At 50.9% G+C, this 124,863-nt stretch overlaps 1 protein-coding gene across 1 annotated transcript; it reads right to left on the bottom strand.

Moving 5' to 3' along the window:
• Window positions 1–3,274: 3,274 nt before the first annotated feature.
• ITGB5 (integrin subunit beta 5) lies at window positions 3,275–104,616 on the bottom strand. The gene is made up of 14 exons (XM_081085408.1): window positions 104,544–104,616; window positions 93,175–93,379; window positions 81,312–81,561; window positions 73,199–73,367; window positions 54,591–54,752; window positions 53,072–53,167; window positions 51,285–51,374; window positions 43,084–43,218; window positions 34,895–35,324; window positions 15,197–15,419; window positions 10,021–10,124; window positions 6,130–6,249; window positions 4,722–4,888; window positions 3,275–4,040 (listed from the first exon to the last, which is right to left on the bottom strand). The coding sequence occupies exons 2-14, from the start codon at window positions 93,209–93,211 to the stop codon at window positions 3,945–3,947; spliced, it is 2,079 nt and encodes a 692-aa protein (XP_080941534.1). The 5' UTR covers window positions 93,212–93,379; window positions 104,544–104,616; the 3' UTR covers window positions 3,275–3,944.
• Window positions 104,617–124,863: the final 20,247 nt, after the last annotated feature.

Below are 124,863 nucleotides of genomic sequence, written 5' to 3'. Positions count from 1 at the left end.
GGAGAAGGGACATGGCCAAATCCCCTAAGGAAAGAAATAAAGAAATCACATACAATACTGGGTCAGAATCAGGTCTCTGAACAGCTTGTCCCAAGAACTTCCAGCAGGGGGCAGCAGGGCACTGTATCACCAGCCATCCCGTGTCACAGTTGAAATAGCCCTAATGTCCACATCAGGTGGAAGCCCCAGCAAATCATCCTTTGCTGCCAGCTCTCAAGAATGTTGCGGCCAAAACAAAGTGACACTTCGAACAAGTTCATGACTTGTCTACAGGAAACAAGTCATTAAATGGAAGAGAAACCTAACGTTGCTTCTCAAATCCAGGTGTGTGTGTGTGTGTGTGTGTGTGTGTGTGTGTGTTTTGTTTAGAAAGTCTCGAAGCCACCATTTACCTATCCTATCTAATAAAAGAGAAACATGGTAATTAGCGTACGACCGCTACCCTTCCCATTGGCTAATCAGAGTGATATGCAAATTAGCTGCCAGCCAAGATGGCGGCCGGCAGTCAAGCAGCTGGAAGCAAACATGAGGCTTGCTTGCTTCAGTGACGAAGGACTCCAACGTTCCTCATCTGCCGCTGCCTGCCTCTGAGCTGCAACTCTAAGCAACTATGTTACAAATATAGAAGCTAAACAAAACCCCAGAAACCTGCTTTAGTCCGTCCGGCTTCAGCCAGCAGGATTGCAACATTGTTTCAAATACAGAAGGTAAACAAAGGCCAGAAACCTGCTTTCAGCAGCGGAGGCCTAAGAGCTGGAGCCTCAGAGCTAAAGCTGGCCCAGAATAAAAAAAGAAAAAAAGGAGCGGTTGGGAGCTTCAGTTACCCGCCAGCCTGAAAACAGTCCTCAGCCCCTCACCCAGACTGGCCAGGCACCCTAGTGGGGACCCCCACCCTGAAGGGTGTGTGACCAGCTGCAAACAGCCATCATCCCCTCATCCAGGCTGGCCAGGCACCCCAGTGGGGACCTCCACCCTGATCCAGGACACCCTTCAGGGCAAACCAGCCGGCCCCCACACATGCACTAGGACTCTATCCTATATAGTAAAAGGGTAATATGCCTCCCAGCACCGGGATCAGCGTGACAGGGGGCAGCGCCCAAACCCCCTGATCGTCCTGCAGCTCTGTGTGTGACAGGGAGCGGGGCCACAACCTCCCTATCCGCCCTGCTCTGTTCGTGACAGGGGAAGTCACCCCAACCCCCGGATCAGCCCTGCTCTGTGCCTGATAGGGGGGAGCTCCCCAACCCCCTGATTGCCCTGCGGCTCTGTGTGTGACAGGCTGCAGTGCCCCAACCCCCTGATCAGCCCTGCTCTGTGTGTGACAGGGTGCGGCACCCCAACCCTCCCCCCGCCCCATGGGCCCTGCTCTGTGTGTGACGGGATAGAGCCATAATCTCCCCATCAGCCCTGCCCTGAGTGTGACAGGGTGCGGCGCCCCAATCCCCTGATCCGCCGTGCTCTGTGTGTGACAGGGTGCGGCGACCCAACCCCCTGATCCACCCTGCTCTGTGAGTGACAGGGCGGAGCTCCCCAACCCCCTGATTGGCCCTGCTCTGTGCGTGACAGGGGGGAGCTCCCCAACCCCCTGATGGGCCCTGCTCTGTGCGTGACATGGGGGAGCTCCCCAACCCCCTGATCAACCCTGCTCTGTGCATGACAGGGGGTGGCGCTGCAACCTCCCCATCGGCCCTGCCTTGAGTGTGACAGGGGGCGGTGCCCCAACCCCCCAATCAGCCCTACCCTGAGTGTGACTGAGGGTGGCATCGCAACCTCCCGATCCGCCCTGCTCTGTGCATGACAGGGGCGGCGCCCCAACTCCCCAATCGGCCCTGCTCTGAGCCCGACCAGGGGCTGCACCTAGGGATTGGGCCTGCCCTCTGCCACCCGGGAGCAGGCCTAAGCCAGCAGGTCATTATCTCCCGAGGGGTCCCAGACTGCGAGAAGGCACAGGCCGGGCTGAGGGACCCTCCCTCCCCCCTGAGTGCACAAATTTTTGTGCACCGGGCCTCTAGTCCTATATAATAAAAGGCTAATATTCAAATCGACCTAATGGCAGAATGACTGGTCGCTATGACACACACTGACCACCAGGGGGCAGACGCTCAACGCAGGAGGAGCCCCTGGTGGTCAGTGCACTTCTGCAGGGGGAGTGCAGCTCAGCCAGAAGCCCTGAGCCAGGCTCACAGCTGGCGAGCACAGCGGCGGTGGTGGTATCTTCTCCTGCCTCCGCGGCAGTTGGACATCCCCCAAGGGCTCCTGGACTGCGAGAGGGCGCAAGCCGGGCTGAGGGACACCCACCCTCCCCCCCAGAGTGCACGGATTTCGTGCACTGGGTTGCTAATTTTATATTTACATACATTAGGCTTTATTTCAAAAAGGATTTGAGGCAGCTTCACCAAGTCACGGGGTCTCCCAATGGCACAGGACAAAGGATGCAGAGTCTGTGCACATCTGCCCGGATAACAGGCCCTGTTTACTGACAAGCCTTGTCTTCCTGTTTGCCAAAATAAGGCGGAATCTGGTCCCAGGCTGAAAACAGATGAATTTCTTGGAATGAAAGCCCAATAACCTTGAAGTAATGCCAAAAGCAAAAAATGATTAGTGAGAGAGATTTTTACAAGAGAGAGCAGGTAGTGGGGCGGCACTCTGGTGGAGACGTGGCTCTTTAGTACCAGTCTGCCATGCGTCAGCCTCCAGACACCTGGACAGGCTACTGCCCCTCTCCGCCCATCAGTTTCCTCTTCTACAAGTAGGGGATTGGATCAAACAACTTGTGGGGCTCCCTCCGTCTCAGATATGGGGACCTAAGGGGACTTCAGGGCCCCGAGGAAGGAAACAAAGCTGAAATGGGCCTTGTGCTTTGGGCCTGGTCGGGACGTAGGAGTTTGGTGGGGAAGGCACCGACATAATGTTCTGGAGAACGAGTGTAAGAAGAGATTTTTGTCTGGAAACCACATCCTGACCCCTTCTCCAATCTATTTCTGGCCTCAGTATCTGGAAACCAGGGAGGGAAGTCAGAGGGGAGGGTTTTCACGTTTTCTAGCCTACACTCTTAATTTTTAAGCAAAATCCGGGAGGGTCACAGAGCACCTGCTCAGCCCTCCTGGGGCACCCTGGTGGCACCCGAGCCCCCACCGTGGCTGCTGTGTTTGAAGAGGCCAGTCTGGAGCGCTGGGCTGGCCTGTGAGGCCCTGGAGGGACGTGTGTGGCCATCTCAGTCCCCACTGCGGCGCCATTCAAGGCCACTTCAGAAAGGGACACGCACACATGTCGTAGAGAGCAGCAGGCAAACACAAAACATGTTGGTTTTAATCTTTACTTTCAATCCCAAGCAATCTCTTTCCTTTTCGTTACAAAAGTACTAAACAAACACGGACAGAAGAGGGGAGCTGACATTTGCAAACGCTGTGCCTTCAGCAGGCGTCTCCATAATTCCATCACCAACACCCATGTGCACAGACATCAGGCAGACAATTCTCAGGAATCACCACTACACCATAAATGCACGACCTTTTTATTTCATATAAAAATGATCAACACGCAAAAAGCCAGACCATCCGTCGATGTGATGCACTCCGACACTCCCAGGAGCCTTCTGCTCCGACCAGACTGGAGCCCGGCCCTCCTGGGAGGGAGGGGCAGCCTAGCACCTCGGCAGCCCATCGACAGGACAAGCGGGATGTGGCGGGGAAGGCCAAGGGCGCCAAGCTCCCCCGCTCCTTCCCAGGCACGGAGGGTGGCGCCTGGCATGGCTCTGGCCCAGCAGCCTGTGGCACGGCGGGCTGGGCGCCTGCCTGCGCCGGCAACGGGCTCCTCTCCCAGGCTCACCGCTCAGTCTCTGCTTGTCTATCGTGGGAGCCGTGATCGAGTCCAGCAGCTGCCCAAAGCATGTCAGCCTCTGACTTCACCGGACGCCCCTCCAGCCCTCGAAGGAGAAGGAGCCGTCAGTCCACGGCGCCGTTGTAGGATCTGTTGAATTTGTTGAAGGTGAAATCCACGGCATGTGTGGAGATGGGCTTTCTGTACAGAGGGTTTGAAGCCTGCGGAACACGGAAGGCGGGAGGACACGTGTTAGTCCAAGGAGGACACGCATCTGTGGCTGCCACCGCACTAGTCGATGCGTTGCCATCCACTCCATCCACACTCGGGGCTGGAGGCCCTTCCCTGGCCGGTCACCCAGGAGGGCAGCAGGCAGAGCACACAGGCGGAGAGTCTGGTGCGCAGGGACCAGCTGCCTCTGACTCGCCTGCCCCGGGCACGTCCCTCCCGTCTGAGCTCTCAGTTTCCACCTCTGCAGAGAGGGCTGGGAGCTGGTCTCTGAAGTTCCTTCCACTTGAACAGAAACTAACGGGGGTTCAGGGGAGGAACTCCCTTACTCCGCTCGGTCCTTCGGGAGCGTGCAGTTTGCTTGTGGAGACAAGGCTTATGCAGATGGATCCTGAAACACAGACCTGGGTCTGTCGTCTCCCAAGGACCCTCCAGACTCTTTCTGGGGAGGCCCTGAGAGCACCTCTGCCCCCCGAGTCTCCCCACTGGGTGCGGGGCCCTCTGTGCTCGTGGGCCATGGACGTCTCTCCGTCCAGAGGTGGGCGCAGGCCTTTCAGGTTCTGTTCTTTGTTTTGAATGCCCAAGATGTGAGTGGGCCTTTACCACTTGCTTGAACTCAACCAGACCTCTAAACTTGGCATTTTTTTCCTACTTCCCACTTCCCAACGGCTTACCATTTCATAGCGGGCCCTGGATCGCTCGCTCTGGAACTTTGCAAACTCTCTGCGGTCGTGGATGGTGACAAGCAGCTTCCAGATGCCCAGGAGCACGAACCCAATCAGGAGGATACTGCCGACCACGATCAGGAGGATGGTGGTGACGTTGGGGGCCGTTCCACACTCTGGGTGGGACCAGGAGGTCCGGTGAGCACAGGCACCACCATGGCGCGCCCCTCCTGCCCCGGCCTCAGGGGATCTGAGTGAAAGGTACCTGTCTCTCCCTCACCCCTCCCTCCTCCTCTTAAGAGCCTCGCACTGCCCTGGCAGACGTGGGTGGGCAGGGAGGTTTCTCCCATGCACATTCGGTGAAAGAGGGGCCACACAGCAAGTCTAGGCGAGAACCCTGGGGGCTGCTCCACTTCCTCCCACGTGCCCTGTACACAGCTGCCTCCCCCAGATCGCAGCACCCCGCTCCAGCCTGGCCCAGGCCCCGTGCAGGACGCTGGGCCCCACCTCCGCTTCCTGCAAATGGTTTCAGGGGCAGCCTGGGCAGGCAGGAGGTTTTGTGAGCCACTTCCACGAGGGCTGGGCTGGGCCGGGGCCAGCCAACATTTGTAAGCCCTTAGTGTGGTGCCCTCTGGAGCAGATGTGCTTATTTTCAAAGAACCGCAAAGACGGCGCTTGGAAGCAGCCTCGTTCTCACAGGCACGCATCTGGGCTGCCACCACACTAGCCGGGAAGGCGCACCATGCGGTGGGGCCCAGTTTGGACAAACAGTTTGCGATGCTGTGAATTAAAGAGAGCACATCTTTTCCTGCTCCCTCCACGCCCCCAGAGAAGAACAAAAGGGGTCACACTAGGAGCCCTAATTGCTCCAAGGCAAGAGGCCATGGCCCCCTGGCACCAGGCACTCTGTTTGGATTGAAGCTGAGCCTCCTCAGTGGCCCTGAGGCCCAGCAGCCCACAGGAATGTTTAACCCAGCCTCCCTCTGCCCTCGGACTCCGCGCTGGGCAGTGTGGCAGCCCGGCCAGGGCTGAGCCTACCCAGATGCTCCCGGCACAGCGCCGGCCTGCTCAGCCCTCATCGTCCAGAGAGACCTGCGAGCTCCCTGCAGAGCCCAGGAGCCCCCACCACAGACGCTCAGCCCTGCAGGTTAAGTGTGTTCCGGGCTTACTCTCCCCTCTGAGACGGGACACCCCCCCTACCCTCCAACGCCCATGCCTTCCAAGCTATGCCCCAGCAATGGGTCCCAGATATGCAACCATCTTCCTTCTAAACTCTAAGAGGCAAGCAGGTGTGGCCTCGGAGTCCGATCTTTACAACGATTGTCGGCCTCCTCTCTCTCGAGGTTGGAAAGGGCGGTGAGGAGTGACGGGCGGCATGCCCAGAGCAGGGGTGGTGTCCGGCCCAGCCCTCACCCACCTGGCTCCCTGAGGACCGTCAGGTTGGACTTCCCGCTGGGCAGCTCTGCGTAGGTGAACAGCATGACACAGTCCTTGGCAGTTTTGTAGAAGCAAAGCACGGCTTCCTGGTCATCTTTCCCTGGAAAAAAACCCAGAACCACTGACCACCGACCGACCGGCGAGGAACCTACCACCTCGCAGGAGACGGAGGTTGGGGAGGGGGGTGGAGGGGTGGGGAGGGGGGTAGGGGGGCGCAGACAGGCTTAAAGGGAGGCTGGGCCTTTAAAAGCGAACTCAGCCGATCCCCAAGCCGTCAGCGTTCCCCAACTTCCTAGAGGGACGAGGGCTGCACAAACTACACTGACCGACTCAGCGTGTGCCCATCCCACGCCAGCAGACGCCATTGAACCCCATTCGTGATGAGGATCGACGATTGCAATTATCCCCCACAAATGAGCAATTCCCAGTAAGTGTGGGTCATACGCATGTGTTAAAGCCCATTAAAAAACAAAAACACGAAGAAAAACGAGCTCAGGTTTCTCCCATGAAGAATGCAGGCCCAGGCGCTGAGTTTCGTTTGCTTTGGGGACATGAATGCCCTCAGACGCAAGGGACCCACCCCTGTGGAAAACAAGAGGATCTTCAACCTCCGAAGGGTTTGCTGGGGTGAAGGGCAGTGGGAGGGGGCATGGATGCTGGGGCGGGAATGGCCTGAGGAATTGGCTGTGGACGTTAAAGGGACAGAGAAAAAGAGCCCGCTGGTGCCCTGGAGGCTGGAGTGAGAGTTCACTGCGGTCCACAGGCTGAACGCTGGCTCGAGGCCAAGCCTCAGGAGCTCTCTCTTGGGATGTCAAGCCCGAAAGACCACAAGGTGATAAGGACGTCGGCAGAAAGGCTGGTACCCACAGTGCTGCCTGCACCCCAAGCAGAGCCCGGACGCTGACTGGCCTCCCTCCTCTGTGGTAACAAGCCCCTTCCTCAAGCTGCCTCAGTCCTCCCTGTGCCCGCGGTCTCCCAAGGTTAAGGGTCACAGTCCCCATCAGGCATGACCTGCATCCCTGGGCTTTCTCGGAAGGGAAGGGAAGGCGTGAGGCTGTGCCTTGGAGGGAAAGGGACAGTGGTGAGTGTGAGTTAGTGGGCGGTGAGTGCCAGGAAGGGGTGGTCGGCCAGATTGACGGTGCAAGCTCCTGTTACGTGAAATGCTCTTCGGCTCTGGCCTTTGTAACCCTGCTGAACAAAGGACTGGAACAGATACAGTAGTGTGGTTTTCAGACACGGAGGCCTGGACCTATCCCCTCCGCCCCCAGTCATTGCCTGGTCTGCGTGAGTGTGGGTGTGTGTATATGGAAAAAGCCAGGGTAACGAGTAGGTTCAAACAGAAACTTGCTCTGTGAAGCGACTGCTGCATCTCCCAGGGCAGACCAGGAGGCAGCTGTGGAGGGTCGGCGCACTGCACCACGGGAACCCGTTCGTGGCCAGCGGTGGGCACCGTCTCGTCTTTTCTAACTGCGTGCATCTAGTTAGGGGGCAACTGCCCCAGATCTGCAGGCAGAACCTGCTGTTCGGCCTTAAGTTTCAAGACAGAAATAGGGGCAGGAAAATGGGCATGGAAGATGGGACTCTAAGCTCCCACTGCCCCGGGTGTAGCACAAGCCCTGGCATACAGTCGGTGCTCAGTGAATGCTGGCTGCATACATGACTCAACATACTCAGGAGCCATGATCTGGCCAGAGGCGTCAGTCAGGGTGAGAGAGGCAGGAGCAGGAAGTCCACAAAGAAGGCCAGGCAGGGCCAGGCCGACAGGTAGCTGGGCTGGGAGTCTGCAGCAGCTGAGGTCACATAGAGGTCAAGGCTGCCGGCCAGGGGGCCTCAGATGCAGGGTCCCTTCCGAGGTGCACAGCCTTTCCCCACCTTTTAACCATTTTTAAAGTGTACAGCTCAGTCGTTTTGTAATGTTCACAACGTGTGTGACCTGCCCACTATCTACTTTCAGGACGTTTCTGTCACTCTGGAGAGAAAGCCCATACTGTGGACAGTCAGGCCCAATCCCTGTCCTCCCCAGTCCCTGGCAGCTACTAGCCTACTCCCGGTCGCTCTGCTTTTGTCCATTTGGGGCCTGTCATATAACTGGAATCCTATAACCTCCGTCCTCTGCTGCCTGGCTTTGCATAATATGTTCCAGGTTCACCCATGCTGCAGCACGTACTGACACTTCATTCCTTGTCATGGAGGAATAATATTCATTATATGAAGGCACCACATTTTACTTCCCATTCCTCAGTTCATGTGCCTTTGGGTTGTTTCCAGTTTTGACTACCATGGGCAATGCTGCTGTGAACACTCAGGCACAAGATTTTGTGTTAACTTCTGTTTTCAATTCTCTTGTGTACACGCCTGGAAGCAGAATTGATAGATCGTACGGTGACTCTGTTTAATTTGGGGGGAAACTGCTAAATTGTTTCCAAAGTGGCTGCAGCGTTTGTATTCCCGCCAGCAGTGCAGTAGGGTTCCAACACAGGGTCACCGTGACTGGGTGTAGTAAACAGAATGTTCCGGAACAGTTCCAAACACAGTTCCATGCGTACAGGGCTGACATGTGCTTTGCATCTCTTACCCTCAGAACTCCTCAGCCTGGCCGAAACCGGTGTGGCTCAGTGGATAGAGCGTCGGCCTGCGGACTGAAAGGTCCCAGGTTCGATTCCGGTCAAGGGCATGTACCTGGGTTGCGGGCATATCCCCAGTGGGAGGTGTGCAGGAGGCAGCTGATCGATGTTTCTCTCTCATCGATGTTTCTAATTCTCTATCTCTCTCCCTTCCTCTCTGTAAAATATCAATAAAATATATTTTAAAAAAAAAATTAAGAAAAAAAAAAAAAAGAACTCCTCAGCCTGGACGGCGATGGCTGTACTAGAAGAGATATGGGTGCAGCCCAAAGAGGGTAAGAGGCAAACACCTGTGTCCCTCTGTCTGAGCCTCCCGTGGGCTCCCAGTCAGCAATGGACTCGCAGCCGTTCGTCCGGAGGTAAAGGCAGAGGGATGGAGGGAAGGTGTCCAACTGGAGTGGCTAGAGGGAGAAGAGCCTTAAAACGTGAGCTGCCGGGCAAGGCAACAGGACACGGAATGGGCAAGAGGCGCAGAGACGGCAGAAGAGCCAGGGCATCTCTCAATCCTGGGTTCAGTCGGACCGATGAGAGCTCTGCCCTCGCTGCCTGCAGCATCTGAGAGCTGCGCTGGGCAGAGGCCAACGGGGCAGAGACTGTTCCCCAAGAGCGGATCCCGTTTCCTGGGCACACAGCTGACTCCATTTCCCAGCCGCCCTTGCAGGTAAAGGGGGATGGACGTTATGTGCACCCCTTCCAGGCCCAGCCCGTATGCACCTCCCACGTGACCCTTCACTCTGCCTTTCCCCCTTGGCCAGCTACAGGGAGAGGCGTCTGAGGACCACGAGGAGGGAGGAACCTGGGCACGGAGAGGGCCTGCATTCCTGAATGACCACAGGGAAGGCTTGTCAACAGGAGCACCTCCTCCGGCCTTTCAGCGAGTGATAAACTGACTTGGGTTTTGCTAAGTTGTCGAGGTTCGAGGTTTGTTTGTTACAGCAGCTACCATTACTTATTCCGGTGCACGACCTTCTCAGGAGGCCTGGGGGGAGGCTGGGTCCCAGTGATGGGACAGACTTATGAACAGGGAGGTCTTCTACTCTAGAGAGTCTGGAACCTAGACCCCAGCTCGGGCTCCCCACGTCCTCCTGGGGAGCAGCCGTCATGCCAAGGACACGGAGGCCATCCTTCCTAACTCAGGGCTGAAACCACCCTCCTCCCTGGCAAGCAGCCGTGAAGATCATCCCACAGGGGAGAAGGTCTCTGTGCGTCTGTAAGACCCAAGAGGGGGCAGCTGCCCATCCACTCACCGATGGCGTCCACCCGTGTGATCACCTCATCCTTGCACAGGTTTTGGCAGGTCTGGTTGTCAGCTGGGCTCCCTGAGTGAAGCAACAAGCACTCGACACAATCTCTTTGGAAAAGAGGCAATACACATGGGTGTTAGATGCTGGGTAGTGGCTCCACACAGGTAATGAGCTCCCAACAAAGCCAGCCCAGCCCTCCTGCGCCCGAAGGCCCGAATTCCTGCCTGTCTTCCGGTGTTTGGCTTCAGGGGATGTTCTGCTCTGCCTGTGTGTGTGTGTGTGTGTGTGTGTGTGTGTGTGTGTGTGATGCTGGGACAGGGAAGCCCCAGGGTCCTTGGAGGAACCAATCAGAGTGCAGAGCCCCGTCTGGACATGTCCAGCTGTAGGCTGGAGGCCTTTCAGATTCTGATAAACACCTGACTGAGGAGTCTGCTCCAGCAAGAAGTCCTGGCCGAGTAGCTCAGTTGGTTAGAGCCTGGTCCTGATAGGCCACAGCTGTGGGTTCGATCCCCAGTCAGGGCACATAACAAGGAGCAACGAATGAATGCATGCATAAGGAGAACAACAAATTGAGGTCTTTCTCTCTCAAATCAATAAAAACATTTTTTTTTTTTTAGTTTCCAATGATAAAAACCTGTGACCCCAGCCTTGAGGAGGGGTCCTCACACACCCTGGCCAGTGCTTGATGGCTCCACGTTGCCCAACTCCCAGGATGCCCCCCATCCCCTGGTCACCGCCTGGGGCAGGGCTCTCAACCCTCCTGCACATTAGACTCCCCAGGGGGGCTCTGAAGACAAGCAGCCCTGCCTGGGTGACCCGCCCCCCCCATGGAGTCACATCCCTGGGGCAGAGCCCCGGCCTCTGGGATTCCGATGAACAGTGAGGGCTAGAACCACTGTCCTGGAAACCCTCAGGCCCTCGCCCTTCCCTCCCAACGGAGCTCGCCTGGCAGGCTCCCTATGGCCCTGCTGTCCACGCACCTGTTAGCTCAGCTACACTCAACTCTGATAGAGGCCACGGGGGGCAGCCCCCCAGGGAACCCACATTTCAACAGGGCCTTCTGGAGAAAATGGGTGAGAGGCCCCTCTCCTCCCACTGCAGGCCGACAGTTTAAATCAGGTATTGTGTGAAATGCTTAATTAAAATGGTCAATTAATAACTCATATTTATATTTTCCATAGTCAAAACCCAACTCCAGAAATTCCCCTTCCACCTTCAGTTCCATGGGGTGCCGGGGTCCAACCCCAGCGGGTCCAGGGGTCCCCAAAGGTGTAGACGGAGTCAGCGAAGAAGGAAGGACATGGAGACAGTGTTCAGTTGATCAGCAGCCTAGCCAGGATCTCCAGCCAAGTTCTGGTCTGGATCTCCAGAGAGGTTCTGCTTAGGATCTCCAGCCAGGTTCTGGGTCCATGTTCTCTTGCTAGGTTCTCCAGGTTCTCCAGCCAGGTTCTGTAGCCATGTTCCCTCGCTAGGTTCTCCAGCCAGGTTCTGTCACCAGGTTCTAGTCAGGTTCTCTTGCCAATTTCTGTAGTCAGGTTCAGTCCAGGATCTTTTGCCATGTTCTCTCGCTAGGTTCTGTCTCTAGGTTCTGAGGCCAGTTTCTGTCCAGGATCTTTTGCCATGTTCTCTCCAGTGAAGTTCTTCTGTCTCTAGAGAACGTTCTGTGTAGGTTCTGTGCCTAGGTTCTGTCTCTGTCCTGTCTCCTAAGTTCTGTGTTCTAAGTTCTGTGTCTTGCTGTCTTGTTACAACTGTATTTATACCAGTTGATTCAATCCTATCAATCTCTATTACAAAGGTTAGGGCGTTTCTTATCTCCATTCCAGGGAGTAAAGATTATGTAGCTTAAGCATGATTGTTCGTAGTTAAAGTGATTAATTACCCGCCTGGCACTTGTTAAGAGGTTTTATTCCCTCCCTAACTTCAGGGGAAAATCCCTACCTGGGGAAACAACCTTTCTCAGAGACCTTGGTTAAAACACATAGTGCCAAGAAGGTGAGCAAACATATTAAGAACGGTATGCCATATATGCCAGGTCCCTTGAAACAGCAAGGATGGACCGGCTCCCGGCAATGGGGGAGAACAGGACTGAGGACGCCAGGCCGGGGAGCCAGGGTCTGACTCAGGGCCTGGGAATGGGGCGCACACACGGGACAGGACGGTGAGATCTCCACCCCCGGGAGGAGTGGGCTGAGCAAAACAACCAGCCGACTGAGCTTTCAGGGGCTCCGTGAAGCCAGGAGGCGAGACCCCCAAACAGGGGCTCCCTCAGGAAACGAGGCAGGACTGGAGGGCTTCGCCCGGCACCAGCGTGCAGGGTGGCTTCACAGAGCCGCAGCCACACTGGGCGCTGCCCGCTTCCCCCCAGGCTGCGGGGACCCGAGGGCTGTGCATCTGGAAAGTCTCCAGCAAATCACGGAGGATGTACAACCACCGGGCATCGCCCTTATCATCGTCCGCCTTTGAATTCCTCGAGATTAAGAGGCCAGTGACTGCATTTCCAGGGCAGACGCTGGGGATGGGGACACAGACCTGGAAGGGAGCTCAAGAGCTTTCCACCCCCACCCCCACCTAGTTTAGAGATGAGGCTGTGAGGCCAGAGAGAAGCCAGGGCATCTGGGACCAGACAACCCTCCTCAAGTCCCGACTCCACTTTCTGCTCATTAAGGAGGCAAGCGAGTGGATCATGAAGAGAAAGTGGGTAAGATTCTCTCACGAGGGTTCTCACAGCTCAAGAGTTCAACTATCCCAGATTGGGCATAACCTCTCCCCCTCTCCCCCAGTCTCCCTCTCCCCGCCCATTCTCCCTCCGGCCTGGGCTGACTTCATGGAAACATTCAGGAGTTGCAAACAGGCTGGTGACATTCCCATTTCCCCCGAGGCCAGCGCTCCAGAGCCAGGCATGGGAGACTGGCCGCTGTCCAGAAAGGCGCGGCTCCCCGCTCTGCTCATTGGTGCTGACCCAGCTCCCCGCCCCCACTCCAGCCTCGGGGCTAGCACCAGGAAAAGAAGGGAGCTGCTTCCAGCCTGGGCTCGGCCTGGGCTGGGCCTCACTGCCCCTTCACCGCATCCCCTGCGGTCACTAAGCCGCAGGGCAGCTTCCGGGACACATACCCTCATTCTCCACGCAGACATGTCAGTCTAACTTACGCGGCTCCTGTACTGGGTTGACACTGGGGTGTATGGTAGTCACATATCAAAGAAACTGGTCTGTTAAACAAACACGTTGCTGAGGGAGACTTTGCCCAGCATCTGTTCATGGAGATCGGCCAAGGCTGAGTGTGAACTCACCCAAGGTGAAGGGTGTGTGCTTAGTTCTAGAGAGTGGAGGTCAGCTGCTCTGAAACCCCGGGGGTGGGGCGGGGGGGAAGGGCATCGGCATTCATGCGATGCTCTCAGCAGAGTAGCAAGTAGAAAAGCAAGCTGACATAATCCCTATCAAGGGGACTTTTCTTTTTTCTTCTTTTTAAGTTGCAACTATGCCATGAAAGAGAGAGAAGGCCCATGGGACCCAGAGACGAGTCAGAAGGCTCCCTTACGGCATCTCTTTGCTCTCCTCGTGCCTTCGGTATTGCGTAACGGGTAATCAATGATCAAGTGTGTGTCTCCTAGGACATGAGTGCTTCGAACATTTAGAGCGAGGGTTGTTTCCCCTTGGGATTCTGTAGCTGACCCAAGCCGATCGCACAGCGCCTTCTGCTCCCGAGGAAGGGAAGAAGTGGGCTTGGTCTACTTGTATTGATTCCACGTGCATATCAGAGATGCTATTTTAGCTCATGTTGTCCTAGCGTGGCCCCGCCCCCCATGTGCCCCAAGGATTGGGGACATACACTCAAAGGGTTTTCTGCTGGTGGGGTTGGCGGGGCACCTCCCTCCAACACAAAATGTGCATCATGGTTGCGAGTCCACGCCCCGGTGGCCATTGCTTTTCGGGCTTCAGATCCAGGACCCTGCCCTCAGCCGGGGGGGGGGGGGGTCCCCCTTGAATTTCTATAGTTTTTCCACTCTTAGCAGGTCTAATGTGGGCCTGTTTCCTCCTCCCTTCCTCTCCCCACCAGTTACACAGAAATAAAAGCTGGCCCTGTCGATCTTGTCTGTCGCTCCGCAGCCAGCTCCCAATGACCCACGCCTGGACTGTTGGTGGCAAGTGTCCAACCAGGGTCCTGCCACCAGAACGTGGCTGCGTGCGGACTGCCAGCAGTCAGGGCCGGCTCGGGGAGCGCGAACTCATTTCATTATCAGCCTGAGCCAGACGTTTGGGGGGGAAATCTGCCAAAAGAAAATTGCACACGTGCCTTCCCCAGAAATGCCGTCTGTGTTATTATTTGTTTCGGACTCTCTGTGCCTCGGCTCCGCACTCTGCTGGCCCCTTAGCACGGCGGTGACACAGCTCTTTCTCCAGTGAAATGCAAGAGGAGCCGCCACTCCTGCTTTCCTGGCGGCGGAGCTCCTTGGTTGCTGAGCGCCCTCTCACTGGCAGTGTGCAGGGCAGAGCGCGGGCGGGCAGCCCGGGAATGTGACCCGCGGCCCCGTCGGGAAGGCCCGGTGACCGGGCCGCACAATCTGCGCATTCATCAGTCGCACGGAGCCAGCGTGCGTTATCTGCACACACGGAGCAGCAGATGCAGCCGCCACGGCAGTCCGTGTTGGCGTGCCTGATCGAGGCCGGCGCCCTCCTACCCCCTTTGCCTCCGATTGTGTTTGTTTCCAGCAGCATCTCCCACGCTGTGCCCTGTGAAACACTGCTGGGGGAGGTTAAACTGGGGGAGGGAGTCACATGCATTTCAAGGCAGGATGCGCACGGGAACCCCTTCTGGGGTGCTCAGAGCACACTAAGGGCCCTGAGATGTTATTCTGGCATCAACACCAGTTTAACTGCACTTAACACAGGAAACTTGTCATTTCTAAATGTGTTTAGCCAATAGAATAGCAGTCTTGGTTTTTTCCGGTTTTGTTATTTTCTTACAAAATCCCCACGGAACCAGAATCTCCAAGATGCTATTTTAGCTCATGTTAGTAAGAGTTTCGCTCCCCAGCAAGGCTGGGAGGGCGGAGCTGGGGCCGGGTTGGGGGGAAGGGGGGGAGGTGAGCGGCTGGCCTCCCGAGGGCTGACTGGCTAGGACACAGGCCTGGTCTGGGGGCGTGCGGGGGGGAGGAAGTGGGGCTGTAGAGGGGCTATTACCTCTTGGTGCTGCAAGCATCTGGGCAGGTCGGGCACTTCTCACATGTCTCCCCAAAGGCCCCGGGCTCTGTGCACTGGCACTGCCCACAGACGCAGTGCCCGCGGTCGCTGCAGATCTGGCCCTTCTGGCCCCGGCACGTGCTGATGTCTGTGGAGCAGTTACAGTTGTCCCCGATGTAACCCGCGTGGCACTTGCATTCTCCGCAGTGACATTCGCCGTGTCCTAAAGGGCACACAGAGCACATCGGCACCTGCCCGCACCAACCACCCAGTGCCACACGAGCCAAGCAGGCTCTGGGGGTCCAACAGAACGTGACCCTGTGCCCTCCGAGTCTGTCTGGGTGGGCAGGGCGGCTGTGTGGTGGCTGGGGCTGGTGTGCTCCAAGTTGGTCCAGAACTTGGCCATGTCATGCCATTGGACAGGACCCAGAGAGCTTCCGGCCTCAGCTGTTGTGTGACTCGGTCCCCAAATATGCCCACATCCCAAGAACAGGACCTCATATACAGAGACCGCAGAGCAACCGAGTGATGGATTTGGAGATGGGGGTTCTCCTGGGGTACCAGTGGGCCCTAAGTGCCACCACGAGGGTCCATGTCAGGGGAAGGCTAAGGAGGATGAGCCAACAGAAGCTGGACGTGTGCTGGAGCCTGTAAAGGAGGAGGAGGAGGCAGTGGCCTAGGAATGCAAGGAACGCAGTGCAGGAGGATGGAAAGGGCGGGAAAACAGCGGCTCCCGAGACCCTCCTCCAGAGCCTCTGGGGGGAGTGCTGACACCCTGACTGCAGCGCAGTGACAATGACTGCGGACTCTGCCCTCCAGAACCGAGAGGATACATTTGTGTTGTTCTAAGTCACTAAATGTGTGGGGATTTGCTACCGCTCAGTAGGAATCTAACACAGTTGCCATCCCCGGTCTGGGCGAGACGCTGAGTTCTTGCTCTGGCTGTGCACATGCAGCCCAGAGCGGGCGACTGAGGGGCAGTCCGAGGGCAGCGGTGGCTGACACCGAACAGTGCTCACTACACACGCATCGGGCTTCACACCATAAACTCCACTGAATCTTACACCCCCTTCCCCACGGGTGAGGGATCGCCACACTCCTCACTTCCCAAGTGATGAAACCGAGACACGGAAAGATAGAGCGGCTCGGTGCAGGTCACACAGCTGGCGGCCCGCAAGCCAGGACGCCAACCAGGGAGTCTGGCCCCAGGCCCAAGGTCTGACTCCAGGACCTACTGCCTCTCAGGAGAAAGGAGACTGAGCATGCCCGAACCAGGATGAGAGCCAGCGGAGGGCGCCCTGCTCCCCTCTGCAGGAGGGACCCTTCCCGAGCCTGCAGGTGGGGGGCCGGGCATCCCTCAGGTTCTGCGCGTGGCACGGGCAGGGAAATGCCCAGCTCAAAGGATCGAATGTGTTAGTGTGTGTGCACCCGGCACGTGTGTGAGGGTAAGCATGTACACTAGGCATGTGTGTGAGTGTATGCATGACAGAGTAAGTGTGTGCACCGGGCATGTGATGAGTGTGTGCACCAGGCATGTATAAGCAGGGGGTGTGCACACGTGATGGGCAGTGAAAAGCATGGAGAGTGCCACCTGCCAGCAGCCCGAAGACTGACAGTGAGTGGATTCTCAGTTCTCTACACCAGCAGACGCCGAAAGCAGCGCTACAGATGGGACCTGTATTTTAAAACTCTTCCTAACACTATTGTTGCAGCATATATACTTCCTGATGCCATTCTGCTAAGGCAGCATTATAGGACGAAGAGTGTATTTGCTGAGCACTCCCTTACACACGGGCAGGAGACTGGAGAGGCGGGATGGGCGTCAGATGGGGGTGGGGGGCCTGCATTTCCCTCCCACACCCAAGTCAGTCTCACAGCACCTTCTGTGAGACCACCAGGGAGCGCGACCCACAATCCAGGTCAGGACCGCACCTCAGGGAGGCTCTGCACCGCCACCTCATTCCTGCCCCTGCCTCTCTGTCAGCTCTGCAGTGCCAGGCGCTGCAGGTGGTGGGAGGCCATCTGGAGCAGCCAGGCCTCCAACCCTCCCAGGCCAACAGCCTCTCCGCTTGCTCAGCCGGGGCTCGGAGCCACAGAGAGACGGTGTGGGGCCAGAGCACCCTCCCACCTCACGGCAATGCTGAGGCACAGGGCAGCCTCCCACAGGGGTGGGGAAGCCAGGCAGGGCCGGGGGAGGCTGTGCAGTGCAGGTTAACTGCCGAGAAGCCGGTGTGCGGCGGGTGCTGGTGTGCGGTGTGTGCAGGGTGAGCCACAGGCGAGAGCAGCACCCTGCGGGGGCTGTGGGGGAGGGGAGAGTGGGTGCACAGCTCATCCTGGGCGGGGACTGCGGTCCTCCTCTCCGCCAGTCTATGAACAGCACCGGCATAAGCCACGGCCCGGGGACACCACTCCCCACAGGAAGTCTTTCCAAATGAAACAGCTCCAAGCTGCAATCGCAAAATTCCCTCACTCTGGCCTCAGGGGCCACACTGGTCAAGAGCCTGTTTTAAATCAACATGGCTCACTGTCGGGGGTCATCCGCCTCCCCCCAACATTCTATTATGAAAATTTCCAAACCAGCAGCCAAGTGAAAATACTGGACAGTGAGCATCCAGCTACTCACCGCCCACACTCCACCGTCAGTGTTACCTGCTCCTGTAGCCACCTCTGTCGAGCCCTCGATCCATCAGCCATCAGCACATATTTTAGAAAATGCATTTCAAAGTGAGCTACGGGTGCCAGTGCACGCCAGGGGTGGGTCTGTAATATAGCTCGGGCACCCTCCAATGCCCGGTGCATCACACCATCCCACAGAGCAAAAGCGCACAGAGTGAAAGGCAGATGGGTGCAGAACCTACGAGCAGCCAAGACGGCCCAGGCCGGAGGGACGGCTCTGCTTGAGGCGGTGCGTGCTGTTTTTCTTCCCGCTCGAACGGTTCTGGCGGCCATTTAAAATTACCCAGCCATGACCTGACACAGTATTCCGAAGTGTGGGAGATTTGGGGAGGAAGTAGTACATTATCTATGGGAGAGTGGGTTTTGGTTGTAGCATGTGTGTGCTGATGGGAGCAGCTGCTCCCCATGGGGACTGGACCTCCAGCTGAAAATGGTGGCAATCCAGGCAGAGGTGCCCACTGCTCTGTACTGCCCACCAGACGGCTGAGCGGCAGGTAAACCCAGCTGCTTTGGGTACAGCAGTGCCATGCAGGCCGAGAGCCCCCAAACCCAGTCCACAGCCAGGGCAGGTGAGCGTGCCCCAGCAGTCGGGAGTAATTTTCCATTACGGGTTGAAGTAGAGTCGGGAGTCATGGGCGGGACAGAGTGGGAGCTGACGATGCGCGGAGTGGCCGGGGAGAGGGACAGGACAGGACTCACCACAGAGACGTGAGCTCTTCCTGGGAGCCCCCACGACACCTGAGCACAGCGCAGACGCGGTAAGAAAGAACCATGCGCAGAGAACCTGGAGAGTGGACAGAGCACGCGGCCACAGCCCACGCCAGTGGGGTGCGCAAGCAAGTGGGAGTCACTGAGGGACATCAGAAAGTCCTCAGCCACGTGGCCTTGGGATTCCAATATTTGCCGTTTCCAAAGCAAAGTCCCGGCAAGCCAAAACTAGGAAAGAAACCCCGGTGCCACGCTTGGTGAGATGGCTGAAGCCACCTGAATGCTGGCCCTCAGTGACGCCCTGGATAGCTCGGGTTCAGCGTGTCAGGCAGTTCACTGCCTTTCAAAGATGCCACCGTGTCCTCCTTCACGCCTACGGCAGGCAGTCCTGTCGCATTAAGGGGTGCTTTTCCAGGGAGCCTGGGCTGGGCCTCAGAATCCCCCTCCACATTGTACTCCAAGCAGGTTCTACCAACTCCTGGGAAAAACACACAAGAGGCAAACCCTGGCCATCTTGGCTTAAAGCTCGAGAGTCTCCTTTAGAAAGCATGACCCATAGAGGGTGTCAAAAACTAGGCAGGTCTGGTCACCTTTTATCCTAATGCAAACGTCTCAGGTCGTGCAGCTGGGCCTCACCCGGCCTTTCCCTCAACCGGCATGCGCAGAGATTTCCCACATCTTCTGGTGAGCCCTTGGCCTCTCCTAACACCGTAGGAACACATGGCATTAAAATGACGAGGGTCATTTGGCCCTGTCCCAGAGACTAATTCCCTGTCAATCACGGAATGGGGGATGGGGCACGTGATCACAGAGGGCCTAACAACACACAGAGGGCCTAAGCACTGACTGTACATCAAAACAAAGCTCATTGAGGATGCTGCCCCACGCCGTGGCAGAGTGAGTTGAATGTAACGGCGCCTTTTCAATACTGGGCGGACACAAACATATTTTCATTGCACAGAGATAGGGATATTGAGAGGCACGTGAAAGTACTTAGTGAGCTGTGAATTGCTCCATGTGCAAGTTATTATTAGTACTACCTTTGTTAGGATGATTGATAGCTAAATGGACAGGAAGTTGTAAATGTGTCTGTTTATGCAGAATTTCAGCGCCACAGAATTCAACAGCTTTCCTTCAGCACAACAGTGCTTGTGTGGGCTGGAGGCCAGGACGCAGCCCCTTGCCTTCTTCCATAAAATAGAAAGGCAGCTACTCAGAGGAAGAGGTACTCTTGATGTAGGCTGGGAAGGAGCTGCTGGCAGGAAGGAGCGGGCCCAGTGCCTGGAAGCCAAAGGGGACCTGAGAGGACGCCGGCCGAGCACCAGGCTCTGTAGAGGTCAGGGAGGGCAAGTCCTGCGGCAGCTGCTGGCCTCGTCCTCACTGGGGATGTGAGGGCGGAATTCAGCGGGTGCAGGGGTGAGGAGGAGACAGCAGGCAACTCCACAGTAACCTGGTTGTGCAGGGGAAGGAAGTGAGGAGGAGGACGGAGGGCAGGGGACACTGAAGATGGGCTATATCTGAGCATACTCCTGATTAAAGAAAAAGATTCAGAAGAGAGACGGTTTGGGGGGGAAATGAGAAAATCAAGTGGCAAACTCCAGAGATCACGGCAAAGAGATGCAGTAGGAGAAAGGGGGGCTGAGCGGAGGGGGGAGGCTGTGGCAGAGGGAGATGCTCCAGTCCTCAGTGCCAGCAGTAGGGTTCAAGGTCATGGCGATCGGCTGCATGAAGGCCACGGGGCTGGGCTGGAAGCAAGTTCAAGCCTGTCCCCCACCATTCGCAACGCACACTGGGCAAGTCGCTAAGCCTGAGTGATGATGTTTCCTCATCTGTCAGTGAGGACGGTGCCTTCCTCGCGGGAATGTTGTTAGAAGTATGGGCACTATTGCAAGTGAAGGCCCTCACCCAGGATCTGGCACATGAGGGCGCCCAGGAAGTGGTAGCTGGAACTTCGGGACTGCCACTGGGGCTGAGCAATCCAGGGGCTGGGAGACCAAGGTGGTGGGCAGCTCGCCACGGGGAAATGCAGTGGACAGTGGGACCTGGGGGAGAGGGGCGAGTGTGAGGTGGAATGTACGGGTCAGGGATGGGGAAAGGTGGAGGACCATGTAGTGGGGGTGCACAACCTCAAAGGAGGGGGCGCCTTCGAGGGGGTGAAGCAAAGATCTGAAGAGAACATCGAGAAACAAAGCAGGGGTGGCAGGGAGGAGGCCAGTTCCCCCAAACCACCCCCCAGCAATGCTCCTGGGGACCATCAGTTCCAGGAAAAAGAGGGGGTGGGGCTCCTGCAGAGGCTGGGAATGAAGGGGAGCCTGTCATGTGAAGGGTGGTGAAGAACAAGGCCGGGATTCAAGGACACACTTAGAACATGGGGCAGGAGGCGTAGCGGTTAACGCAGGACTTCTGGGAGCAGAGTGCCTGGGCTGGCCGGCTGGATCTGCTGTTGACCAGCAGGGGAGAATGCTCAACTCCTGGATCTTGGTTTTTTCATTTTAAAATGGGACGAATAAAATGCCCCCCTGGTAGGGATGTTGTGTGAGTGAAGCCACTCAATCTGTATAGAGTACTTGGTGTTGGCATATAGTAAGTGCTCAATAAATGCTAGTGCTCACCATCATCACCACCATCATCACCATCACTATCATCATCATCATCACCATCATCATCATCATCATCGTTGTTATAATGGGAGCGAGGGGAGGGAGGCTTGGAGAGGATCTTGGAGGACTGGAGGGGAAGCGCTTTCTGGGAGCTGGGATCAAAGCCTTTCGGGATCAAAGCTCTCATAGGTTCCCTACTCCACACCCAGCCCGAGGGAGGGGAGAACACCTGGGGCCCCAGAGCCTGGGGGGAGGCTGACACAGCAGGGTGCCCCAGGCCCTGCTTGGGGAGCTCCAGGAGGTGTGCCAGAGGATGGGGAGGGGAGAGGGGGATGCACAGTGCAGTCAGTGAGGGAGGGACGAACCTCCCCTCAGCAGGAAGGGGCAGCTAGATGCCCGAGGCAGGGCTGTGTGACCCTGAGGTCCATCTCTCTCTCCATAGCTGGTCCAAAAATAGTTCCCATGCAGCTCTGGAATGCACTGTGTCTCCCGCAGGGGCAGCTTCCGTCCTGTCCCCTCCCCTCCCTCCAGGGGCTGGCAGGGTGGGGAGGTGGGGAGGTGGGGAGGGGGAGGACTAGCAGTTCCTGAGGAGGAAGGAAGGAGTTCCCTTTCTCCTTTCTCATGTTCCTGCCCCCCTCCCCCTCCCCCTCCTCTCCCCTCCCCCTCCCCCTCCCCCTCCCCCTCTGACACGGGGCATGCAACCACTTCCTCTCCTTCCTTGCTTCCTCTCAGTTTCTGCCTCCCTCACGTACCCCGCTCTCCTCACAGCCCCGGGGTTGGGGCGGGGGTTGTGGGCGCTCCCTCTGCTTCCCTCGCAGCCCTCCATGGGCCCAGTCCTCCCCCCCCCCCCCAGTCCCGAGCCAGCCCTGCAAACAGGAAGCCGTGAGAGAAAGGAAAAGAAGGGGTGTGTCTGGAAAGCCTTGGCTCCTTTGGGATATTCCCCTGTCACCGGAGTCAGACCTGTCTGCGCTCTGCACACTCCGGGTGAGGCCTGGGCCCAGCTCCCGGGCAGCCAGCTCGCTGACAACCTCCCCAACAGCCCAGAGCTGCACGTGCTTCCAGTCGAGGGGTCTGCGGGACCCAGGGGCCCAGAGAATCTCCGGAGCCAGGGCAGCTGGGAGCGGCCCCCACGGCCGGGCCCTCTCCAGCATCGGAGGGTGTCTGGGCCCCCTCTCTGAGCCTGTGGACACGCTGCTGAGAGCAGAGCGGCCTCACGGTCACTGACATCCTGGCGCCCACACAGGTCTCCATGGAGAACCAAAGCCAGACGCGGGCTGACCTCCCTGTGGCCAAACACACCCACAGGCTTGCAAAGGGTAGGGCCTCTCCAGGGCCTCTCTGACCTACCCGACCGACTGACCGGGCCTTCAGCGGAAGGGGAACTCCCTCCTAGGAAGCGCTCTTCCCGGTTCTCACTGACAACAGGCCCGTGGTGCATAACAGGCGCGTCCCTGTCCCTGCTTGGCCAGGCCCGGTCACCAAGTCTGGTCCCTGGGCATGTGCCCTCCCCCTGCTTTATCTTTCCCTTCCAGGCACTGGCTCTGGTCCCAGAGAGTGGAAAACGGGGCTTCCTGAGATGAACAGGACATGTCCCCAGGCCCCTCATTCGGGATCTTAGTGTGGCTCCCGGAACCTCAGCAGAAACGAAATAAACCTCCAGGGGCCAGAGAGAAGTCGCTCTTGACAAGTGGTGTCCTCACCACAGGGCTACCTTGGCCTGTGAACACCGCGGGGGCTGGCCAAGGACCAGTTACCAGAGAAACTGCCAACCAGGGCCACCTCCTCCCACCGGGCAGCACCGCGCCCCTCAGCTACACACCCGCCCTGAACTCACTGCAGAAAGTCTCCTGTCAGCTCAGTCCTGTCCTCATCCCTCCGCCTGACACTCCTTGGAGCTGCTCAGCTGGGGACGTCCTTTCTGGAATGGGTGCCACTGCGCTACCTCAGCTACCTCCCGGCTGCTCTGGGCGGTAGGCCAGTTTCCTCCCCAATAAAGGAGGGATAGTGCCTTGTCTATTTTACAGGACTGGGGACATCCTCCGTCAATGTGCCTCAGAGAAATGTGAGGTTTAAGCACTTTACCTGAATTATCTCATTAGTCCTCCCAATAACTCTATGGGGTGGTATAATTATTACCCTAATTTTCCCAGTTATGAAAAACGAGGCACAGAGAGGCCAGGTAATTTATCCAAAGTCACAGAGCAGGTAGGAATTGGGGCTGGGATTTGAACCACAGTTGTATGTGGTCCTGGAGCCCATATTTCTAACCACTGTACATACTGTCTCCCCAGTATAATCCAGTCATGATTAAGTGATAAAAATTAAAACAACTAACAGGATAAATGTTCAAGGTGACCCGGGGTGTGGTATAGTTGAAAATGTACAACAGACCCATCCACAAGGCTGGCTTTTTATCACTCATCAGTAAATCACTCCTGGCCATTTTCTTACCTGTAGTCCCATTTGTTTATTTATTTCTTTTGTTTCCCTTGCTGGAGGAGACATATCAGAAAAAATATTGCTACAAGAAATGTCTGAGATTTTACTGCCGATGTTTTTTTTCTCTAGGATTTCTTTGGTTTCAAGTCTTATATTTTGAGTCTTTAATTCACTTTGAGTTTATTTTTGTGTGTGGTGTAAGAAGGTGGTCCAGGTGAAGGGATTAAGCAAAAGAAACCATCTCCCCCTTCCCCCCAAAAAGCCCTCACAGAGGCACAGAGAGGCCAAGTAATTTATCCAAAGTCACAGAGCAGGTAGGAATAAGGGCTGGGATTTCTATTTCAGACAACAGTGTGGTGATTACCAGAGAGAAAGGGGTGGAGGTGGGGGGAGGTAGGAGAGGGTAAAGGGGGGATAAATGGTGATGGAAGAGACATGACTTTGGTTGATGAACACACAATACAATATACAGATGATGTATTATAGAACTGTACACTTGCAGCCGACAGAATTTTATTAACTAATGACACCCCAATAAATTCAATGACAATTTTTAAAGAAGATTGAAGAGACCTGAACATGTTCCATAGCTGATCAGAAGACTTCGTTAAAAGGGAGAGTGTTTATTTGTTTACTCATTTGCTTCACCTCATTAGCCTACACCAGTGATGGTGAACCTTTTGAGCTCGGCGTGTCAGCATTTTGAAAAACCCTAACTTAACTCTGGTGCTGTGTCACATATAGAAATTTTGTGATATTTGCAACCATAGTAAAACAAAGACTTATATTTTTGATATTTATTTTATATATTTAAATGCCATTTAACAAAGAAAAATCAACCAAAAAAATGAGTTCGCCATGTCACCTCTGACACGCATGTCACAGGTTCGCCATCACTGGTCTACACCATACAAAGTAGATGGTGTTTCATTTTTGTTTGTCCCATGACTAGCATGGCGTCAGGCACACAGAATCTGGTTGCTGGTCGCTGGAAGCTATGAACATCATGACAAACCTGATGTATTGGGGCTCAGACATCAAATGCAGGAAATCAGAAAAGGCACAGAAGTATTAATGATGCTTATGAGTTCAAGTGTGACACTTGAGATACTTCAAATTCTTAAGCCATGTCCAAGAAACCCAGAGACTTCAGGTACCAGGAGGAAAAGAGGATCAAGGCTTCTCTTTCCTCTAGGGCAGTGGTTCTCAACCTTCCTAATGCCACGACCTTTTAACACAGTTCCTCATGTTGTGGTGACCCCCAACCATAAAATTATTTTCGTTGCTACTTCATCACTGTAATTTTGCTACTGTTATGAATCATAATGTAAATATCTGATATGCAGGATGTATTTAGGCGACCCCTGTGAAAGGGTCGTTCGACCCCCAAAGGGGTCGTGACCCACAGGTTGAGAACCGCTGCTTTAGGGGGATGTGGTCACAGTCAGAGTCTTTGCTCCCACTACAGTTCTTGCATATTGTTCAGATATCACAGGGATCGGGGTGAAAGACTTCAGAGATACGAGCAATGATGCGTCCTTAGTCTCAGGGCCTTGGCTTAGTGTCAACGAACCAGCCCTGACACGGTCAACTAACAGTGCTTCGCAACAGGCAATTCCCTGACAAGCCCCTCAGCCTTTGCCTTCACCTGCTGGGCCCCATGTATCTGTGCAGCCGAATAGGACCCCTGCTAAACAAATAAGGCTTTAAGCCAAGCTTCCCCAAACCTCAACATTACTTTCTGAGATGACGGCACTGGCTAGAAAGTGGACTCCACTGTCCAAGGCACGAGTCCAAAGGTTAGCTTTGCCCTTCTGGTCTTACACCTGATTTCTCAATGCGCCTGCTGGCTTCCAAGTCCCTCTGATTACCACCACAGTTCACACGGGAGCAGCAAGGGAAGGGCTTGGTCTCTAGCCCAACTCTACAGATCACAGGGAGATTAAGGTAATGAAGGGAAGATGGAAAAATCCCATGTTCTGTAATGACCTCACCTTTCTGGGTTCAAAGAAGTCTGTAAACAACTGAGTGGGACGAACCATCGTCCTCAGAGGACCCTGAGAATGCTGAGTCAGAAAGGGAAACGGAAGGCCTGCGGCCAAAAGAAACAGAGCTACTGCAGACTGACACTGGGTTTGGCTAAGCCTGCCCCATCTGCCCGGCAGGCACCCCTGGGGAAATGCCAATCACACCTGAGGAGTCATGAATGCATGCGAGGGTTTCTATTTTCAACCTGGAACACCATCACACTGTTGTGGTTGGTGAGCAGTTGCCATATTCCACCCTCAGCTGGCCGCTGCTCAGAGCCTGGTGCAGGATCTCCAGGATGGGGCTGGTTTGGAATGTCACATGAGTGGGCCATGCTGACGCCTGGCTGAGGAGTCCGGCCAAGCCATGAGATGGCAGGAAGCAGCCGTCCAGAAGACAGCCCCCAGGTCCCAGCCCTCAGCCCCCAAGGGTTAAGGGAGGTGGGCTTTTATTGGCTTTGGGCCAACCTCACTGAGGAGTGCTGCCAACCTGCCAATCCCCTCAGCCACCACCTCCCACGTGGTCAGGCCAGTAACAGCCACATCCATCTCCTGGAAGAGTAAGGACAACTCAATGAGGTCATCCTGTCGAGAGTGTTTTATAAATTATAACAGGCCAACGAAGGTTCATTTAAGGAAAGTGGGGTCAGCATAATCAATAACAAAGCCAGGCACCCGCTGAACACTCAGAGCAACACTCGGTACCTTTCATTAAATTAATAATCATAGGTCGGGGACCTATGGCCCATGGTCCGTGTGTGTCCTTCAGCCTGGCCCACTGTGTCTGCTACATTCTTATGTAACCCAGAGACACCCACTTAGGAAAACAGAGACTAAATGGTCCCTAAAATGTTGACCAAAATAAGGCGCATTTATTGGATAAGACTTGGAAAATGTGGGCTAAATGCTTGGCTGCTGGCAGGGACGGCTGAACTTGTAATCCTGATATTTGGGAAGGGTCTCAGCTAATCAAAATAAGTAAAATCAGGTGGAAGTTAGGTCATTATTACTTGCAAGGCTCTCCTTGTCTGAATCAATAATCAAGAATCACAAGGAGCTTTAGTCTAGATTCTGGGCCTTAGCTTCTCCAGATGTGAAGAGTCAAAGCAGGTACTGCACAGGTGACCTACTGGGTGTGATTAGTGGTGTTAAAAAAGGCATGAGATGCACATCAGCCCACTATTAGTGCTGCTCATGATGAATGCGAAGTACTATGAAATTAGCCTCAGTTTGTTTCCCAGGAAAGAAAAGGGGTATTAAAACAGAGTCTCCTTGTATTATTACATTCGCCTATTGCTGAAGAGCAACACAGTGATGTCAAATAGCATAGGAAGTACATTGTTTAGCTTGGGGACAGTGGAGTCATTTGATCAAGACTTTTGGGGGTAGTGGTTGTGGGCTGGGGTGATAGGAGGCCCCCTCCTGTGGGTCAAAGGGCAACAGGTAGGACTCAGAAAGGTGCCCTGGAGAGAAGAATCAAAACTCCCAGCAGGCCAGACTAGCTCAGAGCAACTTCCAGACACCCAGGAGCAGCTGGATCTGGGTGGAGTTCTTAGGTCAGAGTTCTGAGAGTCACAGACACTAACCCCGCAGGAAAACAGGGCTCCAGCCAATCCCGCCCCACCCGGCAGAGGCACTGAGCAGCAGGGGCCTGCAATCAATGATGTCACCGTTTCCAAAATCAAGACCAAATTCAAAGTGGCGGCTCAACACCCAAGAAATGGAACCAAAAGTACTTGAGAAACAACTCTTTCAGTCACAGAGGTCTCCCATGTTTTCAATTTAACTAAAAATGAAAATTTTTCTAACATGTTCTTCTATAATATCAAAAAGCTACCCCTGGCCTGGTTTTCTCAGTGGTTAGAGCATCAGCCCACAGACCAAAGGGTTGCAAGTTCGATTCCTGGTCAAGGGCACGCACCTCAGTTGCAGGTTCCCCAGCCCCAGTAGGGGGTGGGAGGCAACCAATCAACGTGTCTCTCTCACGTGGATGTTTCTCTCTCTCCCCTCCTTCCTCCCTTCCATTTTCTCTAGAAATCAAGGGGGGGGGGGGGAATATCTTCCAGTGAGGATTAATTAAAAAAAAAAGAAAGAAAAAGAAGCTTATACCACCCAAATCTATACATGACATTCACATGTGTTCCTAGGATTTTCCTGTGCTTTTGGAATTTCATTATTTCCTTCACAAGCTAAACTTCATGACCTTGAGGACCAGGCCTGAAGTTCAAAGGCATGCAGAGTCCTCCTGCACCCATACTTCCTTTTCCAAGTAGAGAGAGAAGGGCAGTGAGGTGAGATCCCATGCTTAGATTACTCCATTTTCACAATCACTGGCGACTTGTTGCATAAGATGTTCCTAAAAACAAGATCTGAGCAGTGAGCAAGAGCAGTGAAGAAAACTCCATCCCCAGAGCTACGTTCGGAGCACGGAGCAGGGCAGGTTCTCAAAGCGGCTTCCCAACACTTCCTGTCTCATATAAATCTGGATGGTGAGGGGAGGAGCGGGAAATTCCAGGGGCCACAAAAAATGAGAGATTAATTCAAGACCACAAGCAGCTCCAACTCTGCACCCACGGTACCCAGTACCGCTTGGCCTATGAGGGTTGCTCACTGAGCTCTCGTGGACTGAGAAGAAAGCAGCAACCTACCGGAAACCGAGTGACCCTCAGTGCGAGATCATTGTTTCCATGTCTGTGGCCTCACTGTCTAAGATCAGATACTTATTAAACTCGGGTTTTTCCGAAGAGCTTTCTCCAACAACAAGCTGTGGCAGCTAGCTGACTCCAGATCTAAGCAGCCCAGCTCGCCTGGTTTACGTGACTGGTCTGAAAGATGCATTGTGTCCTTATGTGACGGGGGCCTACATTTCGGGTCCTTTTTGACTTTCAATTGAACCTGAGCAATGTCTGGATACAGATGTTAGAGAATTAGAGAATTCCTGACCATGGGACACCCACTGAGAACTTCCAAAACCAACATGTTTTGATGCCATGAATCTCTCTGATGCTCACCTGTGTGTAAGAAAATGTTCTTCCGGGAAGGGAGTGGGCAGGTAATAGCCTTTACGCGATACCCCTGGGGAAGAGGCAGTGTGCCGGAGGTTTCACAGTAGGGCCCTATTTGATGCTCACGACGACCCTCTGGGGCACCTGTCAGAGAGGGTCCACGGAGAGTCTAAGGTCACAGGCAGAAGGGCACTGCCAGGCTTCAAGCCCAGATGTGAACATGGCCTGGTCCTCAACCACTCTGTTAAATGCTCTTTGGTGGCAATATTTTGAATGGGTATATTATTCCTCATAATCATAGTCACTGACGAATTCTGTCACACGTTCTGCTCTCAGAGCCACCGTATCTTCAGTCCTCCAAAATGAATGTGAGCCCCGCGGCCTCTGCTGAGATGTAACATTTACACCCCACCAGGCGAGGACACCTGCTGCGTAGCATGAGGCAGGGGGTCCCGCGGGGGTGAGGCCGACGGAGTCCTAACGAAGCATGCCCGACTCGGGGATCAGGTTCAAGACGCAGATCTGAACTTTATTGTTTAAGTACAGGGACATATATAACATTCCAGACCAATCAGAAGTTTACAACATCCTTAGGGCAACCAATGGTAGGAAAGTTAGGGTACTATGTAGGGGCTCTAGGGGGCTTACTCAGGCGGGCGCTGCCTGAGATTGCATCCGCCACTGCACTGAGATAAATCTCCTGAACTCTTCCCACAGTAGCACATGCCTCTGAGGGAGAGGGGCACTTTATCTAGAAAAAAAAACACATATCCTTTGCATCCTCATATATACAAATAGCAGCTGGTAACCATGAACACACTGAGCAAAGATGAGTATTTGTGGGAAGAACTTTCTAGGCCTCCCACCTGGGGCACACAGTGGGAGCCATCCCACCAAGAAGCCCCTTTCCTGGGAAATAAAATATGTCCAATCTTGGTTCATTCAAAAGGTACTTGGGGCCCTAACCGGTTTGGCTCCGTGGATAGAGCGTCGGCCTGTGGACTGAAAGGTCCCAGGTTTGATTCCGGTCAAGGGCATGTACCTTGGTTGCAGGCACATCTCCAGTGGGGAGTGTGCAGGAGGCAGCTGGCTGATGTTTCTCTCTCATTGATGTTTCTAAATCTCTATCCCTCTCCCTTCCTCTTTGTAAAAAATCAATAAAATATATTAATAATTAAAAAAAAAAAGGTACTTGGGGAGTCCTCTGCCAGGGAGCCACACCGGAGACGGTCCTGTGACAAGTCATTTACAAAACATGCACTTTGCCATGGAGTGACAGAGGTGGAATCTGTGCCCATAGCCTCGGCAATGGCCACTGGGCTGCGAAAATTGCCTTTCTGAAGAAAACAGTACAAATATGGTGAGAAGTTCTTTTATAAACATATCTGGATAACTGTGGCCACAGAAAGTGTTTCTTTCATTGGCAAGAAGCAGGAAGTCCAGAACCAGGCCACGCTGCCAGAGGCTCTTTTAGCTGGGGAGGGTTCGCAGAGCCTGTGAGCCTTCGGGAAACCGTCGCCCTGGCCGGAGCTCATGCTCAGGCGCCGGCTCTGCCGCTAGCACTGACAGCACTGGTGTCGCTGTGTAGTTCTCCTTTTCTTTAATGTTTGGGAGAGAACTGCAGATGCCTCCTGACCTGTCACACATGAAAGGATATTGCCTATATAACATATCTCTATGCTGGATAAACTGCCCAAATAGCCTGTTAGATGCAGTAAAATATATGAGAATTTACTTAGATTACTTTGGGGACCTCACAGTCACATGACCAAAAGGGTGCTGTTATGAATCCTATATCCGAATTGTTTTAAATTCTCTCAATATGTGAACCCCGAGAAGCAGGCTATACCCCAGTGTGGTCATTTTAAGTACAGAGGCTCAAACAGTTCACCATAAAGGAGTAACTCGAATCCCAGGAAATGCGCCGTTTGGGTGCAGAAACCAGCAAAGAGCAACAAAGTGTGAGCAATAATATTTTACTGCAATAAAAACAGCTTCCCATATTCTACTAGCAACACTTTACGAGGCTCAAGAGGACAGAAGCCCTCCCGATGGCCCCCGGAGCTCGCTCTGCACACACAGGTTCGTCTGTGGGCAGAACCCTTCCCTTCTCCGAGTTCTGCTGCCTCCAGAAACCACAGGGAGACACACCAGCCCTGACTGCCCACGCGTTCCCGGGACAGTGTGTCACAGAGAAACAGCATGGCTGTCCAATTGCTTCCAGACCTTAGTTTGATCTGCCTCACCGCTAACTTACATGGCGTGTAACCTCCTACAAACCTGTAACTGCTTGCATTTCCCCCTCGGTCCTGGCTCTGGGTGGGGGAGCTGGGGGGACGGACTCTAAGCCTCTCATAGACGGAAAGACCAGAGAGAAGTGGAAGGAGCTGTCCCAGCAGTTCTGGCCCTGGCTCTACCTCCATCTCCATCTGAAGACAAACCACAACCACAGTCCCCTTGCCGGACGGGCTGCAGGGCCCAGGGCTGAGGAAGACTGAGAGAACGCTGATGTCAGCTGCCCGGGAGTCTCTGAGTCAGCATCTTCAAGACCAGAGTGGTTATTGGGAAACAGGCTTTCCCACAAAAACACCACATGGAGCAGCAGCTCAAAACCAACACGCACAACCCCAGAGTGGGGCTCCAAGCCCTTGGCCACGGATGCAAAGGAACCGAGAAATGGAGACCTTCCCACACCCACTCACAGCCACCTTCTGTTGAGTTTGAGAGACAACGAAGGAACGGAGAGCTGGAAGCTGCATGGATGCTCAAGGAGCCGCTGCCTGGGTGTGTTATGAAGTCCCTCCCGGAGCTGGCTCCTTCCAAGTCCTTCCTCAATAATCAAAACAACAGTGACCTCATTCCAGAAACTCTTTCCCCAGGAGGACTTGGAAAGCTTTACGTTTCAAGCCGTTGTTGCTTTAAAGTGAAGGGTTTGGAAAGGAGGCTCACCGGGGATGCGACGGAAAGCGTCAAAATGGCCTGGTCGACGATGGAGTAAAATAACTGAACTTCAGTGCTTCTTAGGATATAATAGTATGGGGGAGGGGGCGAGGGAGCAAGACACGAAACTGTATATGGCCACAGACGCACACAAACTTCGAAAAAAGTTTAGAAGGAAAAATACTAAGTCTTAAAGCACGAGTGATGGAATTACGGATATCTTTCTTTCTCTTCTTCAGAACATTCCAGACCCCAGCAGGACCCTCCACCTAGATAGTCATGCTCTTGACTGCGCACACATGCGCACCCGTGAGGGTGAGACATTCCTTATCTGGCTCACCAGGTGGCCCAATCAGTCCCGTCACCAAGGAGACAGACGGCACAGAACTTCCTGGTATTTTTCAGTTTTCTTTAAGAATATGCATGGCGCTCCCAGTGTGGGGGAAAAGACACCACATGTCAGCAATCCCGGGAACTAGTGACTTGAAGCATCGTGCATGTGGGACCCTCAAAGGCTTCCCGAACCTTCGTGTCTCCACCGCAGGACTGCACGGAGGGAGGGGAGCAGGGAGAGCACCGGGCTTGAAGGGCAAGACCAACTCGGAACTGTGCGTTCTGGTGGGGGAGCAAGAGCTGCACTTCCACTCAGCTATAGGCAAGACAACTCCCGTTTCCAGAGTAACAAGTTCTCACTACTGAGGCCACGCACACCTCATCCAGCACCCGCCCTTCACCTCCAGGCTCGGGGCGCACTCCCAGCACCGGGCCCATCGCAGAACCCTCACACCTGAGACGGAGAGGAGGCCTCTCTGCGCCTGGGCCGTTTCCTGCCAAGCCCAGGCCAGGCCCTGTGTCTATGCCTTCTTCAATTCTCAAAACAATGCAGAAACGAGGGGTGCTGGCCACGTTAGAGACCGCAGAGCTGAGCCCAGGACAACCCGCGCAGCAGGCGGGTGAGCTGTGGGGACGGAGCGTGCCTGTCGCTGACTTGGAAGCCCTGGCTGCCCGGCAGCCTCTGGATGAGGACCTATCAGAGGATGATGATTTCTGGCTCCTGAGGGGAAAGGAGTGACAGTTCGGTGAAAATATTTGCTAAAATGTTTAAAAACAAAACAAACACTGCTGAAAGCCAACTGCAGACACTGCCAGGCTCCCTGGAGCTTTTACGGTAGCTGCTCAGGGACTGGAACTCTATCCCACCGCTGGGACTCCAGCCCTGCTGGGACTCTTAGGCAAGCCAGAGATTTACAGGGGGACGCGTGGGGGGGGGGGGGTTGAGGGGGTAGTGAGGGGGGAAGCCGCCCCTCCCCCCCACAGCAGCAGCTGTGGCTCCCAGCGCTGTGTGGCACTGACTCTCAAGGGGGTCAGCGAGCCCTCCTTTTGTGCCAGGCAATGAGCTAGGTGCTTCCTCTACATTCTCCTGTTGCTCAGAACAGCTCTGTGCCCACGTGACCCAGCAGCATGTGGTGTTCTTGGAATCAGAGCCAGATCTGCCTGATCCTAAGCATGTTTTCTGCTAACCCTGCCGGATCCAGCCAGCTAATCCAATCCATCATCCCTGGACAGGGAAGAGTGGGCCCTGTTGCATGTTCAGCACATCAAATCCTATCACCTCTGTGGCATTCCGGTGTCCTGCACTTTCTGGAGCAACTCCAACTTTTGAACACGTTGGTCCCACGGGACCCAGGGGTGCACTCATGCGTGTCTCACGGTGTGGTCAGCCCTGGGAGGTCCCACATGCTGACCCGCAACTGTGCAGCCCTCAGCACTTGCTTCTTCCACTCACAGGGACAGCTCATTTACATGTTGTGATCGGCTTCACATATCTGTGCTTTATCTTCCCTGCTGCCCTCTAAGTTCCTCCCAAAGAAATGCTTCCCAACCGGAAGGCCATTCTCAAGGAAGGAATCCTGGAAACAATACAATCCACACGGAATCCACACCAGGACCCACAGCAGAAGACACTACAGTCTCACCTACAACTGTTCTGCTGCCTCCATTTGCAGTGGCCTCGTGCAGGATGCAATGGCCCTTCGGAGACATGTTCTTACGCTATCTCATTGGCATACAACTCCCAGAATGGGAGCTGCCCAACTGTAATCTCACTGGAATCCATGTAAAGTCCTAGGCCCAGATTTAAAAACCCAAGTGCTCAAACATGACACAATGAAAACCTGGCTGGGTTGTACTTCAAAAAAAGTGTAAAAGCTTCAAATGTTGGTAGTAAAGTTAAAAACAAGCTCAACAGTATAATGTGACTGGTGAACAGGAAAGTGAAGGTATCGCTAGGATGTGCGGATGGAAGTGGCCTGGGCAGACCACAGGAAGCAAACGTCCTGTTGAGCCCTGGGCTGAGCCCCTTACGCAGAAGGACAAATACCGCGCTCGCGTCTGGAGAAGGGCAGAGAAACATAAAGACACTCCAGATGTTTGACAGGCTCTCATATGGAGAGAGGATCTAGAATGCAAACCATTGGGGGAAAGTAACTGAGGAACAATTTTTTGTTCAATATAAGAAACTTTCAAACTGTGCCTGTGGGAGGCAGAACATGCCCCCCACCAGATGTCCACAGCCTCAACCCCGGAGCTGCGTCTGTGTGACCTGATGTGGTAAAAGGGGCTTCGCAGCTACGATTCAGTCAGGGATCTGGTGGGAGGCTTTCCTGGGCGACCCTTTTAGTGGGGAGGCAAGAGCATCAGAGAGATGTGGCATCTGCAGGTGCTACAGGCCCAGGGATGCTGGTGGCTCCTAGAAACCAGGAAAGGCCGGGAGTGGATTCTCCCCCAGGGCCGTTAGGAGGAACGCAGCCCTGCCGACACCTGGACTGCAGTCAAGTAGCACCCATCTCAGACTTCTGACTTCCGGAACTATAACAGAATAAACCTGTGTTGTCTTCAGCCACTAAGTTACTGGAAACTTGTTAAAGCGGCAATCAGAGATGAATGCGACAACCAACACGGGAATAACCAGCACCAGCCGCAGTGAGCTCCCTGTCCCAGGAGGCAATCAAGAAGAGGCGGAACCTCTACCTGCCAGGAATGCTGTGCAGGCAAGTCCTGGGTGAGCCATGACAAATGCCTCCAACGCCGAGAGTCCACGTCACGTGGCGGCGACTTCTCCTGCTTTTGTATTTGACACGCTGGTCCCCCCGCCTCCCGCCCCGGCCTGGTGGTGGGCAAGGCTTGCCCTGTTGCCTCCCAGGAGGACAGGGGTAGTAAGGTAAAGCCAGGCTTTGGGGGATGTCCCCACAGCACCTGGGGCCGGGCCTGGCTCAGAGCAAAGGTGCTTGCCGGGGTGCCTACCTGAGCAGAGGACGCCTCTGTTCCTGGCACAGGAGAAGTTGTCGCACTCGCAGAAAGGCCCGTAGATCTTCCCGAACTCGCTCTCGAAGCAGGAGCACTGACTGCAGCTGCACTGCCCGCGCCCGCTGCACAGCGGCTTGCCCTCCGCCTCGCGGCACAGGTTCTGGTGCCCGCTCGGGTTCTCCCCTTCCTGGCACTCGCACTTGCTGCCCAGGTAGCTGGGGTTGCACTCACACAGCCCGCAGACGTAGGTCCCGTTCCCGCTGCATCGGGGGCTGTCCGGCTCCTGCCCCGCGCTGCAGCCGCACCTGCAGTTGTAGGTGACCCGCACCTCCAGGCTGTCCCGGAACCCCACGGGCCGCAGGGTGAACCTGTGCTCCGTGTGTTTGCCTGGGCAGCTCCGGGCCTCCACCGACACTTCAAACGATGCCTGGGCAGAAAGAAGAGAGGGGACATCGTGGGCACGATGAGCCAGGGTATCTGCTTCTGCCTCCCAATCACCCAGGGCCCCGCCCAAGAGCGGTTCCTCTGAGGCCTCAGGGGCGAGCTGTGGCTACGCCGGCCCTGTCCACACATGCACCCGGTCCCGGAGGAAGAGGCCAGCAAGCTCCTGCACACTTGCCAGGCATGGTGCTTGGTCCTGAATGTTCGTGATCTCTTTCAATCCTCACAACCTTGAGGAAATGGCTTCCATAGGAGAGTAGAAAGACTCAGGCAAGGGTTCTTTTCTCCCCTTTCTTTTCACCTATATTCTATCCTCTCCCCATTTCCATTCTGAAAATCTGTGCCAAGCACTGCATCACCTGCTCCCTGAGTGCAGGGGCCCCGGGGTTCCACAGACCCCTCTGAAGAGGTTCCCCCCTGCTGGAGAAGGGACAGCAGGACACTGGGTCCCTCCCAGCGAACCCGCCTCCTCCAGACACACCTAAAAGGACCTGAGTGGTCCTCACAGCTGCATCTTTCATAATTAGCTCACAACCCTGAGGTCATAAGGAAATCATCGCTGATGGAATGTGCTACACACGCGAACAGACTGTTTGTTAAAATAGATTTTTATTGATTTTAGAGAGAGGAAGGGAGAGGGGTAGAGAGATAGAAACAACAATGATGAGAAACACTGATTAGCTGCCTCCTGCATGCCCCCTCCTGGGGATCGAGCCTGCAACCCGGGCATGTGATCTGACCGGGAATCAAACGGTGACCTCCTGGTTGATGGGTCAATACTCAACCACTGAGTCACACCGGCAGGGCCAGACTGTTTCTTATTAAACAAAGCATGTAAAGAAGCATTGCTAACCCCTAAGTTGCTTGTGCATTGCCCTGGAAATAGTCAGCAAGGTGGATTGAGCTGGCAGATGGCGGGAAAGATGCCTGTTAGCTGCCCACTCGGCTGCAATGGGAGGAAAGCGAGGGCACTGCTTGGTGATTCTCCCAGGAAGTAAAGCACAACTCTTCCACTCCCCTCCTCCCACTGAGAACGGAGCCATGTGTGGTTATATTCATCCAGCACTGCCCTCAGAGCAGGGCACTGTGTAAATCCAGACAGGGATCTGGCACACCTTGACCAAATGCCATCTGAAGTGCTTATCCCTGAACAGTGGTGCTTCTCCTCTGAACGGTGCTGCTTCTCTTTTGAATGGTGGTGCTTCTCCTCTGAATGGTGCTTCTCCTCTGAACGGTGGTGCTCCCTACACAGACAGAGGCCTGGGCCCACTCCAGAAACTGACTCACCACGTCTGGCCCAGATGTCTTTATTTTTCAAGTCTCCTCAGATCATTCTGAAGCTCAAATGGGTTAGCAATCATGTTTAATGATTGTTATCCTTAATCCTATTATTTGGGCTGAAATACGGCTGAGTTTTAAAAAGCCACCAATTACTTGCTTTACAGGGCACTCTTTAGGTAATGATGTATACTTCTGGCGAACACGGAACGTATCTTGCTCTAAATGTTCTACAGATCCCTATCACTTCTGGATCTTTGCTAATTCTAAAAAGCCTCCCTTCAGATACTGTGATGTCTAGGGACACCTGGGGGAAGGGGTGAGGGTGGAGGTATGAGAGACTGAAGAGGAAGACAGACCCAGCTGTCTAGGTCCTGGAGATAGTCCTCCTAGGCAGCAAGCCTCAGCTTCGGGGAACTCACAGCAGACACCCAGGAGTCAGCATTAGCCAAAGGGGGTCACAGGAGAGGACAGTGAGCTGAAGACCATGACCAGGAGCCAGGGTCAGAGGACACTGGGAAAGCAAGCCAAGCGCAGACAGTGGGGACTAGCCCACCCTCCATGTCTATGTGCGAGTGGGGGGAGGGGTGGGAGAAGACAAAAAGAGAGATTGACAAAAGCAAGTTCAGAACTAAGTTCCAAGGCCCTGAGGCACAGTAACAAGACGGGGACTCACCGGGCAGTGAAATCTGCCTTATGACAACACACACTGACAGTTCCCAGGTGCCAAGCACCCACTGTGCAGGCATTTCCATGAGCAGGTCCCTCACATGCCCCAGAAGGAGACATCCCATTTACCAGAGATAAAATGGGGTCTCCCCGCTGGGGAGGGTTGGGCTTGTGCTCTCCTTGGCATACCTTCTGGAAGCGGGAATGAGACAGGTGCCCAGTGTCCACGTCTGGGTGCAGAGGGAGAGGCAGCCTGGCTCACTGTGGAGACTAGAGGGTGACCCCCAAGGGCCAGAGGCTCCTCCAAACCCTCCTGCCTGGCTCAGGACGACCCAGGCCTGCAGGTGAGAAGCGAGGGGAGACCGCACCTGACCAAAGCCACCATGGGGACATGGAGCATGCGGAGGTGACTCCCCGCTTCCGAAGCTCGGGGAGCAGCTGTGACTGGCTCCGTGGCCTCCGCTCCTCTGCACTTATTAAATGGAAAGCCCTGCCCCCAAAGGCATCTGTGGGCAGAGGTGGAATAAACTACAAAGGAGTGGCCTGGACCAATAGCCAGAGGCATTTAATTACTGAGACTCTGGGAGTGTCCCTCTGTGAGCATCGCCTCCCCCAGGAAATCTGGCCTGCGTCACGGGGCACGGCAGCCAAAGAGAGAATGAAATGTCCCGAGTCTGGCTGATGTGTCTGTGTTTGCTGGGAGTGAGTGAGAGGTGAGGGGAGCCCCCGAATCCGTGCTGGCAGCTGATCACCCAGGATTTAGAAAAGCTCCCGCCCTGGCTGCCTGGCTGGGGAGCAAGGAGGACCCAGCTTTCAAGCAGGTCCGGTGGCCCTCATGCAACCTTCCCTCCCCCCTGCCCATGACCACAGAACAGCTGTTCCAGCCCCAGGGCCTGGGGGGCACAGGAAGCTATAAAGCCCTCGGGAGCAGCAAGTAAACCTGTCCTGTGACCCTTCCTCTCAGAGCCCACTTCCCTATGGGAGCAGGAAAGAAACCGGAGTCTGGCAGGCGTCGCCCTGGTTATTCCGGCCTCCAACCGACACTGAAGGCTCCCAGTTCCTGGACTCCCCATTCTCCCACGCGGAGACGGAGACGGGAGAGGAAGGTCAGGGACCGAGCAGCCCTCCCTCCGCCCAGTCCTGTTATTCAACCCTCATTGGGATGCTCCCGGTTCCTCAGCAGGGCGGCTGGTCTGACCCACTCTTTCAAACGGGCCACCCGGCCCCCACCCCAAACCCACCCACCCAGGGCTGCCCGATGCCAAGCCCACCAGGAGCACAGGAAACACAAAGCACCGGGTGGGCACGGGGTACAAAGCCCGGAGGAGGGACAGGAACGGACAGTGGCGGAAGCTCACTGGGTCCTTTGTACTGGGCGTCAGTGCTCGCCGCACGGCCGCACGCATGCTGATTTGTCAGGGCCAGCCCATGAGAAACCGACTCCCAGGGCTGGGCCTCAGTCAGTGCTGGTTGGTGTGGGGTGAGGGGAGGAAAACTAGGGGGAAACCTGAAGTCACTGGAGAAGAGAACCTCATTGGACTGGGGGCTTTCAAGGTCTTACTGATGTAATACTTCTCTTTGAGGACATCCTTGTCCCTCACCCTGCCACCTCTCTGCTTCTTGCCCGGACACAGCCTCTGCAGGAAGCAGAGGGAGCAGCAAAGCCCTGCCTGTGCAGTATTGGGTGCATTGCGAATCCCCACGAGGCGGTAACTCGTGTTATTCCCTCCATGATGAGGAGGCGATGATTAGTGAGACGAGCCGGTCGGAGTGAAAAGACTGTGGTTTGAGTTGCAAGTCCACTGCTTGTTAGCTGGGTGGTCTTAGGCAGGTCATCACACCCCTGAATCTCGGCTGCCCGCAGCAACAGGTGCAGCGTCCGATCCCCACCTGAGCCGCAGGTGTGCGGAAGGAGTGTCAGGTCACTCCATCAACTGGGATCCCTGAGTGGAAGCCCAGTTCTTTGTTACCATGCTTTGCTCTGAGACGAGCCCTTTGAAACAGGCATGACAGAGCAGAATCACGGGCACCAAGAGGCCAGGTAAAGGTGACGTCAGAGAGCCCTGGCTTTGAACGTTCACTTTGCTACTCACTGGCTGTGGTGCGCTGAGCAATTAACTCGATTCTATGTGCCTCAGTTTCTCTCGTCTGTCAACATGAGTAACATTATCTCCCTCCCAGGGAAGTTATTTGACTTGTTCACAAGGATGCCATTAGAAACTGCCAAGAGCCTTCCTGAATGAACCCAGGCGTCCGTGTGTGCTGTGCAGCCTCACTCTTCCTCTGCTCCGCTGCATCTGGTTCTCCTTAAAGGGCCCTGTTTGGGTGGTTTTCACACATCATTCTTTAGCTTTCCTGACCCACTGCACCCCATAGTCCACCCACAGATCTATAAAACTCACATGTTTGGGGGTTTGTTTGTTTTTTGTTATTTTTGCCTCTTTCCATTTTTTCATAAGTATCTCCTTAGACAAGCGGTCTCCAACCAGTGGTCCGAGAAACACTGGTGGTCCGCGAGGTCTGAAAGGTTGGCGACCGCTGCTTTAGACCCTGTGACTATGAGGTTTTTGTGTGGGTTTTTTTGTTGCTTTTTTTTATCATGACTTTTTAAAAATTGTTTTATTGGTTAAAGTATTACAAAGAGTATTATATATGTCTTTTTTTTCTCCCCTTGATCTTCCCCTAGCCTCCCATAACCCCCAGTGTCTTGTGTCCATTGGTTATGCTTATATGCATGCATACAAGTCCTTCGGTTGATCTCTTACCCACCCTCCCAACCCTCCTCGGCCTTCCTGCTGTAGTTTGACAGTCTGTTTGATGTTGCTCTGCCTCTGAATCTATTTTTGCTCATCAGTTTTAATGGTCTTAATTATCCATAAATGAGTGAGATCATGTGGTATTTTTCTTTCATTGACTGGCTTATTTCACTTAGCATAATGCTCTCCAGCTCCATCCATGCTGTTGCAAATGGTAAGAATTCCTTCCTTTTTACAGCAGCATAGTATTCCATTGTGTAGATGTACCACAGTTTTCTAATCTATTCATCTGCTGATGGGCACTTAGGCTGTTTCCAGATCTTAGCTATGGTAAATTGTGCTGCTATGAATATAGGGTTGCATATATTCTTTCTGATTGGTGTTTCTAGTTTCTTGGGATATATTCCTAGAAGTGGGATCACAGGGTCAAATGGGAGTTCCATTTTTAACTTTTTGAGGAAATTCCATACTGTCTTTCATAGTGGCTGCACAAGTCTGCATTCCCACCAGCAGTGCATGAGTGTTCCCTTTTCTCCACATCCTCACAGCATTTGTCGTTTGTTGATTTGTTGATGATAGCCATTCTGGCAGGTGTGAGATGGTACCTCATTGTTGTTTTGATTTGCATTTCTTGGATGATTAGTAACTTTGAGCATGTTTTCATATGTCTCTTGGCTTTCTGAATGTCTTCTTTTGAAAAGTGTCTATTTAGGTCCTTTGCCCATTTTTTGATTGGATTGTTTATCTTCCTTTTGTTAAGTTGTATGAGTTCCCTATAAATTTTGGAGATTAAACCCTTATCGGTGATAACATTGGCAAATATGTTCTCCCATGCAGTGGGCTTTCTTGTTGTTTTGTTGATGGTTTCTTTTGCTGTGCAGAAGCTTTTTATTTTGATGTAGTCCCATTTGTTTATTTTCTCTTTAGTTTCCAATGCCCTAGGAGCTGTATCGGTGAAGAAATTGCTCCGGCATATGTCTGAGATTTTGTTGCCTTTGGATTCCTCTAGTATTTTTATGGTTTCTCGTCTTACATTTAAGTCCTTTATCCATTTTGAGTTTATTTTTGTGTATGGTGTAAGTTGGTGGTCTTTTGTGTGTTTTTTAAAATTATCTGGATTGATTAATTTATCAAAATAACATAAATACAGGGTATCCCAAAAAAATTTATACACACTTTAACAGCTGATAGCTCAATTTTGAAAATGAAATGTATTTTAATAAACACTGCTTTTATAATTATTCAAAGTGTGTGTATACATTATTGGGACACCATATATGTTGCTAAACTTGACAAGCATTAAAAATAAAATTTTATGGTGGGTGGGAGTGGCTGGGGAGGGGTTGACGGAAGAAAAAAGAGACATGTAATACTTTAAACAATAAAAAAATAAAAATAATTTTATTGGAAGTGCCTCTTTGATTATGAGGCTTTCCCTACCCCAATAGTTCATGTATATGTGAAATAATAACCCCTTTTTTTGCTAAATAAGACAGGGATCAGTATTAATTCTATTCTTATTTGTTATTGGTATAGATTAAAGCACTCCCTCCAAAAAAACTTATTCACATAAATAGGAAGATGGGAATAGAAGTTTTGTTACAGCAACATCATCCTATTCCTGAATGCCCTCTGAGGTAATGCCATAAATAATCATTTTTTTTAGCTGCCCTTGACCAGAATCGAACCTGGGACCCTTCAGTCTGCAGGCTGACGCTCTATCTACTGAGCCAAACTAGTCAGGGCTAAATAATCATTTTTAATGATATATCTGACAACTTGAGGAGGCCCTCTTTCACTTTTTCTTTATTTCTTTTTCTTTCTCCCTCCCTCCCTTCCTCCCTCCCTCCCTCCCTCCCTCCCTTCCTTCCTTCCTTCCTTCCTTCCTTCGTTCCTTTTAGCAAAGATGCTTGAGGAAAAACCCGTCTTAGAAAAAGATTTGTTACCCAGTCCCTCAAGTCCTTCTCAACATCGACACCACTATTTTGAATTGTCCTTTCGGTGGGGCAAGGCACCGTGGTCATGTCTGGATGGGTGAGGGCAAGCCCAGGGGCTGTGAAGTGGATGAAGGGCAGTTGTGAAAGGGGAGGGAGGAGGGGATCAACTATGGAATGTGAGAAACCCAGAAGACTGCGGTGTAACCAGCCATGCCCTCTCCCTACGTCTTTCTGAGCTGTTTCCTGGAGTCCACGCTGCCTGCCTGAGCCCAGTGCCCTGTCTGTGTCCTCATCACCCATCTACCCTCCCTCGAGTCCTTGGTTTGGCACACAGCTGCACATCTTGACATACAACGCTTCTTCCCCACCTAGTGCAGTCACATCCACCTAGTGCACACAAGGCACCCATGCCCTCCGTTCTGTAAAGTTCTCCATCCCATTTCATCAAACAGAAGAGGTCAGTGGATTTCTTCATATTTTACAGGAGGGAAAAGTGAGGATCCAATTATCCAAAGCACAGAGTGAGCTGTAGAAGACTAGGAACGAGGCCAGGACTCTCAGATCCCTGCCCATATTCTCCCACCTGATCTCATCCCTGCCCACTGGAAATAATAATGACGTAAAACACCAAGGGCACAAAGTCAACCTGAGGAAGACAGGGGACAATGTACTGAGGCCATCTACTGACTGGGGCTTTTTTTTTTTAATTTATTTTTAGAGACAGGAAGGGAAAGGGAGAGAGAAACATCTATGAGAGAGCAAAACATTGACTGGCTGCCTCCTGCATGCCCCATATCAGGGATGGAGCCTGAAACCTGGGCTATGTGACCTGACCAGGAATCCAACCAGCAACCTTTCGGGGCACAAGGACGATGCCCAGCCGAGCCACACTGGCCAGGCCTCGCCCGGGGCTTTTAAACAAATCCATCTGGAACCTTGAAGATGACAACACAGGGCAGGCTCAGGAAAGCCCCCCAGGCTGATAAGTAGGAAGGCAGAATGCAAAACCCTAAAAGAATCTGATAAGTCACAGAAGTTATCAGAAGCCAAAGAATGATGGCCAGTGCTAACGGTGCCACATAAATGGAGAGGAGAGAGAACTCACCGTGTCCCCGATCTTCAGGCCCTCACACTTCCTCTGGTCAGGGTAGGACACGCCGTCCTGGCAGGTGGCAGTGAAGAAGAGGTTAAGGTCTTCAGGCTGGTCCCAGACTGACAGCTCCACCTTAGACCGGATGCTCTGGACAGAGAGAGAAGATGAGGCCCAAACCACTTAGTAATGGCCAGGATGCTTGCCACAGTGGCTCTCTGATGCCCACATGGCTTCCTCTCACTCAGGTAAGAGCCAGTGGGCTCATTTTGGTGTCCCTTTCTCTCCACACCCTCAGCCCGATCTAGCTAAACCTGTCTGAGGTCTCTGCTGGGAGCTCGGAGATGTTGGACATGGTCCACCTGCCATACGTCATTACTATCTGCTTCAAGGGATGATGCTCCAACCTGTTTGCCTCTCCAGCCACCTCTCTTCCCACCCTCAGCTTCAGACATGCAGCTCCTCAAACCCTCCCATGTCGGCCTGTGCTCTCCAAACTGTGGGCCTTCACCCATGGAATAACATTCCTCTGCTCAGTGGCTCCTCTCCTCTCTTCCCCTGGCTGGCTCCTTCTCTTCCTTCCAGATCAGTTGAGCAGGCACTTTCCCCTGGAACCGTATTGTTCTTCTGGCCCAACCCCTCCCCATCAGATGAGAGCCACCTGTACAAGGTGGAATGGCATTATCAGAGAATAACACTTTTTGTGTGACTTGTGTTCTCAAGACAGTGAGTGAATTGAAAATCAAGCCAAAATTTCCCATCAGAATAGAAGAAAAAAAGACAAAAAAAACCTGAGAACATCAAGTGTTAGAAAGGTGCGGAGCAACTGAGGCCCTCGCATCCTGCTGGTGGGAGCATCACTCAGTACAGCCTTTGAGAAAACCTTTCGGCAGCATCTACTCAAGCTCAGGCCAACCTCAGACCTGTCAATTCACCCAAGGACTATAGGCAACAGAGATGTGCACTAACCAGAAGGTAGGTACGAGGATGTTTATAGCAACACTGTCCATAACAGCTACCCAAATGCCTATCCACAGAATAGGTTTTACTTTTAAATGGGGGCGTGTTCACACAATACCACACAGCTCTGAGAATGGATGAAACATGACTACATCTCACGACACAGATGAATCTCATAAAGATAACAATGCCCGAAAGAAGTCAGACACAAATGGCCTATATACTACATGATTCTATTTACATGAAATTCAAAACAGGCAGATTAATGGTTCCCCTTGGGGGACAGTAATGGGGAGGGGGGAGAGACAGGATAGGGACTTCTGGGTGCTCATAATATTCTGTGGTGGGTTTTTTTAGCCAGGTGCTGGATACTCAGGTGTGTTTAGATTGTGAAACAGTTGAACAATTTTCTGTGTCTGTTAGTTTAAAAAATTGCCATTGAAATCTCTAAAGGGGATGTACTTTGGAGACTGGAACCAAATAAAGTAATTGGCTTATATTTAGGGGGCATACCTTACCCCCCGGATATTTTAGGCACTTAGCACGCTCAGGGTAGCAGGATGTGCGCACTCCAAGGGACTCAAGGACACCTGCCACCCAGGATCAACTGGTGGCTGGCTGACTTCTCAGGTGCCCTCCGGCAGCACACCACCGACAGAACAGGGGGCAGAACTGCCTCTTGCTCTCACGGAGTTTCCTTTCTGTATTCTCTCTTCTTTTTCATTTTGCTGAACACGTAGTATTAAACTTGTATACATTAAATATGCAGTTTTCCTAACAAATTAACAGCTGGTAAAAATAGTCTCCGTGAAAAACTCTCTTCCTTTGCAACAAATTGTGCAAGTGCATCTAAAACTCTAAAAATACTCTGTCTTAAATCCACTTCCTCTCGGAAGTGCCAGCCTGAACTGGAGAAGGTTGCGAGACCGCCGCTCCACACCTCCCTCCCAACCCCTCCCCCCCCCCCCCACACACACACACACGCGCGCGCACTCTCCTGCTGGAAATGATTAGCTATTCCCACCGAGTTGTGAATTCTAAGGGCCATATTGTATTTCTCCCTGGGACTGAGCACAAGCTTTTGTTGATGGATGGAAGGATGGACAGTCTAACGGCAGCCACACTAAGGCGCTCCAGACTAGTGGGAGAAACTTAAAGTTATTTTTGAAAGACTAGATAATTTTTAAAAATTTGACTAACTATGAGGATGAGGCAAAACAGTATGTCATGAAAGGGCTAGGTGGACTGGAGCTATGTAAGAAGTTTCCTGGGGAGAGTCACGTTAAACATGGCCTTGTGGGCCCGGCCAGTGTGCCTCAGCTGGTGGCAGCATAGCCCTGTGCACCAAAAGGTGTCGGGGTCAGTTCCCTGTCAGGGTACATAGGTTCGACCCCTGGTCAGGGCAACCGATCAATGTTTCTTTCTCACAAAGATGTTGCTCTCTCTCCCTCTCCCTAAAAAAAAAAAAAATCAATAAAAACATGTATTTTTTTAAAAAAGAAATATGGGCCTTATGGTTCACAAACAGGATGCTGTGAGGGAGTATGAGCACTCCCCATGAAGATCCTGAGCCTGGATGCGTCAGTGGAGAAAGAGCACTGGACTGGGGCTCCCAGTCTATGAATCAGTAACTATAACGGATGGAACCTGAATTCTATCTTCTCCTCTGGCCGTAAGATCCCAAATTTTGTGTTCTGATCTGAAATTTATATTATTCCCACTTGCTACAGACTCTCTAAAACTGGAAACTGTCAAGATGTGAGAAGGGTAGGGATCATGGAGATGACTTAGTTCGGACCTCTCTTTCTACGGAAGTGGAGGCCAGAGAAAAGGGCTCATCCGGGGTCAGCTGTGCCAGAGGCGGGCAGGACCAGGACGGGGCCAGGCCCTCCGGCCCCCCACGATGCTCTCTGCAATCACCACGCCCAGGACTTCTTTCTTGTAAACCTGGCTCTGTCTGTGAAGAGTGTGGATGGCCAGGTGTACTCTGCTTGTAGGGGTCAGTCTTCCCTAAAAGACTGAAATCCCAGAGGGCAGGGCTGTGTTCTGCTCAGTTTTATTCCCAAGGTCTAGCATGATGCCTGCCAGCTGCTAGTATGTACTTGCTGAATGCATGGATGCATGGATACCGTGAAGGAACAGAAAACAAGACACAGGGGAGGGCCAAAGCCACAGGCAGTGCAGATCTTCCACAGCAAGACTTAGGTGGGGCTCCTGACCTTCAACCAACCCCTACCAGTTCTGCCCCTGAAGATGCTTCCTTACGCCTCACCCTCAGACTAGGAGACAGTGTGGAGAAAGTCAGAAGTTTGAAGGCTATTAAGCACTCGGTCAGCCCAGGGCACATCTGCAACTGCTTTAAGTCAGGCAGCTGTGGTGTGGGTGGGAGCAGACTTTATGGCAACAGCAAAAAGAGAAACACATGCTCGGCGAGGAGCAGCTTACACCACGGCTCTGACGTCACCCTCCGCATGCAACGGCTGTGGTTTTCAGCTCCATCTGCTCTTTCCCACTCGGAGAAGAGGCCGCAGTGACTGCCCTCTGCGTCCTCGCTCCCCTTTCTCAGTGCGACGCGATGCAGGTGCTGTGTGTGTGCAGCCAGGGCCCCTCTGGGCACTGGCAGGGGCCCTGTCACCAGCACCAGCTGTGCAGCAAAGCTCCACATCGCTGAACACCCTTCTGGGATTCGGGGATCTCTCTCAATGGAGAATTTGGCACAGCAAGAATAAGTTTACAAATCAAAGCCCAGGGTTAAAGATTTCTCACTATGAAAATTGCATAGGACAGACTGGATTCTGCAAGATATTAAATTAAACATGCCCTTCCCATTTTGCTCCCTCCGCAGCCGAGCTAAATGCCGCAGCTATTTCATCTGTTACATATGTTCCAACCAAAATCTTTCCAGAATGTCCCCACAGATGGTCTGCCAGCAACTCTCGGGGGTAAAAGTCAACACCCCCACTTAGTCATGTGCTGTATGACTCACTTGAAATGCACCACAAACCGCTGAGACGGAAAGGTGACACAGAGAAATGCAAACAGTCCTGTTAGAGCGGGGCCTGGACCCTGGCCAGAGAGAGGAGCAGGTGAAAGGGTAGCCAGGGCTAACTGGGGCCTCTAGTGAGGCCAAGGCCAAAGCCACACCCACACCCACACCCACACCCACACCCACACCCACAGCCACAATACATACACCCTCCACACACACCATACACATACACCCCCCATACATCATACACATACTACAGACATATGCACCACACAAACACCCCCCCCACACCACACACATATACCCCCATACACCATACACATACTACAGATATACACACCACACACATGCACCCCCACACACCATACACATCCTATAGATATACACACCACACACATACCACACAAACACCCCCTACACACATACACCACACACATCATGCACATACTACAGACATACACACCACACAAACACCCCCCACACACATACACCACACACCATACATACTACAGACATACACACCACATACATACCACACAAGCAACCACACACACACACCATACACGCCACACACATACATATACTCCAACCACACCCCCATCATACACAACCCCCCACACCCCTACCACATACCTTACATACACACCACCACTCCCGCCTTTCTACACACACACACACACACACCCACACCACAGCAGAGGCCAGTGCTAGGCTCAACCCCAGGAAAAGTGCTAAAAAGTCCATGGGCTTCCCATTTGCCAGAAACACTGGCAACATGAAACAGGTACTAAATCAGCATCGAGCACCAGCACACCCACACGGCTTCCACCACCAGGGCTTTGCTCAAGATTCCCTGCCATTTCACATCTCTGTATTGAATATCTTACTTTAAAATTCCACTGGGGGGAGGAGGGGTAGAAGAAGGCAACGGCCACACGTCCACCTATGCAGAGCGAGGGTCTGTCCCATATCGTGACGGTGGTGATAAGATTTGTAGGTAGGTACGTACGTGTGTCACAACTTAAACTGTACACTTTCCATCTGTACAGTTTATCCTGTGTTCATTGTCTCCCAATAGAGCAGCTTTAAAACAGTCCGCTGAACTTGACTAGTCATTGTGGATCATATGCCAGAATTGCCCATTTGAAAAAACTTGAGTTTCAAATGTTCATTCATCCATTGTATGTCTCATTCCCTAACGGGTTCTCTTTTAGGAACCGGTTTAGCTCAGACTCAAGTTTCAGAGCGAGGTTCCCACAATTCCTCAGTGGTTCACCCCAGCTGCACACGCAGCTCCCGGGAAAAGGTCGTTCTCTATTCATCCTGTCCCGGCTCCTCAGTAGCAAAGGGCTCCCCACTCCTCTCCTGCCCCCACACAGACAGAGCACGCTTCCCCAGGTCCCTGGATTTCTGTAAAGAACACAAATTCGTGTACCATGATCCTGCTCAGAGCCAACACAATGGGGCTCAGAGAGAGAACGCTGCCAGCACGTACGGTTCCCACCCGGGGGACCTCCAACAACGCCACGCTCCCCGGTTCCCAGCAGCCCCCCGAAAGTGTGGGTAGTTTCACAGGCAGGTACGTGTGTCAGAGCTTAAACTGTACCCTTTACATCTGTACAGTTTATTATGTGTTCATGGTCTCCCAATAAAGCTGCTTTAAAACTTTCCACTGAATTTGACTAGTCATTGTGGATCGTATTCCTTAGCCGCACAGCGCTGACTGAGCTGTTTTTCATTTCTGGCGAACACCTCCCAGCCAGGTCTACGCACCTGGGTGTCCTTATGCCCTCCTTTATCAAAGGCAGGAGGAGCGGAGAGCCTGCGCCTTCACCAGGAAATGCCCTCAGGGAGGCCTGGAGTCTGTCATCGCCCACAGGGGCTGACTCAGGAGCTGGGGACGAAAATGCTGGGAGGTGGCTCCTCCCCAGCAGCTCAGGAGAACATCCTCACCCTGCCCCAGAGCTTGAGATGTGGTTGCTCTTCAGCCATTGCTCCCTCAAAGGCCCTGTCTCAGGAGGAGGCAAGCTGTGGTCACCCCTCCAACAGCAGCCCCCTCCCAATCCAGACCCCAGAAGGATGGGGGGGACAACCCAGGTATGGTTCCAGCTCTTGCATTGCCTTCTTTCTCTTTTTTTGTCCTTACCCAAGGACATGCTCATTGATTTCAGAGAGAGAGGAAGGGAGAGAGAGAAACATTGATGTGAGAGAGAAACACCCATCAGTTGCCTCCCATATGCTCCCCAGCTGGGGTCCAAACCCACAATCTAGGCATGTGCTCTGACCGGGAATCGAACCAGCCACCTTCTGGTGCGCGGGATGATGCTCCCACCCTCTGAGCTAGCTGGCCAGGGCTCACTCTGACTTCTTCAGTTCAGTGCCCACAGCTTGTTCCCAAGAGGTTCACAGTGAGGCAGGGGCCTCGAAAAGAGGACAACGCTCGGCAGCCCAGGCCCCCTCCCTCCTACACACCCTCTCTTCTCAAAGGCTCTCTCAGTTCATTACATTTCCACTCACTGGAAATCTGAAAGCCACTGAGCATAACCTGGAAACCCTGTCTTACTGGGATCTTGGTTGTGAGGTGACCAATGGATCCAGCGAAAATTTAGAGGTCACAGGTCAGAGAAGAGGATGTTAATATGTGGGGAGTGGGGTACGAGAGGAGAAGGAAGTCTCCAGTTTCTCTCAATAGGGAGTGAGGAGTTGGGAGGAGGAATCGGAGAATTTGTGGAGAAGTGGACCCTTAGCTGTAACAGAAGGTGGGGGAGGGAAGAAGGACCAGCCACAAACCATCGCTGTCCCCCAAACTCACACCAAAGCTCCAGGAGCTCAAGGGAGGGCCGCTCCGCCCTCCTGCCCCCAAGCTCTAGGGCTCCTCCAGCAGCAGGGGCGAGGACACCCCCTATGGTTCTAGTCACGCAGAAAAGGGCTGGAGCAGTAGATTGGAAAATCAACACTGGGAAAGGCTGAGCTCCAAATGCTCATCTGTCAATCAGTCGTGGCGGGAAAGATGGTCCATCTCATACATGGGACGGCACAGTGGCTAACTGGGCTCCCAGAACTAATGGTGGTACTTAGACTACACTTACTCTATGTATAACTTTGTTTTAAACAGAAGACACACTCTGAATCTTGTTTGGGAGTTACCTGGCCCTGTGAAGGGCAAGGTGGGTCCTGGGAACTTCACAGGGAGAGGACAGCTGAGAGCATATTAGTACCTCCCAGCACAAGAACCTGTGCCCACCACTTTCCTGGGGTGGCGGGGGGAAGAGTAGGTCTGCCCAGCCCAGCCAGTGTGGCTCAGTGGTTGAGCATCGACTTATGAACCAGGAGGTCACGGTTCGATTCCCGGTCAGGGCACATGCCTGGGTTGCAGGCTCTCTCCCTAGAAGGGGCCGTGCAGGAGGTAGCCGATCAATGATTCTCTCTCATCATTGATGTTTCTATCCCTATCTCCCTCTTCCTTCCTCTCTGAAATCAATAAAAATCTATTTAAAAAAATTTTTAAGGTAGGTGGAAGCAAGTACTTCTTGGGTATTGAGAACTGAGGTAAAGGAGAATAAAGAGGAGAGAGGTGTGGGAAACACGGACAGTCAGTTTGGGGTGTGGAAGTGACTCCTAAGCCACGTCTGTAAATGCTGCAATAGCAGAGCCAAGCTATGCAATGGCTTACAATAGCACAGAATCTCCCAGACCCACCCAGGCTCCTCCAATTACAGTCAGATCCCAAGTGTGTAGGCAAAGACCTATTATTGATTCTTCTCGGGTCTTCTACCCCATTTCAGTTTGCAGCTCTGAGCTAAGCTCCATGAGCCTGGGGAATTTCAACTGTCCTGCCACTGTGAGGTGACATCTGTGTGCGTGCTCCTCCTGTCTCCCCACAGGGAGCACAGTGGCGGGATTGCCTAGGCAACTGGAGGGTGGAGAGTACCCATACCCACCCAAGCGAGATGCTACAGTGGGACCTGGGGTATCACTCAGTCAGAACCTGCATGGTCAGGGGCCACAGGCTGAGTCTGACTGAGCATCCACAGCTCACAGGGACCAGCTGATGATGAGAGTCAGGTTGGCAGAGGGGAGGGGAGAGGAGGCTTCAAGCCGAATCTGAGCAAAGGAAGAAGGCACCAAACTCAAGAGGCAAGAGTCAGGGAGCAGAGCCGAGCACGCCGGCATGGTGCGCTGCCCACCTGAGTCCAGGCAGCTCCCGGAGCCTCAGAGGAAGAGGGTGGGGGTGGAGGTGGGGATCAGGAAGAAACTGATGACTTACACTGTACGCATTGATGATCAGTTGAATGATATTTTTAGAGTCTCCGTGTAAAATCTCCACCGTTGTTCCGGGTATCAGGGCTGTAAAATTCTTGGAGGGGGGGGGGGGGAGAAAAAAGAAGTCAGTCCATCTGCCCTTCCATGCCATCAGAGTGAACCCTGCTCTAGAATGGAAGGGGCCCACACGCTGGTCTGCCCCTCTCCCACACCACGCACTGGAGAGGAGGCCACAAGGAAAGGTGAAAGGAACTGCGCAGGGAAACGGGCATTGCCGTAGGCTGTGCAGCACCCACTCCGGAAGGTCTAGACCTGTTCCTACAGCGTAAGCCATGCTCCTTCTTGGAGACCCCGTCCCCTGGCATTTGACAACTCTGAAAGTCCCTCCTCCAAGGTCAACACATTCTACCCTATTTCCCGCCAGCTCTCCCCTCGACTGCATAGCGATTCCCGGGATCAGCTCAAGGATGCCCTCAATCTGCTCAGCCTCTTTCCCTAGCAGGGACCAGAGAACTGAACGGTGCCCTCTGGGGATCTCTGGGTGAAGTCCTGCCACAAAGCAGGCGGCCTGAAGTGGTTGCCTTTTCTCTTTCAGTTGTACTAACACCTGAGTAGGCCACTTAGTAAAGTGACAGAAACTCTAGAAACACCCTCCGCCCTCAGCCTGTCGTGGGCGCCTCCCTGAGCAAGGTGTCCCTGGTTCTGAGCCAAGGTGGACGTCTTCCCGCCTGTGCACCTGGGACACACCCAGCACGGTCTGCGCGCCTGGTCCTCTAAACCCGCTATTTGCAGATGGGTATGTGTTATCCTGCTGCCTTCCACCAAACAAAAAAGAAAAACAATCCCCTTCCCTCGCTTTCATCTTCTAAAATGGGTTCAGACTGAAAGAAGATGAAGAGCTCAAGAACATGTAAGTGGCCCTTTATCGGCAGTGATGTCAGGCAGGAGCGGGAGATAAACGTAATTAGACAAAGGCTCTTGGTGGGCATTTAGAGCGGGAAGGAGAAGGGGCCAGGCCAGCTGTTCCAGGGTGGGGATGAGGGTCCCATAGCCTCTCAATTCCAAGGATGTCGGAGGCGAGCTGGGCTTAGGTTTAGCTTAGATGCGCTTCCTGAGCAACTTGAGGGAGGCGAGTGCTCGTTCCCCATGTGCCTGTGACTGTGGGAAAAGCACGCTCACCAGGGGAGTTACTCTGATGGTCCATGGAAGGACCTGGAAATAGTCTCTTTGAGACAGAACAGATTCACACACAGACTGCTCTGTTCCCTCAAGACATCTTGTTTCCTTTGGGAGTTCCTGTCCAGGCTAGCCCATGGCCCCCCGGACTCTGTGGGCAAGGCAGGAAAGCTCAGGAGAACTGGAGCTAGTGACCAGCCTGCTTCGATGCCTTCGTTTTCTTCCTGTGCATTTTCACTTTATATTTCCTTCCCCATCAGAGTGTGCACCCCCTCCTCCCTGCCCCCCAAACCGGTGTGTTTCCATTTCATCATCTGAGAAGCGAGAATTCATATTTCCCAAGTTTTTCTCAAGATTAAATGAGATGTCACATGTTTATATTCCTTGTAAAGGTATACACTGCTGGGTAAATTGCTTTAACATGGATATTTTTCACAAGAATAAGACGGGGCTATAATCCACCCCTCCTGTGGCCTGCCCCACACACAGAGTAGAGCTGTTAACACGCCTCCCCCCACATTCTAGACTCCCATTCACCTTAGGGTCAGCATGGCCCCCAGGATTAGGATACCAGTTTCCCTCCCTCCCTCCCTCCCTCCCTCCCTCCAGGTGTACCTTGTAGAGCCCATAATGGTTTTTCGTCACCGCAAAGATGAGGTTGATGTTGTTCTCCGCCAGCTTCTCTCCCAGCAAGGCGAGGGATGGGTAGTCCTAGGTCCAACGCAAAAGTCAAGCTGTGACACTTCTAACAGATAAGACACTGCCAGCTCCAACGTGCACTCAGTCACTCACTGCTGGCCATGGAAAGCATCTTCCCCTGGCAGCCCCTCCACCACCCAGCCCAGGCGGCGGCTTCCCCTGAGGACAGGTGCAGAGGAGACCCTCCAGGAAACTAGATCACACTCCCCCCACCTAGAATGGGGAGGTGATGAATGGCCGTTTCCCATACCTGGCCCGTGTTACCATCCTTTCAGCAGGGAAGGGGCAAAGTTGGGAGGCCCCCAAAGAACAGCCACCACATCCTCCCATCTACCATCAGCACCTATCACCGTTCCTCTGTCCCTAAGACCTTTCCTCTTGATCTCCCTGGCTCATTCTCCTTTACGTAGGCCTCACGCTTGGGCCTGCCTGTGCCCCGACCCCTTGAGTCCTGCTGAGTCCTGCTCATGGCTCAGAAAGGCAGAGAGGCTGCTGACCTCTGCACCAAAAGTTAGGCCATGGCGGGGCCGGTGGGGGGGGGGGGGGTGGTGGGATACAAGCTGGGAGGGTGGGAGGAGGCTGAGAGGCACTTTAACAATGTCCTGAAGGATTTTAAGGGCTAATGACGGGCACAGGGGCCCATTTCAGCTCTACAGTTACCAGGTTCTACAGCTAGGAGTCCTTCTCCTAGACCCCATTATTCCTGGGTAATATGAAGGCTTGGACACTGGCCACCTCTTGAAACTGGACAAAATGGGCTTGTCCAGCAAAGAAAATTAGAAAGAATTCCTTTCTAGTCAGATACCAGAGTGGATTCGGGAAGGAAGAAGGCACAGATTTATTATTTTTTTAATTGAATAGTAATTTAATTGAATAGGTCTTGGTAATTATTGGGTCTGGGTGATGGGAATGTGGGAGTCCATTTTGCTGGTCTATTGATCATTATCTATGTTTGAAGATTTACATAAATTCTTTTAAATTGCAGGGTCCTGGTGGTAGGTCACTGGGAGGGGAAGGTCCCTGGGGCCTCCCATTCCACGCAGGACGCCCCCTGCTCCCTCCTGACACCGACGGAGCCCAGTGCTCAGAGCTCGGTCCTAGAGTCAGGAAGCTTTGGCTTGGTGTGTCCTGTGACTCCCATCCCAGCTTTTATCTCTGCAGGAGCACAGGCCCCGCCCTCCTCTAAGATCACCTCTCCCCTCTGAGTTTTATCCCGTCTCCCCGATCACCCCTTCCCTCAGGGAAACACTCCCACTTGGGTGCACAATGGCAGAAAGATGACCCAGTGGCCGAAAGTGCTCCCAGTCGAAGAGGAGTTCCGGAAGCCCCGCTGGGGAAGATGGGCCAATGAAACCCCATCCCCACCAAGGCCACGGGCAAGGCCACGGGCAAGGCCACGGGCAAGGCCACGGCGGCGCTGGGGCCCAGCCCTCACCATCTGGTTGGATGCGGTGTACTCGTTGGCCTCGTTCAGGTGGCACCGGCCATCGTGTGGCTGCACCAGGCCCCCCAGCTTTCCGTCCAGTGCGATGTGGGGCACGTCGTCCGTTGTGAAGACCAGCAGGTGCAAGGCGTCCTTTCGCCAGCCGATCTTCTCCTGAGGAGCAGAGGGTGGGTGGCTGCAAAGTCTTTCTGGGCACTACCAACGCCTTCCCGGAGCTTCAGACGAGGCACTGGCCTGTCTCCAGGGGATATGGTCTAAGTCAGAGGCACTCCCCCGTGTACTGGGGACACTGTTAAACACTGGAGAGGAACCCCCAGAGCTCAGAAGAGACACAGCCTGGGCTGGGGAACCCTAAATGCATGGCTCACATAGGCCCAGGCGCCTGGAACCCTCCCTCCAGCCCATCACACTCCTCCCTGCCCCTTTCAGTTTACTCCCGGGGCTGCTTCCCCTTCTAGCCTCACCTGTTATTCCTTCCCCAGAACAGCCTTCCTCCCAACTCTCACAACACACTTGGGCTGGCTGGCTTGTCTGAGATGACAAGGAAGCCAACACCTCAGTTCCCGGATTAGACGGAATCGCTCAGAATGAAGTGCTCAAATGACCGACAGATCTGCCTTTAGAGCAATGGTTCTCAACCTGTGAGTCGAGACCCGTTTGGGAGTCGAACGACCCTTTCACAGGGGTCACCTAAGACCATCGGAAAACACATATATCATTACATATTGTTTTTGTGATTAATCACTATGCTTTAATTATGTTCAGTTTGTAACAATGAAAATACATCCTGCATATCAGATATTTACATTACGATTCATAACAGTAGCAAAATTACAGTTATGAAGTAGCAACGAAAATAATTGTATGGTTGGGGGTCACCACAACATGAGGAACTGTATTAAAGGGTCGCGGCCTTGGGAAGGCTGAGAACCACTGCTTTAGAGGATTTGGTAAAATGGGCCGTCCCTCCATGCTGGCAGGTGTAAACCACTCCCATGACTAACTGACCCACTCTGGTGTTTAGTTCATTCAGATAAAACTCTTTCCCCCTTCGCTGCTTCACTACAGGGAATGCACCCACGCTTCAGCCGAAGGCACAGCTCAATGCCGACTGCACGGCGACGGGAGGACTCTGCTTCTCATAGTTAGCCACTTGCAGCCCCAACGCTACACAAAAACACTCCCACTCATTATTGGGAGCAGCCACTGGCACAGAGAAATAAAAACTGAGGTACGGTTGCCGTCTCACTAATCTTACTGATCTTAATGAAGGGCATCCCCAAATACATTGGTAGCAGGGCAGAGGTGTGAAGGGTTTAAACACTGCTGAGACTGGACACCAAAATGAGGACTGACTGGACTCACGGACTTGACAATGAAAAGCTATTGCTCTTACGGCAGCGGAGGGGTTGAGGGTTTCTTCCTCGCTGCCCTTTCACCTTAGTGATGGATAAAACAGCCTTCCAGAGCTGTGATGTTTTCTCCCTTGTTCCGAAAGCAGCATGGAAATAAACAATTTTTTTTTTTTTTAAATCATGGAAAGTCAGAGTAACATGAGGAAGAAAAGGGGTTTGGTAAAATAAAAAAGGTGAGTGAGGACAGAAAGCCAGGGGCCTACTATGAACAAGGAACTTAACCTTTTGGGGAATCAGTTTCCTTGACTTTCAACATTCATCCAACATATAATTACTGACATCCTACTGTGTGCCGGGCCCCCATGAAGGCACTGGGTCTAGGCAAAGATTTCTTAGATAAGACAGTTCATAGGATAAATATACCGATGAACTGGATTCCATCACACTTGTTGTGTATCAGTAGTTTGTTACTTGAAGAGCTTACAGTCAAATGGACCTGCTATGTCAATGGAGACTGGGGGCGAAGGAGCAGGGAAAGACTTCCAGGGCAGATGAAACTCAACCTGAGCTGAGAGGATGAGGAGGACTCTTCAAGGAAGCTGGAAGAAGAAACGAGGCAGAAGGGGGTGAGGGTAGTCATTCTACGCACTAGCAAGGGCAAAATGAGGAGGCGGGGCATGTTTTGGGGACATGGAGTGAGAAACCTAGAAGGCCTTTACAGCAATAAAATTCTAAGCCACGACTTACTAACTCATGGTGTTAGACGTTGAGATGGCAGCTCCCATTGGTGGCAGGATGGGGCCGGGGCGGGGGCGGGGGAGTAAAGGACTGGGCCATAAGGAGGCTCTGGGATGCTGGTGATATTCTGTTTCATGACCTGGTGTTTCCACCTTGTGAAAATTTGTCGAAATGCGTTCTTAGGCGAAGTTTTCTACATGTATATTATACTTTGATAAATAGCATAAAACTTTAAAATAAATAAAGCAATAATTATAATCCATGGAGTGTGGAAGGGAAGGGGGAATCCATGGGAGATAAAGCATAATCAAGAGATTATAAACCAGCAAGGTGGTTTTGTTTTTTGGTTTTTGTTTTAGGAAAATGTGGTTTTGTTATCCAGAAGGGCACAGCAATAAACACCCTCCCCTGAATGTAGAAGACCAACCTTTAATTTGACCAGGTGTTTTAAGAACCTTAGAGAAAGCTAGAAACCTGAATAAATGGACAGAGAGATCATTTTCATGGATTGCGAGAGTTAATGTTGCTGAGATGCTGTTTCTCCTATAGATTTGACACAATCCCAATCGAAAGCCAGAAGACCTTTTTGAGAAAATGACAATCTGATTCTCAAATTTATACGGAAAGGCAAACAATGAAGATGAGCCAAACAATTTTTAAAAAGAACAACAAAGCTGGGGGACTCGTTACTTAAGATCGAGGCTTTTTGTAAAGCAACAGTAATCAAGACAGTGTGGGAGTCACAGAAGGATAGACACACAGACCAGTGGAACAGGACGGAGAGACCAGAAATGGACCCACACTTGTATGGGCAACTCAACAGAAGGTATTGGATCAGTCAGACATCCATAAGCAAAATAATGCCCAACCCATACATCTCACTAAATGTAAAAATTAACTCAGAGTAGATCACAGACCTAAAACTATAAAACTTCTGAAGAAAACCAGAGAAACCCTGTGCAACCTTGGGCTAGGCAAAGATTCCTTAGAGAAGATAGTTCATTGGATTAAAAAACTGATGAACTGGACTTCATCAAAATTAGAAACAGCTCCTCTTTGAAAGATACCATTATCTTTCAAATGGTAAAGATACCATTAAGAAAATGAAATGACAAGGCATAGATTGGGAGAAAATATTTGCAAAAAAACCCCACAATAATTTGATAAAATAAATAAAACTCTCATAGGTCAATAATAAGAAAACAAATAACTGAATTTAAAAAGATAGAGACTTGAGCAGACATTTCACCAAAGAAGAGCTATGGATGGAAATAAGCACATGAAAGGATCCTCGCCATCATGAGTCATTAAGAAAATGCACACTAAAACCATAATGAGATAGCTATTCCAATGGCAAACAAGCCAACCCTCATAATACCCAGTAACAGTGAGGATGTGGGAAAATGGATCTCTCATCATTGCTGGTGAGAACACAGCATGTCTCAGCAAGTGGAAAACAGTTTGGCAAATTCTTATAAAGTCAAATACACGCTTCCCATCAACCCAGCAATCCCCCTCTTCGGCATTTACCCAAGAGAAGTGAAAACGTACGATCACCTACAAACCTCTCTGCAAATATTAATAGCAGCTATTTAGAATGACCCAAAACTAGGAACAACCCAAATGCCCATCTAGTGGCAAACACAGCGACACACTGCAGTGTACCTGTACAATGGGTACTACTCAGGAATGAGAGAAGCAAAATAGAGATACAGCAGGTTGGATGAATCTCGAAGCAGTAAGTGAAAAACGCCTGACTCAAAAGGCGCTGTGCTAACTCCATTCATCTAGTATTCAGGAAAACACAAAAATGTAGGGACAGGAAACAGATGGGTGGTTGCCAAAGTCTGAGGGTGAAGGGAGGATGGACAATAGAGGGATAACTAGGAGGCTGGTGATGGGAATGATCTGTAGCTTAACTGTGGGGTGGCTCTAAGACTTCTTGCATAAAAAGTGTGAATTTTACTCTATAAAGTATCCCTTAATAAATCTGACTTTTAAAAAACGCTTACTGAGGTATATAGCTGTTGGCTCAGTGATTCTACTTCAGGGGACTCTCAGCAAGAAGAACTCTGAAAAATGCAAAACAGTATTTTTACCAACAATGACAAAAAAAGGGGAAGACATGAACATCCCACTATTTGAGAACAAATAAGTAAATGGAGATAACTCCTCTGTGGCCATTAGAAATTATGCTCATGAAAAGTATGAAATTATGTATAAACATGTACAAATAAAGTGAAAAAATAAAGACAGCAGCACTGCAATTGCAAATGATGCAAAAAACAAGCATCACTTTCTACTAAAAAGACAGGCAAACAAAATACACCGTAATGGGGTTGGAGTTAAGATTATGGGCAACCTCTTGTTCTTTTTTCCAAATTGTCTTTAATTGGCAAACACGACTTTTCCAAGAGTGGGCTCTGGGTGTTGGCTCTGCCATTTAACTGCCTTGCTCTCCTTTCCTTCCATGCCAGCTTTTCGAGGGACCCGTGGGGACCTAACAGAGGGTGGTGGTGAGGACACAACAGTGTGGAATCTGAAGATGAGCATTTGGATTTTGCTGCAGCCTGAATTACCTGTGCAGCTTTGACCAAATGACTAAACACCTCAAAAGCGCTTTGCTTATCAGTAAAATGGGGATACTAATACTTAACATTTATTGATCGCTTCCATTATTCCATTAATCTTCACTGCAACCCTTGTGAAGTAGGTAATATACGTAATGTCATCTTGTAGACGAGGAAACTGGCATTCGGAGACATGAAGGAACTAGCCCAAGCTAACTGAACCGGCAAGGAGCCGAGAGGCAGATTCAAACTGCTTATCTCTTACCCATAAAGCTAAACTACCCAATCACAGAGGGAGAGAAGAGGTGTGTGTGTGTGTGTGTGTGTGTGTGCAATAAATGTGACAATTCATGGAAGTACATGGTAGGTTCTCAACCAATGACTGCCAGAACCCAAGTTCAATGCTTGTTGGATTTAAAGGTTGAATCTGAGATGGAAATAGCTCCACAAATGAAGAGCTATGGCCCAGCATAACAATAATAAATCCTGTTTTCTCTGAAGTGGCCCTGGTTATGTAAGTGATGTGAACAGACTGGGCCCGGAGTTGGACAGCAGAGAATGAGTCAGGGCAGGCTTATTTATTCGGCCAGGCTTTGCGGCTTGGAGCTTTCACAAGTGGTGACTCCACAAAGAATTTACATTCAAAATAATTTTCCTCCTGTCTGCCTGGTCAGCAGAGCTGTCTGTTTTCAAGTCTTAAAGTTCTGTATTCCGTGTTTGGGGCAGAGGGCAATAGTGGAAAAATACACTTTTATTTTTGTAAAAAAGGAAAACACATTAAAAAATGAAGTGTAGCATAGAGGCCAAAGTATGTGGGCTCTGGAACAGAGGAGGCTGAGTTCAACCTTTGTTCTGCTCTAACTGCGAAGCCTCAACTCAGCCTCCTCACCTCTCTCAGCCTTTAGTTCTGTCACCTATAAAATGGAGACAATCCCACTTTGCAGGGCTGATGCTAGAGTTAGACATAATGCATTTAAAAGTACTGAGGACATAAAAAGAACTATAATTATTACTCTAAGACTAGTAATAATTCTCACATTTCTTCACTTCGTTTACTACTTGATATGTGAGGCTCCCATTGTTACAGGGACTAGGAAGTATTGCATACCAAAGAGTTCATTAAAACCACAAGATTCCACCACACACCTGACAGAATGGCTAACATTAAAAAGGTGAAATGGGTGAAGCAGAGGGAGGGTCCAAAGATACAAACTCCCAACTGTAAAATAAGTCAGAGATTTCATGTACAGCATGGCAACTACAGTTCACAATATTGTGTTGCATAACTGAAAGTCGCTAGGAGAGTAGCTATTACAGTTCTCACCACCAAAAATTATTGTAACTGTGTGGTGATGGGTGTTGACTGGATTTATTATGGTGATCATTTTGCAATATATACAAATATCGAATCATTACATTGTACTGCTGAAACGAATACAGTGTTATGTCAATTATACCTCAATTAAAAAAAATAAAAAAAACTAATCACACCAAATGTTGATGGAGATGTGGAGGAAATGAAATTACCATACACTGACAGGAGGGGTGTAAAATGGCACTCGTCACCTTGAAAACTGGCAGTTACTTAAAAAGTTAAACACCTACCAACTGACCCAGCCTTCCCACTCCTAAGAACTGGCCTATGAGAAATGAAAGCATATGTCCAGAGACTCGAACGCACACATTTATAGTGGCTCTCTTTGTAATAAGCAAAAACTATAAATATCCAAAACAAACCAAATGCCCATCAACACGCAGATAAAGAAACAAACTGTGGGACATCCATACAATGTAATACTTCTCAGTAACAGAGGGAAAGAATGGAGACTCTCCACAGCACAGAGTAATCTCAAAATAATTGTGCTAAGTGAAATAAGCCAGGCCAAAAAAGAGTCTATACCAGGGGTGGGCAAACTTTTTGACTCGAGGGCCACAATGGGTTCTTAAACTGGACCGGAGGGCCGGAACAAAAGCATGGATGGAGTGTTTGTGTGAACTAACATAGATTCAAAGTAAACATCATTACATAAAAGGGTACGGTCTTTTTTTTTTTTTTAGTTTTATTCATTTCAAATGGGCCGGATCCAGCCCGCGGGCCGTAGTTTGCCCACGGCTGGTCTATACTGTATTTAGAAAATTTTAGCAAATGCAAACTACTGTGTAATGATAGAAAGCAGGTTAGCAGCTGCCTAGGGTAAGGGGACAGGAGGTGCAGGAGGGAGAAACGGCAGAGATATGTTCATTGTCTTGACTGTGAGATATATATATATACTAGAGGCCCGGTGCACAAAAATTTGAGGGGGGGGGGTCCCTCAGCCTGGCCTGTGCCCTCTCGCAGTCTGGGACCCCTCAGGGGATGACCACCTGCTGGCTTAGGCCTGCTCCCCGGGGGATTGGGCCTAAGATGGCAATCAGACATCCCTCTGGCAGCCCGGCAGCCCTCAGGGGATGTCCACTTGCCAGCGGGGAGCAGGCCTAAACTGCAGTCGGACAACCTTAGCGCTGCTGAGGAGGCAGAAGAGGCTCCCACCACCACTGCTGTACTGGCAGCCATCAGCCTGGCTTGTGGCTGAGCAGAGCTCCTCCCATGTGAAAGCGCCCTGACCACCAGAGGGCAGCTCCTGCATTGAGCATCTGCCCCCTAGTGGTCAGTGTGTGTCATAGTGACCAGTCATTCCCAGTCTTTCTGCTGTTAGGGTCAGTTTTCATATTACCCTTTTACTATATAGGATAGAGGCCTGGTGCATGGGTAGGGGCTGGCTGGTTTGCCCTGAAGGGTGTCCTGGATCAGGGTGGGGGTCCTGCTTGGGTGCCTGGCCAGCCTGGATGAGGGGATGATGGCTGTTTGCAGCTGGTCACACCCCCCTCAGGGTGGGCGTCCCCACTGGGGTGCCTGGCCAGTCTGGGTGAGGGGCTGAGGGCCGTTTTCATGCTGGCCAGTGACTGAAGCACCCAACCTCTCCTTTTTTTATTTTTTATTTTTATTCTGGGATTTATTTACCTTCTATGGCTGTCACTGGAGCTGAGAGCCGGCTTTAGTTCTGAGGCTCGGCTCCAGCTCTGAGACCTCAGCTGCTGAAAGCAGGTATCTGGGTTTGTTTGGGTTCTATAATTATAACACTGTTGCGGTCCTGCTTGCTCCAGCTCTGACGGCTGAAAGCAGGTTTCTGGGGTTTGTTTAGGTTCTATAATTGCAACATTGTTTCTTAGACTGCAGCTCAGAGGTCAGCAGCGGCAGGCAGGGAACCTTGGCTTCCTCCATCACTGGAGCAAGCAAGCCTCCTGTTCGCTTCAGCTGCCTGGCTGCCAGCTGCCATCTTGGTTGGCAGTTAATTTGCATATCTTGCTGATTAGCCAATGGGAAGGGTAGCGAAGTTACGGTTAATTACCATGTTTCTCTATTATTAGATAGGATATCTCACAGGTGTGTATATATGTCAACATTTCCAAACTGTACACTTTCAATATGGGTAGTATATTGTAAATCCATTATACCTCAATAAAGGGGTGTGTGTGTGTGTGTGTGTGTGTGTGTGTGTGTGTGAGTTTAAGAAGGCTTGGTTTGCTCAGAGAGCTGTTTAAATACAACAAATTACATGAACAGACTAAGCGTTAGTAGTGTGCTGGGAAAACCACTCATACATGTTCTTTGTTCTGGGGCAACATCCACATAGCAGTCAGGGGCCTGGGTTCAGACATCTGGCAAATCCCCGTTCAGCCCACATCTGCCTCGGCTTGTCCTTATGATCTTAGTGATCCTAGGCCAGTTACTTAATCTCTCCCAGCTCCAGCTTCTCAGCTCTAAGGAGGAGATGATAAGCGTACCCATAAAGTAGGGCTGCCCAGAGGGTTGAACAAAATGATTTAAAAGAGCACCCAGCTCAGCACCTGTATATGTTAAGTGAACAGTCAAGAACGACAGGCTTTGTCTTCGGTGTTGAAAATCTGTGACTTGAGACTGCAGTCCAGAAGCACACGATCTTAAATCTTATCTTTGGGTTGCAGGGTTATGGGTGCTGTTTATGCCCTTTCTTTGTACCAGCATTTTCAAAGTTTTAGATTAAATATATTCTCTTTTTATAGAAACAATTTTAAGAAAAAAAATTTAGAGACCTAAACTTTTCTCCATGCCTCTGATTAAAAACAAAAATTTTAAAGGCCAATTAAATTCAACGTGATAGAGGTCAGCCCTCCGATGAAAATGTCAGGGGTAGGCGGGATGGAAACCCACTGGACTCAAGTCTGGCCAAGGCTGCAATTCACTCAATTTCTCTTTGGTCACTGGTCACATCTGCATCAAATTCACCACAAAGTCTGTGGCAGCCTTCAAACACTCACTTTCCACACTTGCTCCAGGAGGTGACTTTGCTTTTTCCGTCACCAACAGAGAGGAAGGTAACAGCACTTGCCTTTTGCCTATTCTGGCTCCACAGTCCTGGACGCCTCGTAAACAAAGGGGCCACCTCCTGGCCTCTCCTCCGATCTTACTGAAGGAGGGCTCCTCCCTCCGCCAGGAAACGCAGCCCCTGAATCCCACCCTCTTTAGAGAATGTGTACGATGGTCAGTCTCTCTGCTTCCTTTCCTTGTGCCTAAAAATCTGCTCATAACCGGCCCTGGCCAGGCAGCTCTGTGGGTTAGAGCATTGTCCTGATACGCCAGGTTGTGGGTTCATTCCCCAGTTAGGACACATACAAGAATCAACCAATGATGCATAAATAAGTGGAACAACAAATTTATGTCTACCTGTCTCCCCCCTCCTTCCCCCCACCCCCGTCTCTCTAAAATCAATCAATAAAACTTTTTTAAAGAAATCTGCTAAAAACAAAAAAAAATCTGCTCATAACTCACTTTTAGTAACCTGTTTCTTTTGACTCAGCTACTCTGACAATCTCTCATTACCCCTCCCTCCCTCCCTCCCTCCCTCCCTCCTTCCCTCCCTCCCTTCCTTCCCTCCTTCCTCCCCAAACCTAATGGACTTATTGCCTCTATTTCCTCTTTTCAATTCCTTATGATCTGACCTCTCCCCATGACCTTTTCTAATCCGTCTCCGTCTCCCAGACAGAGGTTCGCCATCCCGTCTCCCTGCCAACACCGCTGTGGCTCTGTCCTGGCAGCGCTGGAGGCTCCCCTAGGAGCTTTCACAATGCTGGTGCCCAGAGGTTCTCTTATAACTGGGCTCACCTGTAGCCATATCACCTAGGCTTCTAAAGCGTCCCAGGTGAGTCTGCCCTGAAGCCAAGGCTGAGAACCTGGCCTGAGGTTGTCACCAGCCCACAGACATCCTCAGGCCATGCTCCTGTGGCCTCTCTGTTGCTGACCAGGGCCTCTGCAAGCCCTCCTGTCCTTGGCTTCTGGGACCCGGCACCGTCCCCCTCCCCCAGGCCGCTCGGGCTGCTTGCTGGCTCCATCTCCTCTCCCAGCACTTAGACGGAGTCCAAGGTAACACTGTCCCCGAAGAGATGTATCCAAGTTTGTGCATCTGCCTGGACGACTCACAGTCACATCCGCTACCACTTGATTTTCCTCCCGAGTTTCACTCCCAGATCTGCGCCATCACCGGAGCTCAGCCTGCCGAAGCTGCTGCACCAACTTCCCTCCAAATCACCGGCCTCCCGGCTTCCCACTTCCGCAGTGAGCCCATCAAACGCCTGTCCTAGATCCTCGGAACTGTCTTTTCCATCACGTTGCCCTGGCCTCCTAACAGCATGCACCCAGTCCCGAAGCGTCAGTTCTCTCTCAGAGTCCATTCCCGTGACCTGGGTTGAGCTGGAGCCTCCGGGTTGTGCTGCACCTTTCCCTGCCCTCCCTAAGCACACCTGGTGAGCAGGCGAAGCCTGAGGCTCACCTCCCGCCTGGCCACCAGCCTGCACTCTGTCACCCCAGGGTGCTCTGTGACCCACGTTTACTCCAGCTGGTCCAGGTGAGCCGGATGCATGGTTAGGTGGCCTGGCCATGCTATGTGCCAAGCAGCCATCCATGGGCTCTGGACACAAGTGTCAGGAGTAATCAGTGGCTGGGGGAGCCATCACCACACCCCAAATCTCTGATTCCATCCAGGTTGCAAGAAGCAAACCCTCTAGCTTTGTGGGGACCAACCAGCCCAGGGCTGGGGCGGGAGATGACTTTCTCGGAGTAGGAACTCAGCAGAGAATCTGCATAAACTCTGTACAGCGGTCCCACCCCACCTGGACTTTCACCCACAGGATAAGGAGACTCCGTGGGGGAGCCATCAGGAGCAAGGAAAGCTTTTCTCAGCATCAGCTCAGAAAGCAGCAGAGATGGGGAGCTGAGGGAAGAGAAGGGGTGCAGGGCCCAGTCCCAGAATAACAAGAGCTCCGCCCTGGCACATGCCCAGCACTCAGTGAGGAGCGAGGGAATGAACACATAAACAAAAGCGGGGCTGGGTACCGAGTAACCTCCCTCACAACGTCTTCACGTCTTAAATCGCTTCACTCATGATTCCACCAGCTATTTAATATGCTTTGGAATCTAACAAACATCTTTCTAAACATTTTTTTAAAGCCTCACAGAGGACATGCTTTTATTGATTTTAAAGAGTGAAGAAAAGAGAGGGAGAGAGAGAAAAGGAAACATCGATGTGAGAGTGAAAGATCAACTGGCTGCCTCCTGCACACGCCCTGACCAGGGATCGAACCTGCAGCTGGGCCTGTGCCCTGACCGAGAGTCGAACCTTAGACCTTTCACTGTGCAGGACGACTTCCAACCAACTGAGCCACACCAGCCAGGGCTCTAACAGACATCTTCATTTAAACATATAAACACGAGAAGCACTAAAAAGCTATCATAAGTAAAAACATTTAATCAAATCGCCTGCCATGCACTAAGATATGAGAAAACTAATGGCCATTGCAGAATGGGCGACAGGGCCACGGGATTGTCTGAAAGAAGCTCAGCGGGGTGGGGGAGGGGAGGGGCCGGGCACCCAGTGGGATGGTTACTGGAGGACTTGGGCAGCCGGCCCTGGAAGTCAGGCAGGGGGACGTGGGGCTCTGTGAAATGGTGAAGAGGAAGTGGTCCATGAAGAGTGGAGAGGGAAGACGGAGCCTCCCAGCCTTTGAGGAGAGTGAAGACAGACTTGCTGGCTTGTTCATCTCCAACATCTGGCCCTGGAGTGTGGGGCTAAAGGAGAGAGAAATCAGGACCAGGGAGCAAGGATGTGGTTTCTCTGTTTGAGGACATGAGCCTCTGGCCTGTGGGCAACTTGGTTTCCAGCGTTGGGAGGAGTCATCCAGGGACTGCAAGATCTAAGAAAGGAGGAAGTCACTCAAGGGACTAGAGCAGGCTCCGCCCTCCCCGCCTACCTGCAGTCTGTCCCTGGGCCTCTTGTACAGCGGCCCCACCCCACCTGGACTTTTACCCACAGGCTAAGGAGCCTCCGCGGGGAAGCCATCGGGGAGCAAGGAGAGCTTTTCTCGGCATCAGCTCAAAGCAAGCTGAGCTTGGCATGCAAATGAGCACCCATGATAGAGTTCATGGTCATGGTGGCCCATTATAATGCAGCTTAGAGGTGCACCACCAAGAACTACAGAAGACAGGCTAGAAGGGGCTCCTACAGAACCAAAGCACCAGCGGCTACTGGAGAGAAAAATTGGCGCAGAGGAAACAGTGGCACCTAACGTTCGGGAGGAACCCCAGAGGTTGGCTTGTCCAAGCTCCAGCCAATGTAGAAATCTTTCATGTGGCACCCCCACCCCAAGGGTAGGGGTCCCCCCACACACTCACTCCCACGTCTGATAGCTTATTCTACTACTGAGCAGTAATCCCTAGAAAATTCTTCTTTATGATTCAACCTGCTTCCCTGTGGCTGCCCTAGCACATGGAGTCTACCACTCTTCTACACTGCTATCTAAGATCAGGTCACACGCTGCTTCCTGGGGTGTCCTCTCCTCCTGGTTAACTTTTAACCCCACCCCAAGGACACAGTGCCAGGCCCAGCACCATCCACTCAGCCCCTCTGCTCACTCTCGCCGTCAGCGTCTGTCTTAAACACAGTCCCCAGAGGTGACACAGCCCCCTCGGTGGGGTCTGACGGTGCTAGGAAGCAGGGGTGGGACTGCGGCCGGCGGGCCCGGGAGTGCATGTCCTGTGTTTGGCAGCTGAATCTTCCGAGGGGCTCCCAGGAAGCATGTGGGTCCCCTGAGGCATTTCACAGTGACTCACACAGGGACCACACAGCCCACAAGTGAGAGAGGCAGGGAGAGTGCAGGGGAGAGCCTAGAACACCAATTCCTGGGAAGCTGGGAAAATCTGAGCCACTCAGTGTCTTAGAAAACAGGTGAGCACGTGCCTGAACGTAGGCTGGCTGGCTTGCTTTGGCTGGCTGGTTGGGAGACAACGCTCACGATAGATACTCCCTGGTAAACAGTGCTCATCCAGGGAGCAGTTTCAGTGATGACAGGAACACTACCTTCAAATGACCGGGTTTTCTGATCTCAAGGTCAATCCGTCTAATTAAAATTAATGGTCACCCAAATGAATGGATCCTCACCAGATGTTGCTGACACGGCCTGTGGGCCCCAGCTGTCACTGAAGGGTCACCGGCCACATGCTCCCTCACTGCTGGGAAGGACCCTCCATCTGAAAAAGTGTCTCCACCGCACTGTGTGTGCGAGACAGAGAGCAGAACCATGGTTCTGAGACGCCCTCTGAATTATGAATGAGCAGGCAGACATCGGAGTTCCCATTCACAGACAGGGGAGCTAAGGGCAAAGATAAGCTTGCTTATTCAAAGGGCTGGGCTCCATCAGCAGGCTGACCCCAGACGGGACCCGAGGCTGCCAGAGCTGTTTAGTGTCCTGATAAACAGGAAGCTCTTAGCTCCGGAGCACCATAGCATGTGCAACTGTCTTCCCTTGGGACTGATTCAGTCCTGAAAACTGGGTCACGTGGGAAACGGAAATGGCTCCTTCGATGAGGACTTTGCTCCCTCTGGAAGCACACGCCTTCCCCCTCTCCCTTCCTGCAATGGCCACTCCAATGTCAGGATTAAGAGCACTGGCTTTGGTGGGTCCAGTCCCATCTCTGGCTGGGTCGTTTCCAGCTGTAAGACCTTTGAGAAGTTGCGCAACCTTTCTAGGCTAGTTTCCTGGTCAGGAGGGGAGAGTTAATTTATTTAGTTAATCCACTTTAAGAGGATTAACTAAAATAACTTCTGTGGAATGCTTGGCGTGGAACCTGCTCTCGCAAAGCATTTGGCCAATGGTTATCAATAGCATCATCAGCATCAGGGCCTCAGGGCAAACATGGGGAAGCAAAGAGACCAAGGCGACCCTGAAGGTCAAGAGCGTTGTGATTCCACTGCTGGGTCCTAAGGGACTAGGCCTTGCACAGAGCCTGTGCACTGGGCCGGTACCTGAGATGCTGTATGGACATCCATCACCCAACTGAAATGATGCTCATGGGGACAGGCGCTGGGGCCCATTCATCTCTGCATCCCTCACAGCACCCAATGTGGCAGTTTGCACACAGTGAGAACTCAGTAAGTTGTCAAAAGTCATAATAAAATACTGGACATTAACCTTCCAGGCACCCACTGAGGGAGACAACAGGTTTGGGAGAGGAGATGAGGAAGGAAAGGGAGCTGACATGACCAGTCAGGGGTCTGAGCTTGGGTGCTGAGGGATCTGAATTCCAGCCAACACATAATGAAAACACAAGGTTAGATTCCTCTGTGACTCCCCAATCTTACTGACATTCAAGCCTATTTTTGTCACTTTATAACAATAAACATGTTCTCCAGAGTAGCTTGTGTTTTTTCCTGCTTCCATCCATATTTTCCAATAATAAAAAAAAATCTTTTTTAAAAAATCTGTTCTGCGGTTGAACTTGAGGGCAAAAGTGTAATATTTCTTTCCATTGGGAAAAGAAATCTCAGCCTGTGACTCAGGATTTAGACATTCGCCTCGAGCCGCAGCCCCAGCAGGGTGAGCAGGACATGCCGGATGCCGACTCCATGGACAGTCCAACCTAAACTCAAGAAGAGAAACACTGGGGCGTGTAAGGCTGAACCACAGGCATTTTCTGTTTCTGTAGAGGAAATTATCAATAGTCAAATATCAATTATCATACAAACGATATCTGGCATACAGACGAGCACCCATGATAGAGTTCATGGTCATGGTGGCCCATTATAATGCAGCTTAGAGGTGCACCGCCAATGACAATAACTTCATATGGTCCCATCTAATGTTTACAAACAGGATCTTTTATTGACTTTCTGGTGGATCTGCCAGCTCAAATCAAGTCCCCAAGGACAGGGACTTGTTCTCATCGTCCTTTAATTTTCGTCACCCTACCTGCCACTGCACACTTACTGGGGCTTGATAGATACACTCTGAGTGGGAAAGTACTGCTGAGTAACAGTACTTCCCATCTGCTTTAGTGGACATGTGGGAAGCACGGCGACATGGGGGCCGCCTGGTGTGATGAGAGAGTGGGCCTCCTGGACTTTGGGAGCTCAATGGAATCTGCAAGAACAGAGCATCTGTTTCTTTACCAAATGTGTACCATGAACCTGTGATGTGCCAGGCAGTGAGCCGTCGGTGCTGGGGGTGGAGGGTGCACGGCTCAGAACACAGAACACAGGCTGGACGGGGCTACTACAGACCAAAAGCAGCAGTGGTTCCTGGCGGAAAAACAGACGCTGAGGAAACAGCAGCCGCTACGTCTGGAGAGAAAGAGACAGGTCCCTGTCGTCAGAGAGCTTACTGTCTCAAAGGGGAAACAGATGTCACACAAGGAGTGGCTCAAATAAAACCACATGGGAGGTGGGTGCATGTGGCCGAGGTCTGGTGCTGGGGACTCTGACCTAGCCAGGAGGACCCACCGGGCAGGGCTGCCTTCACACAGACCAGGAAGCGGAGATCTCAACCAGAGGTAGCCATGGATTAGACATGAAAAGAGGGTTCGGGGAAGAAGGGAGGGGTACAGAGCACGGAGTGTGTTCAGGGCAGTGGAGCTAGTCTGAATGATTCTGGAATAGGGGATACATGTCATTACACTTTGTCCAAACCCACAGGATGTACACCAAGATTCAGTGAAACCCAGTGTGAACTACGGACTTTGGGTGACAATGATGTGTCACTGTAGATCAGTGGCCGGCAAACCGCGGCTCGCGAGCCACATGCGGCTCTTTGGCCCCTTGAGTGTGGCTCTTCCACAAAATACCATGTGCGGGCACGCACATACAGTGCGAGTGAAACTTCGTGGCCCATGCGCAGAAGTCAGTTTTCGGCCAGGGCGAGTCTATTTTGGAGAACTGGCGTTAGAAGAAGTGGGGGGTGTCGGTCAGTCGGGTGATGGGAGACACGGCACAGGCGGGCCGCGGGATACGCAGGGCGGGGGAGGCGCCAAATATCAACAGTACTTAAATTATGTAGGTAGGTTAATAACAGTGTACCTACCTATATAGTTTACGTTTAAAAAATTTGGCTCTCAAAAGAAATTTCAATCGTTGTACTGTTGATATTTGGCTCTGTTGACTAATGAGTTTGCCGACCACTGCTGTAGGTTCATCAGTTGTGACAAATACACCACTCCAGTGGGGGATACTGACAATGGGGGAGGCTCTGTGTGGAGGGTGGGGGAGGTTTATGGGAACTCTGAGTACTCTCTGCTCCATTCTGTCAACCTAAAGCTGCTCTTACAAAATACAGACTGTCAATGAAAAAGGAAAGAAGAGCCGGAGAACAGAGGAGGAATAGTCCAAGCAGAAGAAACAGCATGTGCAAAGGGCCTCACATGAGTCAGAGTAACCGACTGAAGGTCACTGGCTGGACGCGGAGGCAGGGATGGAGGCTGGGAGAGCAGTGCCAGAGGCCGGGGATAAACCCTCGTCTCTTTTCCTCTTTGCCAAACGGACAAAGCAGAAAGGAGCCGTCATTGAAAGGAAAAACTGGCGTTCTCGCCAGGTACAGGAATACAGCCTCAGCCGTCGAAGGGCCTCCTGACCTTCCCCAGGATGAGTCTTCCTGCCATCGTCAGACCGGGAGCCAAGGGGTGCCCACACCTTCTATGCAGGAAGCAGAGCTGTATGCTGGGAGGTAAAAGGAGATGCGAGCTCTCACGCACACCCTGTTGTAATTCTGAGCTGTAATTCAGTCAGTTCTCACCCCGCCTGTCAGAACGAGCAGCTGTGGGCAGCGCAGGGAAGCCCACAGCACAGCTCACGGGCAGGAGGCAAAACAAGGAAACATCTCCTCCTCGACAAAGACAGTCAAGTGATTCAAAAGTGCACATTAAGCCACAGCTCCCTGCCCCACAGGAGGCCAGGGCGGGCCTTCGCCTGCTCCGGTGCAAAGGCGGCACGGGCATGGAGCTGCACGCCTGTGCTTTCAGCGTCCAGTCGTGCCCTTCCCATGACGGAAACTAAACGGAGTTCATATCACTGGGCATTGCTTAGGCCTGTCGCTGGGTTCTTTCCCTGGAGCCTTAACGGTGATTTCTTACCCTCCCCCAACCCCTCCCCCCCAAATGCACAAAATTCTCAAGACGGGAAGACAGAGGCATCCTATGTTTTCCCTGCACTGTTCATCCCTGCCAGAAGTGGGATGTGGCAGCATGTCTCTGAAGACAACGCCGCATACAATCGATGTCTGCCAGTCAAAATACCAGTTTTCTTTCTGAAGCAAATGTAGACACTCTATTTTGTGATGCATTCAAGAGATTAAGAGCTGAACACACTCTAGCTGTGCTCCATCTCACTTTCTTGGACAGCTACAAAGCATCGGGGACCTCTGAGTCAAACCCTCTGGCCCTGCCAGCAGCTGGGAAGGGGCCGCTTGCAGCCCCCCTGGCCGGGGCCTCTGGGAAACCCTCCTCTCCAGGGCGGCCGAGGACGCGGCACGGGACCAGCTGTGGGACCCAGAAGAGGACCTTCTTCACTTTTTTCCTTCCCCTTCGCCCGCTCGGTCCACTGTTTCGGTTTTTTATTTCAGAAAGGAAACTGGCTCTCTTGTCACCCTGACGGAGTGCGTGGAGGAAAAGGGAGCGAGCCACACTGAGCACAGGCCCTCGAGGATCAGAGCACGTAAGTGGCCAATTAAGTGCTTATCGCCTCGTGAAGGACCAGCAGCTGCTGATACAGCTTCTCCAGGCTGAGTCCCAGCCTCCTTCCCGGCCCTCCCCCAACCGCAGTCCCGACCCCCGACCCCCCCACCCCCCCACTGCCGAGCCCGCCTAACGTTTCGAGAGAGCTTTGCCAATTCCATGTGCTTTCTGATGACCACCATGGAAAAATTTCAGAAGTATGCACTGGGATAGCAAATTCAAGAGTGACTTTTATGCTCTGTTGTTGTTACTGGGTTGTTTTGACAGCAGACCATTATTTTAGGAATAAGTCATTATCAACATTCCAATGATATATTCTGCTGAGACTGGAGCCTCTCAGAGCGTGAGTTCATTTCTGACCTAAGCCTATGCCTCCCTCCGGATTCATAGCTCAGAGAAGCAGGAGGAAAACAAACAAACAGAAATGCAACCAGCGATGACATGCAGTTCTCCCCTCCAGCTGGATCCCCCCACAGAGCAATATGTAAGGTTTACCAAAATCGGGCCAGAAAGCTCGATAAGCTTCCATGCATTTGGGTGGACCTTTATTATTTTTTTTCCCCTGAAGAGATGCTAAAAGCCAAATGTATAAACACAGAACAGCTGTCTCCTGGCACAGACAGCATCCCATTGCTCCAGCCACACCCTGACAGAGAGAGAGATACACGCCAGCCGGATCCATCCCTGAGCTCCGGCCGCCCTGACGGCTGTACATTTCCCAGGGTCCACTGAGCTCATCCTCTGACATGGAAGCCACATGCTGGGGCGGCTTGAAGTCTGCCATCTCCTGCAGGCAGTGTCCACGCCCACCCTGACGCTCTCTTCCTGGACCTCCCACACAGGGACAGGCCCGGAGAGGAAAGTTACCTTGCAGACAGCCGCCTGGAGTACGGCATCGAAGCCGCCCTCGGGGGCATCACGGTTCCGGGACACCCTCTGTTTCCGAACTTCCTCGTTGAAGCTGTCGACTCTGTCTGTGAGAGGCAGCAGGTGGCGGAACCCAAAGGAAGGGACGCAGTTTGGGAATAACTTGTAACTAGAGAGAAAGAAGACAAGAGTCACTTTTCCATCGCTGTCTCCAGATCTTACACAACCCACTACTCTTGAATATTTACCCAGTACCTACTGTGTGCCCGGGGGGCCGGCACAGTGGGGAGAAGAAAGAGAAATAACACACAGTGGGGAGAAGAAAGAGAAATAACATCGTCTCAACTCTCCAAACATCAAGCTCTAAACTGCAGGCAAAACAGCAGATAGCAGGTTGTGAGTGAATGAAAAGGACGCGTGGGTGAGAGGAAGCAGAGGTGATAACAGGCTGCTGGGCTCAGAGGAAGACCTCAGGGAGCGGGGCCAGTGGTTTGGGCGCCGTGGCCTACGCAGCACACGGGGAGGCTCAGGACGGTGGGCCATGTCGAGTGAAGGCAACATGGACAGTTACTCTACAAAACCAGCTTTCCAACTCGGCTGCTGTCATGTGACAAAGGACCACATAACCCCTTCAGGTCAACCCGCTCAGAGACCACAGGACATGCTGGCACGTGAGCCAGTGCCAAATGCAACAGGAACGGAGACGTTCTTTCTGCTTCTTCATTTATTCATAAATATTGCCACGCTAAACTGTCAGCTCTCGTAGATGCAATCAATATCATTTAGAAACCAACCATCTCCCAATGGAAAATTATATCTAGGAGTTTGGAAAGAGGGAAGTGCCGCACCTCAATAACAGGCTAATGCACAATCTTAATGAAACACTGGGCAATCTCATCTTGAGGGTGCAGTAGGGATCCCCAGAGGCCCATTCCAGGAGGAAGTTTGATCCCAGTTGTAGTTTCAGACAATGAAATAGGGAGAGAGGCCTCACATTGTTTCAGCAAAGGGTTCCTGACAGGGAAGAGCATCCCAGCCAGAGAATCCCGGCCAGAGAGAAGAGCACTTGCAAGAGCCCTGGGGCAGGAGGGAGCCTGGCGAGCCCAAGGCGAGGGGGAGGCCAGCAGGGCTGCAGTGCAGGGAGTGAGGGCAAGGATGGGCTAAGAGGAGGCTGGGAAGGCAGGCTGGACCAGACTGCAGATCTGTGGACATGTTACGGAAGCTTTCATTTCAGGAAAAAAAGATGAAAAATAAACACTAACAGAGGCCTGTGGGAAAGCCCTGTGCTCCAACGCAAGCCCTGTGCATGGGGAGGGAAACAGGCTTAGCAATTGCTAGAGATCGTGCCTCCCTGCGGCCCAGAGGCGGCTGCCAGGGCAGGTCTGGGCAGGCTCCCCTCCTCCTGCAGAGGTGATCTTTGGCTCTCTGAGAGGCCGCTGCATTCTTCTGGGGCCGACAGTGCCTGCTCCGTCCACCACGCACTAGCAACTCGCTGGCTCTGGACAGTCACCCCCACCGGCACAGTGGCCACGGTTCTCTCCAGACGCTAAAGGTTTCCCCACCTGCTGTCCTGTTTGTTCACTCCCCCCTCCTACCCCCAAATCTTCACCTGCACCTTGTGCTTGGACAGGTCAGATTCCTCTCACTCGTGCCTGGGGCCACCCAAACTTTTCATCCCTGTCTCATTTTGCCAGAAAGAGAAGGGTCGTAGAAATTGCATTGCCATCTGGAAAAAGGAACGAGCTGAGGTCTCCTCTGGGGTCATCTGACACATGGACAGGCCTAGGAGGAAGTACATCCAACTCTCACTTCCCTCTCTCTCTTCCTCTAAACAGCTACTCCCTCCTGTGTCGTTCTGGTCCATGATTTAGGCCGTCAGGTATGTGCTGACTGTTGCAGTTAATCAGGTTAGCTAAGGAAAGGGAGGAGAGGTGCAGAATAATAACAGCCGTTCAATGAGAAAACCAGAAGCGCTGTGACAAGCTCAGCTAAATTGGCCCAGCATTTTTTACCTTTTCTCTTTCATCCCTGAAAACAGCAATAAGTACAGATGGCCCTTGAACAACAGGGGGTTAGGGGCACTGACACCCCATGCAGGTGAAAACCCACATATAACTTTTTTTAAAAAAATATATATATTTTATTGATTTTTTACAGAGAGGAAGGGAGAGAGATAGAGAGTTAGAAACATCGATGAGAGAGAAACATCGATCAGCTTCCTCCTGCACATCTCCTACTGGGGATGTGCCCGCAACCCAGGTACATGCCCTTGACCGGAATCGAACCTGGGACCTCTCAGTCCGCAGGCCGACGCTCTATCCACTGAGCCAAACCGGTTTCGGCCACATATAACTTTTGACTCCCCCAAAACTTAACTACTAATCGTCTACGGTTGACCAGAAGCTTTGAGATTAACATAAACGTCGATTAACATTTATTTTGTATATTATGTATGACACACTGTATCCTTACAATAAAGAAAGCTAGAGAAAAGAAAACGTTATTAAGAAAATCCTGAAGGAGAGAAAATATTTACAGTATTGCACATATTTATTGAAAAACGTCTGCCCGTAAGTAGACTTGCACATGCAGTTCAAACCTGTGCTGTTCAGGGTCCACCGTAGATAAATCTTTACCGTGGAGAATTACTACTAAGTAATTAGTAACTGGAAAATGTGCTGGCCAGTGAGAAGCCTTCTTTACAGAGAACTGACTTTAACCAGATTAGTCACCTCTGAAAAGCAGCTTAGCTGGAGAAAGACAGACCCTGTTGAACATCTCCCTAATCGCTGGAATCCAATGTCACCTGTGACTAATCTAACCCCTGGAAGAGCTGGGTGACCTTTAGATCTAGTGCTTGGGGGGCTCGTGCCAGGAAATCCTTCCACCTCGGCCCTGTGTCTGCGCCCTCGGACCCCAGGTTAGGGCCGTGGAGGCGGGGAGTTACTAAATTAAGGGCTATGGGCCAGGAAGACCAATAAAATATATGCGTAAAGAGCCTGGAGAGCATCTCTATATACACAAGGCTAACATGCTAGTGTCCGACCTGCCACTAAAATCAAAAACAGAAAAATTCCAGCCACTGGCCTGGGAAAGAGGGAACATCCGCTCTGAGCCAAGAGTGAGATGAATCACCCATAAAAATTGCAACTCCGGGCCCAAGCAAGTCAGAATCCACTGCTTTTATGGTGAAAGAACTCCCCAGCCAAGAAATGAATGGGAAGACGAGTCCCAGGGACAGCTGGAGAGTCCTGGCAGCAGCAAACATAAAGCTGCCCTGCAGGGCGGCCAGCGCCCCTGGAGCATGTGGTCCTCCGGTGAGGAGGAGCTAATGCACAGGTGCAGACCCGTGAGAAACAAACCACCACGAGGGAGGCCAGCAAACCCGACCAACCGCGGGGCCTGCAGTTCAAGAGGCAGAGATGACAGAAAGGTCCTTTAAAGCACGGATATTCCAGAACAGGGTATTATTCGGGGGGAAAGCCAGAAGGCTGTGAAAAAATGATATGAAAAATAGTCTGAAAAAGAACCAAATCAAAATTACAGTCACCAAAATCCCAAAATGAAACCTCAGTGTACAGATTAGACAACTGAAGAACAAAGTGACAAACTGGGAGACATTTCTTCGGCAGTTTAGGGTAGAACAATTAAAAAAAGAGGTAGAAATTACGGGAGAAAAATTTAAAAACACAAAGTTTAGAATGAGAAGCTCTGACACACCTGGTGGTGTTAAAAGCAAGTGGACAGAACAGGAGAGAGGAATCAAAGAGATAATGTCAGAATTTTCAGGAATAAGGATGTCTTCTCTGATTAAATAGGCAGACCAAGTATTTCCATTTTTTTGTGTGAATGGTAAGACCATTTAAGATCTCTCTTAACAATTTTCAACTATACAAGCATAATTTCAAGTGTAGTGTTGTTAACTATTAACCCAATGCTGTACATTAGATCCCCAGAACATACATATTCATCTTATAACTAGAAGTTGGTACCCTTTGACCAATGTCTCTCCATTTCCCCCTCTCCACCTCCCAGCCTCTGGGAACCACCACTCTACTCTCTGTTTCTATGAGTTTGGCTTTATTATTTTTATTTTTTTTTACAAATGGATTTTTTTTATTGATTGATTAGTAGTGGAGGGAGTAACGGAGGGAGGGAAAGAGGGAAGAGGCAAGGAAGGAGAGGATGATGGGGAAGGAGGGAGAGGGGGAGAGGGAGGGAGGGAGGGAGGGAGGAGAAGGAGAGGGAGAGGGAGAGGAGAGAGAGAGAGAGAGAGAGAGAGAGAGAGAGAGAGAGAGAGAGAATGAATCTGTTGTTCCACTTATTGATACATTCATTCACTGGTTGATTCTTGCATGCGCCCTGATCAGAGACTGAACCCAAACCTTGGCATATCGGGACAACACTCTAACCAACTGGGCTACCAGGCCAGGGCGAGTTTGGCTTTTTTAGATTCCATGTATAGATGAGATATGACATGTAATTCAAGAAGAGCCCAATACCTCCAGTAAAAGGAAAAATGTTCAGAACCAGAAATAACAATTGGATTAATCCTTCAAATCAGTGACTATCATGTGACTCTTCCCAGTGAGACTATTCATATGACAGAATAGCAGCTACAGTTCTTCAATCTAATGATTAAATTACTCTACATCTTTTCTTTAATCCTCATCCGAGGATATGTTTTTAAATTTACGTTAGAGAGAGAGGAAGGGAAAGAGGGGAGAAGAGAGAGAGAAACATTGATTGGTTGCCTCCCATATGTGCCCAACAGGGGACCGAACCCACCACTTTTGGTGTACGGGATGACACTCCAACCAACTGAGCCACCCAGCCAGGGCTACTCTACATCTTCCTTTCTCCTGTGGCAACCCTGGTACTGCTCACTTTAGTCCGGCCTTTCTTGTGCACTCTAAGATGGGAAGGAATGAGTCTAGGATTGTGATCCTTTGGCAGAAACATCTGGAGCAGAAGGAGAAGGAACAAACCTCAGGAAAGCCCCATGAAGAACTGGCCCTCTCTTCTCTGAGATGTCCTGCACAGGTGGTTAAGTCACCTCTTCTGACTCCCCCCCAGTCTCCAAAACTTCTTGGGGCCTGCTTCTGCTGCTCTTACCACCACAGGGAAGAAAACCCTAACTGAAGATGCCATTGCATCTTGAGAAGAATGCTGTGATTTTTTTCTCCACACTTGCTGAAGAAAAAGAACAGACAAGAATCACAATGTCTACCAGCCAGGCATTTTAACACAAACCAGCTGTGAGACAAGAGGGAGTGGTGGGGACTGTGGCAGCCAAACCGTAAGTGGAATTAGTCCAGCTTTACTAGACCTTCCAGTTTTTCAAGAAACCCTAGGAATCCTGGTTATTCGTGGTTAAATCTACTTTCTAAATATTGGTGACTGGTTCACAGGGCCATTAAAATTCAGAAAGGCAGACAAAGCATATGTATAGGCTGGATCAGGCCCGGGAACAGATTACATACATCCTCGGAGCTGTGGGCCATCTCCAGGACAGTGCACACGCCCACTGCTAAGCCACGGGAGAGAAATCTCGGCCTGCTCACTGAGCCAAACAGCGACTCCCCGATGCGCTGCCCAGCTTGAAAAAGATAGATTTGCATAACTGAGATGTGACGGTTCCTTCAAGACTCCCATTCTTCGCCAGATTTCCTGTCTTACAAGCAGCTTTTCAGTGTGCCTTGTACTCACTGTCAAGACTTTTACTGTCTGCAGTTGGCTCTGCCTTCTAGGGCTTAGAAAAGGGGCTCTGAATAAGTCGTGTGTAATAACCTGAATTCAAATGCAGGCTGCCCAGAGCCAGCCCTTCATCCTCTGCCAGCTTCCAAGCTAGCAGCTCACAGTTAGCGGATGCTCCACAGAAGGATGAAAGTGGAGACACACCTTGTCTATCTGGAGAGAGGGCCCAGTCAGAGGGCAGAGGAGAAAAGCAGCAGAGAGAATCACTATCCAGATGAACTGAAAAAAGTTTTGATGAAGATGCTGGTGCAGCCTGGTCAGCAGCAGAACGCCAACGATAGGACATTTGGTACTGGGACTCAGCTACAAAGGGCCTTAGAGACAGGACCAACGTAATAATGCCTACAGCCAGGAGGAAGATACACCCAGCAAATGATGACACCTAGTGCTGCTTCCTGGTTAAGGAACTCAATCTCATTTGTACTGAAAGCATCTTCTCTTGAGAGGTTTTTTTCCCACCACTGTGTCCGTTCCCAGCCCCTGGGGAAGATCTACGTTAACTTCCAGGAGCCTGGACAGAAGAATCAGGAAGGCTTCAGAAGAACATACACCACCAGCAGAAATACCACCTCACCCCAATCACCCGCCCAACCCAGAGCTGAGATGCTGGAAAGGCTCAGGGGGCTAGAACAGCTCTCTGCTCCTAGGGCAGCAGCCAAGGAGATCAAGAATCAAAAAAATGACCTCACAAATGGAATGAGCCTGGCTCCCTGAGTCACCGCTGGAGGGAAAGCTGCCATGGGAAGCAGTTCAACCCTCATCAGATTGTGTACCAGCAAGAGATGAACTTTCCCTGTGTTGAGCCACTGAGATCTGCGGGTTGTTTGTTACTGCAGCAGAGCCCAACACGACCCTCAGGCAAGCATCAGAGGGTGGGGCGGTTTTGGAATGAGTATGATTACTTATATGCAGGTGAAGTTTGTGTGCTGTAGTGTGATTTGGATGGGGGAAAATAAGTCTACCCCTCACTATCTGTGTAATCTTGGGTAAATTATTTATTCTCACTAAGCCTCACTGTTCTCATCTTTAAAATATGGCACACGCCCTAGCTGGTTCGGCTCAGTGGATAGAGCGTCAGCCTGCAGAGTGAAAGGTCCCAGGTTCAATTCTGTTCAAGGGCACATACCCCGTCAATCCCCAGTTGGGGGCGTGCAGGAGGCAGCCGATCAATGATTCTCTCTCATCATTGATGTTTCTATCTCTCCCTGTCCCTTCCTCTCTGAAATCAATAAAAATATATTTAAAAAAATATATATGGCACACATCTACCTTAAAGACCTCAAAACATTATGAGATTAAATAAAATAATCCATGTGACGTATTTAGTATGGTGTTTGACACTTGATAAGAACTTAAATCTTAGCTATTCCTCATTGAGGGACATCCCAAAGCCTGACTAAATAAAGTTGAATGTGGAGATGAGGCAAGAAAAAGTTAGGAGTCACCACTCATTGTAGTCACATTTCATTTAAAGGAATACTTGAAGGACTAGAAAAGAAACAAACCAGCCCTCCAGAGGTTGTTAGGGGAGTTGGGGCTATGACTCCTCCACCCCCCACACATATTCAGGGCAGAGACCTGCTCACCAGTCCCCCTTCCTTATCTTCCTCGGTCTCCAGCCTCCTTGCTAGAACCTGGCTCTTTAGACTAGAATGTGGGAGCAGAAGAGGCAAAGGCCACTCATCCTGGCCCGGAAGCTCCTCCTATGAGCAATCTCCAGGCAAGATGACCTCAGAAGCCACATGAGGAAGATGGTGGAGTCTGGGCTCTGAGACGTGCTTGGAGGAGAGGTGCCCACTGACCAGGAGACCCACTGAGGAGAGCAGGAATAAACTGCCATCAGGTTGGAGCCATTATGTATTTGGATTTGTTTCTTGCAGCAGTTAGAGACGCCTGTTCTCTAATAATGTGTCAAATATTTTCTAATACAAGTACAAACATAAGTTGTAGGTTTTTACAAACAATAAATATACTTTGAATTCACTGATCCCAGGCACCTCAGTCACTCCAAACAAGGGGGAAGTTTAGGCTGTTCTGTTTGCTCCCTCCCTGATCACCTGGGTCTGTCACTTCCTGAGAACATTCTCTAAAACCTATTCATGTCACAAGGAGTCCCATGCCAGGTAGGCAGGGAAACAGGCGAACTATGATCACTGCATCTTTACGCACTGTTGTGACAGGTCATTCCTTCACCCCGAGGGAGAGGACAGAACTGGGTCATCGCTAATCACATTAAACACCGAAGCCAGGTTCCCTCCTAAGTATGTCCCCCTCAGGCCTTTCTTCCCGTTAAGGTCTCCCACTACTCCATTCCCCAACCCTGAAACGCCCAACAGGAGGGAAGCTGGGCACTTACCCGATGCATGGGTTGGTCCGGTACCTCGGCGCTGTGTAGGAGAAAGGAGAGATGCTTTTGTCTACAAAAGACCCAAACCCCAGTCGGAAGTTGCTGGTGAGCTTCCTCATCTCCTCGGCGAGCTTGGTGCCCAGGTTCCGGATGTTGTCCAAGTCGTCCTTCATGGACAGGGAGAGGTCCATCAGGTAGTACAAGTCCACGGGATAGTCCTCCACCTGCCGCACCTGCAGCTGGAAGGTAGTCTTGTCGCCTGTGCCAACAGAGAGGCCGTGCGTGTTAGAAGTCATCAACGCGCTGGGGGGCTGAAGGGATGGATTTTGCTTTCACAGCTGGCCACCGCTTGCTTTTCTCCAGAGACTGTGCGCCTCTGGAGAAATATTTTTTTCTTGGAAGTGGAGTGACAGAAGGGAATAAGGGTGCTGAGGATAAAGTGCTGGGTTCTCTGTCTGAACACTTGGATCAGCATTTTTTTTTTAATCCTCACCCGAGAATATTTTTCCATTGATTTTTAGAGAGAGTGGAAGAGAGAGGGAAACACAGAGAGAAATTCCAACGTGAGAGAAACACATCGGTTGGTTGCCTCCTGCACGAGCTCCGACAAGGGCCCAGGCCAGGAAGGAACCTGCACCTGAGGTACATACCCTTGACCGGAATCAAACCCGGAACCCTTCAGTCCACAGGCCGACATTCTATCCACTGAGCCAAACCAGACAGGGGTTGGCTCAGCATCTTTAATAACCAGCCTCCTTAGTGGTGTTCTGTTTTCTCAGCAAAAAGGACACTTGGGTAATTGGTGGACAGTGAACCGGACAATTCCATGGACATGAAGTGGGTGAGAATAACTCACCAACCACACACCAACTTCAGAGAACGGACCAGCCAAGGTGAGAATGTGGCCAGGAGGAGACTATAAAGGTTTATGTCAGTGGTTCTCAACCTTCCTAATGCCGCGACCCTTTGATACAGTTCCTCATGTTGTGGTGACCCCCAGCCATAAAATTATTTTCATTGCTACTTCATAACTGTAATTTGGCTACTGTTATGAATCGTAATGTAAATGTCTGATATGCAGGATGTATTTTCATTGTTACAAATTGAACATAATTAAAGCATAGTGATTAATCACAAAAACAATATGTAATTATATATGTGTTTTCTGATGGTCTTAGGCGACCCCTGTGAAAGGGTCGTTCGACCCCCAAAGGGGTGGCGACCCACAGGTTGAGAACTGCTGGTCTATGTGAAACAGAAAATGTGGATGAAATTAATAAAAAGGTATAGACATGAGTAAGGTGGGAAGAGTGAGATTACAAGGCAATGGAGGGTGGGGACACAAAGACAGCACTTAAAACACCCCCCATGCTTGTGCCAAGTCAACTGTTTCTATGCCTCTAGGTATTTATCAGACAATAATATTTAGTTCTTAGGTTCGACTTTAGCTCATGCCATCACTTCGTCATGGCAGACTACTAATAGCATTTAGTTCTTGGGCACATTCGATGTTTTGGAACATTGCAGACATAAGTCATCATCATCAGAAATTACATGTGTAAACACAGGAAGACAGATTCCAAATTTTAGGCCCATCAAAAGGGAAAATAAGAAAGCAAGAAAAAAAAATACTACTAGACTTGTCCACCAGCTACAAGAACAAGAAATTAATTTTTGGTTTTACAATAAGAGAGTCAACAGACGGAGGAAAGGGGACTTAATTCAGAGGAAAGAACCAAGAAAAGCCAGTGTCTGGGAGGCATGGCCTCTGCAACCTCACCCCCCACCCCCAGGTGCATGGAAAGGCCCATGTCAACTCAATATGGGGAGGACTCACACCAGCGTATAATCCCAAATCATTTATAATCTCTACAAACTGTTTAGACCAGTGGTTCTCAACCTGTGGGTCGCCACCCCTTTGGGGGTCGAATGACCCTTTCACAGGGGTCGCCTAAGACCATCGGAAAACACATATATAATTACATATTGTTTTTGTGATTAATCACTATGCTTTAATGATGTTCAACTCGTAACAATGAAATTGGGGGTCACCACAACATGAGGAACTGTACTAAAGGGTCACAGCATTAGGAAGGTTGAGAACCACTGCTTTAGACCCAATGTCAAGAAGCAAATCATACCAGGTCATTCTATCTGCCCTTGGGCTCATTAGCCCTTCAAGGGATGACCTTGAACTCTCTGGTAGAAGAACTGTGCACACACAGTTGAAATTCGGACATACTCTGTGTTCAGAGGTGCAATAGGGAGAAGCCACACCTGCCCAAGGGCCCACGCCTGATCTGCTGGCCTCACGTCTCAGAGAAACCAATCTTGCACCTCCAGCTGACAACCAGCAAGCTGAAGCCCTCTTGAACTTGTAGGAAAGGGAACCAATCTGCTGGGCTCCCTCTCCTCCCACCCCAGACAAGACATACTCCATTAACTAGACGGTGAAGAATAAAACGATCAAAAGATTTCAGTCCAAGTTCCAGCTCTGTCCCTCATTTAGGGGTGCAACCTGAGCCTCAGTTTCCTTAAATATAAAATGAAATTCTTAACAACACAGTGTTGATTAAGGTCGTGAAGCACTCACGCAGGAGAGAAGTGTTTTGTAAGCAGCAAAAGCCTGCAGAAATGAAGTAGGAGCTCTGTAAGTACTACCTGCAGCCCGAACCACACGCCCTGCCTGCTTCCCCTGGCTTGCCTTGGCCTGTACTGTTCTAGCCGTCTCAGGATTGATGTTGTTTAGGTTGCCTGTTGGTATAAGCCTATTTTTAAAAAACCAGCCGAGTCTGACTCAAATGGAAGAGTGTTCAAGAATTCTTCCAGAATGAATGCCGAGCTGCTGCGATGTCGTCTCTGGTTCCCATCAGGCAGACAGAGCAGGGCCTCTCCCAGCCTTGGATGCCGCAACTCAGGGAGGGGGATGGGAGGGTGGGGGAGGAGCTTGGGGGGAGGGGAGACCCTCCTTGGCCTATGCATGGGCAGACCACACACCCCAGATGGCCAGAGCCTGCAATCCCATGACCTTTTGCAGGGTTTTCTGCATTTTCTGTCGCCTGTGCCCTTCCCCCGACGTTCCCAGCCACACCTGCAATTTATCCAGAGTCCACTTCCACCACTCTGTGAAGTATAAGTAATTAACGGGTAGCCCTTTACGACCAGGAAACGGGGACCTGATTTGGATTCAGGGGGCCGCCCATGGGAGGAACGTGAACTCTAGCCTTTGGGCGGGGTTCCCCCCGCTGAGCTGGAACCCTGACCCTGTCACCAAGGACTGGGAGACCTCAGGCTTCTTTAACTGCTGCTCAGGTTCTGGAGCAGTAATGGGAGGATGCTAATTGCCGCAGGGATTACGGGAGACAGTGTATACAAACACCATCCAAATGCTTCTACGCAAGGAAAACTTCGGCCTCCGTCCCCCCAAAGTCAATTATGAAAGCAATTTCCTGTGGGGATGAAAACAGAGACAGGAAATTCTGCCAGAAACTTGAGTGTGAAAGGCTGCAGCCCTGGGCATTCAATTGAACTCCAAATTTTCCAGGCGTGAGGTAAAGCTGTGACACCTAGGTCTCTCTGTAGGCTAGGAGGGTATCTCTTCTGAAGTGAGCGACCTCTTGGCATTAAATTCTAAGAGAAACTGACCACTAAGGAAGTGCGTGCACCTACATGATGGGGAGGCTGCAGATGTTAAAAAGAAATCTCTCTCCAGCTTTCCAGAAAGGGAGTAATAGCATTAATGTTCAGAATGAGGGTTTATTGCTCCCTCAACTATGCCCAATTTTATTTCTTTAAAATATATGCATTTTCTTTTTTATTATTATTATCTTACTGATTTTTTACAGAGAGGAAGGGAGAGGGATAGAGAGTTAGAAACATCGATGAGAGAGAGACATCAATCAGCTGCCTCCTGCACACCCGCTACTGGGTATGTGCCTGCAACCAAGGTACATGCCCTTGACCAGAATCGAACCTGGGACCCTTCAGTCCACAGGCCGATGCTCTATCCATTGAGCCAAATCAGTCAGGGCTACGCCCGATTTTAAATACTACCAGCTCCTCAATGGGCCGTGGCCATAATGGAATGTCTGTGAGCAGATTTGGGAGGGACCGACATTCCCAGACCCATGTTGTTGGGAGTTAAGCTGCAGGGCACTAACTCCCAACAAGGGTGGCCTCCAGGGTTAGCAAACTGATGGGGATGCTTCCCTGTGCCAGGCACCCTCTCTGCCGAGAGAAGGCCTGGGGCACATTTACTCTCTTAGAGCACATGTCTGGAGCACGTGCGCTTAGCCACACTCCAACACACAGCCAGGCACCCAGCCCTGCACCACCCGAGGCTTACACCAGTCACGCATCCCCTGCGTCCAGCAGGGTGCAGAGGCCGCTGGCTTCCCTGTGGGTGCTGGGTCTGTGCCTGCCACTGGGGAGACCAGCCCACACGCCCCTCCTCCCTCTTCTCCACATAAGACCTGACGGGCTGTGCCCCTTCTCTCTGGGGACATTCCATATAATTCCCCCCTCAGGCCAACAGCAGGATCAGAGAAACAGGAGAAACAAACTCGAAAGCAGAGCTGATCGCCTAGCACCTGTGAGGATGGATCTGCTGCTGCAAGGAGCCCCTCTCATGTCCTTCTGGTTTTTCCTGTTCCCCAGGCAGCCAGCTCCAACTGTATTTTGCACAGAAGTCCTGACACCCCTCAGTTCATGACTGGAGGCTCTCCCCCTCCCCCCTAATCAGGTATCAACTCGCATGCATTCCACCTGAAATGGATATTTTTTTAAAAAGCTTTCTTCTCTCTGCCCTCCCTTCAATAAAGAGTGAAAAGTTAGCGTTTTCCCTTAGGGACATGTATGAGATGACAAACATTTTGGGAGAGTGAAGGGACAGAACTCCAGCAAGAACTTGTAGCTTTTTAAGGATTGATATGTTAAGGCAAAGCAGTACCTCAACAGATAAACACTCTTGGCATCCCCAGATAAATGTAAACAGTGTTTGATGCTCCTGAATTACTCTTCTTTGCTAAAAACTGGAAGAAAGAATGGAAACATAAACATCAGCTCTATCGTAACAGGACTACAGCTGAGCGGGGCGGTTGGAGGAAGGGGGGGTGGGGGTGCCAGGGCTCCAGTGACACGCGAGCTCTTCTGTTCAGTGCAGCAAAGGGAACAGTATCCCAGAATTAAATCCGGACCCAGAACCAAAGAATCGCCCACTGGTCCAGTACAAGGTCCCTATGCCTCACCCCACCGCCCTCCCCACCTCAGAATGCAGCCTTGGGACGGATGGCACCATGGTTGGCCTCCAGTGTCTGCCCCCATGATGCATCAGGGCTCATTATTCCTAGTTTCCTTGAAATAACCTGTCTCAGACAGTTGGGGCTGCTGTAACAAGTACCATGGATCGGGTGGCTCATGAACAACAGAAATTGAGTTCTCAGGGTGATGAAGGCGGGAAGTCCATGCCCGCGCGGCAGAGTTCTGGTGAGATCCCTCTTCCAGTTACAGACTGTCAGCTTCTTTTTTTTTTTTTTTTAATAAAGTTATCATTCTTTTATTTATTTACTAGAGGCCTGGTGCACGAAATTCGTGCACTGTAGGGGAGGGGGTCCCTCAGCCTGGCCTGTACCCTCTCGCAGTCCGGGACCCCTCGCTCCTTACCGCCTGCCTGCTCACTCCTCCTTACACTCAGCTCACTGCTCCTTAGCACTGCCGTGGATGCCGGCTGCACTTGCCAGCCGTGAGCCCAGCTTCTGGCTGAGCAGCACTCCCCCTGTGGGAGCGCATTGACCACCAGGAGGCAACTCCTGTGTTGAGCATCAGCCCCCTGGTGGTCAGTGTGTGTCAGAGCAACCAGTCATTCTGGTCATTGCACTGTAATGTTAGGCTTTTATTATATAGATTCATTTCAGAGAAGAAGGGAGAGGGATAGAGAGATAGAAACATCAATGATGAGAGAATCATTGATCGGCTGCCTCCTGCACGCCCCTCACTGGGAATCGAGCCCGCAACCCAGGCATGTGCCCTTGGTTGGAATCGAACCCAGGACCCTTCAGTCCGCGGGCCGGCACTCTATCCACTGAGCCAAACCAGCCAGGGCAAGACTGTCAGCTTCTTGCTACATGGTGAAAGAGGCTCTCCAGGGTCTCATTTTTTTTTTATTATAGCACTAACCTCATTCATTAGGGCTCTACCCTCATGACCTAATCACCCCTCAAAGGCCCACCTCCTAATGCCACCACACTGGGGTTAGGATTTCATCTGAGGAATGTTGGGGACACACAAACATTCAGTCCACAGCAAACCTCCCACCCACCCACATGGAGTCCTTTGAAGTGTGTGCACTGCCAGTCTGGGTGGCAGAAGCAAGACCTCAATCAGGTAACTGGCACCTCCAACACAGCACAGACAGGAGCTGGCAGGAAACACTTACCAAAAGCAAGCGGCCGCCTGTAGTTTAGTAAACAGTACGGTACCGGTGTCATTTCCTGGCCAGGATTATATACTCTGCTTATGCAGTATATTATCACTGGAGAAAACGGAGAAGGGGATCCAAGAACTCTCTACTATTTGTGAGACTTCTTGTGAACATAAAATTGTTTCGAAATAAAAAGTTTTAGCCTGGCCGGTGTGGCTCAGTGGTTGAGTGTTGACCCATGAACAGGGAGGTCACAGTTTGTTTCCAGGTCAGGGCACCTGCCTGAGTTTCAGGCTCGATCCCCAGCAGGGGGCCTGCAGGAGGCAGCCGATCAATGATTCTCCCTCATCATTGATGTTTCTATCTCTCCTTCTCCCTTCCTCTCTCTGAAATAAAAACATTTAAAACAAATAAATAATAATAAATTTTAAATTTACAAAAAAACCACCCTGCCAACCAAAGGTTATTTTTTTTGAGAGGCTAAGGGATTGTGGCAAATAATGACTTAAGCAAACCCTTTCTAATTGCTCTACCTCTAGCTTCTTACCATTTCAATAAACTTTATTCTAAAGTTTATGTCCTTTCTTAAGGATTTTATCCCTTGTTAAAGCCTTTTTAAGATGTTATCCTGACATTTTCAGGACTGAAAACAAAATGGAAAACAGGATCCTATGTTTATACAAAATCCTGCTTAAAGTTTGGCAGGTCTTCAAAAAGTTCAACACGAAATAACCACATGACCCAGCAATACTACTCCTAGCTATATACTCAAAATTATTGAAAACATATTGTCAACACAAAAACTTGTACACAAATGTTCATAGCATAGCAGCATTAGTCATAATTACCCCAAAGTGGAAACAGCCCAAATATTCACCAATTAGAATGTGGTACAATGGAATATTACTTGGCCATAAAAATGAATGAAGTCCGATACGTGCTATGACATGGATGAATCTTGAAAATATTTTACTAAGTGAAAGATGCCAGACATGAAAGGCCACATATTATCTGATTTAAATGAAAAGTCCAAAATAAGTAAACCACGGAGTCAGAAAATAAATTAGTGGTGATCCGAGACTGAACTGGTGGGGAGGGCGGGGAGGAGTGACTGCTAATGGGTACAGGGTTTCTTTCTGGAGTGATGAAAATGTTCCAAAATTCGACAGTGGTGATGATTGCACAACCACCTAACTATACTACATACTACTACGTGTATGTAGTATACCACTAAGTTGTACACTTTAAAATGGTGGATTATATCTCAATTTAAAAAGAAAATAAAAACAAAACAAAAAATCCTGCTGAAACTAGAGGGAAATTTTTTTTGTCTTTTTTTTTTTTTTCTAGGCTTATCCTAGAACAATAATTTTGCCTTGGTGAAGTCTCTCCTAGTATGTTGAGGCTTGTCCGTGGCTGACCTTTGATTGGCAAAGAGTTACATGTCACTCAGCAAACATCTATTAGGAGGTGTGGGGGAGCAGGCAAGGGGGAGACACAAGCATCGCTCAATAAGCACAATGGAAGAGCAAATCGCTGGGCAGCAGCACGCACGCCTTCCCCAGAGTCAGGGGTCACTGCTTTGAGGTCAGTATGCACTCGGTAAACTGAAAACGTTGCTAACTGCAACATGCCATTTTCTCCTTCCCCCGAATAAATGAATATCTGGGGTTTGCCTGTACTTCTCTTTAAATATTAACATTTTCAAAATGTTAAGGGGCATCACTGGCTTCAAGTGTTTCTATATTTGAGAAACATATTTACAAGGTTCTAGGCCTTTAAGAATTCATATTTTCATCAGCTCTGCTCCTAGTCTTCATCTCTGCAGACTGAAACATCCTCATGATTTGGGTGTCTTCATAGGGCAGCCTGTCCCTCCATCACCTTGACCTCCGGGCAATGGGCCCTCCATCAGTACACTTTCCACTGGACCAGAGCTACACACAGCACCGCAACACTATTTTGTATGAACACAAGATCACATTTTCCATTTTATTTACAATATCAGAAACTGCATCATAATGCTTAGCAGGAGATGTGACTATACCAAGTAAGACAAAATTTTTTCTTTAACTGAGCATACATTGAACTTCAGGCATAAATAAGTATTGTGCATAAATTTAATGCTAAGAAAACTTCAAGGAACTGCCATCACTCTCATCACTTCTTTAACTCCTCTTTGGGGGCTATATTAAAAGCCAGGTGATAAGTCAAACCAAACCACAATTTCTCCCCCTCATAGTCACAACTTAATTCTAATTTCTAAACTGGAATTAAAACTGTGACATCTCTGGCTTTGTGTGATTGCCAACTCTTTCCTAAAGCAACCCCCTAAGAACAAGAATTTACTGAGAGTAAATCTAGATGAGGAGCTCCAAAACTATAAAACCCTCCCTTGGTAATGAACCTGAAATCATAAACTCTTTTGGAGGCATTAATTTTGGTCCTTGTTTTCAAAGATTATTGAGCAAAAACTATACACAATTATAAATTCACTAGAAGCCCGGTGCATGAATTTGTGCACAGGTGGAGTACAGCTGGCCCGCCCCGGCCGGCCCGGTCGGGACACAGGTGGTTGGCCAGCCGGCACTGCTCCCTGGTTGAACTCCCAGTCGAACTCCCATTCGAGGGGACAATCTGCATATTAGCCTTTTATTATATAGGATTATAAGTTTTGAAAAAATGAACACATGAATAAAGACAGAGGATCTTTCAAAAATTTCCTTTAAGTTACTGTTAGACTGTTATTACAATATGAAGGAAGATGCATCATTCACCTTAATGGATAACCATTCTCATCCTACTCAATGTTCGAATATCTCAATAGTCCACCGCAACTCCCACACCCCTTCTAGGTCAAGGCCCTTGACCCTGAGCCTGTCTGCACAGAAGGATGTGAGTTATTTTCCGAGAGAGAACGTCGCCAAACATCTGCCCACACAAAGGCTCAGCTGACTTTTCTACCCACTCACACAGCTTTGTAAGGGCTCCCTTCTTTCTCTCTCTCAACTTGGTGTCCCTCCGAGCAAAAAGGCTACGTGTCACTTACAGTGAGGTGACTTATAAAAATAGCAACTTCAGCTAATCCCTGCACTAATCCGTGGGCCGTCCATAGTTTGTGCCTCTATCCGGCAGGGCCACTTACATCCTTGCTTGATTTCTTATTTCCAAGATAACTCAACAGACAAATAAAACATTTCTCAAATATACGATGACTCAGAGCTCTCTCTAACGAAAACAAGAAGCAGGTGGAGTGCCTCCGACATGCAGAGCTGTGCTAATCCTTTTCTGAGAAGCTGAGAATCCCTACCCCAAACTTCATCTGGCTGAGATTCTAGAATCTATGCCTCTGGCCATTACTCTTTGAAAATAATAATTTTAACTTTTTAAGGTGCAATTATTCAAAAAGCTTCATTTAAGCCTCTGAACATAGCTGTGAGGAGTGAGACCAGAAGGGTGGGGTAACCTGCCCAGGGTCTCTGAGCGAGGGTCAGGGCCAGAGCTAGACCCCAGAGGGCCAACCAGGTCCATGACCTTTTTTCACTGTGCCGAGCTGCCCTGGCATCTAACTAAGCCACCTAGAAACAGTGACTGCCAGGGGTTTCCTAGACGATGGGATAGAAGACAAGGCTACAGATCAATGGAATTGGCGGGGGGGGGGGGGGGGGGGGAGGGGGGGCGGAGCTGCCTTTTCTCAACAAAGTAATACTTCCTAATCTAGCATGGGCACATCCATCTTTTGACATCGGGGACTCTGATATGTGAACACTGGATAACAGAAGCAGTGAACTAGAAACAACTGCGAGCTTTGCCATCATAGAGACATGGGATTGAATCCAACCGGGAGAGCTTGAGCAGGTTACTCCTCACCCACAAAATGCTGCTGCCTGCCTTAGCAAGTATTTAGCACATAGCTGGTGTGCACATCCGTTAGTTTCCTTATATTACAACTAGAGGCTCGGTGCATGAAATTCATGTGGGGGGGGGGGGGGCAGTTCCTCAGCCTGGCCTGAGCCCTCAGGGGATGTCTGACTGTCGGGCCTAAACCAGAAGTCAGACATCCCTCTCACAATCCAGGACGCTGCATGCACCAGTGACCATACTTTTCATGCAGGGGAAAGGCATCTTGCTGTTGTATGGGCAGCTACATTTTTTGCCCTGATTATAAAAAGTAGTACATAACATGAGCCTTCTGAGGCAGCAGTACCATTTTCCCCCATCTTATGGGTGGAAAAATTGAAGCAGAGAGAAGTTAAGTAATTGGCTTTGTCACACAGTTGTAAGTGTCAGAATCAGGGCTGACCACAAAATGTGCAAGCCAGAGTCCATGCATGTCATCACTGCATCATCCTGTTTTTTTCAGTGTTAGAGTAGCCTTACCAGGTTTTAATTTTTAAATCTAAGAGACTGTTCCCAATATATAGGGTAGGGTCCCTAGGCCTGGCCAGCAATCAGAGCCAATCTGTGGGGTGACTGGTGGGCGGGGCAACTGGGGGCCCCCGCTGGCACCCACCTTGTTTGGTGGCCTGGGGCTGCCTACTGGCCGGCCCTGCCCCCCAATCGCTGCCGCTGGCTCCCTCCCTCTCAGGGGTCAGTGTGCATCATAACAACCATGGTTCCACCAGTCGGTCGATTTGCATATTAGGGCTTTATTATATAGGATTAACTCAAGGGCCTGCAGAGGCTCCAGGGTCATCAAACAAACTATTCTTACTCTAAAAGTTTGTCCCTTCAGAATGCCACTGACTCAAATGGAATTTGCTGGCAGGAAAAAAGCACTTTTCCCCGGAAGTAGGACTTTCCCTGAAACCTGCATTAACTATATCCTCCCATAAAAAAACATTATTCACAACAGCTAAAGCCCATGTGTCCACTGATGGCTGAACGGATAAACAAAATACAATATATACATATAATGGGATATAATCCAGCCTTAAAGAGGAAGAAAATTCTGACATCCTACAGCATCGATGAGCCCTGACGACATTATAAGTGAAATAAGTCGGACACATAAGGACAAATACTGTATGAGTCCACTTATCTGAGGGACTTAGAGCAGTCAAACTCATAGAGACAGAAAGTGGAAGGTGCCTGCCAGAGGCTGGGGGGAAGAGGGGGCGAGGGGTTATTATGTAATGGGTACTTAACAAGTTTCAGTTTGAGAAGATGCAGTAAGTTCTGGAAATGGATCGTGGTGATGATACTACAACACTGTGAGTGTACTTAATACCAATGAACTACACAGTTAACAATGGTTAAAATGATGAACTTTATGTTACACCTATTTTACCACAATTTTAAAAATAGGAAAGATATTCGGTCCCTCCACGGGGCCTTGTACGCTGGTTCCTGGAGTCTGGGCCATGCCTCGCCTCCCCGCTCCCCTGGCTCTTGCCTCAGCCTGCCCTGGCTCATGTCCCCATTATTAATGTGTCCCACCTCGAGGGCACTCACCAGGCCGCAGGTTCACGGCGATCTCCTGTGGCGTCATCTGAATGACGTCTGAGCCCGCGTAGCTGGAGCCCTTGCTGCTGAGGGGCAGGCTCCGCAGAACCTGGGTGACGCTGGCCGGGCTCTCAAACTCCCCTCCGCAGCCGTTTCTGACCAGGTTTGCCTTCAAGTCACACCGGGAGGTGACCGACCGCAGGCTGCCGAAGTTCTAGGCAAAGAAACAGGAGGAGAGCGGGAGGCCGTTAGGGTGTCTCTCCAGAACACCACAGGCTGTAGGACCATCACCAGCTGGTTGACCTTGAACCCCCTACATTCCACCTTCATCGTCTAAAAATGGAGAAATGATCATCCGTGTCCCAAATGCCTCACCAGGTATTAAGAGGATTGAGGGACTGGATATGAAAGCATTTTGTAAACTGTGAATACATAATACAAATGTTTGCTTTCGTGGTTATTTTAATGGTTAAAAGGCTCCTTAAAAAATACGCCAGGCTACATGATGAACGGGAGTCACTGAAATGGTCAAAAGTTGTATAACTATAATTTTCTGAAAGATATAAGTGTCCAAGTTGGCCATCACTCAGGCAACCAAGAGTTAACCTCTGAGTTGTCCACTCATCAATCTCATCTATTCCGCAGCACTGGGCATTGCACAACATGGAGAGAGCAATGTCGCAATATATGTTGTATCCTCTGGCCTGGAGGTCCTCTCCTAGGAATTTACCACAGAAACTAATCAAGAGGAAGGGGAAACTATCGGATATGTATTGCTGTCATTTAGAATAGCATAATCTCATTACTGTGTAAACCTAAACCCCTGAACCATAAGAAAAATGGGGTATATCAACTCAATAGATGACAGTCATGATCAATGATTATGAAGATTAAGTAGAAATTGCAAAACAGTCATACTAGTAAAAAGATCAGAAAATATCATTGTATCTGCACTAGGATTCAAAAGAAAAACTTTAAAATAAGGATAGTTGAGGTATTAGGATAAACTACCCTAATTGTACTTTATTGCTATTTGGACAATAAAGCCACATTGAGGAGAAAAATATTTCTTAAGATGAACTGAGGAAGGGGTGGGGCATCGGGGCAGCCCAACCCAAGGTGGCACCAAGTGTTTGGGCTGTTAACCTTAGCATGAAATAATATACTTTGTTTTAATATATGGTGATAGTAAGTATGGATCACTTTCCAGTAATGAAGTTTTTATTTTATTTTTTTAATATGTTTTTATTGATTTCAGAGAGGAAAGAAGAGGGAGAGAGAGATAGAAACATCAATGATGAGAGAATCATTGCTTGGCTGCCTCCTGCACACCCCACACTGGGGATGGAGTCAGCAACCCGGGCATATGCCCTTGACCAGAATTGAACCTGGGACCATTCAGTCCGCAGGCCAATGCTCTATCCACTGAGCCAAACTGGCTAGGGCTCCAGTAATGAAGTTTTTAAATGGCAAAGCAAACCCAGGGTTCTGGCTGACGGCCCTTTCTCGGACGGATGTGAGAACTAAGGTCACCGCCCGCTGGCTGGCTACAGGGCTGCACTGGGCCACCCTGTAAAGGCTGGAGAGTCAGGCCCCTGGTCTGCCTCCCACCTTGGGAGCTCTGACGCCTGCGGAGCTCTGATGGAAGCCTGGGTGGGCGGAGTGTCCCTTGCCTGCTGTGTTGGGAGCCAGACTGCTGGCAGAGGCACCCGCCGTCCTGGTCAAGGATGCCCTGAGGCTAGTCTATGTCTGTGAGTCTTTGCGAGATTCAAGACCAAGAAGAAAGACTGTGTAGTATTTTTTAAATAAGTAAAACCAGATGTGTCGTTCTGGGGTTCTGAGCTTTTTTTGTTGTGTGTGTGTGTGTGTGTATGTGTTTATAAGTGGATTTTTTTATTTTCTGTATTGAACCCTTGGAGATCTTGCCTATGAAAACCTCAGGGACTGCACCATAAGTGTAACTGACTCCACAGCCCCTTGTGGAACACGGTGAGAAACGTGAGTATTCTAGGTTAAAATGATGATCCTTTACATTTTATAACATTCCAAAGCCAGGGTTTCCAAACCTGGGTTCCAGTGGGCAGGTGGGACTCTGATGTAACAATTCTAATGAAGCAGTACAGCAGCCCAGGGCCAGGGGAAGGGGAGCCAGCCTCGGAGGGCCCTGCATCGACCGCTCTGCCCCTGGCGCTGCCCGAAGCAGAGGTCTAACCAGCAGCCCAGAGCGGGAAGGCCTGCCTGCTCAGAGCTTACTCGGTTAGTCGGTGGTCCGTGAGGTCCGAAAGGTTGGCGACCGCTGGGCTGGAGTTTCGGAACTCCTGGCCGACACACGGGGCCTGGCTGCCGGCTCCTCCAATGCTGAGGAGCTGGCTACCCTTGGCCCAGTTCTGATTGTCAAGGTGCACCTGCCTCGACCAGTCCCAGGCTGATCCCTGCCACCAGGTCGGCAAGGAAAGCATCTTCGGTCTCCCCAGAGTGACAGGCACCCCCGATGTCCCTCCCAGGTCCTCAGCAGCTTGCACTGTGGAACAGACGAGGCCACAGAGCCGATCTGTTTCACTCTGAGTGGGAGGCAGCCGCGTGACTCCTCACCCACAGCCTCAGCCATTCGCTTTCAGGCTGGTCATCGAGATCGTCCCCTTGGGCCTGGACCTTCCCGGCCAGCCTGCTCAAAGGGCTTTCGACAGGCAATACTGGCCCTTGATGGAGGGCTTGCCCAAGGCCTCCTGCTGGCCAGGAAGATGGACCTGCCGGCGTCACCAGGAGACTCAAAGTCCAGGGCATACCGCCCACACCTGAAGCTCTCAGAGGCAGCCACACCCGTGCCAATTACAACCTTATCTGTGTAGCTGGCTTTTCCAGCTGCACTCTGGGGCCTCTTTATCCTCTAGGATGCTGGGAGCAAACCCCTCTTCATTCCCTCGTCGCTAGCATTTCCTCTCTTTCTCCTTCGTATCTTTCTTCAAGGTTGTGGTAAAGCCTCAGCTCCGATGTGCATGGCTTCCCCGAAGTTTGCTGCCAGCACGGCGGACTGTGAACTCCTGCCTCGTCGCCTGGTTCCCGGTGTGAGAACTACCACTGGCCACATTCAATCTGCAACTTGCAGGATGACTTCAGAAGTGCCGACCACGGCAGCCACGGGACAGCCCAGGCAGCCCGTGCCAGCAGCTCCAGCTTTCGGACAGTAAGGGACATCTCTTACGGTGCCCAAGTTAGAGTTAGTCTCAATGCCGTTCACCTCTACCATCAGTTTGTCAAAACCCTATTTCACAAAGCTCAGTGTTTTGCTCCTTGGGGCAGGCCCAGTGGTTTTATTGATGTGCTCAACAGCCTTTGAGACACCCTGACCTACATATCAAACCTTGTCATTGTTCCAGAGCTTTAGGGCCTCAAAGACATCAGCTGGGGCACCTCTGGGCATGGCAGGTCTGAGGAACCGTGTGAGAGTAAGGCAGCGACCTCAACAGCGGGGTTCCCACCGTAGCTGGAGGTCCCTATGCCATGGAGTCTGATTTCTAGCCAGGGGGTCTGATTTCTAGCCAGGGGGTCTCACTGCCCGAGAAAAGCACAGAGAGTGCGGCCGGCCCCAGACAGTGTTCATCCCACAAGCCCAATAACTTCTCCTCTCTCCCCCTAAGCTCCTTTCTAGGTAATTTTAGGGTGCAGGCATCTTTAAAGAGAAGAAACCAAAACCACCGAGGCCAGGGGCACAGACTGTGACGGCTATGACCTTTCAGATACACAAACATTATAACGACAATGCCGCAATACCTGCAATCCCAAGCTCCCAATTCAATGAGAGCAGATGCCCCAATGATAAGCCCTTGGAGAAAAGGAAGACTAGTGCTGAAGAAAATCCTCTCACATGAATGACAGCCCAACGACGGATGTGCTAAGAGCCTTCATATCCCGGCGGCCTGGCACCTGGAGCCTCCACCAGGTGGGAACACAGCACGTTCCAGGGGAAGGGGACCGTGGATGTGTCGCCGGGCGCCAGCCCCTCACTTCTGCGGGTGAGGAATCAGAGCCGCATGCCTGAGTTCGCGCCGACGTTCACCCAAGAGGTCCGAATTCGCCTGGCCTCAGCTTCTTGGACCCAAGTCCAGTATTGTTTGTGTCGTCACCCTCTCATCTCAGCCAAGGCCATTGCTGAATTCCACAGCAGAAAACTAACTGGGCACACAGATTCGATGCCTCTGCATTTAGTATCTCCTTGCTGCCCCAAATGCAGAGATCCTCCTGCCTCCTATCAAACTTGGAGGATCAATGTCCTCTTCGTGCAGAAAAATGAGTATGGAAGGTGGGAAGGGGGGACTTTATCTCAACATGGAAAAATGGAAACTAGCCATAGCTGTTTTGGCTCAGGAGATGGAGCACCAGCCTGCGGATTGAAAGGTCCCAGGTTCGATTCTGGTCCAGGACACATGCCTAGGTTGCAGGCTCGATCCCTAATGGGGGGCATGCAGGAGGCAGCCGATCGATGATTGTCTCTCATCATTGATGTTTCTCTCTCTTCCTCTCTGAAATCAATAAAAATATATTTTTTAAAAAAAAAAAAAGAAAAGAAAAATGGAAACTAGCTTCAGGATGGGCCTCTGATGGGCTCAATTGCTTGCAGGTGCTCCGCGCTGGAGAGGTTTCAGTTCCTGACGGAAGCCTCTGTCCATGGTCTCCCAAACCTGGTCATCACCGCCCCAAAGGCCTCACACGGGGTCACTGCATTACAGGCTAGTTACCGAGAGAAGCGACCGAATGGGAACAGGAACTTGAAACATCTTTTGTGGCTTTTAGTCTCTATCTGGTAATAACAAAAAAGAAAAGGGCCGAAACCGGTTTGGCTCAGTGGATGGAGCGTCGGCCTGTGGACTGAGGGGTCCCGGGTTCGGTTCCGGTCAAGGGCATGTGCCTTGGTTGCGGGCACATCCCCGGTAGGAGGTGTGCAGTAGGCAGCTGGTCGATGTTTCTCTCTCATCGATGTTTCTAACTCTCTATCTCTCTCCCTTCCTCTCTGTAAAAAATCAATAAAATATATTTTTAAAAAAAAAGAAAGAAAGAAAAGGGAGGTGTTCCAAATTTAGATCCTTTTAATTTGTTACCACTCTGCTCCTTGTTATAACCCACCCCTCTCCATTCCCTCCATCTCCTGTTACCCAGAGCACATAATGAGGTTTGCTGTTTATCATAACATTGTAACACCTGACTCCCTGTACACTTTGTTCATCAAAATCTCTTTTCCTGAAGTCAAGGCCAGGGCCCAGCTGGCTCTTAGCACAGCTGTCTGTCAACTCGGCCAGTGCATTCAGGGTTGTCTGTCTGTGCCACACCAGTCATTACATTTTATCTGCAGACCACCCCGCCTACTCCTGCTAAAGGCTAAGATGCTAAAAAGATGTGGGTGGTTGTTCAGTGGGGGAGGGGGGGGGCGGGAGGAGAGGACAGATTTTTGTTAGTTTGAAACTGCAGCCCTCTCCGGTTTGGCTCACTGGATAGAGTGTCAGCCTGGGGACTGAAGAGTCCCGGGTTCGATTCCAGTCAAGGGCATGTACCTTGGTTGCAGGCACATCCCCAGTAGGGGGTGTGCAGGAGGCAGCTGATCGATGCTTCTCTCTCATCGATGTTTCTAACTCTCTATCCCTCTCCCTTCCTCTCTGTAAAAAAAAAAATTAATAAAATATATTTTTAAAAACAGAAAAGAAACTGCAGACCCTGGAAGAAGAGGCATCCACGCCGGAAGAAGGCATCCAGGCCAATCCCTGGGATGAAGAGGGAAGAAGCAAACCAGTGAAGAGGCAGAGAGCCCAGCAGAGAAGTGGGCACGGACGGGGAGCTGGCTGTCCTCTGAGGCTGGCCTTCTCCTGGGCAGAGGCCTCATGGGTTTAGGGGTGAGGGAGGAGAGAAGGTAAGTGATGCAACCCCAAATCTGTGCCCCAGCCACTCACTGCCACGTGTGCTTCCTGTCTGGGGATAGAGAAATCCCTCTGTCAGCTTCCAGTCGGCTGACTAAAGGCATTGAACAAATATTTACAAAGCATCTGCAACCGGCCAAGATCATCCCTTTCGTGACCACAAAGAGATGTTCTCTCAAAGAATCTATATTTTAGTGGTGAGCTGGAGCAAACGCTCAGTTGGGTGTTTTTTTTCATGTTTTCCCAGCTCAAAGGAAACGTTGGTAATGTCTCCTCTACTTGCCCTGCCACCATAACTTCCCAGAAGGTCCCGTCAGCCCTTCCGCCTTCCAGCCTCTAATCCATCCCCTCCCTCACATTCCTGCCTCCAGTGTCCTGACTCCTTCAGTCCTTCCTCTCCACACCCACCTCCAAGGCAGAGCCGCATCGCCCAGCCCGGGCTCTCCCGAGTCGTCTTCTTCCCACATCTACTCCCACCGGCCACACGTCACAGGCCTCGCTAGTCTCCCTGCGGGTTCCAGCTCCCACAGGGCGGCCTTGCCCAGGTCCTTCTTTTTCCAGTTTCTCAACAGCCTGGACTGCCCACGGCCCCATCATCTCAACGGGCCTCGCTTCCACGCCCCACAGCCTCCCCTCTGCCCCCAGCCCAGCCCTGAGCTCACCTCCTTGCCTGCCTTTGCCTCCCCTGCTGCCCCCACCAACTGTGCTTTCGGCCCCACAGGGACCACGGGTGCCTCAGCCCTGCCACTTCTCCTCACCCGCTGTTCTCTGGCAGGGCACGCCAGCCTCCAGCCTCCAGCACACGGCTGGCCCACGAAACCCAGCCTCCCTTTTGTCCTCGCTGCACTGGGGCGTAGTGCTGCGCCTGGGTTTCAGACCGGAAAATGTGGTGGGGATAATGTGGGCTGCCCCAGGGCTGTCCTAAAAGCACCAGCGCATTCTTCCCAGCACGTTCCCCTTCGTGGCTGGCTGGGCCGTGACACACTTTCAGAGCAGAGGCGACTTTCCACTTTAAAAGGAAGGACAGCCCTAGCTGCTTTGGCTCCGTGGATAGAGCGTCGGCCTGCGGACCAAAGGGCCCTGATTAGATTCTGGTCAAGGGCACAGACCTCGGTGGCAGGCTCCTCCCCGGCCTGGGCCCTCCTCCCCGGCCTGGGCCCTGGTCGGGGCTCATGCAGGAGGCAACCAATCGATGTGTCTCTCTCATATCGATGTTTCTCTCTGTCTTTAACTCTTTCTTCCAGTCTCTCTAAAAATCAACGGAAAATTATTTTTGGGTGGGGATTTTAAAAAAAAAAAAAAAAGGACAAAATAGATAATCAGCTGCCCGAGTTTGCTGTGTTTATTATTTATTTATTTTAATCCTCACTAGAGGTCATTTTCCCCATTCTTCTTTAGAGAGAGTGGAAGGGAAGGAAGGAGGGGGAGAGAAGGAGATGGAGAAGGGGGTGGGGGGAGATGTGAGCCTGGAGGTGGGAGCGAACCTGCAACCATCACGTACCCTGGATCAGGAATCAAACCCATGACCCGTCCACCCTCGGGCCAATGCTCTAACCATTGAGCAGCTGGCTAGGGCTGCTGCGTGCTTTATACTGTGCAGTACATACAGCATACGTGTTCGAGCTGGCTGAGAAGCAGGGGCCAAGGGGCCACGAAGGACAAGGGACAGGGGCTGAGGTGTGCAGTGCAGACAGGTGAGGACAGGCAGCCCCTACACACCCTCGTCTCAGAGAGGGGAGTCGGGCAACTGTGGTCTTATAGCCCGAGGGTAAGTCCAAAGCCACCAGGTAAACTATGCTAGGAGACAGACGTGAGAGCGGTTCACAGGGCCATGCGGCAGAGCTGGTAGCAGCCGGCATGCAGCGCAGCACTGCACTGGAGGACGGGAGGGGGGACACCGGCTGACCCCACCTCCCCTGTGGGAGGACGGTGCTGGGAGGTGGACTGGGTGGAGGAGGTGGGTGAGGTTACCAGGGCTGTTACACGTAAGAGGTCCCCACCTCACCTCAGGGAAAACAAGGAAGTCACTGTGGGCGCTAGAGCAGGGGAGGCCCGTGGGCTGTGTGCTGGGATGAATCCTGGGTGATATGCAGCAACTAGGAGCCCGTAGATCAGAAGCCACAAGAGCACACTGGTTAGGGACCTGGCCCTCCATGCTTCCACTCCGAATGATCCACAACACACACATCATACGCTCTTGGCAGTTCCATTACTTCTCCCATGATGTCGCAGGATGTGTGGTTAAGAAGGCACTGGCCACATTCATTCTGTCTTGCTAAGGGGCAGAGATTGACCAAAGCCACTCCTGACCCAGCTCCCTGAAACACATTCAGGCCCCGGGAAAGTTACCTTCCAAGGACGGTGGGAAGCTGCCTCCCGTGCAATCCTCATGGGAAGTTCTGCAGCCAAGAACGAGGCCCTACCTAAGCATAGAGGGAGCCCCAGGGGCTAGAGAGGAGCCCAAGTGTGGGCTGGGATGATGACATGCTCCTCGGATAATGGCATTCGGTGTCAATATCAGGACGTCACAAATACTAACACAAGAAAGGAAGAAACCTAAAGAAGACAAACGGCCCTGGTGTCCGGGTCCCACTGCCCACATTTCACTAGAAAATACCCATCGGTGACAGCAGCGTGCTGGACAACTCTCATTCATCACTCAGGAGGCTGGGTTAATTAGCAGCCCCACCCACAAGCCCTCTTATGCACTGATCTCATTTTACACTCCCAATAATGCTGGAGGGTGGGAAATATCTTATTCATCTATACTAATAATAGAGGAATATGCAAATTGTCCAAGATGCATCACAGTAACCAGGGAAAACGTCACAGTAACAGTAACGACCAAACAGCAGGCTGCATGGGGTGACCAGGCTGGCAGGAAGGTTAGTGAGGGATGGCCAAACGACTGAACAAGCAGGCTGTGTGGGGTGACCAGGCCGGCAGGGGGGTTAGTGAGGGATGACCAAACAACTGAACAGCAGGCTGCGTGGGGCGACCAGGCCGGCCGGAGGGGGCAGTTGGGGGTGGCCAGGCCAGCATGGGGGGCAGTAAGGGGCAGAGGGGGGCAGTTGGGGGCAACCAGGCCGGCAGGGGTGGCAGTTGGAGGTGATCAGGCTGGCAGGAGGAGGTGGTTAGGGGTGATCAGGCTAGCAGGGGGGGACAATTAGGGGCAATCAGGCAGGCAGGCAGGTGAGAAGTTAGGAGCCAGTGGTCCCAGATTGTGAGAGGGATGTCTGACTGCCAGTTTAGGCCCAATCCCCGGGATCGGGCCTAAACCGGCAGTTGGACATCCCCCGAGGGGTCCTTGATTGGCGAGGGTGCAGGCTGGGCTGAGGGGACCCCCTCCCCATGCATGAATTTCGTGCACTGGGCCTCTAGTTTTACATATAAGAAACAGAATAAATCATGGCAAAACTGTACTTAAACTTTGATTTTCTAACTCCATGTCTTTTTAGAAGGCCTCTTTTATCAACGATGAATTCCTGCCAGACTCTTGGCTGAATCTGGGAATATTAAGATGAATAAGACATGGTTTAGGTTCTCAAGGAGATGATGACTTAGTTGATGACAGGCATGAGAACAAATGAACAGAATAAGAATAGTCTATAAGTGCTATTGAAAGAATAGAGTATGGCAAACAAAGAAGTGGTCATGGCCTCCTCATGCACACACAATAAATAGCCATTTAATGAACTCCTTCAATCAATATTTATTGAGCAACTACTGTGCATCAGGTACCACTCTGGGTGCTGGAGATATAGCAATGAAGAATACAGATAAAGCTCCTTCCCTAACATTCTGGTGCAAAGAGCTTGCATTCTCATATCAAATATGGACAGACACATGGATGAACGGATGGATGGACAGACAGACAGATGTGTCAAGGGAAAACCATGAAAGTCTTCATAGAGTAAAAGAGACTTGACCTGAGTCTTGGAAACCTGGAGACAAGGTGTTGGCCAGGGGAAGGTGTGGGCCGCAGAAGGCACTGAGGAGGAGCAGCACAGGGAGAACCACGAGGGTGCTCATCAATCAGGGCTCTCTAGGGATCTTCAGGTGGTTCCCTCTGGCTCGAGGGCTGGGGTGGGCTATAGCAGGCTGTGTGGGGCTGGAGGGTGGGAAATATCTTATTCATCTATACTAATAGATGGTGGGGAGGCAGGAACTTGGATTTGTCCTGCAGGTCATAGGGAACCAGTGAAAGGTTTTAAAGAACATTTATAACAAAGACACGATACTAGGAAAAATTCTAGGGCAGTCACACGATGGAGGCAGTGTAGACTAAGCTGGTTTTGCTCAGTGGGTAGAGCGTCAGCCTGCAGACTGAAGGATGCTGGGTTCGATTCCAGTCAAGGGCACTAGCCCGGGTTGCGGACTCGATCCTCAGTGTGGGGCATGCAGGGGGCAGCTGATCAATGATTTGCTCTCATCACTGATGTTTCTATCTCTCTCTCCCTCTCCCTTCTTCTCTGAAATCAATAAAAATATATATTTTTAAAAGAGGCAGTGTAGCCTACAGGAAAGAGCTGGGTTCAGAAATCCAAGAAGCCAGACTCAAACCCCAGCTTTGGACCATCATGTGGCCTTGAAAGAGATACTTTACCTCTCTGAGCCTCAACGTTTCATCAATAAAATGGGTGTATTACTGCCCACCCGACAGAGCTATTGTGGTGACGAGAGATACTGTGTACAAAGTGTGTGGCATCTAGCAGGGGTCCCCAGGTGATCCCTGGACCTCTGAGGCTGCGTCAGGGCAAAGAGCCTGGCCTCCCTGACGGGCACCACAAACTGAACTGCAGAGGCTGAGCCGGTCCAAACGAAAAGTTTTCAGTTCTTTCAAAAAGAACCTTAATCGTGCACTAGCTTATGCCCATGGTTCTCACAACAGTCTAGAAAACTGACCCAGCATTTTCCTTTAGAAACAGATCACTTCCCAATTAGCCCATCAACCTTGATATTTGCATTGCTTTAGGATAGCAATCTGCTCAAACTGACACTCCTTCCTATAGGGTTTGAAGAAACAGCAGCCATTATTTCTCAATAAAATCGTTCCATGAAGGCCAGTTCATGACATTCCGTTCATCCTCAAATAAGCCACATTACGATGAGCAGCACCCACGCACCGGTCACCCACCCAGGCATGTTCTGAAATACACTCACTTCACAAGCTCAGGTCTCCGACTAAAGAGAAAACTACAGTGCACAAGAGTCAGTCATAGGGGTTCCCCCACAAAAGGAGAGAATGGCCTTGCTTCCCTAAAACAGAATTAAAGCGTTCAACCCTCTATCTAGAGACCCAATGTTATAAAAATGCCACTTTTCTCTGGTCACTGCCCTGGAAAAAAGAGGAAAAGACAGCTTGCAGAGTCTGCACACACTTTTTCTGTCCGATCAACTTCTGTGCTGCGACCCCCTCCCTACCCCCAGAGCATTCCCTCCCTTCTTCCTCCCCTTCCCCGGCCCACATACCTCTTTGGAGCACCAGGCACATTTGGGGTGGATTAGCAGACATTCTTCACAAGAGGTGGCACTTCCTCGAGTGCATTCATTGAGACCTTCAAAGCAAGATAAAGGTGCACCAATCAGTTCCTGGCCGTAATCCCTATGGATGAGGCCTTTGAATGGGCCGGGAGAAGGAGTCCCTTCCTTTATGAATGGGGAGCCTGGGTAAGGCTGCAGGGAGCAGGCCCCCGGTGCTAATTGCAGGTTAAGGCTCATGGGCTGAAGCCAAACACTGGGATTTTGAAGCACCCACCAAAAGCATACACACCTGTGTCAGCACCTCCCATTTCCTCTGCTGGACGCACTGGGATTTCCACCCCCTCCCATAACATAGCAGGTTATACATTACATAACATACATAACGTAACATAACATAACATAACAATCAGGCCCCTTTACACTTTCAGCCAAAATGACAAAAAAAAAAAAAAAATAGAAAAGAGGAAATGAAAGAACAGAACAGTCTCCTTCAGGCATAAGAAATGAAAATCCTAAATCGGGTGGTACCACACCAAATTCACAGTGCTCCAAAAGCAGCCAGCACAGCCCTTAAAGAAGAACGTAGCCCAGGAACACAATGCGGGGTTAAGATAAAGGAAATCCAAGAATTCGATATATCTACTACTGGGTCAAATAAGACAAGCCCTATCATCACCTCAAGTAATGAAAAGGCCTTTGATCAAATTCAAAACTATCCCACCAAAAACAAAAAATAAAATTAGAAACTAACATTAGAAGGAAATTTTTTTATTGTTGTAGTTACTTATTTAAAACCCAGGCCATCCCCCTCCGGCAATGGTGTTGAGGTTAAATCCATTGTCCCCTCCCCTCCCTCCACCCCACCTTCCTAACCCACCCTCTGACACTGCCCCCACCTCCCAGCAGCACAGGTGAAACTTCTCAGCCCTTTCTTTTCCTTCCTCCCTGAAACATCAGGACAGATTTTTTTCTTGACCAAAAGCAGAACTTGATGGTTTTTCTCGGAATGAAAATGACTCTATTTGGTCCTAACAGGCCCACTGGTCTCTCCTAGAGACCTAGTTGCCCATAGCACGATGGACAGAATAAGGAAAACTCAGCCATGGGAAGAAGGGCTCAGAAAGTCAAGGGGAAATAGTCAAAAAGAGGAAAGGGGGAGAATGGAAGAGAAAATACAGGGAAATAGAGATCGTTCCCTATCTCCTAAACACCAGAATAACTTTTATTATAAGGCATTTCGAAACTGGAGTATTTCCCTAATTTGCTCATTTTAACTCCCTGCTTCTCCTTTGTCACTAGACATTAAAACACACAGGAACTGGGTGACACAGGAAGCTACACTGGGTCTCCCCAAGGACACTGGAGGGATAGAATGGTAGCGGGCATAGGCGGGAGGAGAAATGGGCTGGACCTGAGTTGCTGGGAAGAAAGAAAGGGTGGCTTGAGGTGAAAACAATGGTTTCTACCAGCCACAGACCCCAGCCCTGAACCCTGGGTCCCTGTCCCCCCGCCATCATCCTGTAGGGACCCCTGCCTCCCAGCCACGGAGCTGGCGTTGCTCAGACACCACCTCACTGCCAGTCCTGCGGCAGGGCCTGCTGGGTACAGCGCTGGACGAAGAGCACACTTGCCCAGAGAGCGAGCTGGGACCAACCAGGGTGCATGACCTCACTTGAGCAGGGACCCCTCCCAGGTCCAAACACTGACCAAGAGAATCTTAGACTACTGCCTGCTGCCTGCTTACAGTGACTTTCAAATGGGCACTTTTGCCTTTAGGAAAGAGAATGTGTGCGGGATACGTTTCAAAATGCCAGTTGCATTTTTTCGGTCCAATTCCCTTACCTGTCAGAAACCACCACCTGAGGGGGGGGAACAATCAAATCTAGAATGAAAGTGACTTTCCCCTGCTCTCCTCAGCTCCTCAAATACAAACTCGGGCCCTCGTGGCATACACGTGCTTTGATGTATAAAATTATTTCCATACAATCATGGAACTACAGAACCTTGGAGCTAAAAATGTTTTAAGATGAGCGAGTCAAGCCGCCTCATTTGATGGATGAAAATATGATAAACAAGAGTGACTTGGAACCAGGAGCCCAGTCTACAAGGAGAGGTCAGAGAGGATGCTGGCCTGCAAGTGCCGATGTGGGGACCTCCTGATGGTCCGGCACCCTGCCAGACTCAACACCACGTGACAGGGAGTCCCAGTGTCCTCTAGAAGAGATCTCCAACAGGCCTTTGGTCAAAAAGAAACTTGAGATCGAATATCTCATTTATGTCTCTGAATCCACATAAACTCACAAACACCACTTTCTAATTTTCAGGGCCTCATCACTGAGCTCTGGGAACTTGGGGTCTGGGGGGAATCTGGGCTCAGGGATCCTCGGTTCTGACCCAGATGAGACTAGGCTCTGGCCCTCTGTGTTGCCAGCCTAAGACCTTAGATCAGGGGTGGGCAACCTTTTTGTGAATGCGTGCCAAAACCAGCAAAATCTCTGACTCAAAATTCTTCTGCGTGCCAGCCCTAATTTTTTGAGAACATGTTATGCCTACTTGATCTCTCTTAAGGTGTACGTATGTGAAGAACCTTGAAGAAATAATAAAATTCATTCAAGCGACAAAAACACGGTACATGATGATGAAAAATACATTTATTTTTTAATGTATACATGTACACTGATAGTCCGACAGAAAACTATGACTCCGTTTGATATTATCAGTGGGACTTTTGCTGCTGCATCACTGATGACAGATATTTTACATCAGGTTTACATTTCGTGAGCTTCAGAGATATGCACGAGCTACTACTTTCATCCGTCAGGCTCCTCCTATTACGAGACGTAACAAAATTCATCACTGAGAACAAAGATTCACAAGCGTATGTGGATGAAACCAAAACACTGGTCGGATCTAGGAAGGCAGAGAGAGTTAAGGCAGAGGCATAGAAATTGCTCTTCCCCTCTCTCGTCAATCCATGTCTTTGGTCTTTAAGATAAGTTGTTATGTAAAATTATTTATTTATCTAAGATGCACCTACACTGAATTTATCTGAAAAATAAAAAAAAGTCGATATTAAGAAAAAAATTGTAAATGGAAGATTATAAGAGAGGGTTTCGCGTGCCAGCAAAAGTTACTGGCGTGCCATGTTTGGCACGCGTGCCAGGGGCTGCCCACTTCATAATGTGTGCCAGGGTTTGCCCACCTCATAACGCGTGCCAGTCGGTGTTATGAGCCTTAGACATAACACTCAAGAGGCTCAAATGTGACAGACTGTAAAATATCTGTCATACTGCGTTGCTAATTGTTTATAGTTTGTTATTAACATTCACACGCAATAGTAGTTTTATCGCGCTCGAAATTATTCCCCTAGAATTAGGTTGCTGTTGGAACAAAATCAAAGTTTAAAAAAACCCGCACTCAGCATGCCAAGCCCGGGACTAGGGGATGCTAGAGGTATAGAGATGAGTGAGCCAGGCCTTGCTCCCCAAGAGCTCACAGCCTGTCAGGTACCAGGCAGCAGACAGGCACTCTAGGGACTAATGGCAAAGGCTGTGTGCTGATACGTGTCATGGTGCCAGAGTTACTCCCTTTGGCATCTCTCCCCTCTCCACCTATTAATGTTTCAGACAGTTTGGATTTGGCTGGATGAGTCACTCGGCACCAAGAGCACTGCGAAAGGAAGGAAGCAATGAATAAAAAGCTAAACTGCCGGAGTTCACAAATGTCAGAGTGTTGTGTCTAGGTCACGGAAAGGCGCTAGCAGCACAGACGAAGGCCACATCTTTTCTTAGTTGCTGTTCGTGTAGTGACTACTCCCAACTCAATTTCAACTGCCTGCAGCGCTTAATGTCTCTGAAGCCTGGGGTTTACTGCAAACCATAATCTAAAAATATGCTCTCCTTCCGAAACTCATTGACTCACCCCTCTCTTTCATCAATCATATCCAGGCGGCCACCATGTCCGGCTGATCATTCCTTCAAGATGTATGAAATGTTTCTTTCTTCCAATCCAGCCCTTCCTGCCCGCCCCCTCCCCACCCCACACAGTCCAAGCCAGGCCCTCTGCGGATTCCTGCAGCAGCCTCCTGGCTGGCCTCCCTCCCTTCTGCCTCTCCCCAGCACACGTCCAAGGTCAACACCTCCTGAAGCACATATCCAGCAGTTGAAGTTTCCTGACCAAAACATTCAGTGGGATAGCAGGAGTGAGCGCCAGGCTGGACCGGCCCTACTGGCTGGGGGAGAGGAGACCAACGCTATTCAGGTGGGAGGTGGGAAAAGCGTGATGAGCACATGGGGTGTACGCTCTCCCTGCGAAGCACATGAACAGTAGCAAACCATGACATTCGGAGCAGTTAATGTCTGTGCCATCACCTCCAAGATACAAGTGAGAAGCCAGGTCAGAGAAATACAGTCCTGAATTACATGGTAGTCACTGTTTTCAAGACAACAGAAAATAAAAACATTTCATTATTCTTTTTTTTTTATAAAAAAATATAATTTAATTGATTTCAAAGAGGAAGCAAGAGGGAGAGAGAGACAGGAACATCAATGATGAGAATCATTGATTGGCTGCTTTCTACACACCCCCTACTGGAGATGGAGCCCACAACCTGGGCAAGTGCGTGCCCTAGACCGGAATTGAACCTGGGACCCTTTAGTCCATAGGCCGACACTCTATCCACCAAGCCAAACCAGCCAGGGCACATTTCATTATTCTTGTTTAAAAAAGAAAAAAAGTTGGTAAGGTGCTGGCATGCTTCTCCCTGTGACCTGAACTACATCTGCCACATTTGTCCACGCAATAGATCAATTATTCCCAGTACAGAATCCAGCAACTAAATGGTCGGGGGGGGGGGGGGGGGAAGAGGGATTTGAAGATATTACTATCTATAATAATAAAAGAGTAATATGCTAATTAGACCAGACATCGTTCCGGACGAAGCCAGGGCTGCAAAGGAAGCCCAGGTCCCAAGTTCCAGAGGGAAGCCTGTGCCTGCAGCCAGGGGAAGAAAGGCCTACTCTTGCACGAATTTCATGCATCGGGCCTCTAGTGAAATAGAATATGCTCTAGGAAAGATCTATCTTAGTTCACATTTTAGACTGCCTTTTTGAACATCAGACATTAGCAAAACACCCAACAATGTCAGCTTTAGAGATAAGAATTGTGTCTAGGTCACAATGGAACACTGTCCACATTTTTTTAGAAAATATGTATGCTCTTTATATACTAACTAGAGGCCTGGTGAACAAAAATTTGTGCACTCAGGGGGTCCCTCAGCCCGGCCTGTGCCCTCTCGCAGTCTGGGACCCCTTGGGGGATGACCACCTGCTGGCTTAGGCCTGCTCCCTGGGGGGATTAGGCCTAAGCTGGCAGTCAGACATCCCTCTGGCAGGCTGGGAGCCCTCGGGGAATGGCCACTTGCCAGTGGGGAGCAGGCCTAAGCTGCAGTTGGACATCCTTAGCACTGCTGAGGTGGCAGGAGAGGCTCCCACCACCACTGCTGTACTGGCAGCTGGCAGCCTGGCTTGTGGCTGAGCAGAACTCCCCCTGTGAGAGTACACTGACCACCAAGGGGCAGCTCCTGCATTGAGCGTCTGCCCCCTGATGGTCAGTGTGTGTCATAGTGACCAGTCATTCCCAGTCGTTCTACTGTTAGGGTCAATTTGCATATTACCCTTTTACTATATAGGACAGAGGCCTGGTGCATAGGTGGGGACAGGCTGGTTTTCCCTGAAGGGTGTCCTGGACCAGGGTGGAAGGTCCTGCTGAGGTGCCTGGCCAGCCTGGGTGAGGGGCTGAGGGCCATTTTCAGGCTGGCCACACCTCCTTCAGGGAGGAGGGTCCTGCTGGGGTGCCTGGCCAGCCTGGGTGAGTGGCTGATGGCTGTTTGCAGGCTGGCCACAGCCCCTTCAGGGTGGGGGGTCCCTGCTGGGGTGCCCGGCCAGCCTGGGTGAGGGCTGATGGCTGTTTGCAGACTGGCCATGGCCCCCAGCCACCCAAGCTCCCAGTGGAGGCTGGCTGGAAGCAGGTATCTGGGATTTATTTATCTTCTATAATTGAAATTTTAATTCCCTGTGAGCGGAGGCCACAGGGCCAGGGCAGGCGGGAAGCTTGGCTTCCTCCATTGCCGGGTCAACCAAGCCTCCTGCTTGCTTCAGCTTCGTGGCTCCCAGCAGCCATCTTGGTTGGGTTAATTTGCATATAGTTGCTCTGATTAGCGGGTGGGCATGGCTTGGGCGTAGTGGAGGTGCGGTCAATTTTCATGTTTCTCTTTTATAGAATTAGATATAAAGCTTACTCTGATATACTGCTAAGTTAAAATAAAAAGACTGAGCCTGCTGGGTGGCTCAGTCAGTTGGAGCATCATCCCATACACCAAAAGATTGTGGGTTCAATTCCCAGTCAGAGCATATATCCAGGTTGTAGGTTCAATCCCTGGTTGGAGTGTGAGTGGAAGGCAATGACCAATGTCTGTCTGTCTGTCTGTCTGTCTCTCACTCCCCAAACTCTTCCTCTCTGTTTAAAATCAATAAAAACATAACCTCGGGTGAGGATTAAAAAATATAAATAAATAAAAGGCAAGATGCAGACGTGTGTTTAGTGCTGCCTTTCAATGAGAATGGGGAGGCCTATTTGTAACATATGTGCGGAAAGTACTCTGGATACGTAAGAGACCTCGCAGGACAATCTGGACAGCTCAGTACAGGTGGGGCCCTGGATGGGGAACCAGAACAGAAAAAGGACATTAGGTAAAAGCGAAGGAATCTGAATACGTATGGGCCTTAGTTAATACTAATATGTCAATGTGGTTCCTTAATTGTAACAAATGAACCATACTAACATAAGATGTTAATAACTGGCAGAACTGGAAGTGGGTATATGGGAACTGTCTGTACTATCTTCTTTATTTTTCTGTAAACCTAAAACTGTTTTACATTTCTTTTTTTAAATATATTTTTATTGATTTCAGAGAGGCAGGGAGAGAGAGAGAGAGAGATAGAAACATCAATGATGAGAGAGAATCATTGGTCTGCTGCGTCCTGCATGCCCCCCACTGGGGATTGAGCCTGCAACCCAGGCATGTGCCCTTGACTGTAATTGAACCCGGGACCCTTCAGTCCATAGGTCGACGCTCTATCCACTGAGCCAAACCAGCTAGGGCTGTTTTACATTCCTTAAAAGTTAACATTTTGGGTTTTTTTTAATGCCATTGAAACCATGGAGTGGTTGTATCAGGAACCTATGGTAAGTAGGACCAGGGCAGTTCACCTGGTAGCAGGTGAGACAGACCCCCTCCAGTCCCCGTATGTGCTATGAGCCACGGAAAGGAAGGAGAGGCCAATTCTGCTCCACCAGAGGGATGCAGAGAAGCCTCCACAGGAGAGGGGGCATTTGGGCTGGAATTATGGGATGAGGAGAGGATATCATGGGCATGAAAGATCCAAGGGCTTGTTCTGCCACTTACTGGCTATGTGACCTTGAGCAAGTCATTTTACCTTCCCAGGCCTCAGCATCTTCATGCAAACAGTTCAACTAAATGGTCTCTATCACAGATTCTGCTACACCACCCCCCCCCCCCCCGCACACACACCCCCCGCACCCCCCCCCCTCCGCGGGCAATCTTGACATTTAAATGTGTTCTCTCTCCCCCAGAATGTTTCTTCCTAATAAGCTACATGCAGAGTCCTGACCTCAAAACTAGTTGGAGAAGGCAGCAAGGAGGTAAGGATGAAACAAGCCACACACACACACACACACACACACACACACACACACTACTAAGACTTGCTGCTCATCTATGCATTCAACTAATATCATTCAGACGCAGTTCCAGGCTCAGAGGAGAGAGAGGAATCAGACTGATAAAACTCCCTGCCTCACGGAGCTTATGTCCTGGATGTCCTGGATGGGGGATACCCTTGTTGGGGAAGATAGATAACAACAAGGTAAGCACGTACACGAGCCCAGGGATGAGAGCTAAGGAGAAAAATCCAGGAAGGAAAGGATATAGGAAGAAGGTGGGGCAGGAGGCTGCAGCTTTAGTTGGGCGTGGCTGAGCGGGGAAACTACGGAGAAAAGGTAGAGGAAGCCCCCTGCCTGCATCTCAGGGAGGAGAGTGTTCCAGGCCGAGGAAGGGTCTGCGGCGGGAGCAATGGGAGCGTGGGCATCTCGCTGGAAACAGCCAGGAGGAGGCGAGTGCTGCTGGAGGGAAGTGTGCGAGGGGAAGTGGTAAGAAAAATAAAGTCAGGGGAGTAGGGCAAGGGAGAGCTCATGGAGAGCCCAGCAGGACACCGGCAGACTTTTTGGAGGGTTTTAAGCAGAGTGGCATGATCTGAGTTAAGTTTTAGCAGGATCGCTGAGTCAGAGTGAAGAACTCAAGGGGCACGTGCAGAAGCTGGTCCCAGGCCTACAAGAGACAAGCAACCGTCTCTGCAAAGCTCTGGTGGGGGTGGGGGAGGGTGGGGGAGGGTGGGGGAGGGGGAGGGAATCCAGTAAGGAGCAGGCAGGCCACGCTATGTAGAGCCCCCACCAAACATCCGCCATAGGGGACGAGTCAAGGCCTGTCCTGGAGCAAACTTTTCATGGTGTGGCCCAGGAATCAAACCCTGCTTTCAACGGAAGCAAGAAGAGGCCTCACAAACAAATGGGTGCCTGTAAATAAATTGTCCTTTACATCTACACAGGCCATTAATCCCATTCCAACTGCAAAGATAGAACACAAACAGTAGCTTTGGCTTCCAAAGCCCTGGGCCCCAGTCCAATGAAGATACCTGTGAAAAGAGCCGTGACCCCATGACCCAACCGCACACCAGCCCGAGAAAGGCCACTGTTGTTTAAGTGCTGTGTGACTGTCCCACACTGCTGATCGCGTTAGCACTTCTCAGCATATGCCCGCGCACCAGCTGAAGGAGAAAAGGTAGTTGCCAGGCAGGCACCAAGGGCCTTTTGCCAACTACTTAGATATTTTAATTCCCCGTTGCCTCAGCAGCTAAATAAGCATGGAGAACAAGCAGGCGAGGAATACTAATTAGAGCTAATTAGGCCCTGCCCTCTTCCGCCTCAATCCCCTTTGTACAAAGCCCCCCAATTCAAGGATGACGGAGCCAGAATGTAAATACCTAGGCCCTAGGGTAAACAGCAGTCCACACACCAGGCCCGCATCTGCATTTCATTGTCCTGTCACTTCTAAACCTACATCTGATTACCTGAAGAGGGCCACCAACCCACAGACACATTCCAACAGCCCCATCACAGACCCAGGAACATGGGGGTGGGGGCAAGTGCTGCCACCAGGAGTCCTCTAAATAGACTAAAGGGCTCAGAGCATTCTGTTAGCAGGGCATCACTAAAAGGACATTTAAAAAGTAATAAACTATGATAGCAAACACGGCGCTAGTCCTGCCATAAGATCAACAGCACATTCCCCACTCCTTGGGGAGCAAGCGCACACCCCAGAGAAACCCTCCCTTGGTTCTGGGGGGACTGGTCCCAGGGCCCTGTCCTGAGGCTCTTGGCCATGGGATAATGCAGAGAGCAGAGAAGATAAGTCTGGGATAGGGGTTGTCAGCCTCCCAGAGGCCTGTTTGAAATGAGCACCCCGAAAAGTCTGTTTCCAGCTGCATGACGCACAGAGATGAAAGTGTGGTGAAAGCAATAGACAGGCAACTTGGCTAATGGTCTAGGGTAGTGGTCGGCAAACTCATTAGTCAACAGAGCCAAATATCAACAGTGCAGTGATTGAAATTTCTTTTGAGAGCCAAATTTTTTAAACTTAAACTATATAGTTAGGTACATTGTTATTAACTTAATTAGGGTACTCCTAAGGCTTAGGAAGAGCCACACTCAAGGGGCCAAACAGCCGCATGTGGCTCGCCAGCCGCAGTTTGCCGATCACTGGTCTAGGGACACCCTGGCAAGGGCCCCGAGATCACCTCTTTCTTTCACTGGGTGAGGAAGGTTTTTCTTTCAAATCATGTTCCTACTAGTAGTAGCAAGATAGAAACAAACTCTGGAGAAAGTACCTGCAGGGCTTCAAGGAAAAAGGAGAAAAATTGTTTCAAACTGTTTGAAGTTGGCTCAGCACCACTGGGAACCAGAACTCATGGGGAGTTGAGTCAGCCCCTTTGAACCTCGACAAGCTGCAGGGCAGGGCATATTTAAGAGGGAGATGACAGGGTCTGGAGGCCAGCGCTGGGCTTGCTCTGCCACCATGCTGCTGACCCACCAGGAGCTGGCTGAGCTCCAAGGCAACGGCAGAAGGAAAAAGTAACCTGAAGGAGTGGAAATATAGACCACCATGGCTGAGTGCTTTTTCCCCACCTAAGGTGCATCATGTAGGAAAAGGGCGCTGAGCCTAAAAAGACTTGAGGTCCCTGGACAAGGAGGATGGGCAAGTCACTTCGCCCTTTTGGGCCTACTCAAAAAATGAAGATCATTGTAGGGACATGTATGAACTTCAAAAAACAAATCACGATGCAAATGAAAAAGAATTCTTTGCAACTGGAAATATGAATTTTTATTAGAATCACAGAAATGTCAAGCTGTCAGGGAACTTAGAGGTCATTTCCTTTAGCAATTCCTAATTTTTGGAATTCACGGAACATTAAGAACACAACACAACAAAACAAAACGGGGAGGGGGCAAAGTTTATATGGGACTACCAGATTTTTCTATTTTGTCAAAAATGAAAAACTACCCTCTGTTACCACTTTAAGTCATTAAAATAAGTTTCCCACTACAAATAAAAAAGAATTTCAAATTAAAGGACAGTCCTTGGGAAGCAGGGGACTGGTTGGCAAAGAAACACTCCTGTGTGTGAGACAGGCTGCATCTTTTTATTATTATTATTATTATTTATTATTATTATTACTATTATTTCATTTCCCTGGGGACCCATGAAAACATCAGTGATGGGCACTGGTTGCCAGATGGGTGTTTGGAAACCGCTGATCTATTCCAAGCTCTGCAGTGATTAGTGTCCCATACAAGAGACCTCGCTACAGTATTAAGTTTGAATTAGGGCCTGGAGAAGGTTTTTGTTTGCCCAGACCCCTCCTGCGCTCTCAGACAGAAACCTCCACTGCCTTCATGTAAATGAGACACCACGGGGAGGGCTGTGCAGCCTCCCTCCGCGGCCAGGCAATTGGCTCACAAGAGCCACTCAGTACATCGGCCTTTAAAGTGAATGGCGCACCCCAACACGGCTATTTCCTACGGGGAAAGAGCGAGTTTGGGGCTTCCTGCTCTTTCGGGGAGGGGTCAGGGGTAGCTCCTCTGCCTCGAAACCCCAGCACCCAGCTGAGCATCCTTTCTCTGGGGCCGCCTAACTGCCACGTCCAGCGCTCGCCCAACCCGAAAAAAGCTTAAAGCAGGTAACACTGCAGCCAGCCCTGGGCAGAGTCGCGCTAACGCAATCTCACACGCACACACCCTGCCCTCCGCTCCAGAATCCTCCCGAGTCAGGGGTGTGAGGCACGGAGCACGTTCGTAATCGCGGTAAAAAGTAAGGCAGGGGGATCAGATCGGCAAGTCCCAGGGGCGGCTGGGCTTGGAACGCGGCTCTCCCCTCGGGTTTGCGGTTTCCCGGGGGAGACGCAGGGGGACTACATCGCTGAAGGAAGGCGCCGGGCTGGCCTGGGCGCAGGGAAACTCTCGGATCCGCTCTCGGGCCCTGAGCACCCGCAGTTCCAGGAGACCAGCCCTCCCGGCTAGCCGTGGCTCCCCTCTTTGGCTCCAGCGAACGCGTCGGGTCTCGCACCTCCAAGGATTCTTCGCCGGCCGGGGACGGGGCACCGGCGACATCACTTGGCGCCTCGCACAAGCCCGCCGGCCCCGGGGCGGCCACAAGGGCCGCTTTGTGCCAGGGAGTGCAGTCCCGGCCCCAACTCAGGGCCGGCGCGGCCCTCCCCGCGCACTGGGCGCGGGCGCTGGCGAACTGGGTCGGGCAAGGCTGTTTACACAGGAAGGGAAGGCTCCTGCTCGGCCAGGAGGGGACCGGCGGCCGACGACAGCCCGGCGCGACAGCGGGTGGCGCACGCAGTTCTTCAACCCCCACGGGGCCGACCGGCGGCGGCTCGCCCACCTGGGAGGGCTCAGAAGGCGCTTTCCACGCTCAGGCACCGCCTCCCGCCCCAGCCCCGCCAAGACGCCCGCGGGAGGCTCGGTGCGCAACAAAGTTTCTTTCTGCCAGCGGGCGCTCGGGGCGGCTTACCTGAGAGCCTGGGCACCAGGGCGCAGAGCGCGAGGAGGCAGGCGTACAGGGGCGCCGGGGCCCGCGGCATGGTGGGGGCGCGCGTCCGGGGCTGCTGCGCGGGGGCGGAGGGCGGAGGGCCGGGGGCCGGAGCCGCATGCCCGGCGCGCAGCGGGGGACTCACAGCGCCCGGGGCCGGGCGGGAGTCGGCGGCGGCTGCGCTGGCCCGCGCCCCGCCGCCACCATCCCTCCCGCAGCGCCCGCAGCGGAGTCCCGGGCAGCCGCTGCCCTGGCTCGCCGGCTGGGACGCCTGGGGTGTCCGCGCTCGGGACGGCCCGGCGGGCGGCCTCGGGCAGGGGAGGGGCTGTCTCCGCGCTGTGGCCGCCGCTTGGGCTCCGGGACGCGCCCCGCGCTGAGGCTCCCCCGCGCGCCGCACACTCCGTTCTTCCCCTCCGCCCCTCCCCGCCCTCCCTCCGGCCCGCCGGGCTCCACTTTCCTCCGCTCTTTTCTCCTCCCCTCGCTCCCCTTCCAGGCCCCCGCCCGGCAGCCACACGGTCAGCTTACGGCGGGCGGGGCGGGGCGAGTTCCCTGCCGGGCCAGCTCCGCCCCCGCGCGGGGACCGGGCCGGGACGCGAGGCGGCGGGCGTCCAGGTGGGAGTCCCTTCCGGCGCCCTCGGGGCGGGTGGGGTCCGGCCCGGCTTTCCGGGCGCTTCCGCAGGGGGCGGGGCGCTCTCCGCCGGCGAGCCGAGGTTACCTGGGGTGGCTGGTCTTCGGAAGGGAGGGCGGGTTCGGTGGGGTCCTGCCTCCATCCCCGCGCCTCCCTCCCCGCGCTCGCCGGAGGAGGGACCCAGGCGCTCGCGCGTGTGGCCGCGAGGCGACGAGCCTGATGGCGAAGGGAGGGCATGTGAGACGTGGAGCCCACTTTTTCCTCATTAACATCTTGCCCCTTTCGAGGACTCGCGCCTGGCCGATGTGCTGCGGTTCTGTTCCATCTCAATACCCTAGTGGGTTCCGGGAAGCCAAACTGATAAACTCAAAAAACGGCCGCTCAGTCGAAATTTCACTACATCGTCTGAGCTGGTTCTGAAACTGCCGGTTGAGGGCTGGGTTTGCGCGTGCGGAGGGCCAGGTGGGCTTGAGCTGCGCTGATGGGTGGGCTAAGACTGGAAAGGTGGAAGAAAACAGCACACTGCCGGCCTGGCACTGTACTAAGTACTTCACCATGTCAACTCATAGTCCTCCTGGCAGCCCTGCTGTTAGCCCGATGAGAAAGCAAAGACACAGTTCAACTTGCTAGAACGGACAGGGAAGGGATTGCCTTGTCCAAAAGTTCAGAATGCTTTGACTAAAAGCCGCAGTAAGGAGGCAAGAGCAGTGTGAGCTGGCCTTTGCAGGGGCCAGGCTAGGGATAGTTCTAGCTGCCCAGACTAGGGAGTTTGGAGTTCAATCTTCATGTGTGCTCCACATTCCCCCCCCCAACCCCCCCCCCTCGCCCCACGCACACACTACCAAAGTGGTGCCCCCATGTCAGAGGAAGTAAACTTATTCTTACAGGATACTGTGCCTAGAAGCAGAACTCCAGGTTTCCCTGAAGGCCAGTATTTAGTCCTTTACCTGCACGCAAATATCATTTATTCTATAGCATCTTGTTTGCTCTGGTGTAAAAGTCCTGCTTGTCTTCAAACATTTGCCAGTAAAATTGGTGCTGCAGAGACTGCCCCAGGTTTATGTTGGGGTTTCTGCCTCTCGGGGGAGTGGCCTTGGGCTGCTCCTACCCAACCTTGAGAGGACGTGCTTATAAAGCATGGGGAGCTAGTGCCAGTAAAAGAGTTTGAACTGGGAGGTGTCGCTTGCCAGGTGGTGGTTTTAAAAGATTTGCCTGGCCGAAACCGGTTTGGCTCAGTGGATAGAGCGTCGGCCTGCGGACTGAAGGGTCCCAGGTTCGATTCTGGTCGGGGGCATGTACGTGGGTTGCGGGCACATCCCCAGTGGGAGATGTGCAGGAGGCAGCTGATCGATGTTTCTCTCTCATCGATGTTTCTGACTCTGTCTCTCTCCCTTTCTCTCTGTAAAGAATCAATAAAATATATTAAAAAAAAAAAGATTTGCCTGGCAGGGTTGGTAAAGGATAGATTAGATGGAAGAAAGTTAAGTCTCATAAACTGGGTAAATAGTGCATTTATCAAGCATCCTCCAAGTGTAGGCCCTGTGGTGTCTGTGCATCACCTTCCCCACCCTGACGCTGTCTTCCGTTGTTCAGACCGACACAGAGCCCCATGCACCTGGGGCACCCGGGAAGAGCTGCAGTCAAATACGCCCCTGTCCTGCCCCACCTGGCGGTTTCCAACCTGCCCAGGCCTGCCCTAAGCCAACCAGTCCCCAGTGATGACAACATTCTTCCGTGCTCCATTATCTCAGAACCAGTTTGGAGATGCCTTTTCTAATTCCTCTGAGGCGTTTGCTTTCTGGTCTGTAGCTTCTTTCCTGTCCAAGAACCCTTTGTTCTTTTATTATTATTATTAAGCTGGAGGATGAACGTGCCCTTCAAATGCTTTGACTTTCTCAGATCAGCAAAGTCCGGGAGTGCTAACAGCCACACCCTCCAGGAGGGAGATAAGGCAGTACTTCCCACGGTCACTGGACCAGTTTCTCTTGTGGTGGCCTGGGGAACATCCCATGTCTGATCATTGCTGAGTTTCTGGGCCCAGTGGAAGCTGCTAGTTGGGTTGGGTTTGACTCTTGAGGTTTGGGCATGGATAACCCAGAGAAACTTTGTTTCTTATTAGTTTTAAAACGTTAGCTTCTCAAAAAGTGACACAATTGCCATATGATCCAGCAGCTCCAGTTCTAGTATGTACCCAAAAGAATTGAAACAGAGACCCAAACAGATATGTGTACACCTCTGTTCACAGCATTATTCACAAAAGGTGGACACAACTTAGTCTATCACGAGATGAATGGATAAACAAATTGTAGTATCTATATAAAATGGTTATAATCCAGCCTTAAAAAGGAATTGAATTCTGACATGTGCTATACTAGTAACATGGGTAAACCCTGAAAGCATTGTGCTAAGTGAAATAAGCAAGATGCAGAAGGACAGGTATATCATTCCACATATGAGTGTACCTACAATAGACAAATTCATAGAGTTAAAGTATAATGGAGGTTACCAGAGGCTGTAGAGAGGGAGCCTGGGGAGTTATTAATTAATGGGTGTAAAATTTCTGTTTGAGATCATGAAAGGGTTCTGGAAATGAATCATGGTGATTGTTGTACAACATTGAGTTAATACCACTAATCTGTATACTTAAAAATTACTAAAATTGTAAATTTTATGTTATGTATATTTTACCATAATTTTTTAAAACACTGAAAATCAGATTAGCAAAAATTTTTCTATTTCACAATTCAGATTAAATGTTAACTCATGACTCCCACAGTGATTTGTCACATTGTGCAATTCAGCTTATAAGTCAGGTCAAGAATATTTTACTGATACGTGGTTGTAATTTAATATGCTGGGGCGAGGGGGTATTAGAGAGGGGAAAAGACCACAACCCTACAATATTCACCTTAGTTTAGGTCCGTGGTCGGCAAACTGTGGCTCGCGAGCCACATGCGGCTCTTTGGCCCGTTGAGTGTGGCTCTTCCTAAGCCTTAGGAGTACCCTAATTAAGTTAATAACAATGTACCTACCTATATCGTTTAAGTTTAAAAAATTTGGCTCTCAAAAGAAATTTCAATCGTTGTACTGTTGATATTTGGCTCTGTTGACTAATGAGTTTGCCGACCACTGGTTTAGGTAATATGCTTAATTTACTCTGCTTTTAATAGTTAGGTCTGGAATTTGTCACAGTGCAAGAAATGAATGGCCCTGGTGACAGAATATTACAAATTTCTTTTAGAGCAATGTATTTTTCTTTAACTTTCTATTTTAAAAATATCAAATTATATTCCTTTTTATGGGAAAATGTCCTTTATAGGTTTTTCTCCCCCTGTGTCCCATGGTCCCGGTTAGGAAAAAATAATCCCCATTTCAGCTCTCAGAGTTTACAGCCTGCACAGACTGCCAAGGACAGGCCTAATGGCAACATCCTGAGAACAGGTGAACACGGGGGATGGATGGGCAGAGGACAAGTCTCCTGCCACTTTGGTGAAAATAGCCTATTATGTTCACTGGCAGGTAGCAGATCCCTCAGGAATTTTTGTTTGCTTATTTAGGGTTAAGCACCACATTGTGGTTATGCCAAGCCTGAGTGGGTGGAGTTTCACATGGAGAGGGGGGATAAAAAGCAGGTCTTGATTGACAGAAATCTTCAACAATAGGGAGAGGTGTTACTGTTTGTTGCTGTTGCTTTTAATGCCAAATGTAGCTGTGAGTCATAGAAATGTCAGAGTTTTCTGAATTTACGATGCATTTTAAACTTATTAAGGAGGCACACCCTTCGTAAATAATCCATGTGTTTTCAACCTCCCTGCTCATATAATTATCAGTTCTGAAAGTGTTCATTAGTTGCATTTTTCTGAGAACAATTTTCTTTAAGATTACATATTCCAGACGGAATGTTTGTTTTCCAGCTTTCATGAACAGAGATATTTTTAAATAATATTCGTTAATAAAATCACAGTAAGAATGTGATGTTTTTTAATTAATTTTGGAACGTTGTGCTTTCTTTTTAGAAAATTTTTCTTTTAAAATTCTCTTAGGGCTTCGACCCAGAAGAGATTGCTGAAGTCTTTATCTAAATGCACCTTTTTGCTCTAGCAAAGTCATCACAATCTGTTTTTCTGTTCCTAGAACAGTGATGGCGAACCTTTTGAGCTCGGCGTGTCAGCATTTTGAAAAACCCTAACTTAACTCTGGTGCCGTGTCACATATAGAAATTTTTTGATATTTGCAACCATAGTAAAACAAAGACTTATATTTTTGATGTTTATTTTATATATTTGAATGCCATTTAACAAAGAAAAATCAACCAAAAAAATGAGTTCGCGTGTCACCTCTGACACACGTGTCATAGTTTCACCATCACTGTCCTAGAAGCTATGCATACTGCACACCACCTAAGGGCATAGATTCTTGTTCAGTTATTTCAATAAAAAGTACAACGAATGGCTTGCCGGGCATGGCTTAGTGGTTGAGAGTCAATCCATGAACCAGGAGGTCTTGGTTTGATTCCTGGTCAGAGCACATGCCCAGGTTGTAGGCTCGATCCCCAGCAGAGGGCATGCAGGAGGCAGCCAATTGATGATTCTCTCTTCATTGATTATCTATCTATCTATCTATCTATCTATCTATCTATCTACTTATCTCTCTTTCCATCCCTTTCTCTCTCTCTCTCTCTCTTTCCCTCTCCTTTCCTTTCTCTGAAATAAAAAAGAAGCAACCAATGAATGCGTTAATAAGTGGAGCAACAAGTCAATGTCTCTCTCTCTTTCTCTCTCTCATCAATAAAACTTAGAAAAAAATAAAAATAAATTGCCTTAGCTGGTTTGGGTCAGCGGACAGAGCATCGGCCTTCAGACTGAAGGGTCCTAGGTTCGATTCCGGTCAAGGGCATGTACCTCCATTGCAGGCTTGATCTCTGGCTCCAGTCGGGGCATGTGCGGGAGTCAACCAATCAATGTCTCTCTCTCACATCGATGTTTCTGTCTCTTCCACCTCCCACTCTCTCTAAAAATAATAATTAGAAAATAAAAATAAATAAAATTAGTTTTTTTTTAAAAAGTACAATGAATGAATACAAGTACACACACACACACACACACACACACACACAAACTGATTAATCATGCCTGGAAACTTCTAGAGTAAATGCCAAGGGAAAAAAGGGGTGAGGAAGGGGCACAGAACAGGTACTGTCCATGCAGAGGTGGCCTGAGGAGAAATGTCACAGAATGGGAGGATGGGACAGAGGGCAGTGAACATCACAGACACCCAGATCTCTGAAGACTAGAAGGGAGAAGCCAGTCACTTAGGAAATTTTTGGAAGCTGAGCCAGCATTCTGCCTTGACTGCCTAAATAACCACTTCATTTTTTCTCCTCCTTTTCTCACCTACACTCCATCCCCTTCCTTGCCACCCGCCTCTTCCTTCTTGCCTCTCTCTGCCTTGTCTTAGGTCTATCAGTGGCCCTTAAAATGATGCTTAGCTAGGAGTTCGGCAGCATTTCAAAAACTGAGACAAGCTTCTGACCTCTATTCCTTCCTAGGGGCCCTGGTTGTGGGTAGGATGGGGGAGTGGAAGCTGAGCAGCTGCTCAAGGATTGAGTCTGCAAGAAGCTATCAGCCACCCACCTGGGACCCAACTTTGCCCTGTATGCAGAGCCTGCTGCCCCTTCTGTAGAATATAGCTCTTCATACTTTCTTTTGTTTGTTTTTTTATTCTCACCTGGGGATATTTTTCCATTGATTGTTAGAGAGAGTGGAAGAGAGAGGGAAAAACAGAGAAATATCAATGTCAGAGAAACACATCGATTGATTGCCTCCTGCACGCACCCTGACCAGGGACCAGCCTGGGGAGGAGCCTGCAACTGAGTTATGTACCCTTGACCAGAATAGAACCCGGGAACCTTCGGTCCACAGGCTGATGCTCTATCCACTGAGCAAAACCAGCTAGGGCTAGCTCTTCATACTTAATTGCTGGAATAAAAGTAGAAACCTGGGCCGTAACCGGTTTGGCTCAGTGGATAGAGCGTCGGCCTGCGGACTGAAAGGTCCCAGGTTCGATTCTGTTCAAGGGCATGTACCTTGGTTGCAGGCATATCCCCAGTGGGGGGTGTGCAGGAGGCAGCTGGTCGATGTGTCTCTCTCATCGATGTTTCTGACTCTATCCCTCTCCCTTCCTCTCTGTAAAAAATCAATAAAATATATTTTTTAAAAAAGTAGAAACCTGGATTCGGAGTTTCAGTCCTCAATGCCATCAATGATCTGAGCAACCACACAACTGCCTACCCCTCTGTAGATCTCAGTTTGCTTATTTAGAAATCAGAGGATCTGGTTCATGCCAGAGCTGGCTCTATAATTACTAGCTATGAAGTCAAATGTTTGGCACTTGGCAGCAGGCTCTGGTTTATATAACCTGTTCTACCAACTAAAAACTGTCCTTCAAAAAGTCACAGCCCTTTCACAGAGGATGTGATATGTTTAAAAAAAAACATGTTCTCTGCCCTACCCGGTTTGGCTTAGTGGATAGAGCGTCGGCCTGCGGACTGAAGGGTCCCAGGTTCGATTCCGGTCAAGGGCATGTACCTTGGTTGCGGGCACATCCCCAGCACGGAGTGTGCAGGAGGCAGCTGATCGATGTTTCTCTTTCATCGATGTTTCTAACTCTCTATCCCTCTCCCTTCCTCTCTGTAAAAAATCAATAAAATATTTAAGGGGAGAACCAAGATGGCGGCATAGGTTAACGCCGGAGTTTGCTGCCTTGAAAAACTACTTCAAAAGTGAAACCAAAAAACGGAAGGGACATCACCCAGAACCACAGGAACGCTGACTGAGTGGAAGTCCTACAACTAGGAGGAAAGAGAAACACATACGGACACTCAGAGGAGGCGCAGTGCTGAAGTCAAATTCTGAGGTGCGGAGTGCGCGGAGCGGGCTGGCGGCGGAGGGCGCGGTTGGCGTTTTCAATCGGGAGGGAGTCGCAGACTCTGAGCTCCAGATACAGGCGAGTCTTTAGGGACCCAGACTCAAACGGGAGAAGCGGGACTGTCTGGCTTCGGTCAGAGCGAGTGCAGCTTTCTCTCCGAGGTTTGCAGCGGGTGCTGGGACTCAGAGAGGCAGAGCCCCTGGGGACAGGACTGAGAGCCGCCATAACTGCTCTCTCCAGCCCACCCTATTGATACTGTGCGACCCGCCCCGCCCAAGCCCTGCACAGAGCCATTTGCTGGATAGCCTCAGGCAAAGGCTAGATTAGCACCTCCCTAGAGGACAGAAGTTCTCTCACTGCAGACACAGCTGATTCTCATAGCCACTTGGCCTGGAGGTCAAACCCTCCCTGGTATTAGCTACAACAATCAAGGTTTATAAGACTGCGCACAAAGACCACTAGGGAGTGCACCAAGGAAGCATAACAAAATGCGGAGACAAAGAAACAGGACAAAATTGTCAATG

This window comes from Myotis nattereri, assembly GCF_964212035.1.
Source record: "Myotis nattereri genome assembly, chromosome: 3".
Classification (NCBI taxonomy): Eukaryota; Metazoa; Chordata; class Mammalia; order Chiroptera; family Vespertilionidae; genus Myotis; species Myotis nattereri.
The sequence above is the reverse complement of the archived record's forward strand: the minus strand, read 5'-3'. Positions and strand labels throughout refer to the sequence as shown.

What these genes read in the sequence shown, in the direction of transcription:
- ITGB5 (XM_081085408.1), bottom strand. Translation starts at nt 93,211, where the DNA reads ATGACGCCACAGGAGATCGCCGTGAACCTGCGGCCTG. An exon ending in ACCATTATGGGCTCTACAAG is followed by an intron (nt 51,375 to 53,071) that starts GTACACCTGGAG and finishes CCCCCCTCCAAG; the next exon opens with AATTTTACAGCCCTGATACC. An exon ending in GCCTGAAGATCGGGGACACG is followed by an intron (nt 35,325 to 43,083) that starts GTGAGTTCTCTC and finishes CTTTCTGCCCAG; the next exon opens with GCATCGTTTGAAGTGTCGGT.